Here is a 144179-nt window from a genome sequence, read left to right as displayed (position 1 = left end):
CACATGGAGTTTTTCGGAAGAAGTTTTGAGGCAGGTTTTCCAGCATTCCTTTCAAATCCACTTCTGGCTTTGGCTGAAAAACCTGAAGAAAAATCTGCCTCAAAACCTCCACCGAAAACCTCTGTGTGAACTTATCCTAAGAGTACGGACACACATATTCAGGTCATAAAAGGAGGAGAAACAGTATTATGGGCAAACCCTACTTCTCCTCCTTTTTGAATCCACTCCTGATTTTGGCTTTAAAAACTGCAACAAAAAACCTGAACGCGTGACCGTACACTACGGTGCCGGAAAGCCAGACCGTCATCTTCTCAAGATTTGCAGGATCATTTTCATAACATTGGGCTGCAAATAGGACAACTAGTTGGTAAGGCTGATTAGTGGCCTGCATTTGTGGGAGGGGCGGAGGCTCTTCATATACGAGCCACAGCCTCACTCACAGGTGTGTGTTCTCAGGTGCCATATGAGACTCGACCGCATGGCTCCCGCCATAAGGGACTCGCACGCATGGCTCCCGACATAAGGGACTCGCACGCATGGCTCCCGACATAAGGGACTCGCACGCATGGCTCCCGACATAAGGGACTCGCACGCATGGCTCCCGACATAAGGGACTCGCACGCATGGCTTCCGACATAAGGGACTCGCACGCATGGCTTCCGACATAAGGGACTCGCACGCATGGCTCCCGCCATAAGGGACTCGCACGCATGGCTCCCGCCATAAGGGGCTCGCACGCATGGCTCCCGCCATAAGGGGCTCGCACGCATGGCTCCCGGCTTAGAGGATTTCACAATTGTCATCGACATTGGTAGGTCATACGGCCGTCTGATACTATTTTCCATGGCGCACCTTTCAGAAGTTTTCTTTTGTTCATTTATATTTTACGTGAGCACAAGTTGGTAAGGCTGATTAGTGGCCTGCATTTGTGGGAGGGGCGGAGGCTCTTCATATACGAGCCACAGCCTCACTCACAGGCGTGTGTCCTCAGGTGCCCCACCCTCCCTCCCTTATCTTCTCATTTCCACAGGGTATGCCCACTTACAGGCCTACCCACGATCATGGCTTAGGGCACACAACAAGCCACCAGTCAGGTCAGCTAAGACACGCCTAGCTGGGTTAGGTTGTTCCCGTTGTTTCTCTCCTTAGGGTTCTTCGGATATCTCTTGGCCGTAGCCATGACCACAACTAAGGTTACACTGAAAGGGGTTCTCCGGGCTTAACCTTTTTATGGGTATTAAAAGCTAGCCTGTGGAGGAAAGAGTATTGGTCCCATACTTACCTCCCAGAGTGCAGCCGTTCCTGAGATCTGCTCCCGGTCATGTGGTCCCTCCAGATGGCTTTTCTTTGCTTCTGTCTGAAGTCCGTCTTCTTGTCTTCCTGTCTTTTCTTCCTTTCTCCAGCAGGAGACGTAACGTCACGAGAAAGCGCCGGGCGGCCGTCTTCACTCACCACGCAAGCGCATTATGCTGATTGCTAGTGCGCATGCGCGGGATTGCCGGCCACACTCTGCAGTGTACAGGCTTCTTTGTGAAGCTTGCACCGACTCCTGCACAGCGCGGTGTAAGTACTGTGCAGGAGTGACAGCATAGCAATCCGCCACAGTGGCTGATCGCTATGCTGTGGATCTCACTGGGGGCACTGACTGGCACATGTGGGGGGGGGGCAATGTGGAACTGTGGATGGCACTTTGGGGCAATGAGGATGGCACATAGGGGCACTGGATCACACTGGATGACACATGGTAGCAATGGATGGCACAAGGGGGCAATGGATGGCAAACAAGGGAGCAATGGATGGCACAAGGGGCAATGGATGGCAAACGGGGGCAATGGATGGCAAACAAGGACACTGGATGGCAAACAAGGGAGCAATGGTTGGCACAAGGGGGCACAGCATGACTAACAGGGACAATGGATGGCACAAGGGGGCACAGCATGACTAACAGGGACAATGGATGGCAAACAAGGAGGCACTGTGGAGGTCACTGTTATGGGGGCACTGTGGAGGTCACTGTTATGGGGGCACTGTGGAGGTCACTGTTATGGGGGCACTGTGGAGGTCACTGTTATGGGGGCACTGTGGAGGTCACTGTTATGGGGGCACTGTGGAGGTCACTGTTATGGGGGCACTGTGGAGGTCACTGTTATGGGGGCACTGTGGAGGTCACTGTTATGGGGGCACTGTGGAGGTCACTGTTATGGGGGCACTGTGGAGGTCACTGTTATGGGGGCACTGTGGAGGTCACTGTTATGGGGGCACTGTGGAGGTCACTGTTATGGGGGCACTGTGGAGGTCACTGTTATGGGGGCACTGTGGAGGTCACTGTTATGGGGGCACTGTGGAGGTCACTGTTATGGGGGCACTGTGGAGGTCACTGTTATGGGGGCACTGTGGAGGTCACTGTTATGGGGCACTGTGGAGGTCACTGTTATGGGGGCACTGTGGAGGTCACTGTTATGGGGGCACTGTGACTGTCACTGTTATGGGGGCACTGTGGAGGTCACTGTTATGGGGGCACTGTGGAGGTCACTGTTATGGGGGCACTGTGGAGGTCACTGTTATGGGGGCACTGTGGAGGTCACTGTTATGGGGGCACTGTGGAGGTCACCGTTATGGGGCACTGTGGATGTCACCGTTATGGGGGCGCTGTGGATGTCACCGTTATGGGGGCTCTGTGGAGGTCACCGTTATGGGGGCTCTGTGGAGGTCACCGTTATGGGGGCGCTGTGGAAGTCACCGTTATGGGGGCGCTGTGGATGTCACCGTTATGGGGGCGCTGTGGACGTCACTGTTATGGGGGCACTGTGGAGGTCACCGTTATGGACGCGCTGTGGACGTCACCGTTATGGACGCGCTGTGGACGTCACCGTTATGGGGGCTCTGTGGACGTCACCGTTATGGGGGCTCTGTGGACGTCACCGTTATGGGGGCTCTGTGGACGTCACCGTTATGGGGGCTCTGTGGACGTCACCGTTATGGGGGCTCTGTGGACGTCACCGTTATGGGGGCTCTGTGGACGTCACCATTATGGGGGCACTGTGGACGTCACCGTTATGGGGGCACTGTGGACGTCACCGTTATGGACGCGCTGTGGACGTCACCGTTATGGGGGCTCTGTGGACGTCACTGTTATGGGGGCTCTGTGGACGTCACTGTTATGGGGGCACTGTGAATGTCACTGTTATGGGGGCACTGTGAATGTCACTGTTATGGGGGCACTGTGAATGTCACTGTTATGGGGGCGCTGTGGATGTCACTGTTATGGGGGCACTGTGGACATCACTGTTATGGGGGCACTGTGGATGTCACTGTTATGGGGACACTGTGGACATCACCGTTATGGGGGCACTGTGGACATCACCGTTATGGGCGCTCAGTATAAGTGATGGGGCTCGTGCACAGAACCCTATCTGTTTTGCGGTCTGTAAGTCGCGGATCCACTGAATAAGGTTACTGTCCGTGTGCGATTCACATTATTTTGCAGTCCCATTGAGTTCTATGGGTTTTAGTTCTGCATTATGAGGACCAGAATAGGACATGTTCTAACTGTCACAGAACTGACACACGGATGAGGAGAGCGCAGGACGTCAGCAGTGTTATCTACATCCACATGTCAGCTCCAGCAAAGACAGAACATGTCCTATTCTGGGGCTAAAGTCCATGGAACTCAATGGGGCTGCAGAAATGTGTGCACACTGTGGAGATAGAGAGGGCACAGCCTGTGGACGGTCAGTGATGGGATTAGGTACACAGCTCAGCAGACAGTATCACACAGGATAGGATTAGATACACAGCTCAGCAGACAGTATCACACAGGATAGGATTAGATACACAGCTCAGCAGACAGTATTACACAGGATAGGATTAGATACACAGCTCAGCAGACAGTTTCACACAGGATAGGATTAGATACACAGCTCAGCAGACAGTATCACACAGGATAGGATTAGATACACAGCTCAGCAGACAGTATCACACAGGATAGGATTAGATACACAGCTCAGCAGACAGTATCACACAGGATAGGATTAGATACACAGCTCAGCAGACAGAATCACACAGGACAGGATTAGATACACAGCTCAGCAGGCAGTATCACATAGGAGAGGATTAGATACACGGCTCAGCAGACTGTATCACACAGAATAGGATTAGATACACAGCTCAGCAGACAGTATCACACAGGATAGGATTAGATACACCGCTCAGCAGACTGTATCACACAGGACAGGATTAGATACACAGCTCAGCAGGCAGTATCACACAGGAGAGGATTAGATACACAGCTCAGCAGACAGTATCACACAGGATAGGATTAGATACACAGCTCAGCAGACTGTATCACACAGGATAGGATTAGATACACAGCTCAGCAGACTGTATCACACAGGATAGGATTAGATACACAGCTCAGCAGACAGTATCACACAGGATAGGATTAGATACACAGCTCAGCAGACAGTATCACACAGGACAGGATTAGATACACAGATCAGCAGACAGTATCACACAGGATAGGATTAGATACACAGCTCAGCAGACAGTATCACACAGGACAGGATTAGATACACAGCTCAGCAGACAGTATCACACAGGATAGGATTAGATACACAGCTCAGCAGTCAGTATCACACGGGATAGGATTAGACACACAGCTCAGCAGGCAGTATCACACAGGATAGGATTAGACACACAGCTCAGCAGGCAGTATCACACAGGATAGGATTAGATACACAGCTCAGCAGGCAGTATCACACAGGATAGGATTAGATACACAGCTCAGCAGGCAGTATCACACAGGATAGGATTAGATACACAGCTCAGCAGACAGTATCACACAGGAGAGGATTAGATACACAACTCAGCAGACAGTATCACACAGGATAGGATTAGATACACAGCTCAGCAGGCAGTATCACACAGGATAGGATTAGATACACAGCTCAGTAGACAGTATCACACAGGATAGGATTAGATACACAGCTCAGCAGACAGCATCACACAGGATAGGATTAGATACACAGCTCAGCAGACAGTATCACTCAGGATAGGATTAGATACACAGCTCAGCAGGCTGTATCACACAGGATTAGATACACATGAGGGCAGAGCCTGTGGACGGTCAGTGATGGGATTACACACTGGGTGACCAGTAGATTCCTGTCTGGGTGCAGTAAGACACAGAAGCTGTAGTGGGTGTGGCTGCTGCAGACAGAGCAGTGGGGGCGTGGCCAGCCTGTGACATCACTGTGCAGTGCAGCCAGGCTTGTGTATCAATAAAGTTATGTATTCAACAAAACAAGAAGGGGAGAAAGTAACCGGATCTGCCAGGATAATGTGATGTCTTCCAGGAGGGAAGGAGAGCTCAGACATGGAAACAGGTATTGGGGGCTTCTGTGTGGAAGGTGAGGGGTGTTAGGAGCACATAAAAAGGATTGTGATTTTGGGACGGGACGACCTCTGTAATTCCCTGCTGTACCTCAGCTCTCGGGGCGCACTGCTCATGACATGGAGCTCATGCAGATGTGGACCTCATTGGGTTGCTATACATTTTTAAAAGCCTGTTCCAGCCCCATGGGCCCGCTTGAAGACCACCCTAGTGGACCACGTCTTCTCATGCTGAGAGGCTTCTAATTTTTGTTGAAGATAAATGTAAAGAGCCAGCAGCAGGCGCTCCGCACGGATAAGAAGATCTCCGACAATGTGCCCACTCGTGCGGGTGACACGGCCATTGCAGGAAGTTGAGGAGAGGCTGAGTTATGGGACTCAAGGTCAGAGAGTTATTGTAGTCCCCCATAGTGGCCCCCAGCAATATCAATGTCCCCTATAGTGGCCCCCATCCTGCATGGGAGGACTGCGCTACTCCGGTCACTGGGACCACTGGGCGGGGAGAGCGGGACGCTGGACCAGGACTGGAGCTATGGAGCCGGTAAGAAAGGCCGTGACCACCAGAGGAGTGGAGTGTCGGCGGGCACGGACCACCGCCCTAACGGTTCTGTCTAATCGGTGAATAAGGCCACATTCACACTGTCAGTTATTCATGGCCATTTTTGCATCATTTTGATCCATAGTGGTCCCCAGCATTAAGAATGACCCCCATGGTGGTCCCCAGCATTAAGTATGTCCTCCATAGTGGCCCCCAGCAATAATATTGACCCCCAATAGTGGCCCCCAGCAATTATAATGTCCCCCAAATGGCCCTCAGCATTAATAGTGTCCCCCCATAGTGGCCCAAAGCAGTAATATTGACCCCCAGAGTGGCCCCAGCATTAATAATGTCCCTTATAGTGGCCCCCAGCAGTAATAATGACCCCCAGAGTGGCCCCTAGCATTAATAATGTCCCCCAGAGTAGCCCCAGCATTAATAGTGTCCCCCATAGTGGCCCCCAGCAGTAATAATGTTCCCAGAGTGGCCCCCAGCATTAATAATGTCTTACATAGTGGCCCCCAGAAAGAATATTTTCCCCCATAGTGGCCCCCAGCAATAATAATGTTCCCAGAGTTGCCCCCAGCATTAATAATGTCTTACATAGTGGCCCCCAGAAAGAATATTTTCCCCCATAGAGGCCCCCAGCATTAATAATAGCCCCATAGAGGCCCCCAGGAATAATAATGTCCCCCATAGTGGCCCCAGCAATAATAATGTCCCCTATAGTGGCCCCCAGCATTAATAATGTCCCCTATAGTGCCCCCCAGTAGTAATAATGTTTCCCATAGTGGCCCCCAGCAATAGTAATGTCTCTCATAGTGGCCCACAGGAATAATAATATCTCCCATAATGTCCCCCACAGTGGCCCCCAGCAATAGTAAAGTCCCCCATAATGGCGCCCAGCAATAATAATGTCCCTCATAGTGGCCCCCAGGAATAATAATGTGTCCCACAGTGGCCCCCAGCAATAATAATGTCCCCCATAGTGCCACCCAAGAATAATAATGTTCCCCATAGTGGCCCCCAGCATTAATAATGTCCCCCATACTGGCCCCCAGGAATACTAATGCCTCCCATATTACCATAGTGGCCCTCAGCAATAATAATGTCTTCCATAGTGCCACCCAGGAATAATAATGCCCCTCATAGTGGGCCCAGCAGTAATAATGTCCCACATAGTGGACCCCAGCATTCATAATGCCCCCCACAGTGGCCCCCAGGAGTAATAATGTTCCCCATAGTGGCCCCCAGGAGTAATAATGTCCCCCATAGCGGCCCCAAGCATTCATAACGTCCCCAGAGTGGCCCCCAGCAGTAATAATGGCCCCCAGTATTAATGTGCAATGTTTTTATGCCAATAACTACTCCTCTCGCTCCTCTCTAGATGCAGAAGGACTTATGATGCTGTGAGTTCATGGTGACATCATCACGCTGGGAGTGCCTGGTGACATCATCACTCTGTCAGTGCAAGTCCTTCTGCATGACGAGCAGAACAACTGCCTCTGAGCATGCAAGTGGATGAGGGGAGTCATTTATTTAATTTTTTTAACCCCAAATGGGCCATTTTCCACTATTGTACCCGTTAATAACGGCCATTAGACGGTGCACTACTGTCATTGATTGGGATCCGTCTGGCCCTGAAAACCGCCCAAAATAGGACATGTCCTGGTTTTTTGACGGAAGCTATTTACTGGCCATTAAAAAAACTGGCCCCGCAAATATCCCCGTAGACTGCAACTGGTTGTAAAAACGTCAGTGTGAACGTAGCCTAAGGCCCTGGGCAGACGTCTTCTCCTCTCTCCAGGAGATAATGACATTTACCTACAGACAATAAACTGCTAAACACGAAACTGCTGCCTTCTGGGTGACACAGCTGCACTCCCATCCACTGCTTCTGACCATGGCTGGAGTCATCTATGAAGACAGAGGAACATCTACCTCTCACCATTCGTGTTTCAGATGAGCAAATTTCTTGCAATTCGTTTCGGGTCCGATTCTAATGAATCGGTCCGAAAAAACAATTCTAATCTGAATAAATTCTACCTTAATCAAAATGCTGAAAATTGGTCTATGACGCTCTGAGGTCTCCACCAGTACTGCAGGTTTTCACCATGACCAGCTCTACGGAGCAGCGACCCCTCACCTCCTGCGGAACGGGCATGACACGGTGAGACAACTCCAGCCACGATTATAAACATTTATTAATAACAGGGCACAAAGCAGAAGATTCTGACACGTTTTAGGCTACACTGGCCCTTTGTAAAAACATCACATAAACATTATTAAAATCGGTGTTCACAATCAGTTCAAGACATTTGGATGCGTCATTAATTAGCGGCAGGGACAGACTTATAAACTTGTGGGTACGGAGAGCGGCAGGGACAAACTTATAAACTTGTGGGTACGGAGAGCGGCAGGGACAAACTTATAAACTTGTGGGTACGGAGAGCGGCAGGGACAAACTTATAAACTTGTGGGTACGGAGAGCGGCAGGGACAAACTTATAAACTTGTGGGTACGGAGAGCGGCAGGGACAAACTTATAAACTTGTGGGTACGGAGAGCGGCAGGGACAAACTTATAAACTTGTGGGTACGGAGAGCGGCAGAGACAAACATAAACTTGTGGGTACGGAGAGCAGCAGAGACAAACAAACTTGTGGGTACGGAGAGCGGCAGAGACAAACATAAACTTGTGGGTACGGAGAGCGGCAGGGACAAACTTATAAACTTGTGGGTACGGAGAGCGGCAGGGACAAACTTATAGACTTGTGGGTACGGAGAGCGGCAGGGACAAACTTATAAACTTGTGGGTACGGAGAGCGGCAGGGACAAACTTATAGACTTGTGGGTACGGAGAGCGGCAGGGACAAACTTATAAACTTGTGGGTACGGAGAGCGGCAGGGACAAACTTATAAACTTGTGGGTACGGAGAGCGGCAGGGACAAACTTATAAACTTGTGGGTACGGAGAGCGGCAGGGACAAACTTATAAACTTGTGGGTACGGAGAGCGGCAGGGACAAACTTATAAACTTGTGGGTACGGAGAGCGGCAGGGACAAACTTATAAACTTGTGGGTACGGAGAGCGGCAGGGACAAACTTATAGACTTGTGGGTACGGAGAGCGGCAGGGACAAACTTATAAACTTGTGGGTACGGAGAGCGGCAGGGACAAACTTATAGACTTGTGGGTACGGAGAGCGGCAGGGACAAACTTATAAACTTGTGGGTACGGAGAGCGGCAGAGACAAACATAAACTTGTGGGTACGGAGAGCGGCAGAGACAAACATAAACTTGTGGGTACGGAGAGCGGCAGAGACAAACATAAACTTGTGGGTACGGAGAGCGGCAGAGACAAACATAAACTTGTGGGTACGGAGAGCGGCAGAGACAAACATAAACTTGTGGGTACGGAGAGCGGCAGAGACAAACATAAACTTGTGGGTACGGAGAGCGGCAGGGACAAACTTATAAACTTGTGGGTACGGAGAGCGGCAGGGACAAACTTATAAACTTGTGGGTACGGAGAGCGGCAGAGACAAACATAAACTTGTGGGTACGGAGAGCGGCAGAGACAAACAAACTTGTGGGTACGGAGAGCGGCAGAGACAAACAAACTTGTGGGTACGGAGAGCGGCAGGGACAAACTTATAAACTTGTGGGTACGGAGAGCGGCAGAGACAAACTTATAAACCTTCAGTTTTTTATCACGCGCGTGAAAAACGCATCAAAACGCATTGCACCCACGCGGAAAAAACTGAACAACTGAACGCAATCGCAGACAAAACTGCCTGAACTTGCTTGCAAAATAGTGCGAGTTTCACTGAACGGACCTAATCCGTCACGCTCGTGTGAAAGGGGCCTAAGGGTTTTCACGAGGAGGTGTCCTTCCTTCCCTAGTTTTCAGATCTTATTTCCTTTTCCCTCCTATGTTCGTGTGGGGTTTCCCTCCCACACTAGAACGTGACACTATAAACTGCCAAACCGTAATTTTTTGTTTTTTTTGTTTGTTCGAGTGCAGCCATGGATCCAATGGCTGCATTGGGAGGTTAAATGCAAGGGCTGTCTTTGGAAGTAACCGATCTCCGCACGACCGTCTCGCAGATTCAGAGACGACAGGTTGTTGGTCCTGGTGGTGGTGGTGGAGACCAGGCTTATCTGGAGCCTAAAGTTGCCCTCCCGGACAGATTCTCTGGGGGACGTGATAATTAGTGTTGATCGCGAATATTCTAATAGCAAATTTTTATCGTGAATATCAGCACTTCGAGAATTCGCAAAGATATAGAATATAGTTGTCACGGCGGACGTACACTTTGTACCAAAGATAACACACCAACCAGGCTCTGGACGAGAGACAGGGGAAGGGTCACCTCCTAGCTTATCCCTGACCTCTTTCCCTGCACTGCTCAGCCCACAGCAGACCTTGAAGGTAGGTGTGATGTGTCCTCCAGCCTGGGCTGACAAAACCTTGAACTCCCTAATATGGTGAAGTGGGGAGATAGGAGCAGTCTGCTCGCACAGAACCTGGATGGACAAGAAGACACAAACAACCGAACTAGCAATGACACTTATCTCTGAGAGCAGGAACTGACAGCCAACCTTCTCTCCAAACTTCCCAGACCAGAATGAACAGTATAATCCGCTCAGGACACTGGGCAGTGTGCTATTTAAACTAATGACCCCACCCAGTGCACCTGAGAGAGGCGGATCCAGCACGGCTCCAAAGCAATCACTAAACTCGTGCTGCAATCCTGGCCGACCTCCGTACAACGTCAGAGTGGGGCATGACAATAGTGCCATACATTCGTAATCGCTAATATTCTAGATTTTTTCAAGTACCCTCACTGCTTCTTGCTTGTGGGCCAATGAGAATGCTGCATTGTCTTTGATATTAGCAACATTCCTAGCAACCAATAAGAAAGTTGCCTACCCCTTACTATATGAGAAACTCCCCAGAAGCCATTTTATGCTGTTTTTTTGCAGTTCTGAGATAGACAGCAGTGACATTGCTGTGCTCTGTGCTTTCAGCTAGATCCGAATACTTATCCAATTACATTAGTTAGTTAGCTGATATATATATATAATACAGATAGTTAGTGGGAGATAGTGTAGGTTATATCCTGATATAGTGTAGCTGATAGGTTCCAGTGCAGTATGATAGGAATTACTGTGCTGTGATAGGGATTAGTGTACATACATGCTACAGACATAGTGCTGTGATGTCACAACAATACTTAGTGCACCAATCAGTAATATCTACTCAGACCTAATAAAATGTGAAGTTGCGTGTATTGCACCAAAAATATGTGCATCATTAGTGCCTATTTGCGCAATCGCGAATATATTGGAGCACTTTATCTGCATATAAAGCTATTGTTCTGCCATGCATGCGATATGTAATCAAAGACTGCTGTAATGTAAAACTACTTACAGTGATCAGGAGTTCTTCCTCACAGTCACAAAAGTTGCTGCCAACCATTTTCTCCAGTCTCAGGAAACTTCTAGCAGCTTGAAAATTTTAGCAAAAGTGACCCACGCCTGTATTTGCGAGCGCAATACGCGAATATTACATTGCCGATTTTAGCAATGGAGAAAATAATTGCGAAATCTCAAATTCTCGAATTTATAGCGAATATTCGCGAAATATCGTGAATTCGAATGTTGTCCTTGCTGATCATCCCTACTCCAGAGCTGCACTCACTATTCTGCTGGTGCAGTCGCTGTGTACATAAATTACTTATCCTGTACTGATCCTGAGTTACATCCTGTATTATACTCCAGAGCTGCACTCACTATTCTGCTGGTGCAGTCACTGTGTACATAAATTACTTATCCCGTACTGATCCTGAGTTACATCCTGTATTATACTCCAGAGCTGCACTCACTATTCTGCTGGTGCAGTCACTGTGTTCAAACATTACTTATCCCGTACTGATCCTGAGTTACATCCTGTATTATACTCCAGAGCTGCACTCACTATTCTGCTGGTGCAGTCACTGTGTACATATATTCCTGATCCTGTACTGATCCTGAGTTACATCCTGTATTATACTCCAGAGCTGTACTCCCTATTCTGCTGGTGCAGTCACTGTGTACATACATTACTTATCCTGTACTGATCCTGAGTTACATCCTGTATTATACTCCAGAGCTGCACTCACTATTCTGCTGGTGAAGTCACTGTGTACATACATTACTTATCCTGTTCTGATCCTGAGTTACATTCTGTATTATACTCCAGAGCTGCACTCACTATTCTGCTGGTGCAGTCACTGTGTACATACATTACTTATCCTGTACTGATCCTGAGTTACATCCTGTATTATACTCCAGAGCTGCACTCACTATTCTGCTGGTGCAGTCACTGTGTACATACATTACTTATCCTGTACTGATCCTGAGTTACATCCTGTATTATACTGCAGAGCTGCACTCACTATTCTGCTGGTGCAGTCACTGTCTACATACATTACTTATCCTGTACTGATCCTGAGTTACATCCTGTATTATACTCCAGAGCTGCACTCACTATTCTGCTGGTGCAGTCACTGTGTACATACATTACTTATCCTGTACTGATCCTGAGTTACATCCTGTATTATACTCCAGAGCTGCACTCACTATTCTGCTGGTGCAGTCACTGTGTACATACATTACTTATCCTGTACTGATCCTGAGTTACATCCTGTATTATACTCCAGAGCTGCACTCACTATTCTGCTGGTGCAGTCAGTGTGTACATACATTACTTATCCTGTACTGATCCTGAGTTACATCCTGTATTATACTCCAGATAATTTTATTTTATTTAGGGAGGCTTGCAAACTGTATTTTAGGCTATGTCCACACAGTGGCATGCCTAGGATGTTTGGAACCTGGGGCGGGTCCTTTTTTTTGCACCCCTCCCCCAATACTTAAAAAAAATATGGTGCCCCCTCTCAGTAGTATTGCCCTCATTGTACAACCTTCACAGTAGTTTTGTACAGATGTGCACTCCCTCCCAGTAGTATTGCCCTTTCTGTGCCCCTTTCAGTTGTAATACCCTCTTTGCACCCCTTCACAGTAATAATCCCCATTGTGCCTCCTTCACAATAATAATCCACATTGTGCCCCCTTCACAGTAATAACCCCCATTGTGCCCCCTTTATAGTAGTAATGCCTATTGTGTCCCCTCCATAGTAATAAAGTCCTCTGTGACCCCTCTGTATTGAAAAAAAAACACAGTACTTACTCACCTTGCCCCGTTCCTGAAGCTCACAGTCCTCTCTTCCCTGCAGGCACAGATCGCGCTGCAGCACTATGTGGGCGGAGCTTATGCAGATTTCCAGCCTGCAGACTCCGCCCACACAGGCTGGCTTTGCGATCTGTGTCTGCAGGCTGAATGGTGGAGCAGGGAGTAGTCTTCCTGCTTCACCATTCTGTGCACTGCCGGCCTGAAGGAGGGGAGGAGCGCGGGGAGCTGAGCGGTGAGGGACAGGACCGCAGCTCCCATCTGTATTGTTTTCAAAGCTTTGGGTCTTATCTATAATGATCCGGATCGGACATCCCTGGCCAAAACCAAGCTGTGTTGCCTTAGTCAGGGACATCGTTCTGCTAAGATTTATTGCTCTGAGTTTAGGAGATGGGCTACCGATATGGAGTGGAACGATCCTGCCCTCCGTAGCCAGTTTTGTCAGGGATTATTAGAGAGGCTGAAGGACACTTTGGCCTTTCATAAACCCCCAGTGTCTCTGGAAGCTGCTAGGTCTCTTGCTGTACGCATTGATAGACTCCTGAGAGAGAGAGCTAGGGGCCACATGATGTATCGTCCTCCTCTGACACTTTGGGTGAATCTACTCCTGGGTTTATGTCTGGGGACGAACCCATGCAATTAGAGGGAGCTACTCCTGGATCCGCTTTTAAGCATACTGGTAATAGTAAGGTAGTGTGTTTTCTCTGCGTACAGAAAGGACATTTTATCAGAGTAATTCCATATATTCAGCGTAAACAAAAAAGGATGTTTACTTCCAATCTGACTCTTGGAGGGGTGAGAGGAGAGTCATAAAATGTGCATTTGTCTTTGACTGTTAGTACCCGATTTCTCCGTACTGCTGAGGTGGCGCTAGAGTCAAAAACTGTTGGGATTGAGGTGTTTATCGACAGCGGTGCTGGGGTGAACCTGATTAATGCTCAGTTCGTCCGTATGCATAGGTTATAACCGAGTGCATTCGAGAAAAATATTTCCATTTATCTTTTGATTCTGCACCTCTAGCTCAGAAGTGTTTGATATCAGATTAAGAGTGGGTGACTTTCATCAGGAATTTATCTCGTGTTTTGTGTTGGAGGTTCTCCCTGCTCCGGTGGTTCTCGGTTTGCCGTGGTTGAGCAAGCACAATCCTACCATTGATTGGCAAGCTAGACAGATTCTGGATTGGGGTGATTATTGCATTGACAATTGTCTGAATACATCTTTTCCTTTTTTAACTACTAAGACATTACACTCTTTGATATCTGGTTTTGCAGATATTTTTTCTGAGAGTGGATGCCAGGATTTACCTCCACATCGGGAATATGATTGTCCTATTAACCTTATTCCCGGAGCTAAGTTGCCCAAATCTAGATAGTATAATCTTTATGGACCTGAAAGACTGGCCATGAGAGAATATATTACCGAGAGTTTTTCTAAAGGACGCATAAGATCTTCCAAGTGTCCAGTAGAAGGTTTTTTTTTTTTTTTTTTAAAGATGGAACTCTTAGGCCATGTCTGGATTTCCATGAGCTCAAAAGGATTACTGTCCGTGATCCTTACCCCCTTCCGTTGATTCCTGATTTGTTTAACCAGATTGTTGGTGCCAAGGTGTTCTTTAAGTTGGACTTAAGGGGGGGCATATAATCTGGTTAGGATCAAGAAAGGGGATGAATGGAAGACGGCTTTTAATACCCCTGAGGGTCACTTTGAGAACCTGGTCATGCTTTTTGGGTTGATCAATGCTCCTGTGGTTTTCCAGCATATTGTGAATGGCATTTTTCATCACCTGGTGGGGAGGTTGGTAGTCGTGTATTTGGATGACATTCTAATTTATTCTTCAGACGTGGAGATACATCAGGATCACGTTCAACAGGTGTTACAGACATAGAATCACTGGGCCCCATAGCAAGAATATGAATTGGGGCCCCTAACCACACCTACTACTCATACCTGTCTTGGCTCCTCCCCTGCCACACTCCCATTTGCTAATAAAGAAATGTATACATGACCTACGAAAACCATTAGGGATAAATCTTTTTTATTTATTTATTTATTAACTCTCTTACACCGCTGATATGACAGTGCTGTATGGGAGCAAGGATCTCACTGGGGCTGCAGTGTACTACATACATACAGTTGCAAGAAAAAGTATGTGAACCCTTTGGAATGATGTGGATTTCTGCACAAATTGGTCATAAAATGTGATCTGATCTTCATCTAAGTCATAACAATAGACAATCACAGTCGGCTTAACCTAATAACACAGAATTAAACGTTACCATGTTTTTATTGAACACACCATGTAAACATTCACAGTGCGGGTGGAAAAAGTATGTGAACCCTTGGATTTATTAACTGGTTGAACCTCCTTTGGCAGCAATAACTTCCACCAAACGTTTCCTGTAGTTGCAGATCAGACGTGCACAACGGTCAGGAGTAATTCTTGACCATTCCTCTTTACAGAACTGTTTCAGTTCAGCAATATTCTTGGGATGTCTGGTGTTAATCACTTTCAATCGGGTTGAGGTGTTCTGCCTCTCCAATCTTAGCATTGAAAGTGTGATCTCTGTAACTTACAGTTGTGTTGAGATAGCGGTAACCATCAATCTTAGGTGAATTGGCTGACAGTGACTCGATCCAAACGACACCTTGTAGATCGTGAAGAAGTTTATTTCAAACTGTGCAGATCATACACCGATGAACAAATTGATAGGTCAAAAAATCATGCTGTGAGCAGCTAACAGGAGCAAGTAGCTGAGATGAGGTGTGAAGCCAAAATAAAGAAGAGTGGAGGAGACAAGAGAGAGAGCAGAAGCTAGGGCAAGAGAGAAGGGACACACATAATGAAAAGCAAACCATGCATGTGTAACATGATACTCCCCGTCAAAATCTATGATTTCTAATAACATTTATAACAATATTAACATGGTTCAAGTCCATGAAATATAGATGTTTTTCTACTGGAACACCTGCAACAAAAAGAACAAAGGAACATAAACAAGAAAACATTACTACAATACTTGTAGAAAAGCTCTTGAAGTGTGGAACGGTAGGAAGTAGAAAGTTCCTTGAGTCCATCTTCAGAGGGGAAGGCAGCACCAGTCCTTCTTACCTCCCTTTAACAGGTTGCCTTGAAGGTCTGTCTTCAGAGGGGAAGGCAGCAACACCACCAGTCCTTACCTCCCTTTATATCAATCTGGTGTGAGGAGTTCTTTACAAATGTGCCACTTACGACACTCTTGAATTGTGCCATCCTTGTTTGCGAAGTGATGAGCGATGTGAATAAGACGTGCAGTCGCTCGTACAGCCGAAGACCACTTAGAAAACCGCTCAAACCGACGAGATTTCAGTTTTACCTTAGTTTCCACAGAGGTGGTAAGTGTAACTGCAATGGTCTTGATTTCCTTATCAGAGTCCGGCTGGACAAGTTCAAAGATAGACTCTACAGGCCCTGAGAAGAATTCTTCATTCAAGAGTACTGTTGGGGATATCCATGATATATCCAGAAATGTAGCAGCAGGCACTGCACGACTGCCTAAGTAGGCAGGGTTAAGGTCGGTGGGTACATAGTGCCATTGCTCTGGCGTGGAGAATTTCCTGATGCGTTCCACTCGATTGCCGACATACACATGGAATTGTCTTGTTTGATTGTGTATGTATCCTAGCACGATTTTGCTATCTGTGTAAAAGTCAAAGGAATCAATGTCAAGGTCTGTTTCGTGCTCTATAAGCTCAGTAATTTCAACAACTAACATGGCTGCACAGAGTTCAAGCCTTGGGATGGTATGTGCAGGCTTTGGAGTTATCTTGGTTTTGCCCATGACGAATCCTACTCCTATTCCACCGTTAGAGTGTACAACTCGGAGATAAGCTACAGCAGCTATGGCTTCCATGGATGCATCCGAAAAGACATGGATCTCTAGTCTGGTGGCATTCTTCAAGGACGCAGGAGTGTAAGAGCGTGGTATCTTAAACTGTTCCAATGCTTGGAGGGACTGCTTCCAGGATTCCCACCTTTTGTTGTTTCTCCTTGGGTAAAGGGGTATCCAGGTCAGTGTTCTCTGTAGTGAGTTGTCTGAGTAATATCTTACCTTGAATAGTAAAGGGTACTATGAATCCCAAAGGGTCGTAGATACTGTTCACTGCAGACAGTACTCCTCTTTTTGGGAAGGGCTTGTCGCAAGCTGATGTTTGAAATGTGAACGTATCTTGCTTAACATCCCATAGCAATCCAAGGCTGTGTTGTGTGAGGTAAAGGTCAGACTCTGGTTGGAATTCCTTGGCACAGACCATGATCATTGGAAGGAAATGCTCCCATTACCTTATTGCTGTTGGAGATGATTTTGTGTAGTCTGAGGTTGGCAGTGGCGATCATGTTCTGGGTTCTGGTGAGAAGGTCAATGGCCTCTTCTTCCGTTGGTAGGGACTTAAGACCGCCATCCACGTAGAAGTTCCTCTCGCCTTCTTGGGCAGTTTTTCTCAGTCCATAAATGGCAATTGCTGGGGAAGGGCTATTGCCGAACACATGAACTTTCATCCAATAGTCTATGACCTCGTTGTTGACATCATTATTGCGATACCATCGGAACCTGAGGAAGTTTCTGTTAACTTCACGGACAATGAAACAATGAAACATTTGTTGAATGTCGGCCATAATGGCAATTGTCTCTTGTCTTTAGCGGAGGCTCCCAAGAGGCTGTTACTTAGATTGGGTCCAGAGAGAAGATTGTCATTGAGAGAAATGCCTTCATAGCGAGCGCTTGAGTCAAAGACCACTCTAATCTGGTCAGGCTTACGAGGATGATAGACACCAAAACACGGTAGGTACCAGCATTCTTCTCCTTGTATAAGAAGGGGTGCAGGTTCAGCATGATTTCTCTCAAACACCTTCTGCATAAAGTCGACAAAGTGTTTCTTCATCTCCGGTTTCTGGTTCAGGTTGCGCTCTAAAGAGATGAACCGTGAATCTGCGTGTTGTCTATTATTTGGAATTCTCTTCCTTGGAGTGCGGAATGGTAGCGGCACCACCCAGCTGTTAGAATCATCTTGATAGAACTCTTTACTCATGGTTCTCAAGAATTCCTGGTCTTCCATTGTGGCTGCTAACTCATTGTCTTTTGTGGTTACTTCAAACACTGTGTTACCAATGTTGTCATCCCGAAAGATAAATGCTTTCCTATCATCGAGTATGATGCGCTCTGGCGTACCTTTGACACACAGTCTTTCTTTCACACTATAGTGATGTTGTTGTCTTGGAAAGCAAGTAGTGCGTCCATTGGGCAGGACATGAGTTTTAAAGGAAGAAACCGAGACAGGTTTCCTGGCGTTGCTACGACAGACGATGCCAATAATGACCCAGCCTGCATCATGTGGGCCGTTGATTTGATGTCTCTCCCGAGTAGCAACAGGATATCAGCATTCTCATCAAAGGCTGGTATTTGATCAGCTATGTCTTTCAAGTGAGTATGGTGCAAGGCAGCTTCAGGAGTGGGGATCTTATCCTTTTTAGTGTGGATCTGATCACACTCAATGATAGTAGGCAAGGGTATTTCCAAGTTGCCGTTGAGAGGAGTAACTACAAGTTCACTGGCTCTTCTACCGCAGACTTCTGCAATCCCTGCACAAGTACCTAGGGTATAAGGTAGAGCACCTCCTGTTATGCCTAGGAGATCAAAGAACCTTTTACTTGCGAGAGATCGGTTACTCTGGTCGTCGAGAATGGTATACAGTCTTACGGCCCTTTCAGGTTTTCCCTTTGCGTATACGCGAACCAAGCATATCTTGGCGCAGGATTTCCCACAAAGTCCTTCCCCACAGACTTCAGTGCATGTTGAGAACACTGGGGTGGAGGTTGCTGTTTGTTCAGCGTGCTCCCCGCCAAGTTTTGCCCTGGGGGGAATGTCAGTGGATGGAGTAGTGCTGTGTTGGTACAGATGAAGCGCTTGAACGTGGTTGTCACTACCGCATTCTATGCACTTAAAGGGCTTCTGTCACCCCCCTAAAGTCATTTTTCATATTTGGGTGACTTAAAATCCTTATACTGCGATTTATCAATATATAGTGCTCATAGCCTTTTTCGTTTAAGTAGTTTCTTCAAAAAACGTACTTTTATAATACGTAAATTACCTCTCTACCAGCAAGTAGGGCGGCTACTTGCTGGTAGCAGCCGCATCCTCCTTTCAAATAAACGCCCCCTCCTCCTGATTGACAGGGCCAGCGAGCGCTCTCGTCCTCTGGCTAGCCCTGTCTGCCTTCTAAATCTCGTGCCTGCGTCGCACCGGTCTTCAGTTGGCGCAGGCGCACTGAAAGGAGGACTCTCGCTTGGCCGCTCATTCCTCAATGCCGATGACGTTTACTGAGGAAGGAGCGGCTGAGTGAGCGTCCTTCTCTCAGTGCGCCTGCGCCGACTGAAGACTGGTGCGGCGAAGGCGCGAGATTTAGAAGGCAGACAGGGCTAGCCAGAGGACGAGAGCGCTCGCTGGCCCTGTCAATCAACAGGAGGAGAGGGCGTTTATTTGAAAGGAGGATGTGGCTGCTACCAGCAAGTAGCCGCCCTACTTGCTGGTAGAGAGGTAATTTACATATTATAAAAGTGCGTTTTTTGAAGGAACTACTGAATGAAAAAGGCTATGAGCACTATATATTGATAAATCACAGTATAAGGTTTTTAAGTCGCCCAAAAATGAAAAATGACTTTAGGGGGGTGACAGAAGCCCTTTAATGATGGCCTTACAGTCTTTTGCCAGGTGTTCTGTGGAAGCACAGCATCTGAAACAAACTCCAAATTCCTTTAAAAGTTCCTTGCGTTCCTGTAGAGGTTTTTTTCTGAAGCCGATGCACTTCTTAAGTGGGTGTGGCTTGTTATGTATGGGACATTGGCGATTCGGATCCTCAAGTTTCTTGTTTTGTCCAGTCTTCGGAAGAACCGTAGCAGGTGCAGGTTGAACATCAGTCCTTTTCACTGACACTGGAACCCTGCGGTCTCTGTGCGTTATGCGCATGTTTGCAAGTCCTGGAGAAGGTGGACTAAGAGGGTTACAGTCACCGTAGAAGAAACTTGGGTCATTTTTAGAGTCCGCAATTTCCTTTATGAAGGTACAGAAATAGGAAAAGGGAGAAAAGGCTACTCCATACCTTTTCTTGTAAGTAGATCCTTGACTAACCCATTTTTCTTGGATGCCACATGGTAGCTTAAGGACAATAGGGTTGATGCCATGAGGGTTGTCAAGGTAACTAAGACCGGGTAGGTGGGTGTCAGTCTTAGCTAGTTGAAGCTCTAGTAGAAGATCACTAAGTTCTTAAAGCTTTATATTGTCATTAGCTGTCATCCTTGGGAAGCCATGCAACCTTTTGAGTAAGGCATCTTCGATGGCCTCAGAGCTGCCAAAGCCATGATCAAGTCTGTCCCAAGCAGCGTCGAGACTTGCAGCAGGATTGGAAATGTAAATGGTTTTAAGTCTCTTGATACGTTCAGCTGACCTAGCCACCTGATGAGTAGATCAAATTCTTCTACAGTGATATCTAATTCGCTGATTGTTGCTTTAAAGGTGAATTTCCAGCCTCTGTAATTTCATCAAACATGGTGAGGCCCGTCCTAGTGAGTTCTCTGCGAAGGATGTACTTGGCTGTTATGGGGAGGGGGATCTGTGTATGGCACTGTTATGGGGGATCTGTGGCTGGCACTGTTTTGGGGGGGATCTGTGGATGGCACTGTTATGGGGGGGTTCTGTGGATGGCACTGTTATGGAGGGGATCTGTGGATGACACTGCTATGGGGGAGATCTGTGGATGACACATATAGCATAACATGCTATATAGTGTCATCCATAGATCCCTCCCATAGCATAGTCATCCACAGGTCCCCCCAATAATAGTGCCATCCACAGATCCCCTCCATAAGTGCCATCCACAGATCCCCTCCATAAGTTCCATCCACAGATCCCCTCCATAAGTGCCATCCACAGATCCCCTCCATAAGTGCCATCCACAGATCCCCTCCATAAGTGCCATCCACAGATCCCCTCCATAAGTGCCATCCACAGATCCCCTCCATAAGTGCCATCCACAGATCCCCTCCATAAGTGCCATCCACAGATCCCCTCCATAAGTGCCATCCACAGATCCCCTCCATAAGTGCCATCCACAGATCCCCTCCATAAGTGCCATCCACAGATCCCCTCCATAAGTGCCATCCACAGATCCCCTCCATAAGTGCCATCCACAGATCCCCTCCATAAGTGCCATCCACAGAATCCCTCCATAACAGTGCCATCCACAGAATCCCTCCATAACAGTGCCATCCACAGAACCTCCCCATAACAGTGCAATCCACAGATCCCCCCCATAACAGTGCCATCCACAGATCCCCCCCATAACAGTGCCATCCACAGATCCCCCCCATAACAGTGCCATCCACAGATCCCCCATAACAGTGCCATTCACAATTTTTTTTTATATGGCCTTTGAAGATAATTTTTCAAGTAAAATCATATAAACCCCTTTATTTGTTATTTTGGTGTTTTTTACTGATTAATCGATGAAATTATCGATAACTAATAGATTATTCAAATAATCGTTAGCTGCAGCCCTAGATGACACTGATGCATAAGATATAACTGTCATGCCCGGCTCGGACGGTGTGCGGAGGTCTGTCAGATTGGCAGCACGTGTCTAACCTTTTTGTTTGCTTTGAAAAATTCATTTGGGTGGTAAGTTGCATGACCGAGCAATAAACGGTGAAAGTAGTGTAGTGCCGAAGTGTAAAAAGTATCCTGGTCATTAAGGGGGTTTCAGCTAGCGGGGTTGAAGTGGTTAAGGAGGACCTTACACCTGGAAAAACATTGTGAACTAAGTATCCTGACATATACAGCGGCGCCCAGGGATCTCACTGCACTTACTATTATCCCTGGGCGCCGCTCCGTTCTCCCGTTATGTCCTCCGGAATCTCCGCTCAGTATTTTTTATAGGGCAGCTGTAACCAACACCTCCAATCTCATCTCATTGATTGGACTCCAGATGGCTGACACCTCACTCCAATTAGCTTTTGGAGATGCCATTAGTCTAGGGGTTCACATACTTTATCCACCTGCACTGTGAATGTTTACATGGTGCGTTCAATAAAAACATGGTAACATTTAACTCTTTGTGTGTTATTAGGTTAGGCAGACTGTAATTGTCTATTGTTGTGACTTAGATGAAGATCAGATCACTTTTTTTTTCAAAGTTTTAATTTATTTTTGCACTATTTACACATAAAAAACCTACACATATGTGGTATCATTGTAATTGTACTGACCCAGAGAATGAAGGGCACAGGTCAGTTTTGCCGCAAATGGAACATCGTAGGAACAAAACCCATAAAACGGTGGAGAAAATGTGTTTTTTATTTTCAAATTCCACCCCATTTGGAATTTTCTTGCCCGCTTCCCACTACATTGTATGAAATATTAAAGTACAACTTCTCCCGCAAAATTTAAGCCCTCATACATCTATGTAAATGGAAAAATAAAAAAAGTTATGGCTCAAGGAATATAGGGAAGAAAAAAAATGCAAAAACTAAAAAAAAACTCCAGTATCCTAAAGGTTCAAGAGGTTATTTAACCCCTATTATGCCCCCCAAAATGCCCAGGCACCGCATACAGATAATACTTATGACCAGTGGGTGGGTGCAGCCAAAAGCAGGCCGCTTTGGAAATGAGCCTCCCTAGCGTCACCCACGATGCTAGGGAGGCTCATTACCATCGTGGCCTACTATTTACTGCCCCCCCATGTCGGGAGGGAGGAAGTGGCTGCATCAGGAGCAATGTGGCTGCCGGGGAATGAGGTAAGTACGCATTGTACGCAAAATTAAAGAAGTGTGTTTTTGCAGTACATGAGGTACAATTTTTGGGATACCTGTTGTCATCTTAGGGTTTTTTAATGGATTCGGACAAAGTCTGTGCTGTATTGGACTGGGATGGACCTGAAAATCTGCAGGCTCTTATGCGGTTTTTGGGGTTCACCAATAATTACCGAAAATTTATTCAGAACTATTCGACAATAGTAAAACCCTTAACTGACATGACTAAGAAAGGGACAGATGTCTCTGTATGGTCTGATTCAGCTCTGCAAGCCTTTTCTGCGATTAAGGAATGCTTCTCCTCTTCTTCCATATTGGTGCAGCCGGATGTATCACAACTTTTCATTGTGGAAGTGGACACGTCCGAGGTGGGAGTAGTAGCAGTTTTATCGCAGGGCCCGTCACCTGGTAAATGGCGTCCATGTGCATTTTTCTCTAAAAAAAACTGTCTGCTGCAGAGAGAAATGATGATGTGGGTAAGGCCTCATGCACACGACCGTTCCGTTTTTTGCGGTTCGCAAAACACGGAAGCCGCCCGTGTGCCTTCCGCAATTTGTGGAACGGAACAGGAGGTCCATTGTAGAAATGCCTATTCTTGTCTGCAAAATGGACAAGACTAGGACATGTTATATTTTTTTTGCGGATCACGGAACGGAGCAACGGATGCGGACAGCACACGGAGTGCTGTCCGCATTTTTTGCAGCCCCATTGAAGTGAATGGGTCCACACCCGAGCCGCAAAAACTGCGGCTCGGATGCGGACCAGAACAACGGTCGTGTGCATGAGGCATAACAGAGAGTTACTGGCCATTAAGTTGGCTTTTGAGGAATGGCGTCATTGGTTGGAAGGGGCGATTCATCCAATCACGGTGTTCACACATGGCAAAAACCTGGCTTACCTGGAGTCGGCTAAACAACTGAACCTGAGACAAGCCAGATGGTCTTTGTTTTTGACCAGATACCAGATTCTATTTCACTATTCACTTATCGTCCTGGAGTTAAGAATGTCAAGGCAGATGCCTTGTCACACAGTTTTCCTGGAGGTGGTGATTAAAAAAATCAGAGTCCTATTCTATCGGAAGGGGTGGTGATATCAGCTCTGTACCCTGACCTAGATGTGAAGGTGTTAGAGGCCCAGGAAGAGGCACCGGATTCTTGCCCCTCTGGCAAATTGTTTGTGCCATCGGAATTGCGTTACAGGGTGTTTGAGGAACAGTTCTTACGGGACACCCTGGGATCAGATCTACTGCCGACCTTATCTCTCGTAGATACTGGTGGCCGGGGTTGCGTAAGTGTGTTGAGGACTATTTTTCGGCCTTTAGTGGCTGTGCACGCGCTAAGGAGACACATACTCGACCTTCCGGATCCCTACTTCCGTTGCCTATCCCATCCAGACCATGGACTCATTTATCTATGGATTTTATCACTGATCCTCCCAAACCTAACTATAAGCTGTCCCTACAGGGTAGAGAGGGTTAAATACAATAATGGCAATGCAGGGGTAACTGTGGGATACCGGAGTATGGCCAGGTAGGGGTAAATACAGGGACAGGGTAATGCAGGGCTTAAAGGGATATGGTGGTGGTATAGGGTAATGCAGGGGTTAAAAGGATATGGTGGTGGTATAGGGTAATGCAGGGGTTAACCACCTCCCGACCGCCTAACGCAGAGATGCATCCTGCGGGCGGCCGGGTTATTCCTCCTGGACGCAGCTGAGAAGTTGATCTCCAGCCTGCCAGCGGCGATCGCTCGCTGGCAGGCTGGAGATGTGATTTTTTTTAACCCCTAACAGGTATATTAGACACTGTTTTGATAACAGCGTCTAATATACCTGCTACCTGGTCCTCTGGTGGTCCGTTTTGCTTGGATCGACCACCAGAGGACACAGGCAGCTCAGTAGGTAGCACCAACCACCACTACACTACCCCCCCCCCGTCATTTATTAACCCCTAATCCCCCCATATAGACTCCCTGATCACCCCCCTGTCATTGATCACCCCCCTGTAAGGCTCTATTCAGACGTCCGTATGTGTTTTGCGGATCCGCGGATCGGCAAAGCACGGACACCGGCAATGTGCTTTCCGCATTTTGCAGATCCGCACATTGCCAGAACTATATAGAAAATGCCTTTTCTTGTCCGCAATTGCGGACAAGAATAGGACATGTTCTATAGGCTCTACAAAAACCGCAGTGTTCGCCCGATCAGGCCTGATCTTGTGTGCACTCTTGCGTTCAGTCCGCCCCACCGCTGTGACAGAATATTTTTTTTTCTGATCACTGCAAAACACCGTAAAATCGCTGCGGCGCTATAAAGATCACTTTTGAGGGGCATGGCGAGTTCATAGAAGATTTTTTTGTTTTTGTTTTTTCTTACAAAGTCTCATATTCCACTAACTTGTGACAAAAAAAAAAAAAAAAGCCCTGTGAAATTGTAAAGGTACTCATTGGAATTTGGGCCCCTTTGCCCACCTAGGCTGCAAAAAAGTGTCACACGTGGTATCGCCGTACTCAGGAGAAGTTGGGCAATGTGTTTTGGGGTGTTATTTTACATATACCCATGCTGGGTGAGCGAAATATCTCTGTAAAATGACAACTTTGTATAAAAAAATTGGAAAAGTTGTCTTTTACAGAGATATTTATCTCACCCAGCATGGGTATATGTAAAAATACACCCCAAAACACATTGCCCTACTTCTCCTGAGTATGGCGATACCACATGCGTGATACTTTTTTGCAGCCAAGGTGGGCAAAGGGGCCCACATTCCAAAGAGCACCTTTAGGATTTCACAGGGCATTTTTACGCATATGGATTCCAAACTACTTCTCACGCATATGGGCACCCTAAAATGCCAGGGCAGTATAACTACCCCACATGTGACCCCATATTGGAAAGAAGACACCCCAAGGTATTTCGTGAGGGGCATGGCGAGTTCATGTAAAATTTTATTTTTTGTCACAAGTTAGTGGAATATGAGACTTTGTAAGAAAAAAAAAAATATCATTTTCCGCTAACTTGTGACAAAAAATAAAAACTTCCATGAACTCACTATGCCCATCAGCGAATACCTTAGGGTGTCTACTTTCCAAAATGGGGTCATTTGTGGGGTGTTTCTAGTGTCTGGGCATTGTAGAACCTCAGGAAACATGACAGGTGCTCAGAAAGTCAAAGTGCGTAAATTCACATTTTTGCACCATAGTTTGTAAACGCTATAACTTTTACCCAAACCAATAAATATACACTTATTGCATTTTATTGTTATCAAAGACATGTAGAACAATAAATTTTGAGAAAAATGTATATAGAAATGTAGTTTTATTTGAATAATTTTACAACAGAAAGTGAAAAATTTCATTTTTTTTCAAACATTTCGGTCAATTTGTATGTCAGCAGCAATGAAATACCACCAAATGAAAGCTCTATTAGTGAGAAGAAAAGGAGGTAAAATTAATTTGGGTGGTAAGTTGCATGACCGAGCAATAAACCGTGAAAGTAGTGTAGTGCAGAATTGTAAAAAGTGGCCTGGTCATTAAGGGGGTTTAAGCTAGGGGAGCTGAGCTGGTTAAAAGGATATGGTGTTGGTGGTATAGGGTAATGCAGGGGTTAAAAGGATATGGTGTTGGTGGTATAGAGTAATGCAGGGGTATATAGGGATGGCAGTGGGATTTAGGGAATTATAGGGTTAATATTTTTTATGGCAGTGGGATTTAGGGAATGATAGGGTTAATAATATTTATGGCAGTGGGATTTAGGGAATGATAGGGTTAATAATAATAATCGTTGGTTTAAGGGGGTAGGAAAAGGGTTACTCAGCCATCCAAGGAATCTCCAGGGGTTAATGCTCGTTCCTAGGGGATGATCCTCGCTTGGGCACGTTTTCCAGGGGTTAATTCTCGCTTGTACATGCTCGTTTTCCAGGGGATGGTTCTTGCTTGGGCTGCAGGGCTCAACTCATGTCTACTCTTCCATGTGTGAAGTCCTTCCTCTGTTTGTGGTGATGAGCCCCACAGAGCGAGAGAGAGACCCTTTGTCCTGGAATGGGCCAATATAAACCCATAGCAGCCCCCCTCTCCCCTCCTCAACCTAAGGCTCGGGGATATGACATCATCTTGTGCGTGTGACAGAATGCATGCCCTCAGACTGTAACACATAACTGCCAATTGGCCCCCTGGAGCTGTACAGACAAAAGTACAACATAATTCCTGTCCAATGTGTAAATGAGAGCACCCCCCCCCCCCCCACACACCCGATACACCCATGTCATAAACAATCCCTAAACAGGAGACGGGTGAAATATATATATATATATACATATATACAGTATACCCAATATATGCCCCTCCCTCTACAAGGATATAAATTATTTGAATGTTATTGATATATAGGGTCTGCATACATAACAAGCAACATGGAGGGGCTCAGTGAAGATGGCGGTGAACGTGTGGAGGTGTCTGATGGGGTCACACAGCTCATAAAAGGACAGCTGTCCGGCCTCATAATCCAGATACATCCGGAATCTATTGGCATTTGGGATGTGAGGTAAGTAGACTCTACTGCTATTGTGTACCACCGAGCATTTCCCATTAAACATCCACAAGCACCAGGACTTGTCATTATATCCAATACATGAACTCTCCCCCTTCCTGTCTATACTGGAGTAACACATTCCTACGCTGCAGCATCCTGAGTTAAGATATCCTACTTCCCATTCAAAGTAATGCTTTCCTGAAGACAATGTCTTAGTGCTCAGCACCTGGGGATACGTCTGGAATGTCTCTGGTGTCTTTGGCCAATTGAGGCCTCCATTACTCCATGAGATTGCATAGCCATTAGATACATTTACTTGATCAGAAACAGTGTTCATATCAAATTCGATGCCCTCAGCCTTCTCCTTATCCACAGCAATCTTTACACAAGACACAATGTTGGCTAAACCCGTCTGCAATGTCACCAACACCAACCCCTCGTCCAGGCCACCAATATTTTGGAACTTTTCGTTGTATGCTTTTCTCTCCTCATCATCTGCCTTCTCTGTGTCACAAAAGTCCCTACTGCCTGATTCCTGGTCATTTAGGACAATCAATGGATCGGACGTGTTACATAGTGACTCGATGAGACGCATCTTCTCGGACAACTCGTGCTTCTTTATTTCCAGTTGCTGGATAAGATCAGAGACTGAGATTGACACTTGGTCTTCCTGAGTGGAGATTACATTCAGGACCCTCTTCTCTAAGTCTTCTAGCTGTCTCCTGAGGTCTTCGAACAGACCAGTGACTGTCTCTGTCATTCCTGTTGCTCTTTCTTGCACAGCTCTCCTGCGTTCCTGTAGACTCTGGACCCTGTCCTCAATTTCTGCTCTCTTTGCCAACATCTTTGTCAGAATAGTTTTTAGCATCTCTTTCTTCTTGTTAGAGGCATCCATCAGTTGCTCCACTTTATGTCCTTTATGCTCTCCAGCCAGGCAGCAGGTAACACAGATGCATAAGGCATCCTGAGTGCAGTAGTATTCCAGGATCTTCTTGTGGGTGGAGCATTTTCTGCTCTGTAGGGAATTGCTGGGCTCAGATAAGACATGTTCAGGGGACTTGCTGTGGACTCTAAGATGTTCCTCACACAGAGAAGCTTCACAAAGGAGACATGATTTAACTGCAGCTACAGAAGAGTGCACACAATAGGAGCAGAAAATCCCATCCGTGCTCTCCTTGGGTGGAGAGGAGATACATCTCTCTATAATATTACAGAGAGTTATATTCCTGGGAAGGTCAGGACGTTCCTGGAATTCATCTCTGCATTCAGGACAGCTGTAAACTCCATGCCCCTCCTGTGTACCCAGCACACGTTCAATGCACCCCCGGCAGTAGTTGTGTCCACACCTCAGCATGACGGGATCCACATAGATGTTCAGGCAGATGGAGCAGATCAGCTCTTCACTCAGAACTGCAGTTGTCATCGCAGAAAGTAGACGGGAATCTAGTGCAATTCGATTCTCTCTGTTTCTCCAAGAAGAAGTGTTAGCAGAAGGCAGCACGACTGATGTCTCAATGTTTCTGGTTCAAGCAAACAGTACATGTGACCTTTGGTTAATGGAATACGTAGAAAAGAAGAGCAAAGGTTATTTCTTGAAAGTCCAACCAATAGAATTATAGTTTGGACATGGAGTAGGGTGAAGTATGATATAACTTCTTGGGCGTGGAACATGTAAAGTACAGGTGGACAGGTGACAAACAGAAAGGCAAAGTCCAGTTAACTCTTACTTTACTGGAATAATTGAAGCACATGAACTGTAACAGTAACTGGGGACAAGTGATCACAACCTTAATTATCTTAGACAGTCAAACTAGGAACCATATCAGGAACAGTCCCAACAGTTTGAGTTTGCAACACCAACGTTCCAGCCATGATACAGGTTCGATTGTGGTAGAGTATCACCGTGTGTTGATAAATGCTGGGCATCTACTGCCGTGGCTTTTCTTCCGTGGCACAGTGTCACACACGGACTGTGTGAACTCCTTTTCCAGGCAATGCAGTTGTCATTCTGGTTCCAGTACCCCCTGAGCAGAATTGTCTTCTTCTCCTGATGGCTCAGGAGACTCTTTAACCAACCAGAATAAAATTGGGGGTGACTACTCCAACCATTTTTTGGAAGGTCCTCTAGCTACCAAGCTGCAGTATAAAGCATCCTCTGCTGCTACAGCCAGTGCAGTACGTTGTACTTGAACTTGTACAGTTTAGCCAACCACTGCAACTCCAGGGCACTCATCCACTAAGGGAACACTATTAGTCCATAATTCTACCCCCAATATGTTATTAGCGACTTTATTGGTAGTAGCCTACACTCCTACTAGTAGCTCTACCTTAAATGTTCTTGGCGTTTCTCTGCCCAATCTCTCTGCAATCCTGGATGTGAACAAGGACTGTTCCTAAGTCCTTTAAGCTATAGTGTACAGTACAAAGGAATTTGTGTCATCAGCATACTGTAGGCCAGGATGGTGGCCCAAGTCAACAGTCTCTTCAGCTCTCAAAAGGCTTGATCAGCCACAAATCCCCACACAGTGCCCCTCCTTTTATGGCCCCAGGTGTCCTTCTGTTAAGTAGGGTGTAGAGAGGTGTTCTGAATGGACCACTGTTGAACTTCTCTGACTTTTGAATCCATGCGCTGTACTTCTTCTTTGGCCACCACATGGTACTCAATACAAGTAGAATTTACTGCTCTTCAGTTTGTGTTGGTCTAGTTGTGTCTACCCTAGGTTCAGTGTCTTAAAATGTTTAGAGTAGGTGGCTTAGAAGACGGTGATTTCACACAAGGTTCCGTTATATTGATGATATCCTGTTTCTCTGGCAGGGCTCCAGGGAGACCTGCATTCAGTTCATGGATACATTGAATATCAATGACTTGAATATACACTTGACGTACACTATATCGGATGATACGGTGGATTTTCTGGATTTGAAGCTTCGTAAAGAGCATGAGCGGATTACTACATCTCTTTTCCGAAAAAGTACGGCTACCAATAATTTACTACATTATCAAAGTTTTCATCCGGCCCATATGAAGAAAGGGATTCCAAAAGGGCAGTTTCTCAGGCTGCGGCGTAATTGTACCAGCATAACGGACTTCAGGACAGCATCAGCAGATTTGACAACACGGTTTCGAAAAAGGGGGTACCCTAGGAAACTCATCACACGATCATATGAAGAAGCCAAAAATGCTGACCGGATGCAATTATTCACCCCAAAACCAAAAAACAGGGATGGCAGGGTGCATTTGATCACACGCTACAACAATCAATGGCAAGCATTGTATAAAATTTTGGAGAACCATTGGTTCCTGCTCACCTCTGATCGTAGATTGATTCCACACATGGATGAAAAACCGAGAATCATTGCCCGTAAAGCACCCTCACTCAAGGACAAGCTTGTCTGTAGTCATTTCCAGCGTCCCACACGGGGACTGAATAGAGGCATCAAACTCAAAGGCACACATTCCTGTGGCCAATGTAATGTTTGTCCGTACATGCTGGGAAAGGACAATTTCATAAATGGTGAGGCCAACATACGTCTAAAGCATTATATCAACTGTCGTACGAGAAACGTGGTATATGGGATTATTTGTCCATGTAGGCGAATATATGTCGGACAGACCTCACAGGAATTGCGAAAACGAATCCAGCAGCACATGTCTAACATCAATCTGGCCGCCCGGGACCGGGCTGATGAGGAGAAGACTCTTACTTCTGTGGCCTCACATTTCTTGGATCACCATGGGGGTAAGTATAATGACCTACAGGTTGTAGGCTTAGAAAAAATTTCCTCCAATATCAGGGGGACACATATGGCACAATGTTTGTTGAGGGCCGAATCCCGATGGATTTACAATCTTGACTGTTTATCCCCACAGGGTCTTAATGAGGAGCTTTTGTTCACCGGTTTTTATGGTAGATGATTTATTGTGTTTTTTTCTCACTCTTTTTTCTGTTATTCTAGATATATATGCTGTTCACACTACATGTGATTACGTGGTCCTCTACCTCGGGACTGGATTATCTTCCTTCTGCACCTTGGTTCTTCGGTTGGGGAATCTTTTGATCATCATCCACGACACTAAATTCTACTGGACCATTACGTCTTTTTTCTTAAGGACTTTCTCATTTGTCTGGACTTGTGATGACCAGTTTGCTGCAATGCATGTGTGTTTTTACATTACTTGAACTGGATAACCCTTGGACGCTGCAACCCCGGGTATGGTTATTACCCCTGAGAGTGACCTCCTTGATCCTGTGGCCTCGATGCGGGGCGCTGCAGATTTTTGCATGGAGCCCTACATTTCTGTCTCTCTCTGTTTCTTTTCCCCTTTTTTTTTTTTTTTTTTTTTTTTTTTTAATTAAAAATGGTTATTTAGACACCATTGGGTGTGACACTATGTGTTTGAATTGAGTGCACCAACTAATTGAATTTTTCACAAAATATAAATAATAAAAAAGATCAAAAAATCATATTCAAAAATATGTAAATAAAATATAAAATATAATAATAAAAAATAAATAAAAGATCAAAAAATCATATTCAAAAATATGTAAATAAAATATAAAATATATAAAAAATAAATAAAAAATAAAAAATTAAAAAATTAATAATAAATTCTAAAAAGTTATAAAATATAATAAAAATCATAAAACAAAAAATTAATGAAAAATTTATATAAAATAATAGTAAATCAAAAAATATAAAAAATAGGTGAAAATAATAAAATAAATATTAAAAAATAATAAATAATAAATAGATCTAAAACAAGTAATAAATAAGCGTAATAATTATAAATAATAATGCAAGAAAAATCGTTTCAGAAATATATATATATATTTGGGATTTTTAGCACATTAATTATCACTATTTTGACACTTCTTTTGGTGTGTTCTTGCGATTAATCTATTCTTTTTCTGATATTTTCTTATGCTTTTTTTCAGAGCAATACTTGTCTTTCATTCTTTATTTTAATTTTGGGTCTCTTTTTTTGATTCTGATTCATTGCTTTGTATAAACTATGTGCCAAGTCTGGTGCAAAAGGCCTGCCTTTGCTCTTTTTCTTTCTCCGTTTACATCTGCAGTTCCCCTCGTCGCCGCCACATGCCGGGATCTATGTCACTTCCGACTATTGACACGCAGTGGGAACCATGCGGGCCGGCGCGTGCTGCTACTTCCGGTCTTTGGAACGCAGCGCGGGCCGGTCTGGATGGGCGCATGCGCGAACGGCACATCCGGACGCCGTTCGCTTCCCACAGCGTGTCCATACCTGCACCATGGGAGATTTCCCCCATCTGCCTCTATGTCGCTCCACGTTAATAAGGTAGTTACCGCCCCTTTGTTACATCTGGTATTCCTGCACAGGTATAGGGTATTACTTGATTATTTGATACACATATATATCTGATGATTGTCATTGGGAACCAGGCACTCCTGAGGAAGCCAGCAAGCCTGGCGATACGCGTGGGGCTTTCTTTCTGATCGCCACAGATACCCCCCATCATGCCAATACCATGATAAGTATTTATTAACTCTTATTCATTGTTGATAGATCTCATGCATTTTATATTTTGATATGTTGATGGATGTGGGGGTTTATACATGAAATTGTGGTGATTCAGATGGGCATGCGCCGATACACGGCTTACATGGCCCGGATTTGTTGTATACAACGATTTTAAATTTTTTTTATGCTGTGTCTGTTTCCTAAATAAACTTGTACATTTTGTAGATGTGCGGCTCCTGTTTCGGTATTCTTTCTTCTCTTTTTACGATTTCACACAAGTAGATTTGCAGGCACTTAAAGTTCCCCCAAACACAACTCCATCAGTCTATGAATGGTGGCTTGGGCATTAGTGAGACAGAAAGATAAGTGCAGGGACCCCATAAGTGTGATAAAAGCAATTGTTTCTGTCTTTCTTGCAAGTACCAATGGTAAAGTCCAAGGAAGAGACCACTAGGGAGTCAAATATCCTCAGCAACCGGCAGGCAACCTGCACCATACAGGTGTTCAGGCACCAGTAAGACACCTTTGTACACTAGCACAGTGGGGGACTCTTGCTCTGCTGGACAGTATGAATATCCAGAATTTGTTTCAGTAGCTTTTAGATTTCTAGACCACGGGAAGGTGTGGTGGTAATGCTTTTGAGTGAATCTAGTGTTCCTAGTCAGCTATCATGCTCTGTAGTCTGGGTTTGCCTAAAGTCTGTCTTGTTCTGATAATACGCATTGAGGTTGGTTCCAAGCAATTTGTCTGCTCTCCTGAATTTTCCAGAGGACTGCTTGTCGCTTTTTGGTTTAACTTCCTTTAAAAGCTGCTGTCCTGCAGTCTGTGTTATGCTAGAGTGGCCTTGACATATTGTGAGTGTAGTGGTGCCAGGATCTGTGGGTTTGGTGTGCTAGTTTGACATTAGTTCCTTGGGTATCCAATCTTTGCAGCTTCTGTCCAACTTGGACAGTGCAAAAAGTTTGAGCTACAATTTTACCTTCAATCCATGGCTGGTGCTGACACACAAGGGCAGTATGGTTCCTTCGACCCCACTTCATATTCCATAAGTCCATCTAATTCTCTCAGAATCACTGGAACATCAATTACTTTCTCCACCAACAGTCCTTTCTTGTTCAACTCTCAACCCCAGACTGAACTGTCCACTTGTATTGCCCCTACAATTGGGATTGGGAAGCAAGTGGCCACCTTGAGGCACACCCAGGTTGTGCTTTCCTCAATAAGCAAAGAGAAAAAAGCATTTCAAAAGACTCAGTTGACCACTTGGGATCCAGTAGACAGGATGGGTCCACTCTACCTAAAAGGGGTATAGATCAGCACCTTCCTCTGAGGATCCCTCCTTAACCACAGGCTGATCTAATTCCTCTGACTACAAGTGGTTGCAGGGTGATGGACATAATGTCCTTTTTCACCAAACCCCCAGCACTTCTTCCAGCTTGGTCAATCTTTTCTTCTAATCTGCCTTACAGCAAACTGACCCCTTTGTCTTTCTTAATCGACAGCACCTCCTTCAGCTCTCTCATCATCCCCTCTTGGGAGTCCATTCAAACTTCCATGCTCCTGTCCTTCTCTAATATCAGTTGCACCTGCTGTGTTACCTGAATTGCCCCAGTCTCTTTCAGCACCTGATGGATACTTAAGGTGGGTTCCCAATCTAACTTCTCTTGCAAATTTCTGAAGCCCAGTAGAAACTGGTCCCTCAGCATAATGTCAGCATTCATAAAATTCATGGCCTCTTGTCTTCTTTGCACCTTAGCGTTGCCATAAATTCTTGGAGAATGTTTGCAAGTTTTGGCAGCATCTTCCCCTCCTTCTGGTGCCAGGAAAAGAATTGCTTTTGCAGCCTTTCTTCGGTAAAGGCATCTCCATAGAAATCCTCCAAGACACAAATCATCTGGTCATATTTCTTTCAGTTCTTAGCTAGGATTTGTTATTAACGGTATTGATGTACACCAGGAAAATATCACAATGTACTTACCTTGTTCATGTCTGTGCCCAGAATTCTATTCTCCTGTTACATCACAGGAACGAAAAAACCGAAATGCAAGCCCAAGATGGGCTGACACCAATTGCACCCTATTGACTTCCATACGGTCTGTTGGGTTCACATCATGATGTCCGTCATTTTACCTGGAATATTGTGCATGGAGTTTTTGATGAAATCTGTGTTGGAGCCTAACAGCACATTTAAAACAAATGTGAACGAAGCCTAATAATATCCATGGGGCTCCATTCAGCCGACAGAAGCCAAACAAGTGCTCTTTTGGACTCTGTTGGGCTTGTGGACTTCACAATATCACATAGAATAGAGAAGTAGACTGCACTATTCCACAGAAAGGTGTATAATAAAAAATGTGGGACACTATGGGCGACTATCATACCGTATGCCTAGGATGGCCATATGTTCTCTTTTTTCCAGACATGTCCTCGTCTTGAGATAAAAAAAAAACTGTGCATCTGTATCTCCGTCCCCAGGACAGAGATACAGATGCATGTGCTAGTGCGGGAGGGGAGGGAGAGGCGTGTCCCTTACCCGTCCTCTGATAGGCTGCCGGCCTAGTGTCTGCAGCCTATCAGAGGCTGGAGCAGGCGGCACGATGACCCCATCACGCCGCCTGAGCCATACAGCGCGGGACACAGGCCGGAAGAGGCTGCATCACATTGCTGACATGGAGGTAAGTATAAGTGCTTATTTTTTTTTTTATATGTACAATAGTTTTACAGGCACATTAGGGGGGCTCTATGCTCTTGTTACTGGGCTGGCACATGATGGAGGGGCTCTTGTTACTGGCACATGATGGAGGGGCTCTTGTTACTGGCACATGGGGGGCTCTTGTTACTGGCAAATGATGGGGGGGCTCTTATTACTGGCACATGATGGGGGGGCTCTTGTTACTGGCACATGATGGGGGGGCCCTTATTACTGGCACATGATGGGGGGGCTCTTGTTACTGGCACATGATGGGGGCTTATTACTGGCACATGATGGGGGGGCTCTTGTTACTGGCACATGATGGGGGCTCTTATTACTGGCACATGATGGGGGGCTTATTACTGGCACATGATGGGGGGCTTATTACTGGCACATGATGGGGGGGGCGCTTATTACTGGCACATGATGGGGGGCTCTTGTTACTGGCACATGATGGGGGGCTCTTGTTACTGGCACGTGATTAGGGGCACTTATTACTGGCACGTGATTAGGGACACTTATTACTGGCACATTATTTGGGGCACTTCTTACTGGCACATTATTGGTGGGCACTATAGGGCCATCTACTGAGGCCACAAAGAAGGGGTATTTTATATGGGGGGCTCTGTACAGTAGCATTTTATACTAGGATGCATTATGGTGGGTACTATGGGGAAGGGGGGAGAGGAGTACTATGGGGTCATCTACGGGGGCACTAAGAAGGGGTTTTTTATACTTGCAAATTATGGGGGACACTGAGGGCATCTACTGGGGCACTATATATGGGGCATTTTATACTGGTACATTATGGGGGGCACTTGGAGGAAGGGGGGAGAGGAGCACTATGGGGGCATTTACTGGGGGCACTATATAGGGGTATTTTATACTGGCACAATATGGGGACACTATTTGGAACATAAGCTCAACTGGGGGCATTACAAGGGGGTATTTTTTGCACTATTTTGTCACATTATAAAGAGAATTATTTCTACTGGGGGGGCATAATGGTGGGCTTTATTACCCCCCCCCCCCAATGGTATGACCCCCTAGTAGCAGCACCAGCCTCTCCCTGCTCTGCTATCCCTCTGCCCCTTCTCCAAATCCTTATTATGAAATCTTTCTCAGTAGGATAAAACACAACATCAGCTCCACCGAGCCCCCGGCCAAAGTGTTGAAGTGGTGTCCGAGACCCCCAAGGGCCAAGCCAAGTAATTGTAAGTTTTCATGTGAAATATGTTTATGTTATATACATATAGCATCCACTGTGCCCCACAATATACAGTATACTGCTACACTGTGCCCCACAATATACAGTATACCTCTACACTGTGGAGTCTGTTCTATAAGCACCATTGTTTTGTGGCGGTGGACAGAAAATAATCTGGAAGTGTCCCTCCCGAGACCAGGCTCTGGATCCGCCACCGGACCGCTCACAGGAGTGTACATTTCTTCTAAACTGTAATCCGTATCCTCTGACCTGCAGAAATCAGCACTCGTCTGACCTGCAGAAATCACACAGCCTGGCCCTGTTACCGAAGCTAGCCAAATGGTGTAAGGTTAAGGTACTAGTAGATATGAAGGGCCGCTGAATCCTGATGTAAAGTTAAAGTTACTGCAGGATGTGGATTACAGTTTAGAAATATCAAATGTACACTCCTGTGAGTGGAGGGGAGGGGGATCTGTAGATTACACTGTTATATGGAGGGGGATCTGTGGATGACACTGTTATATGGAGGGGGATCTGTGGATGACACTGTTATATGGAGGGAGATCTGTGGATGACACTGTTATAGAAAGGGGGATCTGTGGGTGACACTGTTATAGGGAGGGGGATCTGTTGTTTGACACTGCTATGGAGGGGGATCTAACAGTGTCATCCACAGATCCCCCTCCCTATAACAGTGTCAACCACAGATCCCCCTTCCTATAACAGTGTCATCCACAGATCCCCCTCCCTATAACAGTGTCATCCACAGATCCCCCTTCCTATAACAGTGTCATCCACAGATCCCCCTTCCTATAACAGTGTCATCCACAGATCCCCCTTCCTATAACAGTGTCATCCACAGATCCCCCTCCCTATAACAGTGTCAACCACAGATCCCCCTCCCTATAACAGTGTCAACCACAGATCCCCCTCCCTATAACAGTGTCAACCACAGATCCCCCTTCCTATAACAGTGTCATCCACAGATCCCCCTTCCTATAACAGTGTCATCCACAGATCCCCCTTCCTATAACAGTGTCATCCACAGATCCCCCTCCCTATAACAGTGTCAACCACAGATCCCCCTTCCTATAACAGTGTCAACCACAGATACCCCTTCTTATAACAGTGTCATCCACAGATCCCCCTTCCTATAACAGTGTCATCCACAGATCCCCCTTCCTATAACAGTGTCATCCACAGATCCCCCTTCCTATAACAGTGTCATCCACAGATCCCCCTTCCTATAACAGTGTCATCCACAGATCCCCCTTCCTATAACAGTGTCATCCACAGATCCCCCTTCCTATAACAGTGTCATCCACAGATCCCCCTTCCTATAACAGTGTCATCCACAGATCCCCCTTCCTATAACAGTGTCAACCACAGATCCCCCTTCCTATAACAGTGTCATCCACAGATCCCCCTTCCTATAACAGTGTCATCCACAGATCCCCCTTCCTATAACAGTGTCATCCACAGATCCCCCTCCCTATAACAGTGTCATCCACAGATCCCCCTCCCTATGAAAGCTACAGAAGCCACTGGCGGCAGAACGGATCCAACAGGCTGTTCACCCGAAGGAACAGCCTGCCGAAGGTCCGTGGCGCTAGTGTGAAAGTAGCCTAATGTGAAGAGAAAGGAGAACAGAAGGAAGGAAGTTAATGGAGGAGGTGAATAAGGACAGTCCCATATGTAGCTGCCACTTTAGCCCCTTGGCCCTGATCAAGCTGAGGGAGTGTGGACTAAATCCTTATAGCTATCTAACACAGACCAGTGAGTCAATGTCCGGATATAGACAAGTATAGTGGAGATAGAAGCAGCATTAGCTTATGGACTCCACAGCACCAGTGACCAGGAGAAGCCTAAAAGCACCTGGACACAGCCGGACGACTAGGCGCAAAGTTGTCTATTACCACATTCCTCTATGGACATTGTGGACCTGATTTTCAGAAAGCATCCTGTACAAAGAATGGAGCCGAGGATTTTGCCTGCCCTTAGGGAGCCGCTCTGGGAATTGCTAATTACAAGTAAGAAGTTATTATATCTAGAACCTGGCTGCTAGAGTGTGGACAAAGTGTAGACAGATATAGAAAGAAGGAGAACTCCTCAAATTGCAATTGCCAAGCCTGTTACAAGGATTACAGCTGAACTAATATTTGGGTTATTAATTACTTATGCTATCTACATGAACTGTGCTGACTACCCTGAGACAATTCTTCAAGTAAAAGTCCTGTTTACAACAATGGACTACTCATCCTTTCTACCACCTTTCTTTGCACCTAACGGTGCTGGCGTCACGAACACCAAAGACCCTGCCTCCAAGGCACCTAAAAACCCATTCCACCAAGGGCACCTCAACCACCATCTGGACAACCAGAGAGTGCCCCGAAGGAACTGGTGCTGTCTTCCCCTCTCTGCACGCCGGCCCAGGGAGGCTCTGCTAACCGTAGTAAAAACAACTTCTACCCCTATCGGCCCGCCGTACGTCACGTGTTGCCCCTGCGGCCCGGTCGCTGCATTTGCTGTCTGATCTGAGGTATGATTTCAGGGATGGGGGTGGGACTTATAAGGAGCCCCATGAATTTGGGGTCTGATCCTGGGGTCTGTAAAAATCTGGGATCTAATCTGGGGTTTGTATGAATTTGGGGCTAATGTGATCTCTGTAATAATTTTAGGGTCTTTCAGGAGATCTGTATTCATTTTAGAGTCTGTCAGGGGGTCTGTATAAATGTTAGGGTTTGTCAGACGGTCTGTATACATTTTATGGTCTTTCAGGAGGTATGTATAAATGTTAGGGTCTGTCAGGAGGTCTGTAATAATTGTAGGGTCTGTATAAATTTTAGGATCTGTCAGGAGGTCTGTATTAATTTTAGGGTCTTTCAGGAGGTCTGAATTATTTTAGGGGCTGTCAGGGGGTCTGTATTAATTTTAGGGTCTGTCAGGAGGTCTGTATTAATTTTAGGGTTTTTCAGGAGGTCTGAATTATTTTAAGGTCCGTCAGGGGGTCTGTATTAATTTTAGGGTCTGTCAGGGGGTCTGTATTAATGTTAGGGTCTGTATTCATTTTAGGGTCTGTCAGGGGGTCTGTATTCATTTTAGGGTCTGTCAGGGAGTCTGTATTCATTTTAGGGTCTGTCAGGGAGTCTGTATTAATTCTAGGGTCTGTCAGGGAGTCTGTTATAACTATAGGGTCTTTCAGGAGGTCTGTATTAATTTTGGGGTCCGGTCTGGGGTTTGATGCCTAAAGTCTACTTTGGGCTCCATCATTTTCTAGTTCTGTAGCCGTGTCTCTTATTTTGGCAGTATAGTAACTGGAGGACATTGGGCAACACTGTTGGTACAGTAATATGGGCACAAGGGGCAGAGTATTGATGGAAGCTACAGGATAGTGATGTTAAAGGGGCAGCTGTATAGGTTTTTTTGTTTGTTATATACAGTGCTGCCCATAATTATTCATACCCCTGGCACATTTTTACTTAAAGTTACTTTTATTCAACCAGCAAGTGATTTTTTGAGGGGAAATGACCTAGGTGTCTCCCACAAGATAATAAGACGATGTACAAGAGGCATTATTGTGGGAAAAAAAAAAATCGCAGCTTTTATTTACATTTGAGCAAAAAGTGTCCAGTCCAAAATTATTCATCCCCTTCTCAATAATCAATAGAAAAGCTTGTATTGGCTATTACAGCAATCAAACGCTTCCTATAATTGCAGACCAGCTTTTTGCAGGTCTCCACAGGTATTTTTGCCCATTCATCTTTAGCAATGAGCTCCAGGTCTTTCAGGTTGGAGGGTCTTCTTGCCATCACCCTGATCTTCAGCTCCCTCCACAGATTCTCAGTTGGATTCCAGTCTGGACTCTGGCTGGGCCACTCCAAAACGTTAGTGTTGTTGTCTGCTAACCATTTCTTCACCACTTTTGCTGTGTGTTTTGGGTCATTGTCATGCTGAAATGTCCACTGGTGCCCAAGGCCAAGTTTCTCTGCAGACTGCCTGATGTTGTCGTTGAGAATCCTCATGTATTGCTCTTTTTTCATGGTGCCGTTTACTGGGATTAGGTTCCCTGGTCCATTGGCTGAAAAACACCCCCAAAGCATTAGGTTCCCACCACCATGTTTGACAGTGGGGATGGTGTTCTTTGGGTTGAAATCTTCTCCTTTTTTACGCCAAATGAAGGAAACATCATTGTGACCAAACAATTAAATTTTTGTTTCATCTGACCATAACACAGAAAACCAGAAGTCTTCTTCTTTGTCCAGATGAGCTTTTGCAAAAGCCAAGCGAGCTTCTGTGTGCCTTATCTGGAGAAGTGGCGTCCTCCTTGGTCTGCATTGTGCAGTGTCCGTTGGATTGTCTGCCTTGAGACATTGCCACCAGCAGAGCCCAGATTCACCAGGATGGCCTTGGTGGTGATCCTTGGATTCTTTTTCACCTCTCTAACTATCCTCCTGGCCAGTACTGGTGTCACTTTTGGCTTCCGACCACATCCTATGAGATTTTACACAGTGCGGAAAATCTTGTATTTTTTGCTCAAATGTAAATAAAAGCTGAGAAATGTTTTTTCCCCCACAATAATGCCTCTTGTACATCATCTTATTATCTTTTGGGAGATACCTATGTCATTTCCCGTCAAAAAATTACTTGCTGGTTGAATAAAAGTAACTTTAAGTCAGAATTTGCCAGGGGTATGAATAATTATGGGCAGCACTGTGTATATATATATATATATAGAGGGTAGGGATGGACTGCAGAAGCAATGAGTCAGAGGTGTAACCTAATCTCCTGGACCCTATTGTAAGCTCTGGACCAGGTCCATCTTCCATGTGCCAATCCTGGTGTCTTCTTACATAGCAGAGGGGCGACACACCCCTGATCAAAGATGTCTGCACATGGTGGGCTGGGCCAGATGGAGAAGACAAGGAACGTGAACAAATTAAATCCGTGGAGACTGTATGTGTTCACCCTACGTATCCCTATACAGAGGGGTATGAAGCAAATATAAGCCCTGTTCCTCTGTGCCCCTCCACTGTCCTACCTAACCCTGAGCCTGGGACACTGCCCTACCCCCTCCCAGGTACACTCCTGGTCTTGCCTCAATTAATACAGACCAGACGCCAGAACCAAAGATCCCCAATCAGTCCCCAAATTTATACAGACCCAGATCAGCCCCCAAATGTATATCCCCTGGTCAATCCCATGTTCCCAAATTTATACAGAGACCCTAAAATCCTCCTTCTAATTAATACAATCCCCAGATCGGTATCGAGGAGGTCGCCCGTACTCACCCACCCCTGGTCTCTGCCCTGGGTGTTACCACTTTAAAATGTTGTGGAAGGTTTTCTGTCCTGCATTAACACTTCCTAACACTAGAGTGCGCTACTAGGTTAAGAAATGGATTGAACAGAGGTCCTGCTTTACCGTTTCTGCGGCCTGCATCTGTCTGACACAACTTTCACACTAGCATTTCTCTTTTCCGGTATTGAGGATCTCAATACCGGAGAAAAACGCTTCCATTTTGTTTCCATTCATTGTCATTGGGGACAAAATGTAACTGAACAGAACAATTGCTTCACAAACATTGCTTCACAATGCATTCCGTTCCGTTTGGTTGCGTTCTCATACCGGAGAGCAAACCGCAGCTTTCCATCAATGGATGCGGACAAGACGAATCCATCATGACCCACAATGTAAGTCAATGGGGACAGATCCGTTTTCTCAGACACAATGGGTCTGTACGTATCCCGAAGCGTCCGCTTGCTTCAAAGCCTTTTTTAAATAAATATACGAAATGCCGCACACCGTTAGGCACATGAAATACGGATGGATATTTCAGTCTAATCGAATTTATTACGTATTCCTCCACTGGGGAACGCAGGACTCAAACCCCCACAAACAACCCTAAAAATGGCGCAAACAGACAATGGCGCAGCGCTCCTGGTCTATTAACCCCTTCAGCTTCTTCTTCTTATTAACAGGGGAGTGGAGTGACCACGGACGCTTCTCCCACCCCGATGGTTGATTATTATGGTCGCCCGTCCTCCGCTCTCCAGTTGTGTGGGGTGAAATATCCCAGTCAACCTTTGACCCAATGGGCAATAAATTCTCTAAAATTAGGTTCCTAAAGCCAGTAAATCCTTGTAAATGACGTCTCGCCCTGCACCTGTCACCCCAACCAGGCCTCCCCCTCTTGTCCCTGTGCAGGATCAGGCGGCATCCATGTCTGCATTGTGATGTCGGATGCCCAGATCCCACCATCTTTGTCCATATGGACGCCTGCGAGATAAGCTGCGCCAGAGATGCCTGGCAGCCACTTATCCAACCATTTAATTTCTCGGAAGGAGTGAGAGGCATATGGTCTTAAGGTCACCTCCCTATACAGCGACATGGGGCGAGAGTCACATGCCCTATGGAGACATTTGATGTATACACCACGAACATGTGCGCAAAAGTGGAAGGCTCAAATGTAGTCATCACCGCCAGACCTGCACCGTGAATATGGTTATACTACATACGCATTAAAATTCATGTGTTTTATTTCTCATTTTATGCTTTTATCCATTATTATTTAATTGTTTTTATTATTAGTTTTTATTATTATTTTATATATTCAATTATTAGTAGTAGTATTATCGTTTTATTTTTATTATTTATACATTTATTATTATTAATTTTCTTTATACTTTTTATTATTTTCATCTACTATATTTATAAATATAATATTTATCTGTTATTTGTATTATTGTTTTTATTAATCTAGCTATTATTTTATTATTAATTTTTATTGTTATTATTTTATCTATTTATTTATTATCATTTTATTTTTTATTATATATGAATTTATTATTTGTATTGTTTTTCTTTATATTTTTTTATCTACTATATCTATTTATAAATATAATATTTATCTATTGTATTTTTTATTATTTTACCTGTTATTTTATTATTAGCATTATTTTAGTATTTTTTATTATTCTATTAGTTTATCATTTACATTTTATTTCCCTATAATTAGATTTTTATAAATATCTTTGTACTTCATTTCCTTTATAATTTTTTGTTTGTATTTTATTATTTTAATTTAATTTTTCAGTATTTCTCATTTTACATTCCCTCAGAGCTCTGTGTTGTGTCCTATTATTCCTCCTAGAAATTGATGATATTATAAACAGTCTAGTGACTGAGCTTGTTCACATTTGCGTCAGAGGCCCTGTTGCAGCATATTTCAAAAAGAGTGGCCCAAAAAGGTCCAGTAAAAAAAGTAGCGTCCCTAAAGTTGCGTTTTGTTGTTCTGCTCCTGTAACGGTGCAGAAATTGGTAACATCAACGTGAACCTGACGTTACCTTACCGGTCTGATGCTGTCTAATCAAAGGCAACAGTGCAGGGACACACCTCTTGGAATAATAGGGGCAGCTAAAAAATAAAATAAAAAATTGAGTGCCCAGAATTATAAAAAAATAAATAAAAAAAATCGGGAGAGGTAACGAAAATGTTGGACCCTGTAGTTCCATCGATGGCAGATGGTTTCCTTCCCGGCAGCTACATAGGTGAATCCAGGCATCACTCATCGCGGCAGGTGAGCAAATAATATGTTGGAAAGCAATAAACAGGGAGATGCAATGTCCTCGCCACCCCCACCCATATTTGTCCACCTGGTGTCAAAAAAACTAATCTACCCATCTTCCCTGAGGGACTGTGAGGATCTCCTCCCTCTTCAGTCTAGTCCTGATGTCCCCTCGTTCTGATGAGTTCTGGAGACAACCCCGAACTTGGTGATTCGACCCACCCAGCAGTCTGCGCCCTGCCTAGTGACTGCAGCCATCAGGGATGCTATCCCCTGCTGGGACAGCTTGGAAGTTAAGATGTCAATTTCGTAAACTTTTGTCTTTTCTTTTTTTTTTTTTCCTAAACCCTAGCCAAGCTGGGAGCGAGGCCAGGAACGGGTTAACCCATTAGCAAAAAAACACTATGCTGGGAATATCCGCAGCAGAGGAGGACGGAGGGAGCAGCTGCGATCATGTCAGTGGGCTGTACGCCGGGGACTCGGCACGATGCGGACTCCACTGGTCAAAGCTTGGTAAACTACTGCTCTTCACCTACGACAGAAGTTGCCCCATAGACGATGTGAGTACCGCTCTCCCGACAGCTAGGGTCTAGGGACAGCTCAGAAATGGTTAAATGGAGGGACTCCGAGTGCAGCTCTGCAGATAGTAAAACCGATTGATTTTTTATTTTTGGCTTTTTTTGTTTTAGTTATTGGAGATTTTCTTCTACGTTGGGAGCAATCAGGAGCAGGGTTGTCCCAAGCGCCGTCTATGGTTTTGGGGATACCCTATTCTTGGGGTTCCAGGTAATACAATTTTTGTAAGTTAGTTAATAGTGGTTTTGGTGACTTTCGATGTTTTATCACGACTTCCCCGAGAGAAGTGACAATCACGAGAATCCCGACGTGCTTGGAATTGTTACTGCAGTTTAGGGCGCTGCGGTGGCGATCCAGGGTAAAATAAAGCCTCAGGGGCGACGTCAGGATCTCGGAATTACGGGACCTTGCAAAAAATTTGACAATTTTGTTTGATGCTGCATGATAGTCAATTGTGAAGATGATGATGGTTAATGCTTTACGTACAGGGCGGGGAGGATGGGGGGACACAGAGGAATCTCCTTCGAGCACCCAGCAGACTAAATCAGTGGTTACAGGATGTGAATATTATCATGCATGGTAGTAACTGATCCTGAGGCAAAAACTGAAACGGCGCCCCCCTCCCAATGCCAGTTTCTTAACCTAACCCCTTTGCCACAATGAAAGCGCTTATTGCCCATGGCCCCCTCTTGCCCCTTCCTAGTGCTGCCTCAAGCGATCGTCTCACCTGGCCTCATTGGTGATACGCTCCTGCTACAGCATAGGCTAATGCTTACTTCAGGGGGGGGTCTGCCTTTGGATATGACGTAGAGGATCCCTGTGCCATAGTGTACGCTGTGTAGGGATTATTGATGAGATGATATCACACATGGTACAGTTATTGCCCGGGTTAAAAATGGGGATTAGATTGATGGGAGTCTGACTGGTGGAACCCCATATGGATCTCGAGAACGGGGGTCTCGTGCCCTAGATCTGAATGGAGCAATGGTTGAGCATGCGCCGCTCCATTCAATGTCTATGAAGCAGTCCCATAGAGAATGCATATTCGATCTGCCACTCCATACACAGGACCCCCATTCTCATGATCAGTGGTGCTCCCCGCAGTTCCACCCCACATTTCTGCAGGACAGGATCCCTTCATCTAGTTAGTATTCTCCATGATGAATTGATGCTTTAGCTGTAGTACTTTTCCCACGTTACATTGTGGAACAGACCCCTGTATAAGGCGGGGTGACCCCACTACAGCTCCCACAGTTCACCACAACAAACCATATGCTGTGCATGCACTGAGCAGGGAGGTGTGAGTTCCCGGGTCCTGAGAAGTAATATGAGCGAGAGTGTGAATGCAGCTCGCGTTGTGACTAGAGTAGACACCAGGACTACAATAAATGCAGCATTCAGCCCTCACTTTCACAGAATGACCTCGGATAAAGAGATGGCACATGGCAGGGCAATGGGCAATTAGCTTGTTGTGATGGAGCTGGTATCATTGGAGGTTGCCCTGTGCTGATCTCAGGCCGCACAGCCTCCACCTCAGATCACTGTCTCTCGGAATACATCATCCGCAATTCTCGCATCCGCTAATTGGATTCTTTTATATGAGGAAATGAGCCTGATAAGCTTAAAAGCCATCGACACAGCCTCAAGTTCTCTGTCCGTGCCAGCTGGGCAACTCCCAAAACAGTTCGCGCCAGCATTAAGACGGCAGAGGCGGCTACAGAGATATGAAGTCTCTGAATAACCCAAAGGAGGCAACAAAGAAAAGCATTTATCCAACATTAATTACCCTAATGGAGGAAGGGCCCGCAGAAAATATCAAAATCTAATCAAATTATAGCAGCCGATTCCAGTGAGAAAGGTTCTCATGTTCAGAATGCAAGCTACCAAATCTCCAGGCACCAGTAACATCTCCAAGACACTCCACATAGATGAAAATACAGCCTATAAATACACCAGGAACCAGTGACATCATGAGACACTTCAGATAGATGAGAATACAGCCTGTAAATACACCAGGAATCAGTGACATCATGAGACACTTCAGATAGATGAGAATACAGCCTGTAAATACACCAGGAATCAGTGACATCATGAGACACTTCAGATAGATGAGAATACAGCCTGTAAATACACCAGGAATCTGTGACATCATGAGACACTCCATATAGATGAGAATACAGCCTGTAAATACACCAGGAACCAGTGACATCATGAGACACTCCATATAGATGAGAATACAGCCTGTAAATACACCAGGAACCAGTGACATCATGAGACACTTCAGATAGATGAGAATACAGCCTGTAAATACACCAGGAACCAGTGACATCATGAGACACTTCAGATAGATGAGAATACAGCCTGTAAATACACAAGGAACCAGTGACATCATGAGACACTTCAGATAGATGAGAATACAGCCTGTAAATACACCAGGAAACAGTGACATCATGAGACACTTCAGATAGATGAGAATACAGCCTGTAAATACACCAGGAACCAGTGACATCATGAGACACTTCAGATAGATGAGAATACAGCCTGTAAATACCCCATGGACCAGTGATCTCATGAGACACTTCAGATAGATGAGAATACAGCCTGTAAATACCCCAGGAACCAGTGACATCATGAGACACTTCAGATAGATGAGAATACAGCCTGTAAATACACCAGGAATCAGTGACATCATGAGACACTCCATATAGATGAGAATTCAGCCTGTAAATACCCCAGGAACCAGTGACATCATGAGACACTCCATATAGATGAGAATACAGCCTGTAAATACACCAGGAACCAGTGACATCATGAGACACTTCAGATAGATGAGAATACAGCCTGTAAATACACCAGGAACCAGTGACCTCATGAGACACTTCAGATAGATGAGAATACAGCCTGTAAATACACAAGGAACCAGTGACATAATGAGACACTTCAGATAGATGAGAATACAGCCTGTAAATACACCAGGAACCAGTGACATCATGAGACACTTCAGATAGATGAGAATACAGCCTGTAAATACCCCATGGACCAGTGATCTCATGAGACACTTCAGATAGATGAGAATACAGCCTGCAAATACCCCAGGAACCAGTGACATCATGAGATACTTCAGATAGATGAGAATACAGCCTGTAAATACACCAGGAACCAGTGACATCATGAGACACTTCAGGTAGATGAGAATACAGCCTGTAAATACACCAGGAACCAGTGACATCATGAGACACTCCATATAGATGAGAATACAGCCTGTAAATACACAAGGAACCAGTGACATCATGAGACACTTCAGATAGATGAGAATACAGCCTGTAAATACCCCAGGAACCAGTGACATCATGAGACACTTCAGATAGATGAGAATACAGCCTGTAAATACACCAGGAACCAGTGACATCATGAGACACTCCATATAGATGAGAATACAGCCTGTAAATACACCAGGAACCAGTGACATCATGAGACACTCCATATAGATGAGAATACAGCCTGTAAATACCCCAGGAACCAGTGACATCATGAGACACTTCAGATAGATGAGAATACAGCCTGTAAATACCCCAGGAACCAGTGACATCATGAGACACTTCAGATAGATGAGAATACAGCCTGTAAATACATCAGGAACCAGTGACATCATGAGACACTTCAGATAGATGAGAATACAGCCTGTAAATACACCAGGAACCAGTGACATCATGAGCCACTCCATATAGATGAGAATACAGCCTGTAAATACACCAGGAACCAGTGACATCATGAGACACTTCAGATAGATGAGAATACAGCCTGTAAATACACCAGGAATCAGTGACATCATGAGCCACTCCATATAGATGAGAATACAGCCTGTAAATACACCAGGAACCAGTGACATCATGAGACACTTCAGATAGATGAGAATACAGCCTGTAAATACACCAGGAATCAGTGACATCATGAGACACTCCATATAGATGAGAATACAGCCTGTAAATACACCAGGAACCAGTGACATCATGAGACACTCCATATAGATGAGAATACAGCCTGTAAATACACCAGGAACCAGTGACATCATGAGACACTTCGGATAGATGAGAATACAGCCTGTAAATACACCAGGAACCAGTGACATCATGAGACACTCCATATAGATGAGAATACAGCCTGTAAATACCCCAGGAACCAGTGACATCATGAGACACTTCAGATAGATGAGAATACAGCCTGTAAATACCCCAGGAACCAGTGACATCATGAGACACTTCAGATAGATGAGAATACAGCCTGTAAATACACCAGGAACCAGTGACATCATGAGCCACTCCATATAGATGAGAATACAGCCTGTAAATACACCAGGAACCAGTGACATCATGAGACACTTCAGATAGATGAGAATACAGCCTGTAAATACACCAGGAATCAGGGACATCACCCAAGTACCTCATATTCATATAAACACAGTTTCTCAATACCCCAGGAACCTGTGACATCACTAGACACTTCATATAGACTCAGGGCCGGTGCAAGGATTTTTGTCAACACAAGCGAATCTACATTTTGGCACCCCCCCCCATCATTTCACATTTCTGCCCCTCATGATTCATGTCCATTTCTTGCCCCCCCCCCCATTATTTCACATTTCTGCCGCTCATGATTCATGTCCATTTCTTCCCCCCCCCCCATCATTTCACATTTCTGCCCCTCATGATTCATGTCCATTTCTTGCCCCCCCCCCATCATTTCACATTCCTGCCCCTCATGATTCATGTCCATTTCTTGCCCCCCCCATCATTTCACATTTCTGCCCCTCATGATTCATGTCCATTTCTTCCCCCCCCCCCATCATTTCACATTTCTGCCCCTCATGATTCATGTCCATTTCTTGCCCCCCCCCATCATTTCACATTTCTGCCCCTCATGATTCATGTCCATTTCTTGCCCCCCCATCATTTCACATTTCTGCCCCTCATGATTCATGTCCATTTCTTGCCCCCCATCATTTCACATTTCTGCCCCTCATGATTCATGTCCATTTCTTGCCCCCCCATCATTTCACATTTCTGCCCCTCATGATTCATATCCATTTCTTGCCCCCCCCCCCATCATTTCACATTTCTGCCCCTCATGATTCATGTCCATTTCTTGCCCCCCCCATGTGCCAATATCATAGTGCCATCCTCTCCCCCTGCCCCCTAATGTGCCAATATCAAGTGCCTCTCTCCTCCCCCTTCCATGTGCCAGTATCATGGCGCCAATAGCCCCCCCCCCCCCTTCAGACCAGACCACCATGATGATTTCTTTCAGCCATCTCTCATCTCTGCAGAGTTTGACAGACATCTTAGTTTCCTACTTTTCCATCATCCTCCCACCATCTCAACATCCCATCATGCACCCCCAAAACTATACTGCAGAAACAGATAAACCCCCTGAAAATACTAGTTACACACAGATAGCGCCCCCTTAAATATTTATTGGAACACAATGCTCTAAAAAATTACTGCACCCAGCGAATAGTGTCCCCGACACAAATAGTGTAACCATAATGTCCCCCAAAAATAACTGTGCTAAGCTGATACGGTACCCCCACAGTAATAGTGCTCCCAAAATCCCAACAATAGTAATAATTCTGTGCCAGAGTGCACTTAGTAGTAATAGTGCTCCTACAGTGCCCCCAACAGTAATTGTATTCCAGAAGTAATAATGCTCCCATAGTCCCCCAGTTGTAATAAAGCCCACCATAATGCCTCTGGTAGTAATAATTCTCTTTATAATGTGTGACAGTAGAAAAACACCCCCTTATAATGTGCGCCAGTACAAAAAAGCCCCGTTGTGTGTCATTAAAAAATAAATTAAAATCTCTTAGTGCCCCCAGTAGAGCCAATGTCCCCAGAATGCCATCATGTGTTTCAATGACCCGTACTGTGTGCCACTAGAAAAAACACTTAGTGCCCCCAGTTGAGCTTAGGTGCCCATAGTGCCTTATAATTTGTGCCAGTATAAAATACTCCTATATAGTGCCCCAAGAAGATGCCCCATAGTGCTCCTCCCCATCCTCATAGTGTCCTCCATAATGTGCCAGTATAAAATGCCCCTATAGACTGCCTTCTCTCCCCCTTATAATGCCCCCATAGCGCTCTTCTCCCCCACTTCTCCATAGTGCTCCCCATAATCCGTGCCAGTAAATAGGGCCCCCAGTAAATGCCCCCATAGTGCTCCTTTACCCCTGACTTCTCCATAGAGCCCCCCATAATGCGTGCCAGTAAATAGGGCCCCCAGTAGATGCCCCCATAGTGCTCCCCCACTTCTCCATAGAGCCCCCCAATAATGCGTGCCAGTACATAGGGCCCCCAGTAGATGCCCCCACAGTGCTCCAGACAAAAAAAAATGACCAGGAGCCATTGGCTCCTAAACTAAAAAATTTAGGAGCCAAATTACATATTTTTGTCACCAAATTTAAAATGCATATAATTTTTAAAAAAAAAGGACTTTGAGAAGATGAGACGCAGGTCACAGTAGTGAGTCAGCACTACATATAGGAGAAAACCACATAGCTCTCACATCCAGGGACATCTTCTAGGGGACAAGGTGACTAAAAATGGTGAATTGCGTGTTTTTTTTTTTTTTTTTTTTTCTGTTACGGCCTTCACCGAGCGGAAATATTTTTTAATATTTTAATAGCTCACACTTTTTGGGACGTGGCGATATGTAATATGTTTATTCTTTATTGTTTGTAAATTTTATATGTAAAACTGGGAAGGGGGCCATTTAAACATTTAGTATTTTGGTATTTTTTTTTGTTTTTTTAACTTTGTATTTAATAACCATTTCTACCCTTAGGGACTAGAACCTGGATCTTTTCATCCCTTATGCTATTTACCCTGATAGAGATCTATCAGGGTGAATAGGATCTCACACATCTCCCTGTGCTTTGTGCACACAGCAGCAGGGAGGTTACCATGGCAGCCAGGGATTCAGTAGTGTCCTGGCTGCCATGGTAACGATCTGAGCCCCAGCAGTGTAATCTGCCACTGCCACCAATGGAGGGGATGGGACCCTGTGGCCACCATATAATAATGGGGGGGGGGGCACAGGACTTGTGGCCAGTGATAATGGGGGGGATGAGGCTTTGGGAGGGAGCACTGCATCAGCAATTAATGTAATTAAAGAGGACCTTTCGTGGGTCCAAAGATTATGAACTTAGTAGCAGGCTGCATAGAGCGGCGCCCAGGGATCTAAGTGCACTTACTATTAGTCCTGGGTGCCGCTCCGTTTGTCCGCTGTGGCCCCCGGTATTTTCAACATTCAGAGCAAGGAGGAGGAGATGCCAGTGTCTGTCCTTCCCCCTGACAGCAGCGCTGACCAATCACAGCGCAGAGCTCAGAGCGAGGGAGTTTTTTTTGTCTCCCTGGCTCTGAGCTCTGCGCTGTGATTGGTCAGCGCTGCTGTCAGTGAGAAGGAGAGACACTGGCGTCTCCTCCTCCTTGCTCTGAATGTTAAATATACCGGGGGCCACAGCGGGTGAACGGAGCGGCGCCCAGGACTAATAGTAAGTGCACTTAGATCCCTGGGCGCCGCTCTATGCAGCCTGCTACTAAGTTCATATTCTTTGGACCCATGAAATGTCCTCTTTAACTCCTTTTTACAATTGTCGGCAGCGGTATCACAAACCCGGCACCCGGCCTCAATTACAGGGCATGACACGGCAATTAACCCCTCAGGTGCCACATCGCATGCCCTGTTATTGAGGCCGGGTGCCGGATCTGTGATACCGCTGCCTATACTTATGTTTTACATTCATTGGCGGCGCAGTGGCGACAGCTCCTCCCCTCCTCCTCCCTGCTATCTCCCCATTGGTGGTAGTGGCGGCCGCGTCACAGTGGAGAGGGAGAGACTCCTTCCTTCTCCACTGACTGTGCTACTGAAGAGATCTTGGGCTGCACAGGATCGCGGCGGTACAGTCGCAAATGGCGACAAGACTAAAGTCTTGTCGCCATCTGCAAATTTTAAGGCGCATTGGCGACCGTTTTGGTCGCCATCTGGAGCCCTGCCCCATAGTGCTCCTTCCCCTCTTCTCCATAGTGCCCCCCATAATGTGCCAGTATAATGTGCCCCCTATAATGTGCCTGTATATAGGGCCCCCATAGTGCTTCCCCCCTCTTTTCCATAGTGCCCCCCATATTTTGGCAGTATATAGGGCTCCCATAGTGCTTCCCCTCTTCTCTATAGTGCCCCCCATATTGTGCCAGTATATAGGGCCCCCATAGTTCTTACCCACTTCTCCATAGTGGCCGCCATAGTGCTTCCCCCTCTTCTCCATAGTGCCCTCCATATTTTGGCAGTATATAGGGCCCCCATAGTGCTTCCCCTCTTCTCCATAGTGCCCCCCCATATTGTGGCAGTATATAGGGCCCCATAGAGCTTCCCCTCTTCTCCATAGTGGCCTCTATAGTGCTTCCCCTCTTCTCCATAGTGCCCCCCATATTTTGGCAGTATATAGGGCCCCTATAGTGCTTCCCCTCTTCTCTATAGTGCCCCCATATTTTGGCAGTATATAGGGCTCCTATAGTGCTTCCCCTCTTCTCTATAGTGCCTCCCATATTGTGGCGGCAGTATATAGGGCCCCTATGGTGCTTCCCCTCTTCTCCATAGTGGCCCCCATAGTGCTTCCCCTCTTCTCCATATTACCGCTCCATATTGTGCCAGTATATAGGGCCCCCACCCCCCTTCTTGCCACAGTATACTATAAATAATAAAACAATAAACACATATACTTACCTTATGCTGCTGTCAGCGATGCGATGCAGGCCTCTTCCAACCTGTGTCCCCCGCTGTACGGCTCAGGCAGATAGGCTGCAGGCACTAGGCCTGTAGCAAATTAGAGGAACGGGCAAGAGAGATGCATTTCCCCTGCTCTTCCGCACCATTCATCTGTATCGCTGTCCTGAGGACGTGATACAGATGAATATGAAGATGAGCGCTTCCACAATGGAAGTGTCAATCTCCACTCTTGCTGCCTCCGGACAGAAAGGGCCCCCCTCCGGTGCTGGGCCCTGCTGACGGCGCCCCCCTCTTCTGTCCTGAGTGATGTGCCCTGTGTGGTCGCACCCCTCCAGTGACACCACCAACACACTTCAAATTAATAAGACTACAGGCTATTAACACACCAGGAACCAGTAACATCACCAAGACACTTCATGTTCATGAGACTACAGCCTATTAACATACCAGGAACCAGCAACATCGCCAACACACTTCATATTCATGAGACTATAGCCTAGTTACACACCAGGAACCAGCAACATCGCCAACACACTTCATATTCATGAGACTACAGCCTATTAACACACCAGGAACCAGTGACATCACCAAGACACTTCATATTTATGAGACTACAGCCTATTAACACACCAGGAACCAGTGACATCACCAAGACACTTCATATTTATGAGACTACAGCCTATTAACACACCAGGAACCAGTGACACCACCAACACGCGTCATATTCATGAGACTACAGCCTATTAACACACCAGGAACCAGTGACACCACCAACACGCGTCATATTCATGAGACTACAGCCTATTAACACACCAGGAACCAGCAACATCGCCAACACACTTCATGTTCATGAGACTACAGCCTAGTAACACACCAGGAACCAGCAACATCGCCAACACACTTCATATTTATGAGACTAAGGCCTAGTAACACACCAGGAACATCGCCAACACACTTCATATTCATGAGACTACAGCCTATTAACTCACCAGGAACCAGTAACTTCACCAAGACACTTCATATTCATGAAAATACAGCCTATTAACACACCAGGAACCAGTGACACCACCAACACACTTCAAATTCATAAGATTACAGCCTATAAACACACCAGGAACCAGTAACATCGCCAACACACTTCATATTCATGAGACTACAGCCTATTAACACACCAGGAACCAGCAACATCGCCAACACACTTCATATTCATGAGACTACAGCCTATTAACACACCAGGAACCAGCAACATCGCCAACACACTTCATATTTATGAGACTACAGCCTAGTAACACACCAGGAACATCACCAATGCACTTTATAATTATGAGAATACAGCCTATTAACACACTAGGAACCAGTAACACCACCAACACACTTCATATTTATGAGACTACAGCCTATTAACACACCAGGAACCAGCAACATCGCCAACACACTTCATATTCATGAGACTACAGCCTATTAACACACCAGGAACCAGCAACATCGCCAACACACTTCATATTTATGAGACTACAGCCTATTAACACACTAGGAACCAGTAACATCGCCAACACACTTCATATTCATGAGACTACAGCCTATTAATACACCAGGAACCAGTGACATCACCATGAGAATACAGCCTATTAACACCTCAGAAACCAGCAAAATTGCCAACACACTTCATATTCATGAGACTACAGCCTAGTAACACACCAGGAACCAGTAACATTGCCAACACACTTCATATTCATAAGACTACAGCCTATTAACTCACCAGGAACCAGTAACATCACCAAGACACTTCCTATTCATTGGAATACAGCCTATTACCACACCAGGAACCAGCAAAATCGCCAACACAATTCATATTCATGAGACTACAGCCTATTAACACACCAAGAACCAGCCAACACACTTCATATTCATGAGATTACAGCCTATTAATATACCAGGAACTAGTGACATCACTGAAATACTGAGAATACAGCCTATTAATTCACCAGGAACCAGTGACATCACCAACAGACTTTATAATCATGAGAATACAGCCTATTAACACACCAGGAACCAGCAACATCGCCAACACATTTCATATTCATGAGACTACAGCCCATTAACACACCAGGAACCAGCAACATCGCTAACACACTTTATATTTATGAGACTACAGCCTAGTAACATACCAGGAACCAGTAACATCACCAATACACTTTATAAATATGAGAATACAGCCTATTAACACACCAGGAACCAGTGACATCACCAAGGCACTTCATATTCATGAGACTACAGCCTATTAACACACCAGGAACCAGTGACATCACCAAGACACTTCATATTCATGAAAATACAGCCTATTAACATACCAGGAACCAGCAAAACCGCCAACACACTTCATATTCATTAAAACTACAGCCTAGTAGCACACCAGGAACCAGTAACATTTCCAACACACTATATTCATGAGACTACAGCCTATTAACTCACCAGGAACCAGTAACATCACCAACACACTTCATATTCATGAGACTACAGTCTATTAACACACCAGGAACCAGGAACATCACCAAGACACTTCCTATTCATGGGAATACAGCCTATTAACACACCAGGAACCAGTGACACCACCAACACACTTCATATTCATGAGACTACAGCCTATTAACACACTAGGAACCAGTAACATCACCAAGACATTTCATGTTCATGAGACTAAAGCCTATTAACACACCCGGAACCAGCAACATCTCCAACAGACTTTATATTCATGAGACTACAGCCTAATAATATACAAACCGGATTCCAAAAAAGTTGGGACACTAAACAAATTGTGAATAAAAACTGAATGCAATGATGTGGAGATGGCAAATGTCAATATTTTATTTGTAATAGAACGTAGATGACGGATCAAACGTTTAATCCGAGTAAATGTATCATTTTAAAGGAAAAATACGTTGATTCAAATTTTCACGGTGTCTACAAATCCCCAAAAAGTTGGGACAAGTAGCAATAAGAGGCTGGAAAAAGTAAATTTGAGCATAACAAAGAGCTGGAAGACCAATTAACACTAATTAGGTCACTTGGCAACATGATTGGGTATAAAAAGAGCTTCTCAGAGTGGCAGTGTCTCTCAGAAGCCAAGATGGGTAGAGGATCACCAATTCCCACAATGTTGCGCAGAAAGATAGTGGAGCAATATCAGAAAGGTGTTACCCAGCGAAAAATTGCAAAGACTTTGCATCTATCATCATCAACTGTGCATAACATCATCCGAAGATTCAGAGAATCTGGAACAATCTCTGTGCGTAAGGGTCAAGGCCGTAAAACCATACTGGATGCCCGTGATCTCCGGGCCCTTAAACGACACTGCACCACAAACAGGAATGCTACTGTAAAGGAAATCACAGAATGGGCTCAGGAATACTTCCAGAAACCATTGTCAGTGAACACAATCCACCGTGCCATCCGCTGTTGCCAGCTGAAACTCTACAGTGCAAAGAAGAAGCCATATCTAAGCAAGATCCACAAGCACAGGCGTTTGCACTGGGCCAGGGATCATTTAAAATGGAGTGTGGCAAAATGGCAGACTGTTCTGTGGTCAGACGAGTCACGATTCGAAGTTCTTTTTGGAAATCTGGGACGCCATGTCATCTGGACCAAAGAGGACAAGGACAACCCAAGTTGTTATCAACGCTCAGTTCAGAAGCCTGCATCTCTGATGGTATGGGGTTGCATGAGTGCGTGTGGCATGGGCAGCTTGCATGTCTGGAAAGGCACCATCAATGCAGAAAAATATATTCAGGTTCTAGAACAATATATGCTCCCATCCAGACGTCATCTCTTTCAGGGAAGACCCTGCATTTTTCAACAAGATAATGCCAGACCACATTCTGCATCAATCACAACATCATGGCTGCGTAGGAGAAGGATCCGGGTACTGAAATGGCCAGTCTGCAGTCCAGATCTTTCACCTATAGAGAACATTTGGCACATCATAAAGAGGAAGGTGCAACAAAGAAGGCCCAAGACGATTGGACAGTTAGAGGCCTGTATTAGACAAGAATGGGAGAGCATTCCTATTTCTAAACTTGAGAAACTGGTATCCTCGGTCCCCAGACGTCTGTTGAGTGTTGTAAGAAGAAGGGGAGATGCCACACAGTGGTGAAAATGGCCTTGTCCCAACTTTTTGGGGATTTGTTGACACCATGAAATTCTCATTCAACATATTTTTCCCTTAAAATGGTACATTTTCTCAGTTTAAACTTTTGTTCCGTGATTTATGTTCTATTCTGAATAAAATATTAGAAGTTGGCACCTCCACATCATTGCAATCAGTTTTTATTCACGATTTGTATAGTGTCCCAACTTTTTTGGAATCCGGTTTGTACCAGGAACTAGTGACATCACTGAAATACTGAGAATACAGCCTATTAATTCACCAGGAACCAGTGACATCACCAACACACTTCATATTCATGAGAATACAGCCTATTAACACACCAGGAACCAGCAACATTGCCAACACATTTCATATTCATGAGACTACAGCCCATTAACACACCAGGAACCAGCAACATCGCTAACACACTTTATATTTATGAGACTACAGCCTAGTAACATACCAGGAACCAGTAACATCACCAATACACTTTATAAATATGAGAATACAGCCTATTAACACACCAGAAACCAGTGACATCACCAAGGCACTTCATATTCTTGAGACTTCAGCCTATTAACACACCAGGAACCAGTGACATCACCAAGACACTTCATATTCATGAGAATACAGCCTATTAACATACCAGGAACCAGCAAAATCGCCAACACACTTCATATTCATGAGACTACAGCCTAGTAGCACACCAGGAACCAGTAACATTGCCAACACACTTTATATTCATGAGACTACAGCCTATTAACTCACCAGGAACCAGTAACATCACCAACACACTTCATATTCATGAGACTACAGCCTATTAACACACCAGGAACCAGGAACATCACCAAGACACTTCATATTCATGGGAATACAGCCTATTAACACACCAGGAACCAGCAAAATCGCCAACACAAATTATATTTGTGAGACTACAGCCTATTAACACACCAGGAACCAGTAACATCGCCAACACACTTCATATTCATGAGAATACAGCCTATTAACACACCAGGAACCAGTGACACCACCAACACACTTCATGTTCATGAGACTACAGCCTATTAACACACTGGGAACCAGCAACATCACCAAGATACTTCATGTTCATGAGACTACAGCCTATTAACACACCCGGAACCAGCAACATCGCCAACACACTTCATATTCATGACACTACAGCCTATTAACACACCAGGAACCAGCAACATTGCCAACACACTTCATATTCATGAGATTACAGCCTATTAATACACCAGGAACCATGAAGGTTTGAAGGTTGTGGTTCATGGTGTCATATTAGTGGCTGATTTCAATTCTTGCATACAGCATCTAGGAAGCACCAGTAACATTGCCAACACACTTCATATTCATGAGACTACAGCCTATTAACTCACCAGGAACATCACCAAGACACTTCATATTCATGAGAATACAGCCTATTAACACACCAGGAACCAGCAAAATCACCAACACAATTCATATTCATGAGACTACAGACTATTAACACACCAGGAACCAGTAACATCGCCAACACACTTCATATTCATGAGACTACAGCCTATTTACTTACTAGGAACCAGTAACATCACTAAAACACTTCATATTCATGAGAATACAGCCTATTAACACACCAGGAACCAGTGACACCACCAACACACTTCATATTCATGAGACTACAGCCTATTAACACACTAGGAACCAGTAACATCACCAAGACACTTCATGTTCATGAGACTACAGCCTATTAACACACCCGGAACCAGCAACATCTCCAACAGACTTCATATTCATGAGACTACAGCCTATTAACACACCAGGAACCAGCAACATCGCCAACACACTTCATATTCATGAGACTACAGCCTATAAACACACCAGGAACCAGTAACATCACCAACACACTTCATATTCATGAGACTACAGCCTATTTAATTACTAGGAACCAGTAACATCACCAAGACACTTCATGTTCATGAGACTACAGCCTATTAACACACCCGGAACCAGCAACATCGCCAACACACTTCATATTTATGAGACTACAGCCTAGTAACACACCAGGAACATCACCAATGCACTTTATAATTATGGGACTACAGCCTATTAACACACTAGGAACCAGTAACACCACCAACACACTTCATATTTATGAGACTACAGCTTATTAACACACCAGGAACCAGCAACATCGCCAACACACTTCATATTCATGAGACTACAGCCTATTAACACACCAGGAACCAGCAACATCGCCAATACACTTTATAAATATGAGAATACAGCCTATTAACACACCAGAAACCAATGACATCACCAAGGCACTTCATATTCATGAGACTACAGCCTATTAACACACCAGGAACCATGAAGGTCGTGGTTCATGATATCATTAGTGCCTGCTTTCAATCCTTGGATACAGCATCTAGGAAGCACTTGTCCTCTACAGAGTACCCCTTACTTTTCCTAAGCACATAACGCTTCTCCTCTCTCTATAAACATCATGCAGATCGCTCTGCACTTTCTGCTCGGGTGTCAATTGGTATTCAAAGTGGAGTAACTTAAATTTTCCTTCACAAACAGGATAATTGTCGTGTCAAGCAGGTTAAGCATAGCAGAGCTGCCACGAGACCTAACACTTCTCACAGGTGAGGGTTTGTTACAGTTGTATCCAGGCTTGGGAATCTTGCCTGAGCACAACAGCACAAACATCTCTCCTGATTGTTTGTTACAATGTATCAGTCCAAGCAGTTTAGCTCAAACCCTCAGCTGTGAAAAGTATTATACATGGGGGGAGAACAGAACTGGATCGCACATCCACAATGCTATGCTTTGATCTAACTCGCTTCTCAGCGCTATAATAAAGTGTACGGCCCCCCATACTGCATGCTGTACAAGAGGCATTAGTGTATATTTTGATCAAAAGGCATAAGCCCACTCACCACGCCAAGGTCGCCTCTTTTGAGTGGGACCTACTCTGACAAAAGGGCGCAGCGCAGTGCGGTGACAAAGCGGTAATGGCCTGGTAGGCGGCGGGACCCAGGAGTCAAAGCAGCATCCCTGCTGTCTGACAATGCCACCCATGGCACTGGGTCCCACCAACCCAGTGTGTGAAAAGTATTATGCCTGTGCTGTTTTTTAGGCTTTTGATGTAAAACAAAGAAGGTTCCGTTCACCGACAGCAAGCAGAAATCTTACAAACAGGAAGTTGTGACTGTTTTTAGTGAGGTTCTGGCGTTTCTGTCCGATTCCTTTGACTGGAAATTCCTGCACTTACTCTGTGATGGTGATGTCTCCCCTGTGGTGATGAGAGGAGCGGGTTAAGTGGCTAATGGTTCGCTCCTCAGTAAATTATTCACGATATGTACAGTGGTTAAAACCAAACCTACACATTTTCTGTAATTTGCGCTCATCCGCAGGGAGCCCTGTGTTATGGACATCTGACTTCATGGCGCCCCTTTAAGCGCCTCTTCAAATCTTCCGCAACTTACTAATATACTTTATGTGTCACTACTTAACCATTTTCAAGATCTCTGCTTGCTTCCACTCCAGTCCAGTCTGCATCCATATGCAGAGGACCCAAAAAGAGCAAAAGCATCCCACAACAGAGGGTTTGTTACAATGTATTCCTCTGAGAGGTAGACACATCCAGGGCCGTTTGAAGGAATTTGGGGGCCCCAAGCAAAATAGACATGGACCTTACACACGCAAAGCCTACAGGGACCACAGTATAGCCATACAGTTTAAGTTCACCCACACTTTATATAAATAAAAAAAAGGAGGTTTACAGTGCAAATACTGCTGTTGCATTTAATGTGCATGAAATTTTAACATTTTTAACAAATGAACATTTGCAAAAAACACCACTGCACCATACAATCCAATATACATTAAAAAAGTGCACAATAACTAAATCCAACATACTTAAAACACACACATTAACATTTTTCAGTTCTTACAAACCTGTGTCCTTCTCTACCTCCTCTACCGAGCTCTCCTCCTCTACCTCCTGGCTGTCACTCAGTCCGGCCGGGTACCGCACGGTACAGGAACAGGGGCTCTCCTCCTCTACCTCCTGGCTGTCACTCAGTCCGGCCGGGTACCGCGCGGTACAGGAACAGGAGCTCTCCTCCTCTACCTCCTGGCTGTCACTCAGTCCGGCCGGGTACCGCGCGGTACAGGTCAGGAGCTCTCCTCCTCTACCTCCTGGCTGTCACTCAGTCCGGCCGGGTACCGCGCGGTACAGGAACAGGAGCTCTCCTCCTCTACCTCCTGGCTGTCACTCAGTCCGGCCGGGTACCGCACGGTACAGGAACAGGAGCTCTCCTCCTCTACCTCCTGGCTGTCACTCAGTCCGGCCGGGTACCGCGCGGTACAGGAACAGGGGCTCTCCTCCTCTACCTCCTGGCTGTCACTCAGTCCGGCCGGGTACCGCGCGGTACAGGAACAGGAGCTCTCCTCCTCTACCTACTGGCTGTCACTCAGTCCGGCCGGGTACCGCACGGTACAGGAACAGGAGCTCTCCTCCTCTACCTCCTGGCTGTCACTCAGTCCGGCCGGGTACCGCGCGGTACAGGAACAGGAGCTCTCCTCCTCTACCTCCTGGCTGTCACTCAGTCCGGCCGGGTACTGCGCGGTACAGAAACAGGAGAGCTCCTCCTCTACCTCCTGGCTGTCACTCAGTCCGGCCGGGTACCGCACGGTACAGGAACAGGAGCTCTCCTCCTCTACCTCCTGGCTGTCACTCAGTCCGGCCAGGTACCGCACGGTACAGGAACAGGGGCTCTCCTCCTCTACCTCCTGGCTGTCACTCAGTCCGGCCGGGTACCGCACGGTACAGGAACAGGAGCTCTCCTCCTCTACCTCCTGGCTGTCACTCAGTCCGGCCGGGTACCGCACGGTACAGGAACAGGAGCTCTCCTCCTCTACCTCCTGGCTGTCACTCAGTCCGGCCGGGTACCGCGCGGTACAGGAACAGGAGCTCTCCTCCTCTACCTCCTGGCTGTCACTCAGTCCGGCCGGGTACCGCGCGGTACAGGAACAGGAGCTCTCCTCCTCTACCTCCTGGCTGTCACTCAGTCCGGCCGGGTACCGCACGGTACAGGAACAGGAGCTCTCCTCCTCTACCTCCTGGCTGTCACTCAGTCCGGCCGGGTACCGCACGGTACAGGGAACAGGAGCTCTCCTCCTCTACCTCCTGGCTGTCACTCAGTCCGGCCGGGTACCGCACGGTACAGGAACAGGAGCTCTCCTCCTCTACCTCCTGGCTGTCACTCAGTCCGGCCGGGTACCGCGCGGTACAGGAACAGGGGCTCTCCTCCTCTACCTCCTGGCTGTCACTCAGTCCGGCCGGGTACCGCACGGTACAGGAACAGGAGCTCTCCTCCTCTACCTACTGGCTGTCACTCAGTCCGGCCGGGTACCGCACGGTACAGGAACAGGAGCTCTCCTCCTCTACCTCCTGGCTGTCACTCAGTCCGGCCGGGTACCGCGCGGTACAGGAACAGGAGCTCTCCTCCTCTACCTCCTGGCTGTCACTCAGTCCGGCCGGGTACTGCGCGGTACAGGAAACAGGAGAGCTCCCTCCTCTACCTCCTGGCTGTCACTCAGTCCGGCCGGGTACCGCACGGTACAGGAACAGGGGCTCTCCTCCTCTACCTCCTGGCTGTCACTCAGTCCGGCCGGGTACCGCACGGTACAGGAACAGGAGCTCTCCTCCTCTACCTCCTGGCTGTCACTCAGTCCGGCCGGGTACCGCACGGTACAGGAACAGGAGCTCTCCTCCTCTACCTCCTGGCTGTCACTCAGTCCGGCCGGGTACCGCGCGGTACAGGAACAGGAGCTCTCCTCCTCTACCTCCTGGCTGTCACTCAGTCCGGCCGGGTACCGCGCGGTACAGGAACAGGAGCTCTCCTCCTCTACCTCCTGGCTGTCACTCAGTCCGGCCGGGTACCGCACGGTACAGGAACAGGAGCTCTCCTCCTCTACCTCCTGGCTGTCACTCAGTCCGGCCGGGTACCGCACGGTACAGGAACAGGAGCTCTCCTCCTCTACCTCCTGGCTGTCACTCAGTCCGGCCGGGTACCGCGCGGTACAGGAACAGGAGCTCTCCTCCTCTACCTCCTGGCTGTCACTCAGTCCGGCCGGGTACAGCGCGGTACAGGAACAGGAGCTCTCCTCCTCTACCTCCTGGCTGTCACTCAGTCCGGCCGGGTACCGCGCGGTACAGGAACAGGAGCTCTCCTCCTCTACCTCCTGGCTGTCACTCAGTCCGGCCGGGTACCGCGCGGTACAGGAACAGGAGCTCTCCTCCTCTACCTCCTGGCTGTCACTCAGTCCGGCTGGGTACCGCTCGGTACAGGAACAGGAGCTCTCCTCCTCTACCTCCTGGCTGTCACTCAGTCCGGTCGGGAACCGCGTGGTACAGGAACAGGGGATTCAGTTTCCTGTTCCCGGCCGCGGCCGGACTAAAAGGAAGTGAGCACTCACTCAGTGTACACTTCCTGTCAGTCCAGCCGGGAACAGGAAACTGAATCCCCTGTTCCTGTACCGCGCGGTTCCCGACCGGACTGAGTGACAGCCAGGAGGTAGAGGAGGAGAGCTCGGCCACTCTACAGAGCAGCAGTCAGCACAGCCAGGGCCGGTGCAAGGATTTTTGCCGCCCTAGGCCTTATCAGATGATCTGCCCATATCATGTTCCACCCCTTTCTCAGCTTTTAAATTAAAAGAACTGCTATGTTGAGCACTTCCTGTCAGTCTGGCCTGGTACAGGAAACAAAAGCTCCTCTACCGCGGACCGAACAGAGCTCGGCCACACTACATTAACAACAGCATAGAGCGAACACAGCTCGGGAGGTAACCAGGAGTGCTGCAGTCGCCTGAGGCTCTCTATAGAACGCTCAGGCGGCTGCAGCCTTAAAGGAAGCAAAACAAGCACCGGCTCTGCTTGGGGCCCCGGGCCAGCTCGGGGCCCCAAGCAATTGCTTGTTTTGCCTGTCTGTTAGCGACGGGCCTGGACACATCATCAGCACAGATCTCTTCTGTGCTGACAGATCCCTTCTGTCGTCATAGTTTGTTACCATGTATCATTTCCGCTACAATGTATCAGCCTTGATTCCGGCTTGTTCAGCTCACAGAGGATTGTCTAGAACTGGATACAATTGTAGCAAACCCTCCGGTGCAGGGCGAGGCGCCTCTGTCCAGGTTTAGGCCCCTGGATGTAAGTAGAGCTGCCGTAAACACTTGATCAAAATCAGTCAATAGGGCCAAAGCCCGTCGGGTCAGCCAGTACTTATTTTCCAATAGTTTTGGCAAACTGAAAACTGTCCGATGTCTACCGTAGAGGTTAAAGGCCATGACCGGTAGATGAAACGGTCGGCCGATGTAGATTGGTGCTTGTCTGCAGAGTCTGGTGATATCTCTAGTATCGCCATATGTGCCGACAATCTGTAGAAGAGAGGCTTTTTATTATATGCAAATTCCCCCCTAGGTGCAACAAGGGCGGTGTTGTTGCACCCAGAGGCTCTGCACCTGAGGGTTTGCTACAATTGTATCCAGTTCTAGACAATCCTCTGTGAGCTGAACAAGCCGGAATCAAGGCTGATACATTGTAGCGGAAATGATACATGGTAACAAACTATGACGACAGAAGGGATCTGTAGAAGAGAGGCTTTTTATTATATGCAAATTCCCCCCTAGGTGCAACAAGGGCGGTGTTGCACCCAGAGGCTCTACTCCCTATCTTCTATGCCCCGCACCGCTGTGACAGACAGGCCAGGCAGCGAAAACCTATTCATGCATGGCCCTGAAGTCTTCGGTACATGAGTAGTAAAGGGATGGAGACTGCAAGCAGATGGGCGATCTCCATCCCTTTACTGCCCATGTGCCAAAACACTTCACTTCAGGACCAGGTGTGAATATGATTTCACTGCCGGGCCTGTCTGTCACAGTGTTGGGGGTGCGGCACAGCAGATAGGAATCAGAGCCTCTGGGTGCAACAAGGTGCAATGGCACCGCCCTCATTGCACCAAGTGGTAATTTGCATATTATAAAAAGCCATTTTTCTACAGATTAGAGATATCAGAGATATGATCAGACTCTACAGACAAGCACCGATCTACAGCAGCCGAGCGCTTCACCTACTGGTAGTGATGTCAGAGGTCTTTTACGGCTGGGACGTCATGTAGAGCAACATTAAGAAATGCGACTTGCTGTGACGCAACCGTTGCAAAAAATGCAACCCTGTTGGATATTTGGTCGCAGGTCAGACGCTGCAGGTGGCCTGGCCATCCTGGACCACAATGGAAGCTGTGTGTGACTGTGACATGACTGTAGACAAGTCACACAAACGGCTGTTTGACTTTTCTGAGAATTACGGTCGCACAACACATGTCGCTCTGGCGCAACAGTCACGGGATGTCCACACAGCGGAAGAATCATCGGACATCCGTGACATGCAGATCTGTCATGCAGCTGTCAGGGGTTTTGCTGCAAATTTGCTACGGATTCCGTCCTATGCATTGAAAAAGGTGAAATCCGAGTGGAGATCCACGCCATAAACTGATATAATGCAGATTTAAAATGCGTGGTCAAGATTCCACTGTGGATTTTTCTGCAGCGTGTCCTTTTATTGGAAATTGGGGGAAGGGGGATTTATCAAAACGGGATCTAGTGTGCGCTGGCATGAGATATGCCGAACATTATTTAGAGGGTGCATGCCTATTAACCCTTTGGATACCCGAGGTTTTCTCATTCTTGCGTTTTCTTCCCTATCTTCCTGGAGCCAAAAATTGGCCATTTTGATATTTTTTTTTTTTCGTTGCACCATTCGCCGTATTGGAAAAATATTTTATAGGTACGGATGTTTTTGGATACAGTGATGCCGGTGACGTTTATATATTTTTTATTATTTATGTATTTATTTTTTATTCTAAGGAAAGGGGGTGATTAAAATCTTTATATTTAAAAAAAATTATATATTTTTTGACATTTTTTTAAATGTTTTTGTAGCCAGTGTAGGAGGCTACAACATTCACAATTTGTTTTATTTTTATTCAATATTACCACACTCCATACAGTGCTTTCGGGTTTTTCTCTGTTTAGATGCCGATCCCGACATCTAAAGGCTTTAATGACCGTGATCGGCATTAATGCAAGTCGCGGTCATTAACCGCGGGTCTCTGCTGTTTGAAACATGCAAGCGAGCGCCTTGTTTACACATCGCTCCAGCACCACGGCGCTGTTAGTGAAAGGGTTAAAGAGTCACTGAGTTTTGGTAATCCTTTTGATATTCATAGAGACACATCAAAAGTTTTGATTGATGCGGTTCGAGTGCTGAGACCTCCACAGATCACTAGAACGAGGAGAGAGAAGTGCTCACATATTACGTTCTCTCTTCTCGGGCTGAATTAGAAGTCTAAGGGCCCTTGGTCTCAATTCCATCTCCTGCAGCGAGGAGAGAGACCGCGGTATGTGAGCGCTACTCTCTCCTCCTTCTAGTGATCATGGGGGTCTCGGCACTCAGACTTCCACCCATCAAAACTTTTTATAAGTCTTTATGACATATCAAAGGTTTTACCAAAACCTAGTGACCCTTTAACTTTGTCGCATCTTTGAAAAGATCCAGTCACTGGGAACTGACATCTGTAGATTTTAGGTGCGAGTTGTGCCAGTTTTTTGGCAGGGAATGTTAAATCTATCAACCCAGACTCCTTCCCTGCAGCATAAATGGGCAAAAAGTTGCATATTTTTTGGTCAAAAGGGCAAAAATTTCAAACTTCTTGGTGCACCTTTCGTAGCTCAGGGGGCATGATAAAGTCTCCCTTATGTGTCTGATGCGATTGACCGAAGACAGGGCACAGACGGACAACTTTTTAACTTTTTGCAAACCCCATCACTGATCTTCTGGTCCAGTCTGACATATTCATGGTTGGATCTTTCATATGAATGATCCAACGTACGATCACCGAACGATAGCCAGTGTTAAACAAAGTTGAATGTCCAGAAGGTTCCCATTCACTAACATCTAGCAGAGATCTTGGAAACCGGAAAACCACTTTAAGAGTTTACAGATCTGGTGTGTACATCACATACAGACTGAATACAATGACTTCTCGTTGGACCACTAGGCGATTTTTTTATCCCTGAGGTTCCTCGTGAGCTTGCAAGTCACAGCACGCGTACACCACGAGTGTACACATTTCTGGAACGTGCACTTTTTTTCTTGAGTTTCCAGATCTGTGGAAATGACAGAATTCGGGACTGGAGCACAAGGCGGATTGGCACAAAGAGCCTGCGGATGTCCCGTATCCGCGATTAGTCCATGAGTCATCCAGTGATTCAGAGGTCAGGACTAATCAAGACCCCCTGCCTTCCATATCTCCTTTCATCTCTTCCAAAATGTCCTGCCTATAATTTGGAGGACACCGTGAGCAGATCCATGCTGGAACAAAAGCAATATGATAGGAGATTGGACTGAGTTATTTAAAGGGGTTGGCCAGTGAGATGACCCTTTACAGTGGGGTCAGCTTACTTCTAGAAAAGTTCACAAAAATGACCATGAATAACCTTAGTCTTATTTGCCTTTGTAAGTTTATCATTTATTGCTTCTGAATTTCTGAGGACAGGAAGTAGCTTCTGTCAGCTGCTGTTGTCAGCCATATTGGCTCTTAGAGGTCTAATGTCTTTGCCACTTGTTTTGGATCTGGTCAAGATACCAGGTAGGTTGATGTACTGCTCCAGATTAGCAGATATTGTCTTTACGTGCACAGAGGAATTAAGCAAAGACACACACGCTGGGGTCAAAGCAAAATCTCTATTTTATTGTGAGTGTTCACACAGAATATACCCCCCTGGTGGGGGGTGACTAAATGTGGTGCATTTCTATTGGTTGCTGGGAAATAATAGAAGGCTTTTATTGGGTTAATCTTACACTTCTTTTCCATCAGACTGACTTAAGATATCAGCTTCATAGCGCAGCTCCGCAACCCCCTCACTGTACCTAGGACCTTGGAATGCGCTCCTTCCCCCCTCCCATGTTCAAGATAGTGGACAAGCTGTGTGCGCCTGGTACATCCAGGAAGCAGGTCGGTGTCTGAGCAGTGTAACGCAAGTCTATATAGAACAAGCAAGTGTCCATTCTGTTTCAGTAGTCCATAACAGTCCCCCCTTGGAAACTTGATTGTAGGCTATCCCTACCTAACAAATCCACTGGGCATACCCTTCGTATCCTCTTCACCTGCAGTGGCGACAACTTACCTCTAATAGATAAGCTCCCGGTTTCAGGGCTTATGGTAGTACCCCGGCATTCATCTTACCCTATCTCTGCACGGCATCATAGCAAGGAGGGGGAACCGTGTTGAATGGTGTTTCCGTTTGTTCTTCCTCATCGTAGAGAAGCATGATGGGTTGCTCATCATTTTTCTTCATTCTTTTTGAAACGTGGGTCACACAAGTAAGAACAAGCTTAATTACTATATATATCACCAATAGTATTAGGGCTACCTGTAATATTCTTTGGACAGTTCCCATGAGCCAACCCCCAATACCTTTAAACCAGTTGGCAGGGTTAAGGAAGGAGAAGGTATCAGACCACCATGTATCTTAATCGGCTTTATGTGCGTCCAGCCATTTATCCCTTAGATCCGCCATTTTCTCTAGACCCACCTTAACTTTCAAATTACCCTGCGGGTCTATGTAATGGCAACGAGCGGGTCACACAACCTGGCACATACCCCCATCTTTAGCTGTAACATAGTCTAGAACTAATGTGTGTTGGTTGGTGACAACGATCAACTGGTTCTGCTTCATGTTCGAGGTATTCATGAGTCTCATCACTTCCCATATTTGATCATCTAGATCAGTGTTTCCCAACCAGTGTGCCTCCAGCTGTTGCAAAACTACAACTCCCAGCATGCCCGGACAGCATTTGGCTGTGCGGGCATTCTGGGAGTTGTAGTTTTGTAACAGCTGGAGGCACACTGGTTGGGAAACACTGATCTAGATAATCAGTTGCTACCACCACGTGTTCCCACATCTGCACTATCATGGGATATATGAAAAGGCTACTAAGAATTTTATTGGGAATGCTCATTTCTACAACATGTGGCTTACCATTTGGTCTGGGTGTGTTATCTTTGGCCCTACGGTACAAGGTGTGTTTAGGAAAAGCATTTATGTCAATTTCAGAGTGTGGTACTATAAAGGTGGTAGGAGTAAGCCTGGCGATGGTGCACAGTCCTCTGACATTTTCAGATAACAATTTGTACGCTTTGTGTCCAGAAGCTAAGTATATGTCCTCTGGAACTGCCACTGCTGTGCTATTGAACAATTGGGTAATTAATTTGGCTAATTGCTCCTTTTGCCAGCTCATATCCTTTTAACTGACCTTTGGTATTGTTAGCTAATATACCTGTGATAAGGTCCTGTACAGTACGGCGGTTACAGGGTAGGTCTTTTCCGTTCACGGCATCTACACCAATACACTGCACGTGGCTTTCTGTTTCTGAGTCATTGCAACCTGAGTGTATGTGTGGACTAAATGTCATGCCTTTGGTTTATACTTTGAGACAATAATAGTGTGTCCAGCTAGGAAAACATTTGACATTAGCCCAGTGTTCCTCTTGCCAGGGGGTAGAGCTATGATCTATCGAGGGTCCTGATCTGTTTATCATGAGCCATGGGGCATCTGCCCACCCTGCGACAAGTAAGGACACTTTCCTGTCCTTGTCTTTAACTTGATATATGGGTCAAAGTCATGATTAATAGCTGGACCCTCATGGCTTATTGCTCCGGGGTCATCAGGACTGCCTTTACTCTTTTACAATGTAAGGCGTGAAACCAGGTGGATCTCTCTTCGAGTTTCACAGAAGTTGGGGTATTCAACAGCACTTGGTAGGGTCCCTCGTATCGTGGTTGGAGGGTGCTTCTGATGTGTTTGACTACCACCCACTGGTTTCAGAGTGTGGCTTCCTTCTAGGGAGTGAGGATCTGGAATGGAAGAGAGAACTTGTGCATATATGTTAGACAATTGTTTGCTTAATGCTATCACATATTTTGCAGCAGATTCATAATGCATTTGTAGCTGCTGCGGAAAATACTGTCCCATTCTTGGCCCTGTCCCAAATAGGATCTGGTATGGGGTCGGTAAGGGGTGTGAAACGCTAGGTGTGACCCTACTATCTTCCAGACCTCTTGGGTTAGACTAGCAGTGAATACTGGGCCCTGATCACTCTCAATGACCTCAGGTACCCCAAACCTACAAACAGTTTCCTGCATTAGTTTCTTAGCAGTGGTGGTCGCTGTCTGGTTTCGGACGGGGTAGGCTTCTGGCCACCCAGAGAACAAGTCTATTACTACTAGCACATATTGAAACACTTGGCACATTAGCATCTGGATGTGGTCAATTTGGATCCTTTAGAATGGGTACAGAACTCTGGAAAGGCACTTGGTGGGCGTGGGTTCAGTCCTGCCTGGGTTGCACTCGGCACAAATGAGGCAAGACTGGGTATGTCTTACCAGGACCGGAGTTATTCCTGGGGCCACCCATATTTTGTCAATTAGTTATTTCATGATGGTTTTGGATTAGTGGGTGGCCACTGAGGCTATTAAGGGATATAGGGCTCTGAGTAGGCATACTCTCTTTCCTTGTGTCCAGAGTCCAGATTCTTCTTCGAGGGCTAACTCTCTCAGCCAGTTTTCCTTTTCCATGGGAGTGGCCTGTTTCTGCATTTGTTTCAGTGGGTCCCATGTGACTTCTTTTTGTTCCAGGTCTTCCTGTGCTACCATAATCTGGTCTGACTGGACTCTTTCCTCTTCCACTGCTGCTTTCTTGGCTGCTAGTGCATTTCCTCTGGCCTCAGAGATGTAACCTCGAGTATGGGCCTTTACCTTCATCACTGCCACTTGGGTGGGCAGGAGCACTGCTGCCATTAGGGCCGCTACTGCTGAAGCATTCTTGATTGTGGTTCCTGCAGCTGTGATGTAATCCCGGGCTTTCCATATTACTCCAAAGTCATGAACCATTCCAAAGGCATATCTAGAGTCTTTTGCCATGAGGCAGGCTTCAGTGAGGGCAATCAGTTCAGCCTCCTGTGCTAACTGGTCTGGGCGCAATTGTCTTGCACACATCACCTTGTGCTCACTAGTGACCGCCATGCCTGTATGGAACTTCCCTTGGTCATCGGCCTACCTTGAGCCGTCCACAAAGAGAGTCCAAAGTGGGTTTGTCAGAGGAGTGTCTTGGACTGATGGTGGTGTCACTACTTCAGCTTCCATCATTGTGATGCAATCATGATCTTGTTCCTTGTAGTCGGTTGAGGCCCATAGTTCATCTTCCTGAAGATCCTCTTCAACATGTAGCTCAATAAAATCTTCTGAATCTCCATTTCCAGTATACTCCCCCCTTGGAAGAGGAAGGAGTGCAGCAGGGTTGAGGATGTGACATTTCTGAATGGTGACATTATCTGGCAGGAGCAGACTACACTGGAGCCGGAGGTGGCGCTGTGCAGTAAGGTGTTTTTAGGTTAAGTGAGTCTGCTGGAGGATGGCAGAAATGTCATGGGGAGCCAGAATAGTGAGGAGTGACCAAGCACAACGTCAGATGTGACGTCCAGAAGAGAGCTGGCAGCATGGACAGCTCTGACACAGGAAGGGGCGGCTATGGCTACGGGGTCAAGGCGCTTAGAATAGTAACCTAGGGGTCTATTGCGCCCACCATGAGTTTGAGTAAGGACTCCAGTCACGTGGCCCTGACTTTCCATGATAAACAGTCGGAAAGGAAGGTTGTAGTTGGGGATGTCAAGAGCAAGGGCAGATGCAATGACTGCCTTCAATGACAGAAAGGCTTCTTTGGCCTCCATTGTCATCTGGAAAGGTGTAGTGACATTGCGGGGTATGCAGTCGTATAGGGGCTGCATTAGGACTGAAGCTTTAGGGATCCAAGGTCTGCAGTAGGAGATGAGGCCCAGGAAGGTTTGCAGCTAATGAGGGTTGTCCGGGAGTTGGATGTCAGAGATGGCCTTTTTCCTGGCATCAGTGAGGTGCTTGCTACCTTGAGAGATGCAATGACCTAGGAAGACACCTTTGGAGAGAAGAGCTGCAATTTGGCTTGTGAGACTCGACAGCCAGATGGGTAAAGGGGTGTGTTACAGGGAGAGGTAGTGATTTTGATTGCCCCATTCTGCAGGAGGGCCTGCACTTGAAGTTGTGGTAAGGTGAACAGAAAAGTGTATGGTAAAGTCCTGGAAGGGGTTTATATCCCACCCAGCTTCCTCAACTGGGTGAGGTAAATAAAACCCAGAAGGTTAAAATGGTCTCAGCAATGTGTAGGTCGCTGAGACAGTTTTGTTAAGTTTATGGGCTGGATTTTATTGGACTGGGAGAAGGTAGGATTGGTAGAGGGGCCTCCCCAGTCCACCCCATTTCTGGACAGGTTTTCCCCTAGCCTGAGGGATCCCCAGCTGAAGCCAGCTGGGATCATCAAGGGGAGATAAAGCACAGTCCAGGCTGTCAGTCTAGGAGAGTGAGGCCTGGAGAAAGTCTGGGAAGATGGCTGCCCCGCTGGCCAGAGAAGCCGAGTTCTCTGTGTGACCTATGTTCAATAGGTGAGTTAGGAACTTCACTGTATTAGCCAGAGCCCAGACGGGCAGGTGTTTATTTTAGCTTGGTTTATGTTTTTGTGGTGCTGGACCTTAACCTTACCCAGTGAATTATAACTGGGGTGCCTGTATTGCTGGATTGTGATAAATAAAGCAACGTTTGGACTTTAACCCTGTGGTCTGCAAGAGAATCTGTCATTGCCCGCCCAACCTGAGAGTGTAACCCCTTACAATTGGTGTCGGATGCGGGGAGGCGTACCTGCTGAAAAAGGCAATAGCAGATTGCTAAGGGCAATGGCGTGACAGTTGATGATTTAATGTCCTGGGTGAAAGCTGCTGCAGCATTACAAGGTTTATCAGATACCATGGAGGAAATGATGAAGCAGCTGGTGCAGGCTAACCTAAGGCAACAACAGGCCATGGAGCAACAGCAGAGGTTGCATGCAGAGGATAAAAAGAGACACGAAGAAGCCTTACGTGTCCAACAACACACTAATGCGCAGCAAGAACAGGCCATGGCACAGCAGCAGAAAACTAATTGTTTGTTGATAGAGCAGATTGCTACACTTAGGCCCCTTTCACATGGGCAACTTTTCCACGCGGGTGCAATGCATGAGGTGAACGCATTGCACCCCCACTGAATCCGGACCCATTGATTTCTATGTGCACATGAGCAGTGATTTTCACGCATCACTTGTGCGTTGCATGAAAATCGCACCAAGCTCTATTTTGTTCATTTTTCACACAACGCAGGCCCCATAGAAGTGAATAGGGCTGCATGAAAATCGCAAGCATCCGCAAGCAAGTGCGGATGTGGTGCGATTTTCACGCATGGTTGCTAGGAGATGATCGGGATGGGGACCCGATCATTATTATTTTCCCTTATAACATGGTTATAAAGGAAAATAATAGCATTCTGAATACAGAATGCAAAGTAAAATAGGGCTGGAGGGGTTAAAATAAAAATGTAAAAAAATTTAACTCCCCTTAATCAACTTGTTCGCGCAGCCGGCATCTCTTCTGTCTTCATCTGTGAGGAAAAGGACCTTTGATGACGTCACTACGCTCATCACATGGTCCATCATATGATCCATCACCATGGTGATGGATCATGTGATGGACCATGTGATGAGCGCAGTGACGTCACCACAGGTTCTTTACCCAGGTCCTGAAGAAAGAAGACAGAAGAGAAGCCGCGCTGCGTGAACAAGTGGATTAAGGTGAGTTAAATTATTTTTTCCTTTTTTTTTAACCCCTCCAGTGCTATTGTACTATGCATTCTGTATTCAGAATGCTATTATTTCCCCTTATAATCATGTTATAAGGGGAAATAATAACATCTACACAACCTTGAACACAAACCTGAACTTCTGTGAAGTAGTTCAGGTCTGGGTACCACAGTCAGTTTTTTATCACGCGCGTGCAAAACGCATTGCACCCGTGTGATAAAAACTGAACAACGGAACGCAATCGCATTTGGGTACCTACTCGCGCGGGTTTGCCGCAATGCATCCGGACCTTATCCGGACACGCTCGTGTGAAAGAGGCCTTAGAGAGACTGCTATGACTCAACCCCAACGAGCGGAGGGGAGCCCCTCAGGCACTGATAGTGTGAGGAGGGTTGTGCAGCGGGCCTTACAAAAACTGACACTTGATGATGATATCGAGGCCTACCTGACCGTATTTGAGAGGGTGGCAGAAAAAGGCTGCCGGTAGCAGAGTAGGCAGAGGTCCTTGCGCCCTTTTTGTCCGGCGAACCACAAAAGGCCTACTATGACCTCAGGGAGCAGGATGTTCGGGACTATGTCAAATTAAAAATGGAAATCCTGGCTCGTTTGGGCATTACACCGGCGGTTCATGCCCGGAGGGTCCACACGTGGAGCTACACCATGGACAAGCCTGCCCGATCTCAGATGTTTGACCTCCTCCATCTTGTACGAAAGTGACTGGAACCTGAGACTTCTACACCAGACCAGATTGTGGAGAAAGTAATGGTGGGTCACTACTTCAGAGCCCTCCCGGCAGAGCTACAACGGTGGGTCGGACATGGAGACCCCAAAACTGTGGATCAGCTCGTGAACCTGGTGGAAAGATTCCTGGCGACTGAGGACTACCTCCGTGATGTCCCTACCGCACCAATACTTCCCCAGAGTGCCCGACCCGTGTCATCTGTGGATAAGAGAGTGCTGGCTGTTGGGGGGGAGTGGAAGGGCACAAGAGGGAATAAGGCTCTAGAGGTTGGGCGTGGGACTAAGGTTGATTTTCCCGGGCAGTCCGGGCCCGGAGAGGTCTTCTCACCTAGGAGACCCGGGGCGCCCCAGTGCTGGAGGTGTCGTGAGTGTTGACACATTGCTGCCTATTGCCCTCTGACCTCAGAGCCCATGGAGTGTGCAGGTAGCCGGAGACAGTCGCTGTATGCGGTGCCAGTGTGTACGGCCTCCCCAGGACTAGAGACTGAACTGCAGATGTGTACCCTGGTGATAAATGACTGCTCTGTCAAGGCTCTGTTGGACTCCGGTAGTCTGTTCACCTTAGTGCATGCCAGCTTCGTAGCTGGGAATTATGTGCCAGACAAAAGAGTAAATGTGCTGTGCATCCATGGGGATGCAAAATCATACCCGGTGGCTTGCGTTAAGCTGGAGACTCTGGCTGGGACTGTATTCTATAAAGTCGGGGTCGTCAAAAGACTTATGCATGATGTGATATTGGGCCGGGACTTCCCCTTGTTTTGGAAGTTGTGGGAGAAGAGAAACATTCCTGCATAACCTGTGCCTTCTTCTTTAAATTATTATTGCTATGAGGGGCCTATTGAATCCAATGGTTTAAAGGAAGAGACCATTGAAAACAATTGTGCTGATAAGGTGCAAAATGAAGATGTCATGTTAACTGATGGAAATGTGGGGTTATGTGACGTACCTGATAGTGACACTTTTCTATTGCAGGTGTTAGATGGCAAAGATGAAGCTTCCCCAACTGGGGAAAATGTGTTGATTTAGGGGTGTCTCAGGGTAACTTTGGTACAGAGCAATTGAGAGACCCCACTCTCATGAATGCTCATAGAAATGTTACTGTGATAGATGGTGTACCACAGGTACCAGAAGCTGACCAGAAATTTCTGCATTTTGCCATGAATAGAAACCTGCTGCATCGAGTTAATAAATGCAACAATGAAATTGTGGAGCAGCTTCTGGTGCCAAAACCCTATAGACGTATGGTACTAGATCTCACACATAACCACTTACTTGGGGGTCATTTGGGTGTTAGAAAAACACAGGAGAGGGTACTACAAAGGTTTTTCTGGCCTGGAGTATACAAGGAAGTGGAAATAGACTGCGAGTCCTGCCCCACCTGCCAGATAAGTGACCCGAGCTTACATTTCCGGAGTCCCCTGGTGCATCTTCCCATCATTTAGGGACCTTTTAAAAGAATTGCCATGGACTTGGTGGGTCCCATTGTTAAGTCAGCTAGGGGGCACCATTATATCTTGGTTGTGTTGGACTATGCCACACGATACCCGGAAGCGGTACCCTTACGAAACACGGCGACCAAAAATATTGCCCGGGAATTATTTTCATGTTCTCCTGCAGGGAGATCCCTAAAGAAATTCTCTCGGACCAGGGTACCCCCTTTATGTCAAAGGTCATGAAAGAGTTGTGCAAGTTGTTCAAAATCACCCACATACATACTTCGGTGTACCAACCACAGACAGATGGGTTAGTCGAGAGGTTTAACAAGACGCTGAAACAGATGTTAAAAAAAGTGGTAGAAAAGGATGGTCGGGACTGGGACTGCCTCCTACCATACCTTATGTTCTCTATTAGGGAGGTGCCTCAGGCTTCTACAAGGTTCTCACTATTTGAGTTACTATATGGCCGTTACCCGAGGGGTTTACTCGATGTAGCTAAAGAGACCTGGGAGGCTGAGACTACTCCCTATAAGAGCGTCATCGAACATGTGGCTGACATGCAAGACAGGATAGTGACCGTAAGGCCCATTGTTAAAGAACATCTGCAAAGAGCTCAGGAGGCTCAAAGCAGAATCTATAACAGGTCTGCCAAGGTAAGGGACTTTAACAGGGTGAACTATAAGGTGCACCAACCAGGAAGGAGAAGACCCTACCAGATTTACCACGTAAATCTGATCAATCCGTGGAAAGATCGGGAGTCATTGGTGGCCGCACAGATCATGATTAAGGAGGTGTCACCACCAATTCCTCTGGTAAAAATGTGTGAGGCACTGTCCGTATCCCAGAAACAAGAAGTAAAGGAGTTTCTACAGAAAAATAGAGGAAGGTTTTCAGATCTACTAGGCCGTACCCACCTGATAAAACATTCCATGAGAACGGAGCCCCACAGTAAGAAGAATCTAAAGCCCTACAGAATACCAGAAGCACGCAGAAAAGCGGTATCCTCTGAGGTCAGGCGCATGCTTGAGTTAGGGGTCATTGAGGAATCTACCAGTGAGTGGTCAAGCCCTATTGTCTTAATCCCGAAGCCCAATGGGACTTGGAGATTTTGTAATGATTTCCGGAAACTAAATGAGATGTCAAAATTTGATGCGTACCCCTTGCCCAGAGTAGATTAACTAATTGAGAGGCTTGGGAAAGCAAGGTACATCACGACCCTTGACCTTACAAAAGGGTATTGGCAGATACCATTATCAGATGATGCAAAAGAAAAGACGGCATTCTCCACTGCAGAGGGGCTGTTCCAGTACACATTGATGCCGTTCGGGTTACATGGAACCCCTGCTACATTTCAGAGGTTAATGGACCTAATCTAGAAGCCACATCGTGACTATGCTACCGCTTACCTTGATAACGTGGTCATTTTTTCATCTGATTGGAGAAGTCACCTCTGGAAGGTACAAGCCATTGTAGACTCCATTAGCGATGCGGGCCTAACCATAAACCCTGAGAAGTGTACAGTGGGTCTAGAGGAAGCAAAATATCTGGGCTACATTATTGGTAAAGGGCTTGTTAAACCCCAGATCAATAAAGTAGAGGCAATACAAGACTGGCCTAGGCCCTTAACAAAAAAACAAGTCAGGGACTTCGTTGGCATAACAGGGTACTACCGCCGGTTCGTACCGAATTTTGCCTCTATGGCAGCACCATTGACTGACTTAACAAAAGGCCCTAAGTCAGTAATGGTGAAGTGGACCCCAGAGGCATAAAAGGCTTTTCAGAGCCTAAAGTCTGTTCTCTATCAACAACCAGTGCTCATTTCCCCGGATTTCGGAAAAGAGTTTCTGGTCCAGACTGATGCGTCTGAGACAGGCTTGGGAGCGGTCCTGTCACAGGTGATAAATGGGGAGGAGCACCCAGTGATGTACCTAAGTAGGAAGTTGACCCCGGCAGAGAAAAATTATGCCATAGTGGAATGAGAGTGTTTGGCCATTAAATGGGCTCTGGAGTCGCTTAAATATTACCTGCTGGGTAGGAAATTTCAGTTGGTAACAGATCACGCTCCTTTAACTTGGATGAAACAAAACAGGGAGAAAAACGCAAGAGTGACCAGGTGGTTTCTCTACCTGCAAAATTTTAATTTCAAGGTTGAACATAGGCCGTGGAAATTACAGGGGAACGCAGATGCTTTGTCTAGGATACACTGCTTGTTGGCTAAAAATATCCAGACCTCCGGTCTGGAGAAGAGGGGGGGATATGTGGTAAGGTGAACAGAAAAGTGTATGGTAAAGTCCTGGAAGGGGTGTATATCCCACCCAGCTTCCTCAACTGGGTGAGGTAAATAAAATCCAGAAGGTTAAAATGGTCTCAGCAATGTGTAGGTTGCTGAGACAGTTTTGTTAAGTTTATGGGCTGGATTTTATTGGACTGGGAGAAGGTAGGATTGGTAGAGGGACCTCCCCAGTCCTCCCTATTCCGGGACAGGTTTTCCCCTAGCCTGAGGGATCCCCAGCTGAAGCCAGCTGGGATCATCAAGGGGAAATAAAGCACAGTCCAGGCTGTCAGTCTGGGGAGAGGAATGCCTGGAGAACGTCTGGGAAGCTGGCTGCCCTGCTGGCTAGAGAAGCCAAAATCTCTGTGTGGCCTGTGTTCAATAGGTGAGCTAGGATCTTCACTGTATTAGCCAGAGCCCAGACGGGCAGGTGTTTATTTTTGCTTTGGTTTATGTTTTGTGGTGCTGGACCTTCACCTTACCCAGTGAATTATAACTGGGGTTGCCTGTATTGCCGGAGTGTGATAAATAAAGGTCTGCAAGAGAATCTGTCATCGCGCCCACCCCCCCTTCCGAGAGTGTAACCCCTAAGGCTACTTTCACACTAGCGTTCGGGCGGATCCGTTCTGAACGGATCCGCTCATAATAATGCAGACGGAGGCTCCGTTCAGAACGGATCCGTCTGCATTAAAATGGCAAAAAAAAAGCTAAGTGTGAAAATAGCCTCGGACGGATCCGTCCAGACTTTCAATGTAAAGTCAATGGGGGACGGATCCGCTTGAAGATTGAGCCACATTGTGGCATCTTCAAACGGATCCGTCCCCATTGACTTACATTGTAAGTCTGGACGGATCCGCACGGATCCGCACGCCTCCGCACGGCCAGGCGGAGACCCGAACGCTGCAAGCAGCGTTCAGCGGTCCGCCTGTCCGTGCGGAGGCGAGCGGAGCGGAGGCTGAACGCCGCCAGACTGATGCAGTCTGAGCGGATCCGCTCCATTCAGACTGCATCAGGGCTGGACGGCTGCGTTCGGGTCCGCTCGTGAGCCCCTTCAAACGGAGCTCACGAGCGGACCGACGAACGCTAGTGTGAAAGTAGCCTTACAGAGTGTAATAGCATCCTGTTGTGAAACAGAAAGCGGATATTGCGCTTTGTATGGCAGGACCTTGTATGGCAGGACCACAGTGACTGATGGGACATTGAGGCGTCTGATATCCTGGGGTCCTTTGGCCCAGAGGTTATCGGGATGAGGTGCAAAATGTTTTGCAGCAAATCCCCTATCTCATATATGACTCTGTGACCTGAAGAGCTGTTAATGCCATGAGGAGGCAAGTTTCTTCCGGGTATAGGGCTGTACCGAGGGTGACCGTCCCATCCTCTCTGAACTGTATGATAGCTTGGATTTTCTGAAGAAGCCTAACAGATTGAAGGGACATGTTTGGCTGACAACAAATTGCGACATGACTCCTGCTGGAAGGTGGAGCTGAGGGGTTTTGGTCCGGGAGAATCCAGGGGAAGTGACTGAGAGTGGCTTGGTAATGGGGTTATGCTGCACAACCCCTTCTAGTCCAGAATAGGGTAATTGAATGTCAGTGAGCCAGGAAGGGGGTACGGCAGTCTCACATAAAACACTGAGGGCTGCACCAGTGTCTACAAGGAATGAGAGTTCCTTCCCTGCCAACTCAAGAGTTGAAGGTCAGACCCCTTAGGATAGGTGGGGATATGGTCCATTATTAGTGAAGAATATTCCCCTGTCTTGTTTTCCACAATACGCTGTAGGTCTGACCATGTGCATCCATATGTTTGATGTACCTGTGACAGTTTCCTGAAAGAGGGCATGGGATGGGTTTCGGGATCTGGCAGCAGGTTCACTATGGTGAATAATTGCTGTGGGGTAAAGGACACATATTTTGGAGGTCCTTGTGGTCAGGTAAGAGCTAGGGCATCCTTTAAAACTTCGAAATTGCCCCTTTCTAAAGCTTGCATATTCCTTTGTAATTCATTAATCTGTTCCTGGAGCAGAGTTGGTCTGGGCAGGCTCAAGGGTTATGTGTCGGAGCCGCTATAGTCTATTGGGGTGGTCGCTTAGGGGTCTCTCTGTCTGAGTCTAGAGGACCAACAACACTGTCCAGATTCTCTTGTTCAGATACTTCTGACTGCCCCCTATCATGATTGAGGCAGGAAGTGGATTACTAGGGGCCATAAACAAGACGTCTGGATTCATCATGGTATATAACGGAGACCCACTGGTGAGGCTACAGGGGCGACGGGAGGATCAGAGCTGAAGGAGATTAATGGTCCAGCCGTGGGCGTCGGCTGGGAATAAGATGGCGCTGTAGCAGAGACTGGGAGGACATGCTTGGGGCTTACAGGGGTGTGACTATGTGGGCGCGGAGCACCGCAGGCAAAACACGTCTCTCGGGAGGTGGGATTTTGCTGAAAACATACATTACAATCCCACCCACTTCCTTTCTTCTCAGCGCCATTATAGGACGGTGGCTGACCCAGCCCAACAAGATTACCAGGTTTACAATAATCTCCCACTAGCTTCATCAAGATTTTGCTCTCCTCCCGTCTGTTCAAATTCCCTGCTACAGTCCAGCCACACTCAGACTGTATCCACTAACTTCTCATCTTCTACCTTTCTTTTCTGTCAGCAAAGTTTGCCATGTTGTACAACTCAAGTACCGCCTTTACTTATATATATATATATATATATATATATATATATATCTTCTCTAACTTGCTCAGACTTTTCACAAATCGTTGTCCTATTTTGTCCGCCACGTACTTGCATTATGTCCCATCGTCTTTTGCACCTACTGGAGTCGTCTAGAGACCTCTGTATAGAGTAATCACTGGACCTGATGAAGCTTTGAATCCCAGAAAAGCACACTTCTGGGCTGCTGCAGACCGCTCTCCCCCTTCTGAGATCGAGTCAGACAACCGCGCTGCACTCCGATACAGGCAAATAGAACTCTCTGTCTCAGTCAGTGATATTTTTCAACATAGTCTTCACAGTTTTTAACACAGTACATCAAGTACATCAAGACTTTAAAACATATGGGGTTCTTACTTTCATGCCTTCGAGGACGCCCCAAGCTGACACGGCACCGCTCCCTCAGACAGGCACGGATGGACTACACCAAAGGACACATGGAGGTAAGATAAGACAGCTTTCTTACCACTTATCATGGGTCTGCAGTCCCGATATCCGTTAGTGAGATCCTCCTCGTCTGGTCATCAGGGATGCTGGATCAGGGGATACTATCCTTGAATCCCACGTTGGGCGCCAACTGTTTTAGATCTAATTAGCAGATATTGTCTTTACGTGCACGGAGGAATTACGCAAAGACACATGCTGGGGTCAAAGCAAAATCTCTAGTTTATTGTGAGTGTTCACACAGAATATACCCCCCCTTCCCCCGGTGGGAGGTGACTAAATGTGGTGCATTTCTATTTACACTCATTGGGTTCTCACCAACCCTCTTAACCCTAGCATTCACTACTATACTGAATCTCTGCAGAGTGTGCTAGAACATGATTTGGTATTAGTGACTGTCTATGTCCACTGACACTCCTTTCCAGCTGGTGGGCAGCCACCTTACTCACCTGTGACATAACATCAGGACTCTGGCCGTCCAATCCCACCACCATCCCCCTCTTCTTGCCCGGTGGTCCTCCGGAGTAACGAAGCTCTATCCTCACAGGTTGAGGCCTGCTTCTTGCCAGCAATGCCTCTCTCTGCCTGTAGGGTACGCACATACTCAGGTCTTAAAGGACCAATGTGCACAACAATCTTCCCCAGCTAATGGGTGGTTACCCTGTGGGAAGGCACCTGAGCTATAGGTCCTTCAATAGGTCCTAGTCCGTTAGTTTCATGATAAGGTGTGACTTGCTAGAATGGAAGATTAGTTTGGCCTTTTTCCACCCCCTCGTATCTTCCCTATTAACAAACACACAGAGACCTCATTTTGGTGTAAAGGCCGTAGCAGCCCGTTTATTAGCAGATTAACCATAATAACATTTTCATTACATCACTTGCATATATCTGAATAATTCCAAAACATTCCAACTTCATAACCCCCTGATAATGAGGGATCCTGGAAGGCAACCCCATCAGTTTGATCCTCCAGTTGTAGTTTCACCTTACCCTTGGCCACACTCACTGACCCAAGGGTACCAAACATAAACATCATGCCCCTGCAGGCCTCCTAGCCCAAACAGGAGCCCCCAGCCTTCAACTCACCAAACCTCCAAAGATGCACGCCCCAAAGAGTCATGCAACTATTCCAAATAGTTTTGCCTCCCTGAATCCCTTTTTTACCTGCCACAAACGAACATTGGTGACACACCTATGTTCGTCATGCCACACATGAACTGCTGTCTCCAAACCCTCTTGCAACCCCAATGCCCACTGGTCTATCCCCACCTCGTTCAGATGGACACCATCTGCCCATAAAAATTGTGTAGATGCCTCTTCCAATTCCCTATGGCACACCACAAACCCCCCCTTGCCGCCATACAAATCGCCCTACCTCCTTGTTCGCCCTAGCTTTGTTGATACGATCCACTGATCTAGCCAACCTCCATGTTCGACGGGCTACCATCTCGGAGCAAACTATCAACAGGCTCATAGCCACAACGTATCCAATTTAATATCCCTTATGACATCCCTAGAGTGACGCACCCACAAATTGTTCCCACCAACATAAAGCACCAAAATATCTACGAGTCTATCTAAAGAAACATAGAAACAAAACTCCAGAAGAACCCTACCCCACAAAATGCCCTGTAAACCTATCCAACAAACCTGTACCACCTCGTTCGGAACACCCAACTGTCTTCTGTTCCTCAGCCCGCAAGGCTCCCCAATACACATAAAAATGCCCAAATATCCAGGCCAAACACGAGGAGGACAACAAAACAAAGAAGGAAAACATCACACATAAAGCTACTCCAGAACCCCCCACCCCACAACCCATCTCCACCAGCACCTCCTAAAGCAAGGGCGAACGTAAGGGTGAAAACATCCTGACTCCCAAAGGCCAATCCGCTTAATTGCTGCATCACCCAAACCCCACCTGGCTGCCTCTGTAGCCGCCTCAATTCTAAAAGAATAGGAAGCAAATTCCCCGGCTGGCAAACCCGCGACTTCCGAAAAACAGCTATTAACTGAAAACGGGAGAGAGCGGAACCATCCTGATGAACTAATAAAGGCTCCGTCTGCTTTGGACGATAATGCAGCAATTCCTCCACACACCAAACCGGACACACCGCACAGCCTAACAACGAGTGTAAATTAATTCGCAAGACTGGGTCAGTCTTTGATCTTCTCCACAAACACTGCAAACCATCCAACCCAACACACACATCCCCTCTTACAAACCCCCTACCCGTTGTAGGAAGGTGCAAGGGTCCGTCATTGACGGAAGGTACGTGTCACCGAGGTTCCTGGCCTCGGTGAGATAAGAACCGGTTATTTTATGTGTCAGCAGCAGCTAGTGCTCGCTGACACTGTTTATTCTTAGTGTGGCTGAAAAGCCGATCCGGGCCGGTTCTTATTGGGAGCAGCCAAAGAGCAGGGTGGGTGGCTGTTCCCCGCGTCCAGGCCAGGTTTTGGGCTGGGGTTTAAAAACCCAGCCAGCAGCTCAGCTGGGTGTGGTATGTTCCTCCAAGTAAAAGTGGTGCTGTGAAGGCTCTGTGTTTTTGGGGAGCTGCATGAGAGCCACCAGCCGGAAGCCAGGCACCCTAAAAGCCGGCTGTGGATATTCAGGTGACGTGTTCGTCTTGAGTTCTGTGGACTTTGGCCATGTGAAATAACATGGGGATTTTCTGTGGTGTGCATTAACACCAGGACTCTGCCAAGTGTTTATGTTATTTTTCCTTGTTGTGTGAATAAACACTGACTTTTTCGTTACTACCGTGTTCTTGCCTCTGTACTGCGTTCGCTTACCCTGCCTACCAGAGCGAATCCCCACAATTGGTGGCTTGGAGCGGGCAAGCGCAGTGAGGCTGGCGTGGAAGCCGAATTTTTTTTTCTCTCTCACGGTTGTATGTCATTTATCAAACCGGCTAGATTTAAACCGGTATCAAGAGACAAAATGGAGGCTGTTATGAAGGCCCTCGTGGAAGCTAACCTGCAGCAACGCGAGGCTAATAAGCAGCAGCAGGAGACCAACCAGTTGCTGCTACAACATGTAATGGCATTACAGTCAGCAGGAGCAACCCCAAGCGTACATGATGTCCGGAAAGCAGTACGTGCAGCGATCCCTAAAATGACCCCTGCAGACGACGTCGAGACCTACCTAGCGATGTATGAAAAAGTGGCCACCAGGGAAAAGCTGCCCCAAGACCAGTGGGCTGAGGTCGTCGCTCCGTTTCTGACGTCAGAGTCCCAGCGGGTGTTTTTTGACTTGCCTGACGATCAAGCAGCCGACTACCCAAAGGTAAAGGGGGAGATCTTGGCAAGACTGGGGGTGAATGTACTGGTCCGGGCCCAGCGGGTGCATCAGTGGGGGTTCAACCCGGCGGAGCCCGTGAGACCCCAGTATTATGACTTGCTTAACCTGTTACAAAAGTGGCTACAACCTGACGTGTTGAGCCCCACTGCTATGTTGGACCGGTTATTAGCAGACAGGTTCTGGAGGGCTCTGCCACCCCCTCTCCAGCAATGGATTGGCCAGGTCTCCCCAGGGAATGCGCTGGAGATGGTCGACCTGGTGGAGCGCTATGAGGCTACCCGAAACTTACAGGGGGGTTCTGTTGGGAGGGGGGCAGTCAGATCCCGTAACTCTCCACCCCGGACCCAACAACCGGTGCCCATCAAACCTGCCCGAGATATAACCCCTGTGGACCCCGCTCCAATAATCTGCTGGCGGTGTCGGGAGCCAGGTCATGTTCGAGCGGACTGTCCACGTCAGGGGGAACCCATGGACACAAACTGTGGCTTCCGTCAATCGTTATATGCCAGGAAACTGTGTGCAGTGGGTGCTTCGGAGCCTCTGAACCACCTGTGCCAGGTTGAGGTGGGAGACACTCCAGCGGAGGCTCTGTTGGACTCAGGAAGTCTGGTGACCCTGGTAAGGGCTTCCCTGGTACGCTCCGCTGAGTACACCGGCCGTAAGGTTGGAGTCATGTGCATCCATGGGGACTTAAAAGACTATCCTACTGCTATGGTGTCTCTGTCTACGGTTTCCGGCCGGTGGATCCACGAGGTGGCTGTTGCAACCCACCTCCACTATGAACTTATAGTAGGGAGAGACTTCCCGGGTTTCCCGGCACTGTGGACGGTTCCGAGAGTGACTGATATGCATGATACAGGGGTAACCCTAGCAGAATGGCCTGGCTCAGGGGGGAGACCAGAACCCTGGGAACCTGAGTCTAAAGGTCCCGCGGTAGGGGTGACCGCCACTTCGGTGGAAGAGGAGGAGACATCCCCACTGAGTGTAATGGTGGGAGACATGGAGGACTTGCCGCCGGGGCCTGAGCTGGCAGACCTCAATGTCTCTGGGGGTAATTTTGGTACCGCGCAACACCGGGATCCAACCTTATCCCGGGCCTGGGAAAATGTGCTAATAATAGATGGTGAACCACAACAACCAGGGGCAGAGTCGGTGTTCCCCCGTTTTGTGGTCCATCAGGATATGTTGTATCGGGTAAACCAGCTGCGAGGTGAATCCATTGAACAGTTAGTGGTGCCTCAGGCTTATCGCAAACTCGTGTTAGAGTTAGCACACCAGCATGTTCTCGGGGGTCATCTGGGAATGCAGAAAACCCAGGACCGGATACTACAACGGTTTTACTGGCCCAGTGTGTTTAAAGAGGTGGACGACTTCTGTAAATCTTGCCCGACCTGCCAGGCAACGAGCCCCCAGCACCTGTTTCGCAGTCCCTTGGTACCCCTCCCGATCATTGAGGTACCGTTTGAGCGAATCGCTATGGACCTAGTAGGTCCTGTACCAAAGTCCGCCAGGGGACACCAACACATCTTGGTTGTCCTTGATTACGCTACTCGGTACCCGGAGGCCGTGCCACTGCGACATACTTCTGCAAAACTTATAGCCAAAGAGCTAATGGAGATGTTCTCCCGAGTGGGGCTACCTAAAGAGGTCCTGACTGACCAGGGGACCCCTTTTATGTCCAAGGTCATGAGGGAACTCTGCAAGTTGCTGCGTATAAAACAGTTACGGACGTCTGTGTACCATCCACAAACGGATGGACTAGTGGAAAGGTTTAACAAAACTCTAAAAACCATGTTAAAAAGGGTGGTGACCAAAGATGGAAAGGATTGGGACCTTCTTCTGCCTTATCTCATGTTCGCAGTGCGAGAGGTGCCCCAGGCCTCTACTGGGTTCTCGCCCTTCGAATTGCTATATGGCAGACATCCTCGTGGCTTGTTGGACGTAGCCAAAGAGGCGTGGGAAGAACAACCCACTCCGCATAAAAGCGTCCTGGAATATGTTACCAAGATGCAACAGCGGATAGAGACCGTTTTGCCTCTTGTCAGGGAACATATGGAGGCCGCTCAGCGAGCCCAGAGTCGGATCTATAATCGGCAGGCTCGGGTCCGGAACTTTAACCCGGGTGATCGGGTTTTGGTTCTCGTGCCGACAGTGGACAGTAAGTTCCTAGCCAGGTGGCAGGGGCCCTACGAGGTGCGTGAAAAAATAGGAGAGGTAAATTACAAGGTACACCAGCCGGGGAGGCGAAAGCCGGAGCAGGTTTACCATGTTAATTTGCTAAAACCTTGGAAGGATAGGGAAACCTGTACGGAAGACAGCCCGCGACCGGGTTTTCTTGGACAAGAGGTTCCGGCTCCTAAGTCTGATGCAAGGGAAGCGGTTGCCACAGTAAAAATTGCTGACAGCCTCTCCTCTAAACAGGCTCAGGAAACCAGGGAGTTTGTTAGTCGGAACACGGATGTGTTCTCAGACCTCCCTGGACGTACTTCCGTAATCCAACATGACATTGTCACCGAGCCTCAGGCAAAAGTCCGGTTAAAAGCATATCGAGTACCCGAGGCTCGGCGAAAAGCCATCTCGGAGGAAGTGCAACTTATGTTGCGGCTGGATGTCATTGAGGAGTCTAAAAGTGAGTGGGCCAGTCCGATAGTGTTAATACCCAAGCCAGATGGGACACTGAGGTTCTGTAATGACTTCCGCAAGCTTAATGAGGTGTCCAAATTTGACGCGTATCCCATGCCCCGAGTGGATGAGCTTATTGAAAGGTTGGGCCAAGCCCGGTATTTTTCTGTGTTAGACCTCACCAAAGGGTACTGGCAGGTACCCTTGACAGAGGCTGCCAAAGAAAAAACGGCTTTTGTCACGCCAGAGGGGCTTTATCAGTACAAGGTACTACCCTTTGGTCTACATGGCGCTCCCGCCACGTTTCAAAGGCTAATGGATATTATACTCCGTCCACATCGTCGATACGCTTCGGCGTACCTGGACGATATCGTTGTCCACAGCACCGACTGGGAAAGTCACCTACCTAAAGTACAGGCTGTAGTGGACTCCCTTAGAAAGGCGGGACTAACAGCTAACCCAAAGAAATGTGCAATAGGGTTAGAGGAGACTAAATACCTTGGGTATGTCATTGGACGTGGAGTCATTAAACCTCAAGTGAGCAAAATGGAGGCGATACGGAATTGGCCCCGACCTGCTACCTCTAGACAAGTCAGGTCATTCCTGGGAATGGTGGGCTATTACATGAGGTTCGTTCCCCATTTTGCCACTTTAGCGGCTCCGTTGACAGGGCTTTTAAAGGGACGGAAGTCCGTGATAGTCCGCTGGAATGACCAGGCGGAAGAGGCTTTCTCCGCTTTGAAGTCGGCCCTGTGTGGGTCCCCGGTTTTGGTGACGCCCGACTTCAAGAGGGAATTTGTGGTCCAGACTGATGCCTCCGAAGTAGGCCTCGGTGCTGTACTGTCTCAGGAAGTCAACGGGGAGGAGCATCCCGTTGTCTTCCTCAGCCGTAAGCTCACTCCAGCGGAGACCCGGTACAGTATAGTGGAGAGAGAGTGCCTGGCCATCAAGTGGGCACTCGAGTCTCTCCGCTATTATCTGTTGGGGAGGAAATTCCGTCTGGTGACCGATCACTCCCCTCTCAAGTGGATGAGCCAGGCCAAAGAGAGGAATGCTCGGGTCACCAGGTGGTTCTTATCGCTGCAAAACTTCAAATTCACAGTAGAACACAGGGCAGGCCGGTTACAGGGAAACGCGGATGCCCTGTCCCGAGTACACTGTCTGGCGTGTGTTCACCCCCTCAGGGTTGAACAAAGGGGGGAGGTATGTAGGAAGGTGCAAGGGTCCGTCATTGACGGAAGGTACGTGTCACCGAGGTTCCTGGCCTCGGTGAGATAAGAACCGGTTATTTTATGTGTCAGCAGCAGCTAGTGCTCGCTGACACTGTTTATTCTTAGTGTGGCTGAAAAGCCGATCCGGGCCGGTTCTTATTGGGAGCAGCCAAAGAGCAGGGTGGGTGGCTGTTCCCCGCGTCCAGGCCAGGTTTTGGGCTGGGGTTTAAAAACCCAGCCAGCAGCTCAGCTGGGTGTGGTATGTTCCTCCAAGTAAAAGTGGTGCTGTGAAGGCTCTGTGTTTTTGGGGAGCTGCATGAGAGCCACCAGCCGGAAGCCAGGCACCCTAAAAGCCGGCTGTGGATATTCAGGTGACGTGTTCGTCTTGAGTTCTGTGGACTTTGGCCATGTGAAATAACATGGGGATTTTCTGTGGTGTGCATTAACACCAGGACTCTGCCAAGTGTTTATGTTATTTTTCCTTGTTGTGTGAATAAACACTGACTTTTTCGTTACTACCGTGTTCTTGCCTCTGTACTGCGTTCGCTTACCCTGCCTACCAGAGCGAATCCCCACACCGTTTACAACTGCAAGACACCAATTCTTAAACCCAAAATGCCCCAAAGAACGCCAAATAAAAAGCGGCCCGAAACAAACAAGCCTCGTACTCTGACCTGCAAACTGCCTCCAACATTTTACGTACTGTCTATAACACCGAAAAAGAGACCACTGATCCATCCACTAACCCCCGTAAACGCAACCAAAAAACAACAGCCGCAACCTTCTTGGACACGATTGAAAACGACAAACCAATAACGTCTGAAAACCGTCCGCTGAGATGCAGACCCCCACCTGATCTATCAGCTTTTCCCACTGAGACCAAACTGATGCATAAGCTGACCACATACCGCTACTGACAGATCGCCAAATCAAGGATACTGACACCCCAAGGCCACGCTCCAAAGCCACTGGGGGCAAGGCAGCCCTTTCTCGTTCGCTCCTGGCACCAATCGCCAAAAACTATCCCACTGGAAATGAGAAAGAGAATCCACCACTGAATTATCAACCCCAGGCACATGCACCGCTACAAAACATGAACTCAACTCCAACCCTCGAAGAACCAGGTGCCGCAACCATCGCAACACCGGCAGCAAACTAGCTGTTTGCGTATTTATAGCTTGCACCACCACTTGTCACAACAGAACTGCACACATTTGTTACCTAACAAGTTCCCCCACAACTCAGTATTTACAATCGTAAATACCTTCAACAGTACCAAATTGTTTAGGAAACCCACCGTAACCCCCCAGCAAAAGAACCCGTAACCACAAGCCCCTGATACATCAGTATAAAGCTCCAAATCGAAACTCGACACCGGCGCCTCCATCCAAACTGAACGCCCATTAAGCTCGCCCAAAAAAAAGATACCACATCTCCAAGTCCTCCCGTACTTCTGCTGTCAATCTCACATAATAAAACAGCGCTGTCACCCCTGCCGTTGCAATAGCCAAACATCTACAAAAAACCCGACCCATCGGCAAAACACGACAAGCAAAGTTTAACTTTCCCAAAATTGACTGAACCCTTCGAAACTGAACCTTCTTAGCCCGTCGTAACGAAGCCACCTCCGCATGCAAATCTGACACTTTGTCCTCAGGTAACCGACATTCCATCCTCACAGTATCGATAACTATCCCTAAAAACTTGACCGATGTGGAAGGTCCCTTTGTTTTATCAGGAGCCAAAGGAACCCTGAATGATGCTGCCACCATCCAGATAATGCAATGCGGAATTCCATCCCGACTCCTGTTTCACTACCCACTCCAAAAATGAACTGACTGTCTCAAACAATAAACAAGAGATTGCGCATCCCATAGGCAGACAACAGTCAACATAAAATTGACCCTCCCAATGAAAACCCAACAGATGAAAACTACTTGGATGAATCGGCAACAAATGGAACGCTGCTTCAAAATCTGTCTTTGCCAAAAGTGCCCCCAGCCAAAAAACGGCGAACCCAACTCACCGCCGCATCAAATGACGTGTATAAAACTTAACATAGCTCTCACTTAATCCCATCATTAACCGAACATCCAGCAGGATACGAGAGGTGGTGAATAAGCCGGAACTTGTTTGGTTCCTTTTTAGGAACCAAACCAAGGGGAGACACCCTCAACCCTGGCAAAGGAGGAAATGGCCCCGCTATGCGACCCGCTCTTAATTCCTTCTCTATCTTGTCCTTCACCACCTCTGGCTTGGTCAATGCTGAAACCAAATTCCTCACTACCGCCTTGGAACCACACAGAATCCAAAACCCTTCCGTAAAACCCGAATACAACAATTCAGCCCCCTCCCTATTTGGATACCTCTTTAGGAATAGCAACATCGCGTCCACCTTCAACGGTGTCATTCCTCTTCTGCTAAGCCTTAAATCCCCTTCCCCTACCATGCTTGAAACAACTGGACAAACTGTGCGCGCCCCTACATCCGGAGCATGCTTGAATCGGCGATCAGAGAGGAACTTGCAGTACCCTTTGTTGTATTGCCAGCAACACCCCTTCTCTGACGAGGCCGAGGTTCCCCCAGCCCCCCCTCCCCCAAGAAAGAGCTGCATCCCTGCCTTTAGAGCCGCCATCAAATGCATCCAGAGACTAATGTCTTTGTGATCCCATCTAATACTAGGCCTCACCGCCTTCCGCTGACAGAACTGTTTATCATACCTGAGCCAAGCTACTCCCCCATACACCCTGTAATCCTCACCAATGGCGTCCATATAGCAAAACAGCGCCGAACAATATTCCAGGAACTTCTCCCCCACTACACTAACCAGAATCGCAAAAGCCTGCAGCCAATTTATGAATGCACGCTTTTCCTCCTCTTCCTTCTTGCTCTCATCTGGTTTTACCCTATCTATATTAAACTTCTCCAGAGGAAGCAACGAAAAAATTTCTACATATTCACCCTTCCAAATCTTCTCCCTGACCTCCTGCTTCAAATGTGCCCTTAGGGGCCACTCAAAGCACACATACACTTCCACTTTTGCTGCGTCCGCCATCCTTACGTCCTCAACCACTGCAACTTTTCCGCTACTCCCTGCCGCCACACCAGAAGGCCCCGCCACCTCAGCCCCATCTGATGCAAGCTCCGTCCTTCTTACTGCTGAACCTTGAGTCTCCCATGATGTAGCCAATGCCGGTGCCCAAGCCGTCGCCGGAGAAACCACTGAACTAGACCCCAAGCGCGACACCAATGCCAACAACTCCTGCCTCATCCCTCCAGCAATCTCTCCCCCAGTTAATTCTGTACTACTCCCCCCTAACCTCCCCCAAACATCCCCACACTGTACCCCTGACATCTACACACTAGGCCGTCCCTGGAACTTACAGTGAAGATCTTTCTTGGATCACCGGTGTAGAGGTATCCGCAGGAACAGGACAGATGTGTGATGTCGCTGTGTCGTCTAACCTCTCCTGGGCTTCCCATGCGTCTTGACTCCATTCTCCTTCCTCGATGGACCTGACTGCCCGAGAACCCGCCCGCGATTCTCAAGGTGCAGGGCCAGCAGAATTATCCATAGCAGGACCAAACCCTCCGTCCTTTGAGAGCAACGCCCTGAGAGCAACGCCCTCTCCGCAGACTGGCTCTGCACATCAGCCGGCTCCCTGTCATACTAGGCAGAGGCGGAGGAGCTTCCCCTGCTTTGCAGATTTAGGCTCCTGCAGAAATCTGCCGGCCCCTACTACTAGGCCGCAGCGCTCTACTCCTCTCCCTGCTCAATCTGTCGCCATGGCCCCCGCTAAGAGAAGCCGCTCCTCTGCTTGCTAAAGGACCCGTCTGATGCCTGTTTCCCCGTCCCTGTACCAGATTCCTCCCGCTGCCCCGAAGGGTCCCTGCTGGGGCTCTGTAGGCAGTGCCAAACCCCGGGGTTCATCTCTGGACTCAAACGCGCTGGAGGCATAGACCTGGCCCATGTAGAGCAGTCTGAAGGGTCTGCTGCAGCCACCCCACTCTATGATGCACCTAACAGCCGCCATAAGCTCCTCCAAGTCAAACATGCTACCAACTTCAAACCTTTCTCCCGTTCAAGTGACTAACCCCGCCCCTAACTTACTTTAAATACTGCCCGCCTAACCTCAACTGCCCACCCTCGCCCCCTCCATCGCTCTTTCTTCCATTTGTTCGCTTGCCTATTCCATGTACCAGCTTCTGCCTGACTTCTGGTATTGACACTTCTTTGCCTTACATCACCTCACCCTGGTGTTCTTTCTGACCCTAAGCTGACCTTGTATCTGATTGCTCGTACACTGCTTGCCCTGATCTTGGCCTGTCCCTGACTACAGCTTTGATTTATCTCTTGGTGGTCCGTACCAGAGTATTTTGACCTCTATGGGTTAGCTGTTGTCACGGATGTACCGAGTCATACGGACGTCCCCGCGACAGTGAGTCGCAGGAAATCCTTGAGACTGGCAACACGTAGTTTGATTTGACATGTTTACCTTATGGATCAATAGGCGTGTTGTTTCTGGTACTGGCCAAACCCTTAACCTCCAGGTGTTGCTATTGTGGTCATTTAACTTTCCCTATTTATAGTTGTTTCTCCCACAATGCTGTGCGGTTTATAGCTTAAGTTGGACCTGTGGATAGCTGATGTTTGGATCTCGGCCGAGTTCCTGGTGCTGCCATAGCTTCTTGTAAGTTAAGTGTTACCTTTCCTTTTGTAGTTTGGCTTTTCTGTGTGTTGCATTTCCTTGTTGTTTTGTATTAGGCCTTAGTGAGACTCTGGTTCATCCTTCCTTTTGGAGGAACAGGATGTCTCTTTCCTGTCATTATTACCGGGGTCCTTTAGGGTTAGATAGGACTTTAGGTATTCCTGTGTATGAACTCACCTACCTCTGGAGTCTGTTTATACTGGTAGTCAGTCAGGGCTTTCATTAGGGTTGTCTTTAGGAGGTGTCCATCTTCCTTCCTTAGTTTTCAGGCCTTATTTCCTTTTCCCTTTCCCTCCTATCTTCGGTGTGGGGTTTCCCTCCCACACTAGAGCATGACACTATAAACCACCAAACAATCATTTTTTTGTTTGTTTGTTCGAGTGCAGCCATAGATCCAATCGCTGCATTGGCAGGACAGTTGCAAGGGCTGTCTTTGGAAGTAGCCGATCTCCGCACGACCGTCTCGCAGATTCAGAGACCACAGGCTATTGATCCTGGTGGTAGTGAGCGAGATCAGGCTTATCTGGAGCCTAAAGTTGCCCTCCCGGACAGATTCTCTGGGGGACGTGATAATTTCATTTTGTTTAGGGAGGCGTGCAAACTGTATTTTAGGATGCGTCCACACTCCACTGGGGATGAGGAACAGCGAGTTGGTGTGGTTATTTCATTGCTTAAGGGGGATACACAGTTATTGGCTTTTTCTCTGCCAAGCGGATTGCAGTCTCTCTGGTTGGTGGATGAATTTTTCGAAGCTTTGGGTCTTATCTATGACAAGCCGTATCGGACATCCCTGGTCAAAACCAAGTTGCGTTGCCTTCATCGGGGACATCGTTCTGCTGAGATTTGTTGCTCTGCGTTTAGGAGGTGGGCTACCGATACTGAGTGGAACGATCCAGCTATCCGTAGTCAGTTTTGTCAGGGATTATCAGAGAGGCTAAGGGACGCTTTGGCCTTTCATGAAACCCCAGTGTCTTTGGAGGCTGCCATGTCTCTGGCTATACGCATGAATAGATGCCTGAGAGAGAGATCTAGGGGCCCCCTCTCTCAGGACATACTATCACATGATGTATCCTCCTCTGACACTTTGAGTGAAGATACTCTTGGGTTTAGGTCTGGGGACAAACCCATGCAGTTAGGGGAGCTACTCCTGGATCCACTTTTAAGCATACTGGTCGTAAGAAGGGAGTGTGTTTTTTCTGCGGACAGGAGGGACATTTTATCGGAGTATGTCGATACATTCAGCGTAAAAAACAAAAAAGGACGTTTAATTACAATCTGACTCTTGGAGGGGTGAGAGGAGAGTCAGAAAATGTGCATTTGTCTTTGACTGTGAATACCCAATTTCTCCTGACTGGTGAGGTAGCACTAAAGTAAAAAAACTGTAGGGATTGAGGTTTTTATCGACAGTGGTGCACGGGTGAATCTGATTGATGCTCAGTTAGTCCGTATGCATGGGTTGTCACCGAGTACATTTGAAAAAAACATTTCCATTTTTGCTACTGATTCTGCACCTCTAGCTCAGAAGTGTTTGATATCAGATTAAGAGTGGGTGACTTTCATCAGGAATTTATCTTTTGTTTTGTGTTGGAGGTTCTCCCTGCTCCGGTGGTTCTGGGTTTGCCGTTGTTGAACAAGCACAATCCAACCATCAATTGGCAAGTTAGACAGATTCTGGATTGGGGTGATTAATGGATTGACAATTGTCTGAATGCATCTTTTTCTGTTTTAACTACTAAGACATTGCCTTCATTTTATATCTGATTTTGCCGACGTATTTTCTGAGAGTGGATGCCAGGATTTACCTCCACATCGGGAATATGATTGTCCTATCAACCTTATTCCCGGAGCTAAGTTGCCCAAATCTAGGTTGTATAGCCTTTCTGGACCTGAAAGACAGGCCATGAGAGGATATATTACCGAGAGTTTGGCTAAAGGACACATAAGACCTTCTAAATCTCCAGTGGCAGCAGTTTTTTTTTTTTTTAAAGACTGAGGTCTTCGGCCATGTCTGGATTTCCGTGAACTCAATCGGATTACTGTCCGTGATCCTTACCCCCTTCCTTTGATTCCTCATTTGTTTAACCAGATTGTTGGTGCCAAGGTGTTCTCTAAGTTGGACTTAAGGAGGCATATAATCTGGTCATGATCAAGGAAGGGGATGAATGGAAGATGGCTTTCAATACTCCTGAGGGTCACTTTGAGAACCTAGTCATTTTGGGTTGACATTGCTCCTGCGGTTTTCCAGCATTTAGTGAGTAAAATCACCTCGTGGGGAGGTTTGTAGTCGTGAATTTGCATGACATTCTAATTTATTCTCCAGACATGGTGTGTTTTTGCTGTACAAGAGGTGCAATTTTTGGATACCTGTTGTCATCTTCGGGTTTTCAAAAAGATCTGGAGAAAGTCTGTGCTGTATTGACTGGGATCGTCCCGAAAAATCTGACAGCTCGACCGCTCTTATGTAGTTTTGGGGTTCACCAGTTATTACCGAAATGTATTCAGAACTAGTCGACAATGGTGAAACCCTAACTGACATGACTAATAAAGGGGACGTATGTCTCAGTGTGGTCTGATTCAGTGTTGCAAGCTTTTTCTGTGGTTAAGGAGTGCTTCTCTTCTGCCCCTATATTGGGCAGAAAGGTATATAACAACCTTTCATTGTGGAAGTGGAAACGTCCGAGGTGGGAGTAGGAGCAGTTTTATGGCAGGGGCCAGTCACCTGGTAAATGGCATCCATGTCCCCTTTTCTCTAAAAACAACTCTGCATAGAGAAATTTAGATGTGGGTACAGAGAGTTACTGGCTGTTAAGTTGGCTTCGAGGAATGGCGACATTGGTTGGAAGGGGCGAATTATCTGATCATGGTGTTTACAGATCACAAAAACCTGGCTTATTTGGAGTCGTCTAAACAACTGAATCCGGGGCAGGCCAGATGGTCTTTGTTTTTCACTGGATTTATTTCACTATCACTTATCTTCCTGGAGTTAAGAATGTCAAGGCAGATGCCTTGCCACATAGTTTTCCTGGAGGTGGTGACTTTGAAAATCCGAGCCTTATTCTATCGGAAGGGGTGGTGATATCCGCCCTATATCCTGACCTAGAGGTAAAGGTGTAAGAGGCCAAGGGAGATGCACCAGATTCTTGCCCCTCTGGGAAATTGTTTGTGCCATCGAAATTGCGTTACAAGGTGTTTGAGGAACATCACTGTATGGTTCTTACAGGACATCCTGGGATCAGATCTACTGCCGACCTCATCTTTCGTAGATACTAGTGACCGGGGTTGCGTAAGTGTGTTGAGGACTATGTCTCGGCTTGTAGTGTCTGTGCATGCGCTAAGGTGACACATACTCGGCCTTCCGGATCCCTACTTTCGTTGCCTATCCCATCTAGACCATGGACTCATTTATCTATGGATTTTATCACTGATCTGCCTAATTCCTCAGGAAAGTCAGTTATTCTGGTGGTAGTTGATCATTTTAGTAAAATGGTGCACTTTATATCGTTGTCTGGTCTACCTAATGCTAAAACACTTGCTCAAGTGTTTGTTAATAACATTGTGAAACTCCATTGCATTCCCTCTGACGTGGTTTCGGATCGTGGAACTCAGTTTGTGTCCAGATTCTGGAAGGCGTTCTGTACTCGGCTAGGGGTACAACTGTCTTTTTCTTCGGCTTTTCATCCTCAATCGAACAGACAGACGGAGCGCACTAATCAGAGCCTAGAGACTTACTTAAGATGTTTTGTCTCTGAGAACCAGGAAGAGTGGTCCTTATTTTTGTCTTTGGCAGAGTTTGCCATAAATAATCATAGACAGTAGTCCACTAGTAAGTTGCCGTTTTTTTAGGGCATATGGGTCTCACCCGCAGTTTGGCACTTTTTTTGGTTCAGATACTTCTGATATTCCTGAGGAGGAACGTTTTTCATCATCATTATCATCCATATGGAGGAAAATTCTAAATAACTTGATGAATATGGACAACAAGTATAAATGTGTGGCTGACAGGAAACGTATGAAGGGTCCGGAACTAAGAGTGGGTGATTTGGTGTGGCTGTCCACAAGAAACATTAAGTTCAAGATAATTTCTTGGAAGTTGGGTCCAAGGTTTATTGGTCCATATAAGATCACTGACATTATTAATCCTGTAGCCTTTCGTCTTGAACTTCCTCAGGCCCTGAAAATTCATAATGTGTTTAATAAATCTTTGTTGAAGAGATATGTTGAACCTTTGAAGCCGTCTTCCTTGCCACCAGCTCCTGTCATGGTGGACAGTAGTTTGGAATTCCAGATCGCCAAAACAATTGACTCTCGAGCTCTCCGTAGATCTCTTCAGTATCTTGTTCACTGGAAGGGTTATGGACCTGAGGAGAGGATGTGGGTATCTGACGTGAATGCCAGTCGTTTGGTGAAAGCTTTTCGCAGGTCTCAACCGCAAAGGTCAGTCCTGGGTGCCTGGAGGTCACTCATAGAAGGGGGGGTACTGTCACGGACGTACCGAGACATACGAACGTCCCTGTAACAGTGAGTGGCAGGAGATCTTTGAGACTGGCAACACGTGGTTTGATTTGACATGTTTACCTTGTGGATCAATAGGTGTCCGTGTTGTTTCTGGTACTGGCCACACCCTTAACCTCCAGGTGTTGCTATTATTGTCATTTAACTTTCCCTATTTATAGTTGTTTACAGCTCCAGTTGGACCAGTGGATAGTTGGTGTTTGGATCTCGGCTGAGTTCCTGGTGCTGCCATAGCTTCTTGGAAGTTAAGTGTTACCTTTCCCTTTGTAGTTTGGCTTTTCTGTGTGTTGCATTTCTTTGTTGTTTTGTATTAGGCCTTAGAGAGACTCCCATTCATCCTTTCTTTTGGAAGAACAGGATGTCTCTTTCCTGTCATTAGTAGCAGGGTCCTTTAGGGTTAGATAGGATTTTAGGTATTTCTGTATATGAACTCACCTACCTCTGAGGTCTGTTCATACTGGTAGTCAGTCAGGGCTTTCATTAGGGTTTTCTCTAAGAGGTGTCCATCTTCCTTCCCTAGTTTTCAGGCCTTATTTCCTTTTCCCTCCTATGTTCGGTGTGGCGTTTCCCTCCCACACTACAGCGTGACAGCTGTAAACAAAAACAGAGACTACTCCAGAAGGTTGCAGCCTGGTGATTCCCCTGCAGCAAAGTCCTTATCTCTGTATAGGGGTTAAAGGGTGAAGACCAGGTGGGCCATTTAGAGAATGCTCTTAGGAGTAACCCAAGTCAAATCTATTCAAGTGATACAGCTCATCCACATTTTTCTATTAGATATATCTTCACCCAAAACTTCTCGCCTGTAAGGTTACTAGGTGTAACATAGAAGATAAAAGCGGTTATCACCTCTTTTGTCCTGTCTTGTAACAGAACTAAAGAGGTACAGGTAGCTTGTCCATCAAATTGCATACTCACTGTAAGACTTGGCACTAGCTACCCGGTTCAGCAAGAACAGGCGAACTTGGCCTTCAGTGACCCTGCCTACAGCAGAATCGCTGCCCCGATAAGAGTGAACTCTCTTTAGAACCTTAACCTTGAGGTAGTACCTGCAGGTGTGGTGGGATCCAGCCAGGCTCGGACTGGCCCACAGGGGTACAGGGGAAACCCCCAGTGGGCCCCTGAGCAAGGTGGTCCCCTAGTCTCCCACCCCTGGACAAGTGGCACATAATACAGTAGACGTACTGCACTACATACATATATTCAATATACAGCAGCTCAACTAGCCTATGCTCATATAAAAAAACTTGTTAAATTATATTCGAATGTATCCATACAGTGGGCGCCCAAAATAAATTTTACTGGTGGGCCCTAGGTACCCCAGTCCGACACTGGATCCAGCCTGCTTCTCTGCTCAAGAGCAGGTGAGCTTGTCAGGCTACTCCCTCTGCAACCTCCCGGCTTCTGGAGCAGAGTGTTACATCTCTATTTTTCTATACACAGAGTAGCCTCTGTTGTGGTGGTCCACAGGGTCCTGCAGCAGTGTCTAGCCACTACACAGACATAACAGTGACCAAGACAACAGCTGTGTAGCCAAAGTTACAGAGGGAAAGTATAGTGTGAAAATGTTGACTAGTTTCTACACCTAAAATAGGCATCAAACATTATAAATGAGATGGGCCTGCCCGCCCATACCCTTCCCCGCCCACGTCAAGCCCCCTTTGTTAGACCTGGTGTGAGTGGAGAAAAGTTGGCAGATTGCTGCGCAAACAATCTGCGCCAGTTATACGCCAGAAAACTCCCATATATCTGATAGTGACCCCCTATAAGTAAAAAAAAAAAGGGGGATATAAAAATTTGATAAAAAGAAACCTCAATAATAAAAAAAAAAACTGAAATGAAAAAATAAATCAAGCCAATTTATTTATAAAGATGCGAAAAATTACAAAACTGTGCCTGGTCCTGAAGACCTCGAAATGACCCTGGTCTTGAATGGAATAAAATCTGTAATTAGGATGAAGGCATCTATACAACATCCTCATTTATGTACACATAATAACCATAATACCCATGTTCTTGTGAACTAGGAAAAAGATGTAACATGCACTATAGGTAAAGAGTGCCCCCTATTTTTAGTAATCCTTTACTGGTACAAGGCTGCCCTTGTCACGGATTGAGGTTTCTCGAAAACATATCCTGCCTTAGGGTGCCCATATACATAGACAAACATTAGCTGAATCTGATTTTGGTATGACCCATCAACCATCTAATGAGTTTAGGGTGTCCCAAATATCCCTCGACATCAAATGTTTGGGGGGATGAAGGGTTGGCTATGTTGAATTTTTTAAGGGAGATAAGGTAACTCCAGAGGTACACGTGTATGGTGGGTCAGGAGAAACAGATGTAGGCCAAACTTTCATTCTATAGAAGATGTATGACCACCTTGGATAGACTACAGTGTGAAAATGGTGACAGATGAGCCTCCCTCCAGCAGGTTTTGGGCTCTTTCATGGGCATACTAACTTATCATTTTCAGTATCTATTTTAGAGGGATTTGAGGACTGCCAGTAAGATTCCTTTAAAAAAAAATTCCATGAATTTTCATTGATGGCCTATCCTCAAGACACCAATCAAGCTGTAGAATGAGGAGACTTTGGTGCTTCTTCTGGACACAGTGGTACACCCATGCTTGCAGATATCGAGTACTTCAGCTTGAAACCATTCACATGTAAATGGCTCATCTCGGACTGAGTTGCAATATCTGGCACATTCCCGAGTAGACATGTACAAGCATCATAGACGCCTGTTCAGGCCATTTTACTCCCTGAAAAAAGTGTAAGGCGTATCGGTACACCTTAGACTTTTCCCTGACATTCATCAGTGCAGTGTGCGCTGTTAGCGGCACAGGCAGCGCAGCGATGTTGCCTGAAACAACCAATAGCAAGGCTCCTTACAGTGAGGAGCTTTGTGATTGGTCAGTTTGAGCGGGCTGCTATAGCTTTTGGCATGCCGCTCTGAAGTGAGGAAGGAGGCGCACGATCCTCACCGGCGAACTATAGTGAGGGTCCCGGATCTGAGCGCCTCGTTTTTCTCTATAATGATGAGTCTTAAGCGCTCAGCCGAGCGCCGTCTCTCCTCCCTGCTGAGTGCGGTAGTGAAGACGGCCTCAATAGAAGGTCTAGGGGACCGTCTTCACTACCACGCTCAGCAGTGAGGAAAAGTGGCTGAGCGCTTCAGACTCCTGCTCATAGAAGTCAGCGAGGGTCTCAGCACTGGACACGCCAACAGGAGGATTTCTTCTGTAATGTGGCGCCGCATGGTGGCACGTGGTGCTACAAGGACTGCATGCGCAGTGAGCCGGGGCGTGGTACGGTGGCCAACTATGCAGTGGGTCAGGATAGATGTATATAAGTCTATGGTTTGTTCGTGATGCCAATTGCAATGTGCGCAGGGTACTGTTGCAGGGCCCTTTAAGATATAATAACTCACGTACTAGGTGAGGAATGCCAGAGTGGGGATAGTGTCTCTGTAATGTCAACGATATCTCCTACCTTGGTACAGCTGGACTCCTGGATCCTGGCTCACTAGCAATAAATGAGTGTTGCTAGTAGGAGTAATTGAGGAACTGAGTAGCAGTAAATGAGGTCCAGACTTGTGATATAATTCAACTTGTCTTTACTTAATGCAGCATAAATCCACACGAGTTACAGCAATAGTCCTCTAGGTCCCAGCAGGTATTAGCAATGTATGGCAGGGATCAATATCTCTTCTGCAGCTATACTATGTGCCTGGAGAATCTGGCAGGTATCTATCTTCTGCTCTGTCTATCTTCTGCTTGGTATGGGCCTGACTAGCTGAGGAGGAATTTGGCTTCTCCTGGTCTCTGGATATGTTACTCACAGTACTGCTCGCAGGGAAGGGTTCGTCCTGGAGATCTGTAGTTCTGGAGGTGCTGCTTGCTTGTCCACAGTCGAGGCTGAAGGGCTCAGACTGGGAAGAGTGATCTTTGGCTTTAGCCGAGGCTTGATCCTGGGTTGGGATCCCTATTTTCTGGGAGCTCCTACTAACACAGCCTTCCCCTCGCAGGGGTAGCTGGTACACTAAACTAGAACTTCCTTCTCCTCCCCATGAGGCAGGATGTGGGAACATTCCACCCCTCCTCAAAGAGGGGGGGAGCTAAACTGGAATGAACTATTCCAGTCTAGATATACTAAACTGTCTAAGGCCTGCTGAACACATTGCTGCCACCTGCTGGTGTACCTGGAAATTACAGCAAACATATATTTAACAGGCTTAGCAAAAGGACATAATAAGGATGTGATATTAAATTATACCAGATGACAAGATAAGTACACTTAACCTGTTGTAGCAGGGAGCAAGAGTTTAGTAACATAACTCTGGGATGTTCTTTAAAGCCTCCAGGACATACAGTCCCTCTGCCGAGCGCATTAAGTCTTCGCTGTAAAACTATATAGTCCAATGACCACAGCGGTGGTGACAATTTTGTGGCATTATCTGGTGGCATGAGATAGAGCAATGGGTCATGGAAGACAAACTCCCCTTTATAGCAAGATCAAGCACAACACAAAATGACAGCCTCTAGATCAGGGATCAGCAACCTCCGGCACTCCAGCTGTTCTGAAACTACAACTCCCAGTATCCTCCTTTCACTTCTTTAGGAGTTACAAGAACAGCTGAGCAAGTGTGCATGCTGGGTGTTGTAGTTTCACAGCAGCTGGAGTGCCAAAGGTTGCTGCACCCTTGATCTACAGGCGAGCCTGGTGGTTATCACTGCGTGATGTCATCATCCAGATCCACAACAGGTGACTGTGGTGGTGCGAGCACCTGGCACCAGAGGTATGTGCCCGGGTCTTCCGCTTGTAAGCATGCACCACCATCCATTGTGCCTGGTCCTGCTCTGCCAGTGCCTCAGGTCTCTTCAGAGTCTCTTCAGAGTCTACCAACAGCCCCGATGGCACGACATACCCACCTGAGAGCTCATCTACAAGGACGTAACATTGGTGGGCAGCAATGGCCACGTGATGGGTGGCAAACCCCAGTGACCAGTGACATTGAAACAGCAGCAAACATTTGAGGGATTGTCCCAAGATCAACACTTTTTACCTCTCCATACTTAACCCAGAGAACATGGTAACCAAGGTTGGGCCCCCAGCGATCATGTACTTGAAGGGGACATGTCTGTTTTAGTAACGACTTGCATTTCCCATGCAATAACAATTCTGGGGAGTCAATTCTTGTGACTCTATATTGTACCATTGCTCTATTATTCCTACTAGAACTTATGAACAATTTGCGAGTAGTCTGCAATAAAGGTCCAGCAGGGGGTTACCAGTTGACAGCACTGATTAAATAATATCAGACTGTGCAGTGACACCCCCATCTAGACCTTCACTGCAAACTGCTAGCAAGTCATTCATAACTAATAGCAGAAATAAGAGGAATGGTACCACATAAAGTCAGAAGAATAAATGCTCCAGGATTGTTATTACAGTGACCTCAGTGGTGCCGACCCCTCAGCGCAACAGTGACCTCAGTGGTGCCGACCCCTCAGCGCAACAGTGACCTCAGTGGTGCCGACCCCTCAGAGCAACAGTGACCTCAGTGGTGCCGACCCCTCAGCGCAACAGTGACCTCAGTGGTGCCGACCCCTCAGCGCAACAGTGACCTCAGTGGTGCCGACCCCCTCAGCGCAACAGTGTCCTCAGTGGTGCCGACCCCTCAGCGCAACAGTGTCCTCAGTGGTGCCGTACCCCTCAGCGCAACAGTGACCTCAGTGGTGCCGACCCCCTCAGAGCGACAGTAACCTCAGTGGTGCCGACCCCTCAGCGCAACAGTGACCTCAGTGGTGCAGACCCCTCAGAGCAACAGTGACCTCAGTGGTGCCGACCCCCTCAGCCCAACAGTGACCTCAGTGGTGCCGACCCCTCAGAGCAACAGTGACCTCAGTGGTGCCGACCCCTCAGCGCAACAGTGACCTCAGTGGTGCCGACCCCTCAGCGCAACAGTGACCTCAGTGGTGCCGACCCCTCAGAGCAACAGTGACCTCAGTGGTACCGACCCCCTCAGAGCAACAGTGACCTCAGTGGTGCCGACCCCTCAGAGCAACAGTGACCTCAGTGGTGCCGACCCCCTCAGAGCAACAGTGACCTCAGTGGTACCGACCCCCTCAGAGCAACAGTGACCTCAGTGGTGCCGACCCCTCAGCGCAACAGTGACCTCAGTGGTGCCGACCCCTCAGCGCAACAGTGACCTCAGTGGTGCCGACCCCTCAGCGCAACAGTGACCTCAGTGGTGCCGACCCCCTCAGCGCAACAGTGTCCTCAGTGGTGCCGACCCCTCAGCGCAACAGTGACCTCAGTGGTGCCGACCCCTCAGCGCAACAGTGACCTCAGTGGTGCCGACCCCCTCAGAGCCACATTTACCTCAGTGGTGCCGACCCCTCAGCGCAACAGTGACCTCAGTGGTGCAGACCCCTCAGAGCAACAGTGACCTCAGTGGTGCCGACCCCCTCAGCCCAACAGTGACCTCAGTGGTGCCGACCCCTCAGAGCAACAGTGACCTCAGTGGTGCCGACCCCTCAGCGCAACAGTGACCTCAGTGGTGCCGACCCCTCAGCGCAACAGTGACCTCAGTGGTGCCGACCCCCTCAGAGCAACAGTGACCTCAGTGGTGCCGACCCCTCAGAGCAACAGTGACCTCAGTGGTACCGACCCCCTCAGAGCAACAGTGACCTCAGTGGTGCCGACCCCTCAGAGCAACAGTGACCTCAGTGGTGCCGACCCCCTCAGAGCAACAGTGACCTCAATGGTACCGACCCCCTCAGAGCAACAGTGACCTCAGTGGTGCCGACCCCCTCAGAGCAACAGTGACCTCAGTAGTACCGACCCCCTCAGAGCAACAGTGACCTCAGTGGTGCCGACCCCTCAGAGCAACAGTGACCTCAGTGGTGCCGACCCCCTCAGAGCAACAGTGTCCTCAGTGGTGCCGACCCCCTCAGAGCAACAGTGACCTCAGTGGTGCCGACCACCTCAGAGCAACAGTGTCCTCAGTGGTGCTGACCCTTTAGCGCAACAGTGACCTCAGTGGTGCTGACCCCTCAGCGCAACAGTGACCTCAGTGGTGCCGACCACCTCAGAGAAACAGTGATCTCAGTGGTACCAATCCCTTAGAGCAACAGTGACCTCAGTGGTGCAGACCCCCTCAGAGTAACAGTGACCTCAGTGGTGCCGACCCCCTCAGCCCAACAGTGATCTAGTGGTGCCGACCCCCTCAGAGCAACAGTGTCCTCTGTGGTGCCAACCCCCTCAGAGCAACAGTGATCTAGTGGTGCCGACCCCCTCAAAGCAACAGTGTCCTCTGTGGTGCCGACCCCCTCAAAGCAACAGTGTTCTCTGTGGAGCCGAACCCCTCAGAGCAACAGCGACCTCAGCTAAATTTAAAATTGTCTAAATTTGCTATTTATGCATGGAAGACAGTTCTACATACTATTAATGGTATCCCTGCATAAATAGCAACCCCTTAATGTTAGGTAGGCCTTCGTATTAACTATTTGAATTACTGTAACTTTCGTACTTCTCATCGGCTGAAAATACTCCTCAAAAATGGTAAGAGGAGTATTTTTACTCTTCCAGAAAAAATGTAGCACGACCTCTGCATGAGCCGATGTATCTGAAGCAACATAGAGGGGCCAAAGAATTACAGCAAGTGCCGTGGACCACGGTGGCCTCTTTATTGTGCTGATCAGTGAGGTTCGAGGAATCAGAACCCCAACCAACTCAGACAGATGGCCAATCCTAATGACCAATCTTAATGATAAGCTGCCAATGATTAATTATCAAAAATACCTTTAACTTTGTGTTGAATTTTTTTTTTAGAGTCAAATATGAATAACCTGATGTTTATTATGTATTTCAGATATTTGTTGCTGACTTGGGGAATACAAAGATGGACAGGTCACCTGAGCACATTGCTCTTAGTGAATACAGCAGTGTGGAAAGGTCTTCATCTGCCGAATCCAAGGACCTGGTCACCAGTAGGACTGAAAGCACATTGTATGGTAGCTCAAGAAGCGAGTCACTTTGGAACACTGCTCAGAGAAGTGCCTGGGACACATATCAAAAGCCCATAATTATCATGTCTATTGGAGGCTCAGTCTTCCTATTAGGGATTATACTGACCACTATGTACTTTCTGTGTACATCGTCTGCACCAATCTCAAAAAACATGGGACCTGTTGCCCTCTCGATTGGACTAATGGTCTTGATAATTGGTTTGGTTTGGGTCCCAATCATCAAAAAGAAAAGGAAACAAAGGTCAGCCTCTCGGCTCTTCAATCATCACCAACGTCAGTTTTTCATTCATTTCTGAAAATTTGGGAGACCAAACAAGATTGATATGTAGCTTGGTATACTATACTGTTTGGTGTAAAAAAAAAATTAATGTTTTATAAAAAGTTGGTCTGCAAAGATATTCTTCAGTGGTCTATGCCAAGCTCTTTAGGGTGAGAAGTAAAAACCACATGGTCTACTTTTTAACATTCAACATTATCACAACCCCATGTGAATACATAGTGTGATTAACATCACGTCATCAAAGGAAGTGGAATTTCTAAAAAGATTTAAAGTTTTTGAAAGATTTTTTGGTTTGCAAAGATGTTCTTCAATAGTCTACATCAAGCTCTTTAGGACACGACATAGAAACTGCATGGTCTTCACACGGACATTAAAGGATCCCACATGACAGCAAAATATGATCTACAAAGTCTCCAAAGAAAGTGGAATATTGTCAAGAAGCTATTGGTCCACAAAGATGTTCTTCACTGGTCTACGTCATGTTCTTTAAAATTTTAATCTACAACCTAGATGGTATAGACACTGACATTATCAATATTCCATATGATAGCAAATTGGGATCCACACATAACATTATCGGATTAGTCTTCGAAAGAAATGGAATTTATAGAAATATTTTCAAAGCATTTGGTCTACAAAAATGTTCTTCAATGGCCTCAGTCAAGCTCTTCAGAATGAGACATAGAAGCTGGATGGTTTTCACATTCACAATGAACCTTGTCAGGATGCCATATGACAGCAAAATATGGTCCACAAGATGTCTGTAAATTGATCCAGAACATGGTATATTAGTAGCAATAAGTCAGAGTAACTGGATTTGTATTTTCCCTTGAAAAAGTTTCGCTAATCATCCGGCTGGCTTTCTAGCAAACCATCTTCAAGAGAAAATACAAGTCCAGTTCTTCTGACTTACTACTACTGATATTGTCCAAAAGGTCTCCAGAGGAGGTGGAATATTTTTGAAAAACTGTTGGTCTACAAAGAAGTTCTACAATAATCTACATTATACTCTTCAGAAAGAAATGTAGAACTTGGATGGTCTACACACTGACATTAACAAGATCCCATGTGACAGCAAAACAATTACATCATCTGCTTAGACTTCAAAGGAAATGGAATTTATAAATAAGGTTTAATTTTGAAAGCTTTTGGTCTTCAAAGAATGTTCATCAATGGTCTACGTCAAGCTCTTCATAACTAGACATAGAAACGGGATGGTTTCCACATTCATAGTGAACATTGTCTGGATTCCATATGACATTAATGTATGGTCCATGAGGTCTATAAAGAAGGTAGAATATTATTGAAATGCTGTTGGTCTGTGAAGATGTTCTGCATTGGTCTATGTCAAGTAGAACGTTATGTAGAAAATGGGAAGTCTTCGTGTTCAGCAAGAGCTCTTGTACCCAAAAATATTTTAAAGTGAAACGTGATTTGCATTTCAATGGGACTTTGAGTTTTAGGCCATAAAGAATTTTAGCCAAATTGCCAATTAAATAAGAGCTGAAAAGGTTGCCATTTCAACCTACGACTTCTAAGAAAAGTGTTGCCTATCTTTTTCCCATATGTATAACTGTGGTGGCATGACCTTGTGCCTTTAGTCCATATTAACAAAATGAGAATGCCACTGCACGAGACAAATTTGCATGACAATTTCATATAAGGTCAATTTTGAGCTTGACTTTCTGTGAATGGAAATATCTCAACCTTCCACGAAAGGATCTACATGTACATCGCAAGTTGTTGTTGTTTTTTAATTTGTTTTTACGAATATGAGCTTTGGAATGAAAAATATATTTACTTACACTTGGCTTTAATGGAGAAATAAAGTCTGACAATTTCCCTTTAGGTTTATGCTTTTATAAGTCAATTGGTAAGAATTAGGAGGTCCTAGAAATGAGGGACCAGGATGCAAAATCGGTTCCTTCACTTTGGGGTGTTGTTGGTTCCTTACAGACAATTTCTTCTAAGAACTCTCAATGCTGTTCAATCAAAAATATACTCGGAAACTAAGAAGTTAGGCAAAGAATAAGGTTTATGAATTGGAAGGAGTCTTATCAATTTTGTAAACCTTTATTTTGGCCTCTGAACAAGGAGATAAAACTATATAAAAAATGTTTTGAGGTTCTTCCATATGGGATGTATACACTGTGTATTTTCCATGGCGGTGTATCTGCCGGAATTCTGCTACAAATGGCTGTGGCATTCCTAGTGTAGGATTTCAATTCAAAAAGTCAAATTATGTGCAGATTCCGATGTGGAAATTTTAGACATTTCTGCTACTTTATCACACTGTGGATTTTCAGAACGCAATATAGTCAATCTTGAAAACGATTGCTTCCATCCCTGAAGCTTACAGAGGTCAGTACCAGTGGTCTTCTACATAATTATTTTGGCTATTCCCGTCAAAACCCCACCCCTTCCCATTAAGCCCTGCTCTCTTTTTTCAAAGTTAGGAAAAATTGTAGAGTTGCACCAGTTTGAGTCATTGGCAGGGGCGGACTGACCGTTTGGGCATTCGGTCATGGACCGAGGGCCCGCGGCCACTAGGGGGCCCAGCGGCGGTGGCAGGGAGAGATGAGCGCTTCCAGTGTGAAAGCGTTCATGTCTATATTCATCTGTATCGCCATCCTCCGGACGGCAAAACAGATAAACGGTTGGGGGCAGGGGAGAGGCGTCTCCCTTGCCCGTTCCTCTGATAGCCTATCATCGCGCCACCTGAGCCGTACAGAGTGGGACACAGGCCGGAAGAGGCCTCCATCGCATCACTGAGAGTGTCATGGAGGTAAGTATGTGTTTATTGTTTTAATTATTTTTAGTATAGTATGGCAAGAAGGGGGGTGGGGGCCCTATGGGGGGGGAGCACTATGGGGGCCCCTATATACTGGCACATTATGGGGGGGACTATGGAGAAGGGGGAAGGAGCACTATGGGGGCATCTTTAGGGGGCCCATATATACTGACACATTATGGGGGGCCCTATGGATAAGGGGGAGGAAATAAGTACTATGGGGGCATCTATTAGGGACCCCTATATACTGGTACATTATAGGGGCATCTATTGGGGGCCCCTATATACTGGCACATTATGGGGGTGCACTATGGAGAAGGGGTGGGGAAGGAGCACTATGGGGGCATCTAATGAGGGCCCTATATACTGGCACATTATGGGGGGGCACTATGGAGAAGTGTGGGGGAAAGGAGCACCATGGGGGCATCTACTGTGGGCCCTATATACTGGCATGCATTATGGGGGGAAACTATGGAGAAGTGGGGAGAAGAGCACTATGGGGGCATTATATACTGGCACTCATTTTGGTGCTACTATGGGGTAGGGGGGGAGAGAAGCATTATGGGGGAATCTATGTGGGGCAGTTTATAGGGGCATTTTTTAATGGCACATTAAGAAGGGCACTATGGGGATGGGAGAGGAGCACTATGGGGGAATCTTCTAGGGGCACTATATAGGAGTATTTTATACTGGCACAAATTATAGGGGCACTATGGGCACCTTAGCTCAATTGGGGGCACTAAGTGTTTTTTGTAGTGGCACACAGTACGGGTCAATAGATCACATGAGGGCACTCTGGGGACATTGACTCTACTGGGGGCACTAAGAGGAGTTTTTTTGTTTTGTTTGTTTTTTACTGCCACACAACAGAGCATTTTTTGTACTGGCGCACATTATAAGGGGGCTTTATTACAACTGGGGGACTATGGGAGCATTATTACTTCTGGGACACAATTACTGTTGGGGGCACTGTAGGAGCACTATTACTACTAAGTGCTCTCTGGCACAGAATTATTACTATTGTTGGGATTTTGGGAGCACTATTACTGTGGGGGTACCTGGCACAGTATCAGCTTAGCACAGTTATTTTTGGGGGACATTATGGTTACACTATTTGTGTTGGGGACACTATTCACTGGGTGCAGTAATTTTTTCGAGCATTGTGTTCCAATAATTATTGAAAGGGGAGCTATCTGTGTGTAACTAGTATTTTCAGGGGGTTTAACAGTTTCTACAGTATAGTTTTGGGGGGCACAGCATCTCAGTATTGGGGGTGCATGATGGGATGTTGAAAAGGTGGGAGAAAAAGTAGGAAACTAAGATGTCTGTCTGTCAAACTCTGCAGACACGGGAGATGGCTGAAAGCAGTCATCATGGCGGTCTGGTCTGAATGGAGAAGATGAGGACAGAGAACATCTACATCAAAGGAGACGTCACTGGATGTAAGAGGTATGTGCGCTGTATGCGTTAGTGATTCTGGCAGGCTGTTCTAGCAGAGAACACCCTGCCGGGATTTACTGCATCCGGCACTGCAGACAGAATGCCCGCCGCCCCCATTAACTATAATTAACTTTTATTCTGAACATAGTGAAGAGAAATTCTGTTCCAAGTGTAGGTGATGTGGGTGGTGCGATATGTGGGTGGGGCTCTGTGTGGGTGTGGCTTGAGGGTGGGCGGGGACACAGGGGCCCCATAATTTCCTATCGCCCGGGGGCCCCATGAGTTGTCAGTCCGCCCCTGAGCCATAGTGTTTCAGTGTCTCAGCATTTTTAATATCTCTGCTCACAGTCAGTGAAAGGAAAGAGGAAAAGTGGCAGAATTTTTTTATTGCATAACTTAACAAAATTCCTTTAAGTGGCAGGTTTATTTTAAGGATCCTGTCTCTCAGGAAACGCCCTTTGGATCCAATCATCTTCCTGCACGCCTTGTTTTTACCCGATTTCTTCACCTTACCATTTCCGCATACTTCAAGGATTGCTCTGCTGTGAGTGACGTGAACCAACCTGCTGACCTAGTGAGACTTATGACATTTGGGGCGGATTTATAAAGTTTTGCATATGTGAAGTCACGGCACTCGGCAAAATCATGATCTTAAAAGGAAGAGTTCAGGCAAAAGGAGGTGACGCATGAACCTCCGCCCCGTCATACCCTGCACTACACGTAACACATTGCATTAGGTTTGCCCCTAGGGTTTCCTAATGAGGTTAGAAGTAATTAGAAAAAAATGCCGAACTCCGCGTGGCGGTGTGTTTATTACACAAAAGCCATGTTCTTCTAAAGAATTCAAAGTCTTCCTGACTGGAACTCCCCTTTAAGTACTTGGATTGTGATTTATACTTGATACATTATCATCCAGATATTACAGGACTTGATCAGACTGCAGCTCATGGAGGGGGCCCGTAAACTTCCGGAGGCTAGTCGTCGTGACATCACGTAGAAGTATCTGTAGGACTCCATAGGAGAAAGACCACCATTCGCCTATATAATACAGAAGTGTGAGCTCAGGAGGGTTAAAGGCTCAGACATCCTGGAAAAAAGAGACAGAGCATTATAAAAAATACATCATATAGTACTGTACATGAGAATCTCTTTCTAACGAAGCTAGAACCAGCCCTGTACCTCACATGGATCCAGAGATCTCCTCAATCATTGATTTCAGGCTGGCAGCTCAGTGGGGCGTGTCCTTTCTGCTAAAGCCCTTTCCTGTAACTGCCACAGCTTCTAACAGCAGTAACATTCTTGTACATACGAGCAGTATTAGGGTACTTTCACACTAGCGGTTTTCTTTTCCGGCACTGAGTTCCGTCAAAAGGGCTCAATACCGGAAAATAACGGATTGGTTTTATCCCCATGCATTCTGAATGGAGAGTAATCCGTCCAGGATGCATCAGGATGTCTTTTTGACTGATCAGGCAAAAGAGAAAACCGTAGCATGCTACGGTTTTATCGCTGGCCAAAAAAACGGAAGACTTGCCTGAATGCCGGATCCGGATTTTTTTTCCATAGGAATGTATTCAAAATACTGGAATGCCAGATCCGTCCTGCGCATGCGCAGACCGAATAAAAAGGTGAAAGAAATAAATGCCGGATCAATTTTGCCAGGTGACACCGGAAAGACGGATCTGGCATTTCAATGCATTTTTTTGACTGATCAGGCATTTTTAAGACTGATCAGGATCCTGATCCGTCTTACAAATGCCATCTGTTGGCATACGTTTTGCCGGATCACTCTGTCCCAAGTGTGAAAGTAGCCTTATAGTAGTTATATCCTTGTACATAGGAGGCAGTATTATAGTAGTTACAGTATATATTTGTACACAGGAGCAGTATTATAGTAGTTATATCCTTGTACATAGGAGGCAGTATTATAGTAGTTATATTCTTGTACATAGGAGGCAGTATTATAGTAGTTATATTCTTGTACATAGGAGCAGTATTATAGTAGTTATATTCTTGTACATAGGAGGCAGTATTATAGTAGTTATATTCTTGTACATAGGAGGCAGTATTATAGTAGTTATATTCTTGTACATAGGAGCAGTGTTATAGCAGTTATATTCTTGTATATAGGAGCAGTATTATAGTAGTTATATTCTTGTATATAGGAGCAGTATTATAGTAGTTATAGTCTTGTACATAGGAGGCAGTATTATAGTAGTTATAGTCTTGTACATAGGAGCAGTATTATAGTAGTTATATTCTTGTACATAGGAGGCAGTATTATAGTAGTTATATTCTTGTACATAGGAGGCAGTATTATAGTAGTTATATTATTGTACATAGGAGTCAGTATTATAGTAGTTATATTCCTGTACATAGGAGGCAGTATTATAGTAGTTATATTCTTGTACATAGGAGCAGTATTATAGGTGTTATATTCTTGTACATAGGAGGCAGTATTATAGTAGTTATATTCTTGTACATAGGAGCAGTATTATAGTAGTTATATTCTTGTACATTGGAGCAGTATTATAGTAGTTATATTCATGTACATAGGAGCGGTATTATAGTAGTTATATTCTTGTACATAGGAGGCAGTATTATAGTAGTTATATTCTTGTACATAGGAGCAGTATTATAGTAGTTATATTCTTGTACATAGGAGGCAGTATTATAGTAGTTATATTCTTGTACATAGGAGGCAGTATTATAGTAGTTATATTCCTGTACATAGGAGCAGTATTATAGTAGTTATATTCCTGTACATAGGAGCAGTATTATAGTAGTTATATTCTTGTACATAGGAGGCAGTATTATAGTAGTTATATTCCTGTACATAGGAGGCAGTATTATAGTAGTTATATCCTTGTACATAGGAGCAGTATTATAGTAGTTATATTCTTGTACATAGGAGGCAGTATTATAGTAGTTATATTCTTGTACATAGGAGCAGTATTATAGTAGTTATATTCTTGTACATAGGAGCAGTATTATAGTAGTTATATTCTTGTACATAGGAACAGTATTATAGTAGTTATATTCTTGTACATAGGAGCAGTATTATAGTAGTTATATTCTTGTACATAGGAGCAGTTATATAGTAGTTATATTCTTGTACATAGGAGTAGGGATGAGCGAACTCGAACTGTATAGTTCGGGTTCGTACCGAATTTTGGGGTGTCCGTGACACGGACCCGAACCCGGACATTTTCGTAAAAGTCCGGGTTCGGGTTCGGTGTTCGTCGCTTTCTTGGCGCTTTTGTGACGCTTTCTTGGCGCTTTTTGAAAGGCTGCAAAGCAGCCAATCAACAAGCGTCATACTACTTGCCCCAAGAGGCCGTCACAGCCATGCCTACTATTGGCATGGCTGTGATTGGCCAGAGCACCATGTGACCCAGCCTCTATTTAAGCTGGAGTCACATAGCGCCGCACGTCACTCTGCTCTGATTAGCGTAGGGAGAGGTTGCGGCTGCGACAGTAGGGCGAGATTAGGCAGATTAACTCCTCCAAAGGACTTGATTAACTGATCGATCTGCAGCTGTGGATCATTGAGCTGCTGATCCTCAATTGCTCACTGTTTTTAGGCTGCCCAGACCGTTTGTCAGTCACATTTTTCTGGGGTGATCGGCGGCCATTTTGTGTCTTGTGGTGCGCCAGCACAAGCTGCGACCAAGTGCATTTAACCCTCAATGGTGTGGTTGTTTTTTGGCTAAAGCCTACATCAGGGTGAAGCTGTCACACCAAGTGCATTTAACCAGCAATAGTCTGTTTATGTTTTGGCCATATACTACATCAGGGGCAAGCTGCGCCCGTCACCAAGTGCATTTAACCAGCAATAGTGTGGTTATTTTTTGGCCATATCCCAGTCTAATTCTGTCACTAAATCCATACCGGTCACCCAGCGCCTAAATACTAGGCCTCAAATTTATATCCCGCTGAATTTGAATACAATACATTGGGCCAAATAATATTTTTGTTGTTGTGGTGAACGATAACAATGAGGAAAACATCTAGTAAGGGACGCGGACGTGGACATGGTCGTGGTGGTGTTAGTGGACCCTCTGGTGCTGGGAGAGGACGTGGCCGTTCTGCCACATCCACACGTCCTAGTGTACCAACTACCTCAGGTCCCAGTAGCCGCCAGAATTTACAGCGATATTTGGTGGGGCCCAATGCCGTTCTAAGGATGGTAAGGCCTGAGCAGGTACAGGCATTAGTCAATTGGGTGGCCGACAGTGGATCCAGCACGTTCACATTATCTCCCACCCAGTCTTCTGCAGAAAGCGCACAGATGGCGCCTGAAAACCAACCCCATCAGTCTGTCACATCACCCCCATGCATACCAGGGAAACTGTCTCAGCCTCAAGTTATGCAGCAGTCTCTTATGCTGTTTGAAGACTCCGCTGGCAGGGTTTCCCAAGGGCATCCACCTAGCCCTTCCCCAGCGGTGAAAGACATAGAATGCACTGACGCACAACCACTTATGTTTCCTGATGATGAGGACATGGGAATACCACCTCAGCATGTCTCTGATGATGACGAAACACAGGTGCCAACTGCTGCGTCTTTCTGCAGTGTGCAGACTGAACAGGAGGTCAGGGATCAAGACTGGGTGGAAGACGATGCAGGGGACGATGAGGTCCTAGACCCCACATGGAATGAAGGTCGTGCCACTGACTTTCACAGTTCGGAGGAAGAGGCAGTGGTGAGACCGAGCCAACAGCGTAGCAAAAGAGGGAGCAGTGGGCAAAAGCAGAACACCCGCCGCCAAGAGACTCCGCCTGCTACTGACCGCCGCCATCTGGGACCGAGCACCCCAAAGGCAGCTTCAAGGAGTTCCCTGGCATGGCACTTCTTCAAACAATGTGCTGACGACAAGACCCGAGTGGTTTGCACGCTGTGCCATCAGAGCCTGAAGCGAGGCATTAACGTTCTGAACCTGAGCACAACCTGCATGACCAGGCACCTGCATGCAAAGCATGGACTGCAGTGGAGTAAACACCTTAAAACCAAGGAAGTCACTCAGGCTCCCCCTGCTACCTCTTCTGCTGCTGCCGCCTCGGCCTCTTCCTCCGCCTCTGGAGGAACGTTGGCACCTGCCGCCCAGCATTCAGGGGATGTACCACCAACACCACCACCACCACCTCCGTCACCAAGCGTCTCAACCATGTCACACGCCAGCGTTCAGCTCTCCATCTCACAAACATTTGAGAGAAAGCGTAAATTCCCACCTAGCCACCCTCGATCCCTGGCCCTGAATGCCAGCATTTCTAAACTACTGGTCTATGAAATGCTGTCATTTAGGCTGGTGGACACAGACAGCTTCAAACAGCTCATGTCGCTTGCTGTCCCACAGTATGTTGTTCCCAGCCGGCACTACTTCTCCAAGAGAGCCGTGCCTTCCCTGCACAACCAAGTATCCGATAAAATCAAGTGTGCACTGCGCAACGCCATCTGTGGCAAGGTCCACCTAACCACAGATACGTGGACCAGTAAGCACGGCCAGGGACGCTATATCTCCCTAACTGCACACTGGGTAAATGTAGTGGCAGCTGGGCCCCAGGCGGAGAGCTGTTTGGCGCACGTCCTTCCGCCGCCAAGGATCGCAGGGCAACATTCTTTGCCTCCTGTTGCCACCTCCTCCTACTCAGCTTCCTCCTCCTCTTCTTCCACCTGCTCATCCAGTCAGCCACACACCTTCACCACCAACTTCAGCACAGCCCGGGGTAAACGTCAGCAGGCCATTCTGAAACTCATATGTTTGGGGGACAGGCCCCACACCGCACAGGAGTTGTGGCGGGGTATAGAACAACAGACCGACGAGTGGTTGCTGCCGGTGAGCCTCAAGCCCGGCCTGGTGGTGTGCGATAATGGGCGAAATCTCGTTGCAGCTCTGGGACTAGCCGGTTTGACGCACATCCCTTGCCTGGCGCATGTGCTGAATTTTGTGGTGCAGAAGTTCATTCTCAACTACCCCGACATGTCAGAGCTGCTGCATAAAGTGCGGGCCGTCTGTTCACGCTTCCGGCGTTCACATCCTGCCGCTGCTCGCCTGTCTGCGCTACAGCGTAACTTCGGCCTTCCCGCTCACCGCCTCATATGCGACGTGCCCACCAGGTGGAACTCCACCTTGCACATGCTGGACAGACTGTGCGAGCAGCAGCAGGCCATAGTGGAGTTTCAGCTGCAGCACGCACGGGTCAGTCGCACTGCGGAACAGCACCACTTCACCACCAATGACTGGGCCTCCATGCGAGACCTGTGTGCCCTGTTGCGCTGTTTAGAGTACTCCACCAACATGGCCAGTGGCGATGACGCCGTTATCAGCGTTACAATACCACTTCTATGTCTCCTTGAGAAAACACTTAGGGCGATGATGGAAGAGGAGGTGGCCCAGGAGGAGGAGGAGGAGGAGGAAGAGGGGTCATTTTTAGCACTTTCAGGCCAGTCTCTTCGAAGTGACTCAGAGGGAGGTTTTTGGCAACAGCAGAGGCCAGGTACAAATGTGGCCAGACAGGGCCCACTACTGGAGGACGAGGATGAGGAGGAGGTGGAGGAGGATGAGGATGAAGCATGGTCACAGCGGGGTGGCACCCAACGCAGCTCGGGTCCATCACTGGTGCGTGGCTGGGGGGAAAGGCAGGACGATGACGATACGCCTCCCACAGAGGACAGCTTGTCCTTACCCCTGGGCAGCCTGGCACACATGAGCGACTACATGCTGCAGTGCCTGCGCAACGACAGCAGAGTTGCCCACATTTTAACCTGTGCGGACTACTGGGTTGCCACCCTGCTGGATCCACGCTACAAAGACAATGTGCCCACCTTACTTCCTGCACTGGAGCGTGATAGGAAGATGCGCGAGTACAAGCGCACGTTGGTAGACGCGCTACTGAGAGCATTCCCAAATGTCACAGGGGAACAAGTGGAAGCCCAAGGCCAAGGCAGAGGAGGAGCAAGAGGTCGCCAAGGCAGCTGTGTCAATGCCAGCTCCTTTGAGGGCAGGGTTAGCATGGCAGAGATGTGGAAAACTTTTGTCAACACGCCACAGCTAACTGCACCACCACCTGATACGCAACGTGTTAGCAGGAGGCAACATTTCACTAACATGGTGGAACAGTACATGTGCACACCCCTCCACGTACTGACTGATGGTTCGGCCCCATTCAACTTCTGGGTCTCTAAATTGTCCACGTGGCCAGAGCTAGCCTTTTATGCCTTGGAGGTGCTGGCCTGCCCGGCAGCCAGCGTTTTGTCTGAACGTGTATTCAGCACGGCAGGGGGCGTCATTACAGACAAACGCAGCCGCCTGTCTACAGCCAATGTGGACAAGCTGACGTTCATAAAAATGAACCAGGCATGGATCCCACAGGACCTGTCCGTCCCTTGTCCAGATTAGACATTAACTACCTCCCCTTAACCATATATTATTGGACTCCAGGGCACTTCCTCATTCAATCCTATTTTTATTTTCATTTTACCATTATATTGCGAGGCAACCCAAAGTTGAATGAACCTCTCCTCTGTCTGGGTGCCGGGGCCTAAATATATGCCAATGGACTGTTCCAATGTTGGGTGACGTGAAGCCTCATTCTCTGCTATGACATGCAGACTGATTCTCTGCTGACATGAAGCCAGATCCTCTGTTACGGGACCTCTCTCCTCTGCCTGGGTGCTGGGCCTAAATATATGCCAATGGACTGTTACAGTGGTGGCTGACGTGAAGCCTGATTCTCTGCTGACATGAAGCCAGATTGTCTGTTACGGGACCTCTCTCCTCTGCCTGGGTGCTGGGCCTAAATTTATGCCAATGGACTGTTGCAGTGGTGGCTGACGTGAAGCCTGATTCTCTGCTATGACATGCAGACTGATTCTCTGCTGACATGAAGCCAGATTGTCTGTTACGGGACCTCTCTCCTCTGCCTGGGTGCTGGGCCTAAATTTATGACAATGGACTGTTGCAGTGGTGGCTGACGTGAAGCCTGATTCTCTGCTATGACATGCAGACTGATTCTCTGCTGACATGAAGCCAGATTCTCTGTTACGGGACCTCTCTCCACTGCCTGGGTGCTGGGCCTAAATATCTGACAATGGACTGTTGCATTGGTGGCTGACGTGAAGCCTGATTCTCTGCTATGACATGAAGACTGATTCTCTGCTGACATGAAGCCAGATTCTCTGTTACAGGACCTCCCTCCTCTGCCTGGGTGCTGGGCCTAAATTTATGCCAATGGACTGTTGCAGTGGTGGCTGACGTGAAGCCTGATTCTCTGCTATGACATGCAGACTGATTCTCTGCTGACATGAAGCCAGATTGTCTGTTACGGGACCTCTCTCCTCTGCCTGGGTGCTGGGCCTAAATTTATGACAATGGACTGTTGCAGTGGTGGCTGACGTGAAGCCTGATTCTCTGCTATGACATGCAGACTGATTCTCTGCTGACATGAAGCCAGATTCTCTGTTACGGGACCTCTCTCCACTGCCTGGGTGCTGGGCCTAAATATCTGACAATGGACTGTTGCAGTGGTGGCTGACGTGAAGCCTGATTCTCTGCTATGACATGCAGACTAATTCTCTGCTGACATGAAGCCAGATTCTCTGTTACGGGACCTCTCTCCTCTGCCTGGGTTCCGGGGCCTAAATATCTGAGAATGGACTGTTCCAGTGGTGGGTGACGGGAAGCCAGATTCTCTGCTATGGGACCTCTCTCCAATTGATTTTGGTTAATTTCTATTTATTTAATTTTAATTTTAATTCATTTCCCTATCCACATTTGTTTGCAGGGGATTTACCTACATGTTGCTGCCTTTTGCAGCCCTCTAGCCCTTTCCTGGGCTGTTTTACAGCCTTTTTAGTGCCGAAAAGTTCGGGTCCCCATTGACTTCAATGGGGTTCGGGTTCGGGACGAAGTTCGGATCGGGTTCGGATCCCGAACCCGAACATTTCCGGGAAGTTCGGCCGAACTTCTCGAACCCGAACATCCAGGTGTTCGCTCAACTCTACATAGGAGCAGTATTATAGTAGTTATATTCCTGTACATAAGAGCAGTATTATAGTAGTTATATTCTTGTACATAGGAGCAGTATTATAGTAGTTATATTCTTGTACATAGGATCAGTATTATAGTAGTTATATTCCTGTACATAAGAGCAGTATTATAGTAGTTATATTCTTGTACATAGGAGACAGTATTATAGTAGTTATATTCTTGTACATAGGAGCAGTATTATAGTAGTTATATTCTTGTACATTGGAGCAGTATTATAGTAGTTATATTCATGTACATAGGAGCGGTATTATAGTAGTTATATTCTTGTACATAGGAGCAGTATTATAGTAGTTATATTCTTGTACATAGGAGGCAGTATTATAGTAGTTATATTCTTGTACATAGGAGGCAGTATTATAGTAGTTATATTCTTGTACATAGGAGGCAGTATTATAGTAGTTATATCCTTGTACATAGGAGCAGTATTATAGTAGTTATATTCATTTACATAGGAGCAGTATTATAGTAGTTATATTCTTGTACATAGGAGGCAGTATTATAGTAGTTATATTCTTGTACATAGGAGGCAGTATTATAGTAGCTATATTCTTGCACATAGGAGGCAGTATTATAGTAATTATATTCTTGTACAGAGGAGCAGTATTATAGTAGTTATATTCATGTACATAGGAGCAGTATTATAGTAGTTATATTCTTGTACATAGGAGGCAGTATTATAGTAGTTATATTCTTGTACATAGGAGGCAGTATTATAGTAGTTATATTCTTGTACATAGGAGCAGTATTATAGTAGTTATATTCATGTACATAGGAGCAGTATTATAGTAGTTATATTCCTGTACATAGGAGCAGTATTATAGTAGTTATATTCTTGTACATAGGAGGCAGTATTATAGTAATTATATTCTTGTACATAGGAGGCAGTATTATAGTAGTTATATTCTTGCACATAGGAGGCAGTATTATAGTAATTATATTCTTGTACAGAGGAGCAGTATCATAGTAGATATATTCTTAACCAAATCTCTTTTTATTGAGACAGCAAATACTCAAATAGTGCAACAGTATGACAAACGCCATACGCAGATGGCATCAGACAAGTGCAATCAGATATAATAGTATTCAAAACATATGAGGGGGGAACGAACACACATAAACAAATGAGACTAACAAACATGAGAAAGAAACCACACAGGAGAAGAAGGAGAGGAGAGGGGGGGGGGGGGGTAGGTACAACAATGGAGGTATCACTCAGTATCTGATGTGCTTGCTCAGTTCGCCGGGTGGCGATAGGCTTTCCAGGGACTCCATATGTCTAGGAAATGAGGGCGAGTGTGAGATTCCCAATGAGCCAGTTCTTCAAAACGACATATCTGATCGACTTTCTCTTGCCACATCAGCAGCGTAGGCGCAGAGTCGTTCTTCCACAGCACAGGGATCAGCAGGCGGGCAGCAGTTAGAAGTAACGTTGGCAAGTTGTTCTTAGAAGGGGTTAGGGACATATTGGGGCACCAGAGCAGGACCAATTGTGCATCTAGTCTTATAGGGGAGCCGCAAACTTGTCCGATTAGGCTCTCAATCTGTTTCCAGAAGGTGCGGATTAGACTGCAGAACCACCATGTGTGAGATAGGGACCCCTTCTCTGTTCCACACCGCCAGCACTGATCGGGTATCTCGTGATTAAGATTATGTAGGAATTCAGGTGTTTTGTACCAACGTGTTAGCAACTTAAAGGAATTTTCCTGAATTTTGATACAACAACTGAATCCATGAGAATTGGATAGAATAAATGCTTTTTCAGGTTCTGAGAGTTGTCATGAGAGTTCCTTCTCCCAAGGATAGTACTGGAGGTGTGGAATAAAGGATAGTACTGGAGGTGTGGAAGAAAGTAGTTCCTTGTAAAGAGTTGACAGGGGCTTCTTTGGGTGGATCGGCATATCTAGTTTCTTTTCCAACCAGGTGGGTACGTCAGTGCAGATGGGAGGAAGAATCAAAATTGCAATATCTTTGCGAAAGGCTGCAAGAGCCAGGAAGGATTGCTTTTGAACTTCAGGTAAGGCCTGAATTGTGTCCCATGCCAAGTTCCCAGCCGTGGACATAATCTCTTGTAGGGTGTGGCCAGACAACCTATACCAAACACCTGAAGGGGCAGAGGTTTCAGGGTGTACTAAGTTTTGTAAGAGGTGTAGAGGGAGATGGGGACTTGGGAATCTTAGATCTTTAGATTTGTAGAGTTTAGCCCATTCAACGAGTATGTCTTTCCAAATGGGGGAGACAAGAGTGTGAGGGCGTACAGCTACGGACCCCCCACAGGATGAGTTTATCCTTATATGTAATATGGTCACGCTCCAGAGCTGTGCATAGGTACAGGGAGTTTCGGGAAAGGAGGGAGAAGCACCTATTCAGGTGCGTGGCAGTATAATACAGGTGGACATCAGGAAGGCCGAAGCCTCCAAACCTCTTTTTCCTCGTCAATGTGGAGTAAGCTATCCTAGATGGTTTGTTCGTCCAGAGGAAAAGGGAGAATCTCCGATGCAGCTCCGTAAAGTATGAGAGCGGGAGCCATATGGGCAATGTCTGCAGCAGGTATAGGAGTTTGGGGACAATGAAGGTCTTAAGATAGTTCTTCCTGCCTATCCAAGAGATGAAGGGGAGTTTAACCGACTGTAGGTGGGATTTAATAGAGTTAAGCATAGGGGTGTAGTTAAGACTGAAGAGGTCGTTCAGGTTGGCAGAAATGTGAATCCCCAGAAATGTGACATTACGAGTGGCCCATGCGAAGGGGGTGGAGCGTTTAAGCGACGCAACAAGAGCGGGTTTACAGGTGACATTCAAGGCAAGGGATTTGCTATAGTTGATCTTGAAATTGGAGATCCAACCAAACTCTTCAAATATAGAGTGTAGCCGGGGGAAGGATTTCTCAGGGTTGGTGGTTATAATAAGGAGATTGTCCGCAAACGCAGCTGTGAGGTGTGTGTGTGTGAGGCTCTCCTAAGACCTTCAATACCAGGATCTTGCCTAATTTTGCACAGGAGAGTTTCCATGACTATCACAAATAGGGAGGGGGAGAGAGGGCAACCTTGCCTAGTGCCATTAGTAATGGCAAAGGTGGGTGAAAGAGTGCCGTTGACTTTGACCCTGGCAAAGGGGGCCGAGTATAGAGAGAGAATAGCCGAAATAATTTGGTCAGGAAAGCCAAATTTCGACAAAGCCAGGGACATATACTGCCAGCTCACTCTGTCAAAAGCCTTCTCTGCATCAGTGCTTAGCAGAGCTAGCGAAGTAGAAGTAGACCGCGCCCAGTTCATAAGATGAAGGAGGCGAACGGTATTCTCATTTCCCTGTCTGCCAGAGACAAAGCCAACCTGCTCCTTGTGAATAACGTCTGGGAGTACTTTATGGTTCCACTGGGCCAAAATCTTAGCCCACCATTTAATGTCCGTGTTTAGTAGGGAAATAGGGCGGTAACTGCCGCATTGCAACGGATCTTTATTCTCTTTACGAATAATGGTGATTTGGGCTGTAAGTGATTGGGGAGGGAGGTGGCCACCGTCCAGGAGATAGTTACATAAAGAGCTAAATTGAGGAACCAGTACAGATTTAAAGGTTTTATAATAAGAGATGGTGAAACCATCAGGTCCAGGACTACGACCGGAGGGGATAGTGGCCAGAACATTCAGGACTTCAGGGTTGGAAATGAGAGCTAGTAATTGGGAGGACTGGTCTGGGGATATAGAGGGGAGTTGAAGGGAGGAGAGGAACTTATTTGAGGCATCCGTGATGGAACAGGGAGATGAGCCAGGAAATTGTTGAGGTCTTCGTAAAAGGCACAAAAGGCTTTGGCTATGTCAGGGGTAGATTTAAGGTGGTTGCCAGCAGCGTCTTTGATTGCCGGTATGAAGGAGTCAGAATATTGCTGTTTGGTTAACGCCGCCATAAGTTTGTTCCCTCTGTCCCCGTGTGCGTAGGATTCTCCCCCCAGTATTACCATACCACGTTTGAATGCTGCAAGCGCAGAGAGGGTCTGAACCAGCCATGCAACTTGTCCCCTATTAGGCGCGTATATATTGGCCAGTGTAACCGGTGTGCCTGCTATAGAGCCCTTCACAAATAAGTACAGGCCAACAGGATCCGAGGAGGAGGCTGCAACCGCAAAGGGTACCTGCTTGTGAATGGCGATACTGACACCCCGGCTAGCGGAGGTCTGCGCACTGTGGAACCATCGAGTGAACTTTTTGGAAGGAAGTTTGGGAATCTTACCTGCCCGAAAATGTGTTTCTTGGAAAAAGGCGATGGAAACTTTATCTTTTTGTAGCAAGGAAATCATCTGGGATCTTTTGCACGGCTCATTCAGGCCCCAGACATTAAGGGATGAAACTACAAGAGAAGACATTTTAAGTCAGTAGGAAAGCACATAGCAATCAGAATCTGAGCGAACCAATTAAGAAAATTAGGAAGGGATAAGAGGACACAAGAGGGGAAACACATGAGGGCAAAAGAAGGTAGACAATAAGTCAGACAGTTAATCAAAATCACATAATGCAGAACTTAGAGCTCCACAGAGCGCCTGGGAATCAGAGGATCCTTTCTCATCACGGACTTGTGCCGGGATCCATCAGGCGGGGGGTCTCGTAGAGCTGGGGTAGGCCAAGAAAAGGCCATCAGGTAAAGAGGAATTCAACAATAAGAACAGCGGCAAACAAATCCCCTGTGCAGAAGAGGGTGGGAGGGGAGAAGTAGAGAGCACTCAGGAAGGTAAAGTCCTTAGGGAAGTAAACAAAGGGCGGAATACATCCAAAAAAGCTGTGTCAAAAACTAGGCGGCCCTGGTGTTTGTCCTGAAGTCCACTTCAGGAGAACATCGGAACTGTGTCCGGCAAAAAGTGATGATCATCTCAGCAGAAATGCTTTAGCGATGAGGAGAGCGACCCGCTGCAGCGGAGGCCTAGGAACTCTGACTGGGTCGGGAGTTCTTCCCGGCCGGCACAAGGGACCAGGTGTCTGCTGTCGGAGGCGAGGGTATAGGATCTCCCTGGTCCACCGGCATCCAGGACGGGATTTCAATCGGAGCTATACCCAGTGGGACCCAGGCCCCGGATAGGTCCTGAGGAGTGCGTATGGTGATCTGCCGCCCGTTTTTGAAGACAGCCAAGCCAAAGGGGTACAACCAGCAAAACTGGGTCCCGGAGGTTTTAAGAACTTCAAGATGCGGACGCAAAATATGTCTCTTTGCCAGCGTGGAAGGTGCTAAGTCCTGAAATAACTGCAGCTGTGAGCCTTCATATTCCAGGCGGTCCGCCTCTCTACTGGCTTTCAGCAGAGCCGCAGTGTCCACAAAACTGAGGATACCGCAGACAACATCTCTCTGCCTTTGGCTTGGGACGAAGAGCGCGGTGTATGCGTTCAATGACAATATTTGCTGCTCTTTCTGGATTAAAAAGATTTGCGAATATTTATTTCGCAATTTTTTCGAAAACTTCCGATGCGAATATCTCAGGGAGACCACGGATACGAATATTACGTCTGCGGCTCCGATTTTCCTGGTCTTCGATTTGCAGGAGGGCATCTTTATGCGATCCAAGTGCCGAGCAGGTTTGCTGACTGAGGCGAATAATCGAGTCCTGCGAATTTTCCAGCGAATTGTCCTGCTTCAGGGGAGACAGGGCGGAATCCAAAATTTCGCAAAGGATCGCTTTGGAAAGATTCGATCCCCGCTTTCGATTTTTATATTCGGAAGCATCCGAAATACTTCCCGCTTCCGAAAATTCGTCCGCGTCGGAGTGAAGAGAAGGAGCCGGCGCCATCTTAGGCGTCCCTGCAGCGGTGCCCTTGGCAGCTTTTCTCAGGAATTGCTCCATGTCAGGCTGTTTGGAGCGGCTCACAGGTGGGTTGGCAGGTTCCCTGGGGCGATCTCTCCCCACTTTGCCCATTTTGAGCGTCTGAAAGGTGCTATAAAAGGGGGTTTGTGCCGGTTAGGATGAGGAGCTCAGTCACCAGCAGCCATGCAGCTCAGCGGCCAAACTCCGCCCCCACAGTAGTTATATTCTTGTACATAGGAGCAGTATTATAGTAGTTATATTCTTGTACATAGGAGCAGTATTATAGTAATTATATTCTTGTACATAGGAGGCATTATTATAGTAGCTATATGCTTGTACATAGGAGCAGTATTATAGTAGTTATATTCTTGTACATAGGAGCAGTATTATAGTAGTTATATTCTTGTACATAGGAGCAGTATTATAGTAGTTATATTCTTGTACATAGGAGCAGTCTTATAGTAGTTATATTCTTGTACATAGTAGCAGTATTATAGTAGTTATATGCTTGTACATCGGAGGCAGTATTATAGTAGTTATATTCTTGTACATAAGAGCAGTATTATAGTAGTTATATTCTTGTACATAGGAGCAGTATTATAGTAGTTATATTCTTGTACATAGGAGCAGTATTATAGTAGTTATATTCTTGTACATAGGAGCAGTATTATAGTAGTTATATTCTTGTACATAGGAGCAGTATTATAGTAGTTATATTCTTGTACATAGGAGCAGTATTATAGTAGGTATATTCTTGTACATAGGAGCAGTATTATAGTAGTTATATTCTTGTACATAGGAGCAGTATTATAGTAGTTATATTCTTGTACATAGGAGCAGTATTATAGTAGTTATATTCTTGTACATAGGAGCAGTATTATAGTAGTTATATTCTTGTACATAGGAGCAGTATTATAGTAGTTATATTCTTGTACATAGGAGGCAGTTGTCACAACCAGACAGCTGAGAAGCTCTGACAGAGGCCTTTCAGAACCTCCTCCTTGAATTTCTGTGTTGTGGTATTCAGCTCCTCCTCTCGTCAGCCTCTCTCAGCTGTCATGTGTTAATTGCTTCCCTTTAAATGCCTCACCAGAATGCTTTTCTGGGCGGCTTATATTACTTCCTGGAGTGTGTGTGCACGCTGATCTGTCCTCCTGTTTGCTTCAAAGCTAAGTGTACCTTTATCTGTTAATATCTGTTTGCTGGATCCCAGGTGACCCTGACTCCCTCCGTGTCTTGTGTAGGGAGCCGGTGGTCGTGTCCCCTCACTATTGTAGGGTGCTCAGGGCTTTATAGTCAAGGTTCGTGGATATGCAAACCTCCACCATTCGGATCTTTGCATAGGCTGAGCAGCCAGGGAAAGTGCCAGGTCTTCTGCAGGGGTCTCCCTTGGTTCCTTAGTTTTTGGATCCAGCGAGTCGTTTATACATGTTGCTTTGCCTTGTTACCTGTACACATTCCGTGACATTATAAGCCGCCAAAACCGTCTTAAGCATGGATCCGGTTTCACTTTTGGCTGAACGCTTCCAGGGTCTTTCATTGGAGGTAGCTGACCTCCGTAAGACTTTTTCTCAGCTTCAAGTGACCGGTTCAGCTTGCGTTCATGGAGCTTGTTCTGAGCCTAAGATCTCGCTCCCGGATACGTTCTCCGGGGGTAGTGAGAATTTTGTGCGTTTTAGAGAGGCTTGCAAACTCCATTTTCGCCTTCTTCCCCATTCTTCTGGTGATGAGGAACGGAGGGTGGGGATCATTATATCGCTGCTCAGGGGTAACGCTCAGTCCTGGGCCTTTTCGCTGCCGGAGGGGGCACGGCCCCTCCGTTCAGTGGATGAATTCTTTTTAGCCCTGGGTCAGATATATGATGATCCGGATCGTATTGCTCTGGCGGAGTCTAGACTACGTCTCCTATGCCAGGGTAAACAATCCGCAGAAATATACTGCTCAGAATTTCGGAGTTGGGCAGCTGATACTGGTTGGAATGATGCTGCACTCCGAAGTCAATTTTGCCATGGTCTTTCAGAGGGATTGAAAGATGCATTTGCCTTTCATGAAAGGCCTATTTCTTTGGACTCGGCTATGTCTCAGGCCGTTCGTATTGACAGGCGTCTTAGAGAGAGAGGAGAGATCTCTCCTTCCTGTCATACTCGGTCCCAGGACTGTGCAGCGGTCCCATTCTGTGCGCAGGGGTCTCAGTCGCTGTCAGCCCCTTCTGAGCAGGAGCCCATGCAGCTGGGGTTGATTGCTTCTGACAATAGAAGATTCAGCCCGCATGGGAGGGTTTGTTTTTGTTGTGGAGGTATTAATCATTTGGCAAATATTTGTCCCTCTAGGAGATTCAGGCAGTTCTCTGGGTATAATAAAGAAACAAAGAGGAAAAAATCTTTGAAAAATGTTCCGTCTGTTACTATTGGCAGGATTGAGGCGGAGATTGAAGATTTTCCGTTTGCTTGTAGTTCCCGTTTTGTCCTGCCGGCTAGGGTGGCGCTAGAGAGCAAGAACATTTTTTGTGAGATTTTTGTGGATAGTGGAGCAGCGGTCAATCTCATTGATAATCACTTTGCGATAACTCATGGTTTCCAGGTGTGCGCTTTGAGAAAGGATATTCCTGTGTTTGCTATCGATTCCGCTCCACTTTCTCAGAAGTCATTAAAGGGCATAGTTCACAATATCCGTTTAATTGTGAGTGATGCTCATGTTGAGGATGTGTCATGTTTCGTCCTTAGCGGTTTGCCGACTCCTCTAGTGTTGGGGCTACCCTGGCTCACTAAACATAACCCCACCATTGATTGGCAAGCGAGGCAAATAAATGGTTGGAGTGACTTTTGCAGAGAGAATTGCCTCACGACATCTGTTTCTGAGGTTGCTACTAAGACTGTACCATCTTTTCTCTCTGAATTTCCGGATGTCTTCTCTGAGAGTGGAGTTCAGGATTTGCCCCCGCACAGGGAGTACGATTGCCCTATTAATCTCATCCCAGACGCCAAGCTGCCTAAATCTCGTTTATACAATCTTTCCCAACCTGAGAGGATCGCTATGCGTGCTTATATCTCTGAGAGTCTGAGAAAGGGACACATACGACCCTCAAAGTCACCTGTTGCCGCTGGTTTTTTCTTTGTTAAGAAAAAAGATGGTTCTTTAAGACCATGTCTGGATTTCAGGGAGCTGAACAATATCACAATTCGTGACCCTTATCCGCTTCCTCTGATCCCGGACCTATTTAACCAGGTTGTTGGGGCTAAAGTCTTTTCCAAATTAGATTTAAGAGGGGCATACAACCTGGTCAGGGTCAGAGAAGGGGACGAATGGAAGACGGCCTTCAATACCCCTGAGGGCCATTTAGAGAATTTGGTTATGCCTTTTGGTTTGATGAATGCCCCAGCCGTTTTTCAGCATTTCGTGAACAGCATTTTTATCATTTGATGGGAAAATTTGTATTGGTGTATTTGGATGACATTTTGATTTTTTCTCCCGATTTCAAAACTCATAAGGAACATTTACGTCAGGTCTTGCTCATTCTGCGGGAGAATAAATTATATGCGAAACTGGAAAAATGTGTGTTTGCGGTTCCAGAAATTCAATTTCTGGGGTTTCTTCTCTCCGCTTCTGGTTTTCGCATGGACCCCGAGAAGGTCCGCGCTGTGCTTGAGTGGGAGCTTCCTGAGAATCAAAAGGCGCTGATGCGTTTTTTGGGCTTTGCCAATTATTACAGGAAGTTCATTTTGAATTATTCTTCTATTGTTAAACCACTCACTGATATGACCAGAAAGGGGGTAGATTTTTCTTCTTGGTCAGTAGAGGCGCGTAAGGCTTTTTCTGATATCAAGGAGAGTTTTGCTTCCGCTCCCATCTTGGTGCAACCTGATGTTTCGTTACCCTTCATAGTTGAGGTTGATGCTTCTGAGGTGGGTGTGGGGGCGGTCTTGTCTCAGGGTTCCTCTCCTGCCAATTGGCGACCGTGTGCCTTTTTCTCAAGGAAAACTCTCCTCCGCAGAGAGAAATTACGATGTGGGAGATAGGGAATTGTTGGCCATCAAGTTGGCTTTTGAGGAATGGCGCCATTGGCTAGAGGGAGCCAGACACCCTATTACCGTATTTACTGACCATAAAAATCTGGCCTACTTGGAGTCAGCCAAGCGTCTGAACCCGAGACAGGCCAGATGGTCGTTGTTCTTTTCTAGGTTTAATTTTGTTGTCACGTTCCGCCCTGGAGTTAAGAATGTGAAGGCAGATGCCCTGTCACGTTGTTTTCCGGGAGGCGGGAATTTTGAAGACCCGGGTCCCATTTTGGCTGAAGGTGTGGTGGTCTCTGCTCTTTTTCCTGAATTGGAGGCAGAGGTGCAGGCAGCCCAGTCAGAGGCTCCTGATCTTTGTCCTCCTGGGAGGTTGTTTGTGCCTCTCGCTTTAAGACACAAGATTTTTAAAGAACACCACGATACGGTCCTTGCTGGGCACCCGGGGGTAAGAGCCACACTGGATCTCATCGCTCGGAGATTCTGGTGGCCTGCGCTTCGTAAGTCGGTTGAGGGTTTTGTGGCAGCCTGCGAGACTTGCGCTCGTGCCAAGGTCCCTCATTCACGGCCATCAGGTCCTCTCCTTCCCTTACCCATTCCTTCCCGTCCTTGGACACATCTGTCCATGGACTTTATCACGGACCTGCCTCGTTCCTCGGGGAAGACTGTGATTCTGGTGGTGGTGGACCGTTTTAGCAAAATGGTGCATTTCATCCCTTTTCCTGGTTTGCCCAATGCTAAGACGCTGGCGCAGGCATTTGTTGATCACATTGTCAAGTTGCACGGTATTCCTTCAGACATAGTCTCTGATAGGGGCACGCAGTTTGTTTCCAGATTCTGGAAGGCTTTCTGTTCTCGCTTGGGGGTTCGGTTGTCAGTTCTCTTCTGCTTTCCACCCGCAGTCGAATGGCCAGACAGAGCGCGTCAATCAGAATCTGGAGACATATCTGCGTTGTTTTGTGGCGGAGAATCAAGAGGATTGGTGTTCTTTTTTGTCCCTTGCTGAGTTTGCTTTAAATAACCGTCGTCAGGAGTCCTCTGATAAGTCACCATTTTTTGGTGCATATGGGTTTCATCCACAGTTTGGGACTTTCTCGGGAGAGGGGTCTTCTGGTTTACCTGATGAGGACAGATTCTCCTCGTCTTTGTCATCTATTTGGCAAAAGATTCAAGATAATCTAAAGAGCATGAGTGAGAGATATAAGCGTGTGGCTGATAAGAGACGTGTGCTTGGTCCGGACCTGAATGTTGGTGATCTGGTGTGGTTGTCTACCAAGAATATCAAATTGAAGGTTCCCTCCTGGAAGTTGGGTCCTAGGTTTATTGGGCCTTACAAAATCCTGTCTGTCATCAATCCTGTTGCATACCGTCTTGATCTTCCTCAGACTTGGAAGATCCATAATGTTTTTCATAAGTCCTTATTGAAACCTTATGTTCAACCCATTGTACCCTCGCCTTTGCCTCCTCCTCCGATTATGGTTGATGGGAATCTTGAATTTCAGGTCTCTAGGATTGTGGATTCTCGTCTTGTCCGCGGTTCTCTTCAGTACCTTGTTCAGTGGGAGGGGTATGGTCCTGAGGAGAGGATGTGGGTCCCAGTGACGGACATTAAGGCCTCTCGTCTCATCAGGGCATTCCATAGGTCCCATCCTGAGAAGGTGGGCTCTGAGTGTCCGGAGTCCACTCGTAGAGGGAGGGGTACTGTCACAACCAGACAGCTGAGAAGCTCTGACAGAGGCCTTTCAGAACCTCCTCCTTGAATTTCTGTGTTGTGGTATTCAGCTCCTCCTCTCGTCAGCCTCTCTCAGCTGTCATGTCTTAATTGCTTCCCTTTAAATGCCTCCCCAGAATGCTTTTCTGGGCGGCTTATATTTCTTCCTGGAGTGTGTGTGCACGCTGATCTGTCCTCCTGTTTGCTTCAAAGCTAAGTGTACTTTTATATGTTAATATCTGTTTGCTGGATTCCAGATGACCCTGACTCCCTCCGTGTCTTGTGTAGGGAGCCGGTGGTCGTGTCCCCTCACTATAGTAGGGTGCTCAGGGCTTTATAGTCAAGGTTCGTGGATATGCAAACCTCCACCATTAGGATCTTTGCATAGGCTGAGCAGCCAGGGAAAGTGCCAGGTCTTCTGCAGGGGTCTCCCTTGGTTCCTTAGTTTTTGGATCCAGCGAGTCGTTTATACATGTTGCTTTGCCTTGTTACCTGTACACATTCCGTGACAGCAAAAGTCCAAACGGATGGCTAAACCGAAGCAGGGTCTTGCGAAACCAGGGATCAGGAACCAGAAGGGTAGTCAGACAAAGCCGGGATCAGGAACCAGCAGGGTAGTCAGACGAAGCCAGGATCAGGAATCAGCAGGGTAGTCAGACGAAGCCAGGATCAGGAACCAGAAGCAGCAGCAGTCTTAGAAGCATGTGAGCACAGGGGGACCAAGCAAGGAACTGAAGCCACAGACCTCCTATATATATGAGCTAGGCATCCAGCTCCTCCCAGTGGGAAGGAGGAGCCGCAGGGTGGGAGGCTACAAGAAACCCAGAAACCAAGATGGCCGCCAGCACATGTCAAACGAAGGAGAACAGCAAGGAGGTAAGACCATGACAGTACCTCCCCCTCAAGGGCCCCTCCTCCGCGGAGTAAGGAACGGTTTCTGAGGGAAGCGTGCGTGGAAGGCTCGGAGCAAGGCAGGAGCATGGACATCTGCGGAGGGAACCCAGGAACGCTCCTCTGGACCATAACCACGCCAATGGACCAAAAACTGCACCCGGCCGCGGACCAGGCGTGAGTCCAGGATATTGCTCACCTCATACTCCTCACGATTGCCCACTTGGACCGGACGAGGCCGAGGAATCGAGGAAGTGAAACGATTACACACCAGTGGCTTCAACAGGGAGACATGAAACACGTTGGAGATCCGCATGCCAGGAGGAAGCGCAAGGGCATAGGCTACCGGGTTTACCCTGCGAAGCACTCGGAAGGGACCAACAAAGCGAGGCGCCAGCTTGGGAGTGGGCACTCGAAGGTTGAGGTTGCGGGTGGACAACCATACGCGGTCTCCGACCTGGTAGGAAGGAGCGGGCGCTCGTCTGCGATCAGCCTGGAGTCTCTGGCGCTGCGCAGAGACCTCAAGGGACCTCTGGATCTGTACCCAAGAAGCACGTAGGACGGAAAGGTGATCCTCCACAGTCGGAATATCCTGGGGAGAGAATACCTCCGGTAACACGGCAGGTTGGAACCCATAATTGGCCATGAAGGGAGACGTCCCAGAGGAAGAGTTCACCGCCGTGTTCCTGGCAAACTCAGCCCAAGGCAGGAGGTCAACCCAATTGTCTTGGTGATCGGAGACATAGCAACGAAGGAATTGCTCCAAGGCCTGATTGGATCGTTCTGCGGCCCCATTGGACTGAGGGTGGTAGGCCGAGGAGAAAGACAGATGAATCCCCAACTGGGAGCAAAAGGCGCGCCAGAACCTGGACACAAACTGACTCCCCCGATCCGACACAATCTCCTTGGGCAAACCGTGCAACCGGAAGACCTCCCTGGCAAAAATCGAGGCCAACTCTTGTGCAGAGGGTAACTTCTTGAGAGGAACACAGTGGCACATTTTGGAAAACCGATCCACTATCACGAGAATGACCGTATGGCCTCGGGATGCAGGGAGGTCCACAATGAAATCCATCCCCAGGTGTGACCATGGACGCTCCCCGGTGGTTATGGGTTGCAAAAGGCCCAACGGAAGGTGCCGAGGGGACTTACTCTGGGCACAAACGGAGCATGCTGCTACATATGCGGCGATGTCGGAACGTAGAGAAGGCCACCAGAACAGACGTGAAACAGCCCAGGACAGCTGATTCTTTCCAGGATGCCCCGCGGCCTTGGAGTTATGGTAGGTTCGCAACAACCGAGTGCGCAACTCCTCAGGCACAAAACACCTGCCGTTGTGTCTCCCAGAGGGAGCACCAGATTGAGCCGCCAAAATCTGCTTACCCAGGGGAGAGGTCAGGCTGGTGCGAATGGCGGCCAGGATCTGATTCGGAGGTATGACCGAAGTCGGAATCGACTCCTCCCCGGACAGCTCGGAGTACTGCCGTGATAAGGCATCCGCTCTGATGTTCTTGGAACCGGGTAGGTAGGAGACCACGTAATTAAAACGTGACAAGAACAGAGCCCATCTGGCCTGACGTGGTGTCAATCTCTTGGCCTCAGAGAGGTAGGTCAGATTCTTGTGGTCCGTCAGGATGAGAACCGGAACCACCGAGCCCTCGAGCAAGTGCCTCCATTCTTTAAGGGCCTGCACGATGGCCAATAACTCCCTGTCACCAATCTGGTAGTTGCACTCCGCGGAAGACAGTTTCCGGGAGTAAAACCCACAAGGAAGCAGAGGACCCTCTGGTGTTCTACGCTGAGACAGGAGGGCGCCTACTCCCGTCTCAGACGCGTCCACCTCGAGGACAAATGGCAACCCAGGGTTGGGATGCGACAGAATCGGAGCCGACACAAAGGCGGACTTTAGAGCCTCAAAAGCTCGGATGGCCTCGGGCGGCCAGACCTGGGGATTACTGCCCTTCCTGGTCAGATCCGTGAGAGGCTTGGCTAGCATGGAAAAGTCCCTGATGAACTTCCGATAATAATTGGCGAAGCCCAAAAAGCGCTGCAGGGCACGAAGACCACTGGGCTGGGGCCACTGTAAGACAGCCGAAACCTTCTCAGGATCCATGGAGAACCCCTCAGCGGAAATGATGTAACCTAAGAAGGTTACCTGGGATCGGTGAAATTCGCATTTCTCAAGCTTACCGAACAGCTTGTTCTCTCGTAACCGTTGCAACACTCGTCTGACATCCAGAATGTGGGCCTCCATGGATTCAGAATATACCAAGATGTCATCCAAATAGACCACCACACACTGCTGCAACAGGTCACGGAAAACATCGTTGATGAATTCCTGGAAGACTGCGGGCGCATTGCACAACCCAAAGGGCATAACCAAGGATTCATAATGACCGGTCCTGGTGTTAAACGCGGTCTTCCACTCATCGCCCGCCTTGATCCTTACCAGGTTATATGCCGCCCTCAGGTCGAGTTTGGTAAAGACCGTGGCCCCTTTGAGGTGATCGAACAGCTCGGAAATCAAGGGTATCGGGTAAGCGTTCTTGATCGTGATGCGATTGAGACCCCTGTAATCGATGCAAGGCCTCAACTCACCGCCCTTCTTTTTCACAAAGAAAAATCCAGCCCCTGCCGGGGACGAGGATTTGCGAATGTGTCCGCGTGAAAGCGCCTCCCTCACGTACTCCTCCATGGCCTCATTCTCCGCTACCGACAGTGGATAGACTTTGCCACGAGGCGGAACGGCACCAGATTGTAACTCTATGGCACAATCGTATGGGCGGTGCGGAGGTAGGGCAACCGCACGCACCTTATCGAATACATCCCGGTACTCCTCGTATTCAGGAGGCAACAGAGAGTCCGAGGAAGTACACAGCAACTTGACAGGCCCATGGATGCAACTAGCCCCACACTGCGGTGACCACGAGAGGATCTCGGCCGATTTCCAATCGAAAGTCGGATTATGCTTCTGGAGCCAGGGGTACCCCAAGACCACCGAGTAGTGTGGAGACGAAATAACCTGGAGACAGACCGACTCTCTGTGAACGGCACCAATGGCCATCCCCACTGGAAGGGTCTCATGAGTCATGTGTGGCGGCAGAAGGGGTCTGCCGTCTATCGCCTCAAGAGCCAGTGGAGAACCTCGAGGCTGCAGAGGAATGGAATTGGCGGCAGCGAACACACTATCAATGAACAAACCACCAGCACCAGAGTCCACCAACGCCTGGGTCGTCACCAAGCCCCCGACCCAGGAGAGGACAACAGTAATCAGTGGTTTGTCAACACGGGAAACCGGGGACGAGGAGACTCCACCCAAGATCTGCCCCCGACAGGATCTCAGGTGCGAGCGTTTCCCGGACGGTTCGGGCATGCCAACCAAAAATGCCCACCGAGACCACAGTACATGCATCGGCCCTCGCGTCTCCGGAGTACCCTCTCCCCCTCGGACAGGCGAGCAAACCCCAGCTGCATGGGTTCACCCCCAGACAAGTCATCCCCAGGAGGCGTGGGAGGAGAGGGAGGCACGGGTGGGACAGCAAACGTGGGCGCCAATCTGTTAGAAGGCCTCCGCAGGCTCTCCTTAAAGGAAGGTCTCTCCCTGAGTCTGGTGTCAATCAAAATCAGGAAAGAAATAAGAGACTCGAGCTCCACTGGTAGGTCCTTAGCTGCAACCTCATCCTTCAAGGCATCCGAGAGACCATGAGAGAAAGCAGCGACCAGAGCCTCATTATTCCAGCCCACCTCTGCTGCCAGGGTACGAAACTCAATGGCGTATTCAGCTACGGATCGTGAACCCTGTCTGATGGACATAAGGAGCTTCGCAGCAGAGGCAGCACGAGCCGGCACATCGAATACCTTCCGAAGAGAAGCAACAAAACCAGAAAACTCGGCAACCACCGGATTGTTGTTCTCCCATAAAGGGCTGGCCCAGGCCAAGGCCTTGTCCGAGAGCAGCGAGATCAAGAAGCCCACCTTTGATCTCTCAGTAGGAAAGGCATGTGGCAGCAACTCGAAGTAAATGCCCACCTGGTTAAGGAAACCTCGGCACTGAGTTGGCTCTCCCCCAAAGCGCTGTGGAAGGGGGGCAGAACCGGTCATACCCCGAAACACTGCAGGCGCAGCAACAGGTGTTGGGGTAGACTCTGGCGCAACAACCGGAGCGGCAGTAGGAGCGGGCCCAGGAGCGACAACCGACCCATCGGCAACGGAAGCTAAATGAGCCGTGCGTTCAAGCAGGGTTTGCAACGCCACAGCGAACCGACCCAACAGGTGATCCTGCTGATCAAGTCTGGCAACCAGCGTAGGTAGCAAGGATGGCCCTGTACCGTCAGAATTCATGGCTTGGTCCTAATGTCATGGAACCATGAACCAGACGTACAACAAGAGATGAGTGGAAATAAGAAGGCTTTATTGAAAATAAAGCTGTAAGGCAAAAGTCCAAACGGATGGCTAAACCGAAGCAGGGTCTTGCGAAACCAGGGATCAGGAACCAGAAGGGTAGTCAGACGAAGCCGGGATCAGGAACCAGCAGGGTAGTCAGACGAAGCCAGGATCAGGAATCAGCAGGGTAGTCAGACGAAGCCAGGATCAGGAACCAGAAGCAGCAGCAGTCTTAGAAGCATGTGAGCACAGGGGGACCAAGCAATGAACTGAAGCCACAGACCTCCTATATATATGAGCTAGGCATCCAGCTCCTCCCAGTGGGAAGGAGGAGCCGCAGGGTGGGAGGCTACAAGAAACCCAGAAACCAAGATGGCCGCCAGCACATGTCAAACGAAGGAGAACAGCAAGGAGGTAAGACCATGACAGTGTGTCTGGCCCACACAGACTGTTCTGTGGCCACTGGCTAGGCCTCCACTCATACCGTTACAGGGTGTGAGTCACAAATACCTTGCAGATAAAAAAAAATTATATTTCATATTTTTCTGTGATATAATCCCACTTGCAAGCCAGTATGTGTCAGGGCCACACAGACTGTACTGTGGCCATTGGCTAGGCCTCCATTCATACCGTTACAGGGTGTCACTCACTCACAAATACCTTGCAGATAAAAAAATTCAATTTAATATTTTTCTGTGATATAATCCCAGTTGCCAGCCAGTGTGTGTCTGGCCCCAGACTGTACTGTGACAACTGGCTAGGCCTCCACTCATACCGTTACATGGTGTGAGTCACAAATACCTTGCAGATAAAAAAAATTATACTTAATATTTTTCTGTGATATAATCCCAGTTGCAAGCCAGTGTGTGTCAGGCCCACACAGACTGTACTGTGGCCACTGGCTAGGCCTCCATTCATACCGTTACAGGGTGTCACTCACTCACAAATACCTTGCAGACAAAAAAAATTCAATTTTATATTTTTCTGTGATATAATCCCAGTTGCAAGCCAGTGTGTGTCTGGCCCCAGACTGTACTGTGGCCATTGGCTAGGCCTCCACTCATACTGTTACAGGGTGTGAGTCACAAATACCTTGCAGATAAAAAAATATATATTTGATTTTTTTCTGTGATATAATCCCAGTTGCAAGCCAGTGTGTGTCAGGCCCAATCAGGCTGTTCTGTGGCCACTGGCTAGGCCTCCATTCATACCGTTACAGGGTGTCACTCACTCACTCACAAATACCTTGCAGATAAGAGAAATTCAATTTCATATTTTTCTGTGATATTATCCCAGTTGCAAGCCAGTGTGTGTCTGGCCCCAGACTGTACTGTGGCCACTGGCTAGGCCTCCACTCATACCGCTACAGGGTGTGAGTCACAAATACCTTGCAGATAAAAAAAATATATTTAATATTTTTCTGTGATATAATCCCAGTTGCAAGCCAGTGTGTGTCTGGCCCCAGACTGTACTGTGACAACTGGCTAGGCCTCCACTCATACCGTTACAGGGTGTGAGTCACAAATACCTTGCAGATAAAAAAATTATACTTTTTTTTTTTTCAATCTTTTTATTTTAGAAATGTTAAAGGTCGAGAAGTTTGGCTTCCCCATTGCTATTATTGATGCAATCTTTACATTGTATTCCCGCCCGTCGGCCTCTCTTTTGGTCAACGATCATTTGTCTAGCCCCTTTGAGATAACAAACGGTACCAGGCAGGGTTGCCCTCTCTCCCCCACCCTTTTTGTTTTGGTGATGGAAACCTTACTTCAGAAAGTGAGACAAGAACCGCATATTAGTGGCGTTGCTACGCCAGGGGGAGAGTTGAAAATGCTGGCTTTTGCGGATGACCTACTGTTTCTGCTATCCAACCCAGAGAGGGGGTTACCCTGCCTACACAAACTGTTTGATTGCTTTGGGGAGGTCTCAAACTTTAAAGTGAATACTGCAAAATCTGAGTTATTGAATGTCTCCTTAGCAAAACATAGAATCTTGCAGCTTAGAAAGGAATCGTCTTTTTCTTGGGCCCAAACCTCTCTAAAGTATCTGGGAGTGAATATCCCTTCATCCATAACCAAAATTTATGATGCGAACTTCCGTCCACTCCTAGATGAGATTCAAAAAATCCTGATAGAGTATGATATTCCTTTGATATCGTGGATAGGTAGGAAGAATGTAATCCAGACATATGTACTCCCGAAGGTCCTTTATAAATTACAGATGCTCCCAATCGCACTACCACAATACTTCTTTACAAAGCTGAAATCGCTTTTCTCTCGTTACCTGTGGAAACAGAAGCGCCCGAGATTGGCACATGTCCTCCTTACCAGACCTGTAAACAAAGGTGGATTAGGACTGCCAGATGTTAGCACAATTTATTCAGCAATCCATCTGAGGAGATGGTTCAATCTGACTACCTTCTCTGCACAGGACTGTATTTCTGGGTGGTCAAGGGAGGCATATAGGGGTAATTTACTGAAGGATATGTGGCTCCCCTCTCACAAGAAGCGTATGATGTATAACTCATCAGATAGTAATCTGTTTTACAAGGGTGCCTCAAACGTGTGGTCATTGATGTCAACTGAACTGGCGCCTGGATTGTCACCATTGTTGCCTTCTAGTCTGATACCTGTAGTCATCGAAAAGGAGTCTTTGACTTTCCAACCTATGTGGGATCAGCTGGCTCATATCTCCGTTACTAATCTATTCCCGAGTGGAGGGGTTCCCAGCCGTTCAGATCTCCAGACATTAATACCGAACTTTAAGCTTACTTTTTTGCACTTTTCACATTTTAATAGTTGTTGTGCAGCTTTCTTACAGGCCAACTACCCCTTTAGGGCTCCCACCGACTTTGAAAAAGAGTTACTGACACCAGCAGGTAGACTGAACAAGTTGTCTAAGTGGTTAACCATTGTGAGGAGTGTGAAACACTTGAGTGACCCTGGGTTTGTAGCCTCTTGGGAAAAGGAACTGGGTATTTCTCTCACTGAGCCGGAAATTAAACAGATTCTTCAGCACTCCCATGGTCACTCAAGGTGTATTCGTCTCCAAGAGTCTCATTATAAAGTACTTACTCGCTGGTACAAGACTCCGGAGTTTCTGAAGTTACACGGATTAGCCCCTACAGATCGATGTTGGCGATGTAATGTGCAAGTTGGCTCACATACTCATATCTGGTGGAGTTGCTCAGTTATACGTCCATTTTGGTCCGAACTAGAGAATATAATCAAGGTAGTTGTAGGGAAGAACCTTGAGCTGACTCCGGAAGTGGTTCTACTTGGTTGCTCGTCGAAGGACGTATGTCAATCCTCTGCATCTTTAGTAACCTATCTTCTCGCTGCAGCAAAGTCCTTGATACCCTTGAAATGGCTGAGTGTAGACCCGCCCACCATCAAAGAATGGTGTGGGAAGGTACATCAAATTTGCAGATTCGAAGAGATGTCCAGCAGGTCATGTCGTGCTCACCACAAATTTCTTCGGATCTGGAGTCCTTGGCTATCTTCACCTTATTGTACGGATTCACAGGGTAGCCTACTTCCTGACTGATTTGATTGCCTTGTGATGTCGTTCTTTGAGGCAGTATCCCCCCCTCCCCCCTCCTTTCCCCCCGTCCCCCTCCTCTCTCTCTCTATCTTCTTTCTTTTCGTTGGTCTTCCTTTTTCTCTGTTCCTTTATTTTCTACTTTTTATAGTCTTTATTTACTTATATTCTTATTGGTTGATTGTTTTTTTTACCTTCTCTGACTTCCGCCAATCTTATTCAATGGCAGATTTCTACCAAAGGTTAGAGAATACAGCTATACATCAGGAAATTGTACTCTCTAGTATGACGTAATACTAGTATTAAATTATTTTCTGATTCATGTTATTCATCCGTGCCTGTGATATGTCCCTTGTGGGACACTGTAAGGTCTATTGTGTATGCCATGGATGTCAATCTATCTTTATATTGAATAAAAACAAAGTTGACAAAAAAAAGAAATGTTAAAGGTCTACATCATTACATTTTGGTATCACAAACCAACAACAAAACAACAGTACAGTAATACATAGTCTCATCCTATGTTTAATTTCTTTCCTATTTTTTAACCTCCCCCTCCCTCCAACCCCCTTTTCTTCCGCGGAGCTACTGTCATTGCGCCTGGTATTATCATTTCAGGTGGCCCCATATCCGCATCCAAGCTGCCTTTTTCCCTGCTGTTTGGGCAAGAATGTATTCATATTGCTTAACCCTGTTCATCTGTTCCATCCACTCCTGAAAATTAGGATATTCCGTAGTACCCCAATGTTTAACAATTATTATTTTGGCCAGTGCAATACCCCGAAGCCAGAGTCTCTGCTCAATTTTGGTTTTATCTGTCTCTGGGAAAACGCCCAGGATAACATATCTAATGCATACTTCGTATTTCATAGGGGAACTATCCCGCAATTTCCGAAATATTTTAATCCAATATTCTTTTATCCCTGGGCATTCCCACAGTAAGTGTATATAGTCTCCTCTGTCTTTGCTACATTCATAACAGTTCTGTTTCCTATCCTTATAAATGGTATGCAAAAAGAATGGTGTATAGTAGAGACGGAGTATGATTTTCAAAAGAATCCATGCATGGGCAGGGGAAACCGTTGATCTTTTAATATTTCTATACACAACGTTCCACAAAATGGGCTCCCCATTTTGCAAGTCCTTTTCCCATTTGGCCTCACTTCTGAATGTGATTGTTTTAGTGTATTCATATTTTAACTTTGCATAGATGTGTGATATAGAAGTGTTAAAAGTCATTTCTTGACAAGTATCTAAAAAAGTGTTACTTACTATATTTAAATAATTCTTATTCTCCGTGTAGTGAATAGCGTGACGTAATTGTTCATATCTAAATTTATCGATTTATCGAAATATCAATTGTAGAAATAAATAAGGTCCTGGGGCAAGTAAAATCTGAAAAGGCACCAGGAAGTGACGGGCTCCCTTTTGAAATTTATAAAACCTTCTCCCAGGTGTTAGTACCTGAACTAAAAACAACATTGGACGAGGCTAAAAAAATTGGGGACTTACCAGACTCTATGAAAGAGGCAATTATAACACTAATTCCAAAAAAGGGTAAAGAACAACTAGACCCGGGATCATATAGGCCAATATCACTTTTAAATACCGATGTTCAAATTTTGGCAAAAGTCTTGGCCGATAGACTCTCAAGGGTGGTTAAGGGTATAATAAACCTAGATCAAACAGGTTTCATACCGGGCAGAACGATATACTCAAATATAAGAAGGTTGTATTTAAATATTGAAGCTAACAGAACAGAAGCGGGGGAGAAAGCCGTATTATCACTGGATGCCCAAAAGGCATTCGACTGTATTGAATGGGAATATTTATGGGCAGTACTAAAAAGGGTCGGTATAGGGGAAGGGTTTATAAGATGGATACAGCTAATATATCAGGATCCGCGGGCCAGAGTGATGGTGGATGGGAGCTTGTCCCTGCCCCTTGCCCTATATCGGGGCACTAGGCAGGGATGCCCTCTCTCTCCACTGTTATTCGCCATTGCGATCGAACCTATGGCAAGTATAATAAGAAACGATAGGGAAATTAAAGGCTTTCACTATGATGGAGGGGAAGAAAAATTGTTAATGTATGCGGATGATATTTTGTTATTTATGCACAGTACTGGAGACCAGTTTAATAGAGTTATAGATATAATAGATAAGTTTGGTTGTTTTTCTGGTTTAAATATTAATTGGGGGAAATCATATATGTTGATGTTGGGAGATGCACAACCACAGGGGTTCTTAAAGGTGCAGGTGTTAGGAAAACAAGAAAACTTTAAATATTTGGGGATACAAATCTCCGGAAACATAGGAGAATATGAAAAACTAAATGTACTTCCCCTAATAAAAGAACTTAGGGCCAAAATACACGTCTGGCGTAGATTACCAATTTCAATACAGGGTCGGGTAAACTTAATAAAAATGGTTTTTCTCCCCAAAATACTATATGTCCTTCAAAATGCCCCAGTCAGGTTGTCGCAGGATACCTTTAGATTGCTTGATAGGTTAATGGGAGAATTTCTTTGGAAAGGTAAGATTCCCAGAATAAAGAGAGAGATACTTCAGCTCCCAGTGAGAGAAGGTGGACTCGCAGTTCCGAATTGGTTTTTCTATTATATAATTACACAATATGGTCAAATAAAGAGTAGTTTGGATGGGTTGGTGGGTAGTCAGGTAGTAAATAGACTGGGATGGAAAGAAGAATGGAATTTTTTAGAGGTGTTGGAATCGGGTACACTGGGAGGAAAAAACACAGGAAATAGAGTTTTAAATTTAATGGAATATATATGGGTAGAGATTAAAAAAACACTAGAGATTAAAGGGTTTTTGCAATACACACCTATATGGAAAAATATTAACCTTAAGGAACTGCAGGGGATTAAAATGTACATCGACTGGGAGAAAAATGGGATGAAATACTTAAACCAGATATTCGAACAGGGTAAATAGAAAGACTTTAATATAATGGTTAGAGAGTTCGGTATACCGTATAAGGACATATACAAATACTTTCAGCTTAGGAATGCATTGAGGTCAGTTATGGAAGAGGATAAATATAAGATAGAAAGATCTGAGATATTACACAAATTTACTAATGGGTGAAAGAAGAGGAATAACGGCAAAAAGATATAAGATACTGATGGGGGGAAAAAAGAAACGGGTTACAATATTAGCTAGGAAAAAATGGGAGAATGAACTGGAATTTTTTACGGAAGAAAAATGGAACGATGCATTAAAGAACTATTCTCGAGTCTCAAATAGGGGTTCACACAAGATTTCACAATTTTTTGTGGTTCATAGGTTGCATAGATCCCCATGGATATTAAAAAGAATGGGCGTTAGATCCTCGGATGATTGTGTAAAATGTGGGGGAGAGAGAGCCGACTTAATGCATTGCTTCTGGAGATGTCCCAGATTGTTTAGATATTGGACAGAAATAACAGATACTATATATCGAATTTTGAAGGTTCAAATATCAGAGGATCCGATGACGT

At 46.8% G+C, this 144179-nt stretch overlaps 2 protein-coding genes across 2 annotated transcripts; one reads left to right on the top strand and one right to left on the bottom strand.

The window, feature by feature from the left end:
• Positions 1-27356: 27356 nt before the first annotated feature.
• On the bottom strand, positions 27357-28949 carry LOC122940568 (E3 ubiquitin/ISG15 ligase TRIM25-like). The gene has a single exon (XM_044297181.1). It carries the CDS (start codon positions 28944-28946, stop codon positions 27357-27359), a length of 1590 nt encoding a protein of 529 aa, XP_044153116.1. The 5' UTR covers positions 28947-28949.
• A 15826-nt stretch (positions 28950-44775) lies between these two features.
• On the top strand, positions 44776-108923 carry PIRT (phosphoinositide interacting regulator of transient receptor potential channels). Its single transcript, XM_044298951.1, has 2 exons — positions 44776-45047; positions 106650-108923. Exons 1-2 carry the CDS (start codon positions 44892-44894, stop codon positions 107100-107102), a joined length of 609 nt encoding a protein of 202 aa, XP_044154886.1. The 5' UTR covers positions 44776-44891; the 3' UTR covers positions 107103-108923.
• The last annotated feature ends 35256 nt before the right edge of the window (positions 108924-144179 follow it).

This window comes from Bufo gargarizans, chromosome 6 (assembly GCF_014858855.1).
Source record: "Bufo gargarizans isolate SCDJY-AF-19 chromosome 6, ASM1485885v1, whole genome shotgun sequence".
Classification (NCBI taxonomy): Eukaryota; Metazoa; Chordata; class Amphibia; order Anura; family Bufonidae; genus Bufo; species Bufo gargarizans.
The sequence above is the reverse complement of the archived record's forward strand: the minus strand, read 5'-3'. Positions and strand labels throughout refer to the sequence as shown.

What these genes read in the sequence shown, in the direction of transcription:
- LOC122940568 (XM_044297181.1), bottom strand. Translation starts at nt 28,946, where the DNA reads ATGACAACTGCAGTTCTGAGTGAAGAGCTGATCTGCTCCATCTGCCTG.
- PIRT (XM_044298951.1), top strand. Translation starts at nt 44,892, where the DNA reads ATGCTGGGAATATCCGCAGCAGAGGAGGACGGAGGGAGCAGCTGCGAT. An exon ending in GAAGTTGCCCCATAGACGAT is followed by an intron (nt 45,048 to 106,649) that starts GTGAGTACCGCT and finishes TATGTATTTCAG; the next exon opens with ATATTTGTTGCTGACTTGGG.